At 43.7% G+C, this 119,275-nt stretch overlaps 1 protein-coding gene across 5 annotated transcripts; it reads left to right on the forward strand.

Moving 5' to 3' along the window:
* The first annotated feature begins 799 nt into the window (after window positions 1-799).
* Window positions 800-113,893, forward strand: KDM5B (lysine demethylase 5B). 5 transcript variants are annotated; one of them, XM_074977804.1, is made up of 28 exons: window positions 841-1,060; window positions 18,953-19,030; window positions 24,813-24,935; window positions 26,671-26,841; window positions 28,517-28,573; window positions 38,624-38,758; window positions 42,011-42,098; window positions 46,671-46,777; window positions 48,062-48,220; window positions 48,857-48,976; window positions 49,614-49,772; window positions 56,127-56,308; window positions 65,497-65,659; window positions 67,888-68,007; window positions 72,722-72,916; window positions 73,319-73,500; window positions 79,412-79,533; window positions 79,923-80,073; window positions 84,499-84,613; window positions 85,179-85,534; window positions 88,969-89,107; window positions 94,530-94,709; window positions 95,454-95,612; window positions 99,074-99,559; window positions 101,962-102,073; window positions 105,357-105,511; window positions 106,044-106,370; window positions 113,012-113,893. In XM_074977804.1, the coding sequence occupies exons 1-28, from the start codon at window positions 923-925 to the stop codon at window positions 113,141-113,143; spliced, it is 4,611 nt and encodes a 1,536-aa protein (XP_074833905.1). In that variant the 5' UTR covers window positions 841-922; the 3' UTR covers window positions 113,144-113,893. The 5 variants fall into 5 exon arrangements, with proteins under 5 accessions (XP_074833910.1, XP_074833909.1, XP_074833905.1 ...); XM_074977808.1 differs by lacking the exon at window positions 106,044-106,370 and having other exon boundaries at window positions 839-1,060; XM_074977806.1 differs by lacking the exon at window positions 48,062-48,220 and having other exon boundaries at window positions 842-1,060.
* Window positions 113,894-119,275: the final 5,382 nt, after the last annotated feature.

Here is a 119,275-nt window from a genome sequence, read left to right on the forward strand (position 1 = left end):
AGAGAGCTCTCCTAGTGACATGGAGCATCTTCAGCAGAGACGCAGCAGCTGTGCAGACAGTGTAGGCTAGCCCTTTCTTTTGTGTGCAGTGCTTCTACCATCAGAACTAGGCTCCCAATCTTTCTTGGGCTTGGGTGAATCTGTGCCTGTCATATTGAAAGTTTGTCGCTCTCACCACTAGAAGTTGGTCCAATAAATGGTATTTTCTCACCCACCTTGTCTCTCTAACAACAGGTGAAAAATAATCAGATGTCTGGGAGAACCTGAGCTCCAAACAGGAGGAAATGACACCCTGCATGAGGGCTGGGAGTAACTCCAGCTTGTAGTCTGAGTTCTTGAAAGAACGCAAGGGCGATAAAGTGGTCAGTGTGACAACGTCGGTGGCCTCAAGGATCAGAGGCCACCCAGCAGATGCTATAGTCAATTGGAGCATGGAGCCCTAGGGAACTGCCTTGCTGGCCTTGCCCTAAGGCAGGGCTGGCCAGCTGTAGCCAGCAGGGCCTCTTTCAAGGAGCTATTTAATACTGTATAATGCTATATACAACACTGGGAACGGAAGGGCCTTTAAACGTGATCACCCCAGTGACCTGTACTCCACTGGAGCCCCCAGAGCTGCCCCTACAAAGGGAGGAGATCTGTTTGCAGGTGTGCGCCCCCCACTATCTGTAAGAGGGGATCTCATGAGGGTCATGAGCCCCAGGCACTCTAGGGCATCGCACGGCGGGGTGGGAGGCACAATGGGGAGGCGGGGGCACACTCCCTCCCCCAGAAGGAGGCGGGGCGCCTCACGGCGCCCGGCCGGGCGGACTCTTTTCTCTCCCGCCTCGGCGGAGGTGCACGGCCGTTCTGGAGGCGCTCGACGACCGTCGTCAGTTGGAGGCTTGTTTGAGGCAGCGGCCTGAGGAGCTGCCGGCGCCCGGCCATGGCCGAGTTCCTGCCACCGCCCGAGTGCCCCGTGTTCGAGCCCAGCTGGGAGGAGTTCGCCGACCCCTTCGCCTTCATCCACAAGATCCGGCCCATCGCCGAGCAGACCGGCATCTGCAAGGTGCGGCCGCCGCCGGTGAGTGCCCAGGGCCCGGCGCGCCGCATGGCGCCGCTCGCTGAGCGGCCTTTGTGTGGGGAGGGGGGCCCGGAGCGGACGGCGGGGGCCGCGGCGCCCGAGCGGGGAGTCAGACGCGAGGCCGGAGCCCCGTGGGCTCGCCCGGACCGCGCGGAGCCGCCTCGGGGCCTCGCCGCGCCCCCACGCGTGTCGGAGGAGTGGGGAGCCGTGTGGCGCGCCCCGGGGGCGCTGCGGCCGGAGCCTTTGTTTTCACCCCTGCCGGGGGGCAGCCCCTCGCCGGCAGCCTGCTCCGGGCGCCGCCGGGCCTCGCCTGCCCGTTCCGACCTGCCCGGGCACCGGCGGGGGCAGCCCCCGGAGAGACCTCGGCGAGGCCGCTGTTGGGTGTTGCCCTCCATGTTGGCATTGTAGCGTGCTGGAGCTCGCGCTCGCTGCCCTTCCCTGCGCCCGGCGTGGCGCTGCGGTGCCCCGGCTGCAGGGGGCTTCGGCTTCTGGTCTCGTTCCCTGGGGTTTTAACCCGAGCCGCGCCGGACGGACTGCTCCGCGGGGAAGTTGTGACGAGAGTCTTGCCTTGGGGCCTCCTCGGCAGACGTGGCCACCATCTTAGAACGCAGCCCACAGTGGGGAAGGGAGTAAGTCTGGAGCACCACCGACGGGTAAACTGCCCCTCTGAGGTGCTGCGAAACGTCCCTGTCGCCAGCCCCTAATTTCCTTTTTGAATGCAATAGCGAGCGACTCCTCGAACTTCAGCGGATGCAGTTGGTATAAGAAGCCTGGAGTGTAGGTATGTCCAACAGTGAACTAGAGCTAGTTGGAGGGAGGAGGGTCTTTGTTCTGTAAAGGTTAGCTTTGAGGGGAAGCTTATCCGAAAGGGTAGGGTGGTACGGGTCGCTTGAAATAGCTAGTGTGACCCGACGAAGAGTGGTACCCTGTTTATTTAAATAATCGGAAGAGTTAAATGTCCCTGAAGAGGTGAGGCTAACATAATTTTTGTGGACTTAATTTCAGAAGTGATACTCTGAGTGCAGTGAAACTAAGTGTCCACAGTTATCTATGTTCCCTTCAACTTTTTGATCGTAGGTTAGACTTTATAGTTAAACTCATTGAACTGGGAAGAAAATGAAGTAATTTGCCACACACTTACACACTAAGACCAGAAATATTTATCATCTGCATGAGTAAAATAAGTTTCATTGTACAATAAACTCTATAGATACTGTTTGACTCACAACATACAATAATTATTAAAAAAGGGCAAACATATTACCTGGGTTATATGAGACTAAGTGCTGTCGTCTTATTGAGGTTATAAGACCATTTTTGTAACCCCTCCAATTTTGAACCTCTGGTATTTTTATGGGGATTAATCTGTCTGGATGGGATATGATCCACTATTGTTTTCAGCAGTTATGAGCAGAACTGTTTTTTTTTTAAATACTCTTTTCAAATATGCGCTTTTGAAACCTAATTTATATACTGTTTGCCTTCTAGTAGAGAACAAAATTGATAGTAAGCAGTTTCTTACAAGCTATGTTTTTTTAATAGGAAATTCAGGAACGGATGGGACCTCTACTGGCCAAAATAATTAAACAAATGCACCTTTGTCCCTTGCCAAGGAAAGATATGTTTTCAATTATCTAACCCCTCCTATCCCCAGGGAAAAGAATCAATCACCACAAAAGCAAAATTACAACTGATATTGGCTATATGAATGGTCAAAGATTTCACTGGCTTTTTAATGGGAACTCTTGGAGGGAGGTCAGCAAACATGTGGGCAAGGGTGATCCAGTCAGCGTCCTGTGTACTTGGATTTTTAGAAAGCTGTTAACAGGATTCTTCACCACATGCTTCTATGCAAAGAAGCAGTTGTGGGACAAGAAACAAAAGGTTAGGAGTACATGTACAGCTCTCAGAATGGAGAGAGGTGAAAAAGATATTGCATAGGAAGCTGTTCTGTGGTTATACTCAACATACTCATACATGATCGGGGGAAAAAGTGAACAGTGGGAGAGAGAATTTCTCAAGACAGTTCAGTGATAAGCAGACTGGGAGCCCTCTGTAACTCTTCACAATATTGGGTGACTGGACAACAAAACGGAAGGTGACAGTCAGTGATAAGTGCAAAGTAATGCATATTGGAAAATGTAATCCCAACTATACATACAGTTGAATAACGTGATCTCAGTCTGAGTTCTGCTCTGCTTTACATTCCAGATTCAGTAAACCCTTGATGTAACATACTAATGGGTGGAAGGGGTTTTGGTTCATGCCAAAAGTCTCTTAAATTTGAATCTGCAGGACTGGAGGCATCTTGCAACGCACACTAGGGACCTGGGAGGAACACAACAGGCTCTGGAGAGAGAGCTCAGCAGTGGGCTCTTTGTGCTGTTTACAGAGCAGAGCCTCTGGGTTCAACTGCTGCAAGCCACCTCATCACCCACCTGAGTCGGGGTGCTCCTGCAGAAATTGTTTCCCTGGAGCAGGCGTGCCTGTGCCCAGGGCTCTGGCTAGCAGGATGCCTGCCAGCTGTCTGGTCCAGGCATCCTCCCTGCTTGGAGGAATGTGTGGTGGCTCCTTTAGCCCCGGTGGCAGCTCCAGTGGCGGTGGCAGCTCTGTTGAGTTGCAGGCATTTATTTGGGGGAGTTGCTAGTGGACAGCATCTTTTATTTCTGTTATATCGGGGTCCATTAAACTGTGGGTTTACTATGTTCTTCATGGGAAGAAAAGCTGTTCTTGCTTTCCCAATCCTTATTCTCATATCCGCATCGGTGCCCCCCTCTTCATCTGTGCTGCTGCCCGGGTATGTGAAGACCTCAACTTCTTCCAGCGCCCTCCTGGCAAGTGTGACTGGCTCAGTGTTACCCATGTTGATTTTCAAGATCTTATTTTTTCCCTTTTGGATGTTCAAGCCAACCGTACCTGAGATGTTGACAAGGTCGGACATCTTGTATCCTATAGCCACTGACAGATGCAAGAGAAGTGCCAGGTTGTCCAGCTGTGTCCACAGTTGCCACTGAATCTCATTTATTTTCCCTGCTGTTGTCGCGTGACCCAAGTCTATCACCAGGAGAAAGAGGAATGGGGACGACAAGCAGCCTTCAGTGTCAGATCACTCCTTATGTATGGAGCAGAAACTTGAAGAAGAAGGAGGACTGTCGTCAAAAAAAAAAAAAAAATCCATGTGTTTATCAATAACTGCCTCCATACAATTCTCCAGATTCACTGGCCATATGCCATCAACAACCAAGACCTGTGGCAACTGACTCACCAACTTGTATGGAAGAAGAAATCAGGAAAAGATGGAGATGGATTAGGTACACCGTAGAAAACCAACCACCATTATTGGTTGGATTTATTTTGTGGAGGCTAGCCTTAAGTGTTGGAACCCACAAGGAAAAAGGAAAAGAGGGCACCCAAGAAATACTTGGCATAGTGATCTGAAGGCAGACACTAAAAAGATGGAATATACTTGGTCAGACCTGGAAAAGATTGCCCACAACAGGGGATGCTGGGGAATGGTTGTCAGTGGCCTATGCTTCAAGATGTGGGAGTGGAAAAAGCTTACTACTGTTATACATACAAAGTGAAATTAGTGTCTAAATTAGCAGTTACCCGTCAAGGAAGAGAAGTTAGATTGTTTGTGGACAGCTCTCTGGAAACATCTACTCCAGTGTGTAGCAGCAGTCAAAAAAACAAACAAACAAAACAACCCTGTTAGGAATGCCACTAGAAAAGGAAAGGATAAGAGAGTAAATATCATAATGCCTATATATAAATTCAGGGTGTGCCCATGTCTTCAATACTGCACACAGTTCTGTTTGCTCCATCTCAGAAAAGGTTTATATGAGAAATGGAAAAGGTACAGAGCAGGGCAACCAAAATGGTTAGGAATATGGAATGGGTTACATATGAGGGGAGGCCAATAAGGCTGGCACTTCTCAGCTGCAAAAGAGATGGCTAGAGGCCTATAAAATCATGAATTGTGAGGGGTGGGGAAGGGAGTAAAGTATTATTTACCCATTCACATAAGAATGAGGGGTTGCCTAATAAAATTAATGGGTCGCAGGTTGAAAGCCAGAAGAAAATATTTCTTCACACAACACAGTCAACTTGTGAAACTCATTGTCAGGGAATGTTGTGCAGGCCAAAAGTATAACTTGGTTAAACAACGCAAAGCAGCAGAAATGTAGCATTCAAAGACTAACAAAATGATATATTCGGTGATGAGCTTTTATGGGACAGACCCACTTCTTCAGATAAATTTTATTTCCAAAGGTAAGTTTCTGAGTATTAGCCAGAATGGTCAAGGATACAACTCTGTGCTCTCCCTAGCCCTCTGACTGCCAGTTCCTGGGACTGATCACTTAGTTGCCTTGTTCTGTTAATTCCTTTTTGAAGCATTTGGCATTGGCCTCTGTTGGAAGGCAGGATGGAGGGCTAGATGTACCATTGTTGTATATGTTATCTTTTTTAATGGACATAGTTAGAGCCCAGTTCAGAACAGTGGGAGGTGCTTGGACTGGAATACTTCCTGCCCAAATGCTAGCTATGCCCTTTTAAAAGTCTGAGCCCCATAAGTTGTTTGCCCTAGATACTTGAAACAGTCAGGCCATCAGTAGTACAGTGTGCCTATGGTATTTTAAGACTTGTCTGAATTCCTGTTAAGTCACTATTCAGTGCTATTTGTAGTTGTTTTCCTCAAAATGGAATCTGGATGAGTGTTTATTCCTAGTCCTTTCTGAGAAAGCTCTGAAGCGTTTGAAAAGCTGTTCGTTGCAAGAATCAGGATGACATTGCTGATCTTGGCAATAGTATCATGAGTGAGGAAGAAGTAGTAGGATGAGGGAGAGGGTTTTTTCCATTGAATACCAGGATATTTGTTAGCCTTTGTTGGTTCTCGGTGTAATGTGCAAACCTTTCCTTGGGGTGAAATACAAGCAGGTAAATAGTGTAGCAGCAGTTGAATCCAGAAATATCAAGGTGGATGAGCCTGTCTGAGTCTTACCTGCATTCTTTACAGGTTCTGCCTCCCAAGCAAGCAGACATCAGCGTCTAACATGTCATGATGAGCATGGAGTTCATAACACAGTCACTAGTCTTGCATGAATTATTGCCTGTTTTGCACTTCTGGATAATCATCAGTGGACGAAAGAATGGTTTTGGGGATGAGTCCAAGCAAAAGACTGGTGGAACTTAGCTGTATTTGTGATATGGGATGACTAGAATTGGCAGAATAACTTCAAAGAGTCAGAAAGGAGACTTTTCTTTATCACTCTGTTACACTAAGGGTGGGTCTACAGTACAGAGCAAAATTGAACTAATTAAGCACTCTAGCTATGTGAGTAGTGTAGCTGTAGTCGATGTAACTTAGTTCGGCTTACTGAGGCCTTGCTACTGCAAGTGGGTCAATGGGAGAAAATCTTCTCTTACTCGTTGCCACCTTGTGGAGTACCAGGGTCAATGGGAGTACGAGCAGCAGTTGATTTAGTGCCTCCTTTCTAGACTCGCTAAATCGACACACACACCCCGACCCTCCACCCTAGCAAATAGGTCTCTGAACCATTGATGTAATGTTAGACAAGCCCTAGAGCTCAGGATGAGACCTCCCCATGCTAATCCAGGGGGAAGCTCTCCACTTAGGATAGCTTTTGGTCTTCTGGGCACCAGTTTAGTATTGATAAATCCTTGACAGGTACTGTCACGGTGAAAGTCTGCAGGGCAATCCATGCTGTTTTGCAGAGGATGGGATCAAGATGGCCAAAATAATTGAGGGATTAAGTACTTGGAGCCATTTTATCTCAGGATCATATTTTATGCAGTATCTCCAACGCATTGTACCTGCCAACAGGAAGGGTTACTACCCCATAGCAGTGCTAGAATTCCCCAGAACACTGGGTTTTCTAAAGTGGTCAAAGTGACTGTCTTCCTTCTCCCCATTTCCACTAATATTGACATGAAATTTAGGACTGGATTCGACTATCTGGGTCATGAAATCCTAGCCTAGGCTTTCACAGGTAAGCTCATAAAATAAAAATAAATTAACATCTAATTCGGGGTGGGTCTACATTACCTATGTTTACTATTGTTGATCAGCCTTAACTACTTAGCAGTTAGGCTTGTCTGCTTCTTTTTATATAATATGGAAGAGCAAAGGTGAAGTTTTCTGTGATTAATGAGCATGCTGAGGAAGCTTACTGGCATCAAGCTATGCTCATTCAGCAGTTTGTAATTGGTATACTGCACGAATCTATATCACACAATATATTTTGTGAAATACAGGACATAAAACAGTAGATTTAATATGAATTAGTATTATATGTTGTGAAGTGGTGAAATTTCTTTTGTCTTTCACTTGAAGTATGTTTTATTTATCATTAGATGTACCCAGGATTGCTCGGGTCTTTAGCTGAAGTATTTTCTTATTAAATAAATGAAAAATGTACACTCTTTTTTTCAATGATAGAATTTTTGAAAAATTGTGAGAGGCTGGAGTGAGGACTCGGGAGATGAGTGGCTTAGGCCAGATGGTTGGTGGGGGCTCAGGGTGGTGGGGTCAACACAGGGAGAAGTGTAGAAGTTAAGGCAGAGGTCTCAGGACAAGGGGCTGGGAGGTGCTATTGAGGGGGAGTTGTGAGACCACCCATGGTGGTGTGGGTGCCACTGCTTTAGTAGCTGCTCTTTCCAGGTACAAGGGCGGTGTTTCTTGGTCAGCAGCTCATCCTGAGGGGGCCGGGTTGCGCTCCCTGGCCAGCGACTCCTTGAGGAAGGAAGGGATCCTGGGCTTAGTGCTTGTTGGGTGGGGACTGGTGCTCTGGGGACTGATACTGGTCTGTAGCCTGTCGAGGAGGAGGGGAGCAGCACTTTTGGGGCAGCTCCCAACCTGCTTCTGACCCCACAGGCCTGTAGCTGCTCCACCTGAGGCCTTTGCTTGGCGTAGTGGCATCATTTCTTGCAGCTTGAACCAAAGGATGGGATGGGCAGCACTCTGCAGACTGACCCCAGCCTCCAGCTTGCTCCCTCCTGGCCCTCTATTGGTCTGGGGCAGGTGGCGCTTTGGGGCTACTCCCAGTCTCTGGCAGCCCCCTCCATCCTGGATCCTGTTTGGTGTGTCACTTCAGGGGCTCGCTAGGCTCTGTGGGCTGCCTCCCATCTCTAGTGCCCCTGCAGCCTACAGGCTGCCTTGGGGGTGCCAGTCTCTGGGGGCTGCCCCTTCCTCCACCAGACCTCCTTTGTCCGCGGCCTGTAGGCTGTTGAGGCGGTGACGAGGCTCTGGGGGCTGCCTCTGGCCTCTGCCGGCCCCCATTCAGCCTTCAAGCTGTGTGGAGGAGGGCAGGATCTGGGAGCTGCCCCCAACCTCCAGCAGGCTCCCCTTCCCACTGCAGGATGCCTGGGGAGGGGACAGGCTCTAGGGCTACCTCCCCTCCAGCTGCCCCCCCTCCCCCGGGTCTTCAGGCTATTGGTGGGGGAGGATCCAGGGGCTTCCTCCCATGCAGGAATCCACCCGCAGTGTGCAGGCTGTTTGTGTGTGTGGGGCACATACTTAAATGGGATGCCCCCCTCCAGCTGCACCCTTTGGCATGCAGGCTGTCTGAGGGTGGGCTGGCTCAGGGGGCACCTCCCTCCAACAGCTTCCCTATGCCCTGCAGGCTGTTGGGGGTGGGATGGGGAAGGGGGAGACAGACTTCAGGGGGTTGTGTCCTCTGCAGCTGCCCCCCACTCCCATGGCCTTTATGGTGTTTGGGTGGGGGAGATTCTGGGAGCTGCCTGTGGCCTCCAGCCAACCTTCCTGTGGCCTCCAGGCTATCTGGGGGCTGCCTCCCATTACAGCAGCCCACCCGTTGGCCAGAGACTCTCCACAGCAGTAGTGGGGAGGGGAAGTTCTGTGTTTGGGACAAGGGAGCTACTTTCCTGGTCTTTGTGGCAGGCAAGATGACATAGCCCCAGCTCTGCTGGCTTCTCTTTTGGTGCTACGGTTGCCTCCAGTGTTCACTCTCAGTAGCACATCCCTCCTGCCCCGCTCCCTGTTTTCCTCCCCTCCTCCTCCATTCTGTGTTCTGGAAAACAGTCCTTTCCCAGCACTTCCCATTTTCCAGGCACAATCAAACCCTGACCTTGGCTTAAGTTAGGGTAAGAGGAAGCTGCAAACCAAATTTTGTGCTCATAGCTCTTTTGGTTTTTAGAGGATTTCTTGAACAAACATAGCACTAGGCGACACTGAAATATGTGTAGATAGATACTTTTAATTTACATGGTGAATACGTTTAAGGAGCATGTTCTAACGTTTGGCATTCATATGGTGGGGCTATCTGGACAATATGATGGATTTGTTGGTAATGTCATTTTATGGTGTATTACTTTTGACTATCTACAGTGGTGCAATGCTTTACAAAATGTGAGGTCTAAGAATACTCTGCTTGATACTGACTGCCAACCAGGCATTGAACTTTTGAGCCAGATGATCTAGCCAGCTTTCTATCCACCATACAGTCCATTTGTCCAATCCATATTTCTTTCATTTGCTGGCAAGGATACTGCAGGGGACCAACACAGGAATGCAGGGGCAAGATTAGAAAGGCAGAGGCACAAAATTAGCTCAAATTAGTGATGGGCGTAAAGGGAAACAAGAAGACTTTTTATATAAATACATTAAAAGCAAGAGGAAGTCCAAGGATAGGGTAGTCCCATTGCTCAGTGAGGAGGGAGAAACAGTACTGGGAAACTTGGAAATGTCAGAGATGCTTAATGAATTCTTTGTTTCGGTCTTCACTGAGAAGTCTGAAGAAGGAACGCCTACCATAGCGAATGCTAGTGGGCAAGGGGCAGGTTTAGAAGATAAAATAAAATAAAAACAAGTTAAAAATCACTTAGGAAATTTAGATATCTGCAAGTCACCAGGTCCTGACAAAATGCGTCCTAGAATACTAAAGGAGCTGATGGCAGAGAGATCTGAGCGATTAGCTGTCATCTTTGGAAAATCATGGGAGATGGAAGAGATTCCAGAAGACTGGGAAGAGGCAAATATAGTGCCCATCTGTAAAAAAGGAAATAAGAACAACCCAGGAAACTACAGACCAGTCAGTTTAACTTCTGTGGTAGGAAAGGTAATGGAACAAGTGATTAAGGAAATCAAGGTGGTAAGCTGATGGGGAATAGCCAGCGTGGATTTGCAAAGAACAAATCACGTCAAACCAATCTGATAGCTTTCTTTGATAGGATAATGAACCATGTGGATAAGGGAGAAGCAGTGGATGTGGTATACCTAGATTTTTAGTAAGGCATTTGATACAGTCTCGCATGATATTCTTATCAATAAACTAGGCAAATACAACTTAGGGCTACTTTAAGGTGGGTGCAAAACTGGCTGGATAACCATACTCGGAGAGTAGTTATTAATGGTTCTCAATCCTGCTGGGAAAGTATAACAAGTGGGGTTCCACAGGGGTCTGTATTGGGACTGGTTCTGTTCAATATCTTCATCAATGATTTAAATATTGGCATAGAAAGTAGGCTTATTATGTTTGCAGATGATGGCAAGCTAGGAGGGGTTGCAACTGCTTTGGAGGATAGGGTCAGAATTCAAAATGATCTGGACAAATTGGAGAAATGGTCTGAAGTAAACAAGATGAAGTTTAATAAAGACAAATGCAAAGTGTGCTCCACTTAGGAATGACCAATCAGTTTCACGCATACAGAATGGGAAGTGACTGTCAAGGAAGGAGTATGGCAGAAAGGGATCTAGGAGTTGTAGTGGACCACAAGTTAAATATGAGTCAACAGGGTGATGCTGTTGCAAAAAAAGCAAACATGATTCTGGGATGCATTAATAGGTGTATTGTGAACAAGACACGAGAAGTCATTCTTCCACTCTACTCTGCGCTGGTTAGGCCTCAGTTGGAGTATTGTGTCCAGTTCTGGGCACCGCTTTTCAAGAAAAATGTGGAGAAATTGGAAAAGGTCCAGAAAAGATCAACAAGAATGACCAAAGATCCAGAGAACATGACCTATGAAGAAGGACTGAAAGAAACTGGGCTTGTTTAGTTTGGAAAAGAGAAGATTAAGTGGGGGACATGATAGCGGTTTTCAGGTATCTAAAAGGGTGTTATAAGGAGGAGGGAGAAAACTTGTTCTTTTTGGCCTCTGAGGGTAGAACAAGAAGCAATGGGGCTTAAACTGCAGCAAGAGAGGTTTAGGTTGGACATTAGGAAAAAAGTTCCTAACTGTTAGGGTGGTCAAACACTGGAATAAATTGTCTAGGGAGCTTGTGGAATCTTCATCTCCGGAGTTATTGAAGAACAGGTTAGATAAATGTCTGTCAGGGATGGTCTAGACAGTACTTGGTCCTGTCATGAGGGCATGGGTCTGGACTCAATGACCTCTCAAGGTCCCTTCCAGTCCTAGCATTCTATGATATCAAAGGCTTTGCTAAAGTCAAGGTACACTATGTCCACCGCCTTCCCTGTATCCACAGAGCCAGTTACCTTGTCAGAGAAGGTAATCAGGTTGATAGGGCATGACTTGCCCTTGGTAAATCATGTTGACTATTGCTGATTACTTTCCTGTCCTCCAGGTTCTTCAAAATGGATTCCTTGAAGATCCCTACCATGAACTTTTCAGGGAGTGAGATGGCGCTGACAGGTCTGCAGTTCCACAGATTTGTCTTCTGCCCTTTTTTAGAGAAGGGCACTATATTTACCTTTTTCCAATCACCCTGTACCACCTCCAATGGCCATGAGTGTTTAAACATGATGGCCAATGGTTCTGTAATCGCATCAGCCAGCTCCCTTGGATGCATGTAACTGGACCTCATGAGTTTGTGTATATCCACTTTTTTCTAAATAGTTCTTAACCTGTTCTTTCTCTACTGAGGCCTGCCCACCTCCTCCACATACTGCACTGCCTAGCGCAGCACTCTAGGAGCTGACCTTATCTGTGAAGACCGAGACGAAAAAACATTGAGCACTTCAGATTTTTCGCATCATCTGTCAGTGGGTTATCTCCTTCGTTCAGTAAGGGTCCCACATCTCCCCGATCAGCCTTTTATTGCTAATGTGCCTGTAGGAACCTTCCTTGTTCTCTTTCACATTCCTTGCTAGCTGCAACTATAATTGCACTTACTTTGGCCTCCCTAATTACACCCTTGCATGAGCAATCAATATACAGTAAGGCCTTGACATTCACAATTGCCAACATTTGTGAATTCAATGATTTGTGAGTGGCCTTGCTTCCCTGGGGCTCCGGGCTGGGAGTGCCAGTGTCTGCTGCGGCTTTCCCAGGGCTGGGAGCACTGACAGGTGCTGCCGCTTCCTCAGGGCGCGGGCGCGCGCGCGCGCGCTCTCTCTCTCTCTCTCTCTCTCTCTCTCTCTCTCTCTCTCTCTCTCTCTCTCTCACACACACACACACACACACACACACACACACACACACACACACACACACACACACCCCCCCCCCCCCGTCGTGCATGTTGACACCCTACTGTATGTATATTATTCTCTCAGTTGTCTTTCCAAGTTTCCACTTCTTGGCTACGTCTGCGCGTGAAGCCTACATCGAAGTAGCCTGTTTTGATGTGGCGACATCGAAATAGGCTATTTCGATGAATAAAGTCTACACGTCCTCCAGGGCTGGCAATGTCGATGTTCAACATCGACGTTGCACAGCACCACATCGAAATAGGCGCTGCGAGGGAACATCTACACGCCAAAGTAGCACACATCGAAATAAGGGTGCCAGGCACAGCTGCAGACAGGGTCACAGGGTGGACTCAACAGCAAGCTGCTCCCTTAAAGGGCCCCTCCCAGACACAGTTGCACTAAACAGCACAAGATCCACAGAGCCGACAACTGGTTGCAGACCCTGTGCATGCAGCATGGATCCCCAGCTGCAGCAGCAGCAGCCAGAAGCCCTGGGCTAAGGGCTGCTGCACACGGTGACCATAGAGCCCCGCAGGGGCTGGAGAGAGAGCATCTCTCAACCCCTCAGCTGATGGCCGCCATGGCGGACCCCGCTATTTCGAAGTTGTGGGACGCGCAACGACTACATGGTCCCTACTTCGACGTTGAACGTCGAAGTAGGGCGCTGTTCCCATCCCCTCATGGGGTTAGCGACTTCGACGTCTCGCCGTCTAAAGTCGATGTTAACATCGAAATAGCGCCCAACACGTGTAGCCGTGATGGGCGCTATTTCGAAGTTAGTAGCGTGCACGTGTAGACACGGCTCTTGTAAGCTTCCTTCTTGCGTTCAAGTTCATCAAAGAATCCTCTGTTAAGCCAGGCTGGTTGCCTGCCATGTTTTGCCTTTTTGTACTGCACGTTGGGATGGTGTATTTTTGTGCCTGTAGTAAGGTTTCTTTGAAACAGAGCCAAATCTCCTGGATGCCTTACCCCCTCATGTTAGCATACCGGGGGAACCTGCCCGTCAATTCCCTGAGGGACTCTGAGTGTGCTTTTGTGAAGAATATAAAAATTCAAGGAGGATCATGTAATTAATAGCAATGAAAATTGATTACGGAAAATAATTTGACAGGACCCGACTTGATCTTTTTGTGATGAGCTTACAGGTTTGGTTGCTAAAGAGAGTTAGCATTCACAGAAGTGTACTTACAAACTTCTGTAAGGCATTTGAACTGGTACCACATGACATTTTGATTTATAAAACCAAAAACGTGGAACAATATAAAATTAAGCTGACACACTATAAAATTAACCTGGTAAAATGGTACAGTATATGGGAAATCAAGCAGGTGTTTTTCTGGTGGGGTTCTGTATGGATTGATTCTTTGTTCTGTGCTATTTAACATTATCAGTGACCTAGAAGAAAACATAAAATCATCAGTGATTAGAATTACAGAAGACACAAACACTGGGGAAATGTTAAATAATGAAGGTGACTGATCTCTGATTCAGAGTGACCTGGATTGCTTGGTAAATTGGGCACAAGCAAAAACCATTTTTTTTAAATTTGTCTAAATGTAAATTAATCCATGCAGGAACAAAGAAAGTAGGCCATATTTACAGGATGGGAATCTCTTCTAGGAAGCACTGATTCTGAAAAATATTTTGAGGTTGTTGTAGATAATCAACTGAGTAGGAGTTCCCAGTGTGATACTGGGACCAAAAAAAATAATGCAGTCCTGGCTGCATATCAGTGGAGTGTAGGATAGGAGGAGAGAATTTTATTTTACTTCTGCATTTGGCAACTGCTGCTGGAATACTGTGTTAGTTTCTGGTGCCCAGAATTGACGGAAGATGTGGATAAAATGGAGAGGATTCAAAGAAGAGCCACAAGAATGATTAAATGCTTAAAAAGCTTCCCTTGTAGTGCTAGACTCACGGAGCTCAATCTGTTTAACAGAGAAAGTGAAGAGGTGGGTTGATTAGTCTGCAACAGTGGGTTTTCATCCTCTTTACATTTGTGAGCCTGGGTGTGAGGTTAGAGAGAGTTTGAGTGAAGGAGAGATTGTGACTTGTGGCAAGGTATTGGGGTAGAGGGTATGGGTACATGGGAGAACTCTGGCTTGGGGGAAAGGTGTAGGAGGGGGTGAAAAGTCTAGGAGGGGGTGGGTGCCAGAGGCAGGCTGTGGCCTGGAGGTGCTTAGCTAAGCAGAGAGAGAGGTGTGTTCTTCTGGCAGTAATAGCAGGGCTGGATTAAGGAAGGGGCTTTAGGGGCTGAGGCTTCTTGCTCCTGCACTCCAGCATCATTCCCAGAGCCTGCTTCTGGACTCCAAACCCCTTAACCCTAGCCAAGAGCCTGCTCCTGCAGCACAAATGCCTCATCTCCTGCCCCACCACAAGTCTGCACCCCAGCCAGAGCCATCATTTACCCCGTCCCCTCAGCCCTGTATTTCTCTTTGTTAGGAAGCCATACAGCTCTGAAATTGGTGCATCAAGCATCAGGTCTGCTTGGTGGGTCATCTTCTCCCCCAGATCCAGATTCTATTGCAAACTACCTCTTGACCAAGAACTGCAAATGGCTCCTTAGATAAGAGGTCCTTAAGGAGGTCTTTTGAAAATGGGATGTCCATCAAGTGAACATTATCATGAATCAGAATAAGTGGATGGAGTTCTGCTCGAGAGGGGTGAGAGTTTGGTCTCCATTTTGGATTGTTTGAGGTGCCATTGGGTCCTGGATCTAAGAAGTATCTTTTGTCCAATACCCATGATATCCAAGACCCTGAGAAAGCTAAAACAAGATGTAGGTAGGGCAACATGATGGTGTCTGGCCCTAGCTAATGCTTTTGGTATTCAGTTAGTGAATTTACTCTGTCAGTGGCCTATTGCCCAGCCATCCCAGACCTGGTCTCAGTCTGACTCATCAACCAGCGATCCTGGACCTTGGATGTCTGTGCAGTGGATCAGTCTTAACATCTGTCAGCATCGGCTAGTCCTCAATATCTGCTGGGGGGAAGAAAACAATGATGAGACTTACAGCTGAGGAGTCAAATCTGTGCTCTACATACTTTCCACGTCTAACACACGTGGTTCTTTGGATTGATCAAAGCTGCTGGCTAGGATGTCGCATGCCTGCCTTCCTTCCTCTGTTGTTTCTCCATCTCTGAAGCAAGGTGATGTTCTTCAAAACAAGCTGAGGCTTGATGTGTGATGCAATGGCATTGCAGATTGTCAGCTAGCTCTTCCAGTTTGTGGAGTTAGTGCTTTCCGCCTTAAGGTGTTTTTTCAAGAGTATCCTTGTAGTGTTTCCTTTGTTTCTAGTAACTTCTGTTACCATGACTAATCTGAGACGAGGGGAAGGTGTGTGTCATTCTTCTGTGAACTTGATGATTCAGAATCTTTACCTTAGCACTGGTGTTGACAGCTGCTGAGAGAGCACTGGGTTGGTGTGATGATCCTGCCATCTGATACGGAGAATCTTAAGGCAGCATGGGAGATACCAAAATCCTCAAGCATTTGGAGTGGTATGTCACCCATGTGTCACACCCAGAAAGAAGAGATGGGAAGACTACTGCTTTGAAAATGTTAACACTGAGGGTAACAATCAGAATAGTTTTACTGAGGAAAATGATGGATTCATGTTCACTTGTAATCTTAACTTTGACAGGTAACTATCTTGATTTAATGTTCTAGTTAAACCACAACATGGAGTATATACCACGTAAAATTATAAGGAAGTAATGGTTTCTCCTTGACCTTAAACTATGAATCTTTGTGATATATTCCACATAGTATTAGTGGTTTTGTTATTAGTGTGAATGTACAGAGATACTGATAAATAGGCTTTTTCAGCTCACAGGAGCATCATGTGATTTTTAGATTTAATTTTGCTGATATTAAATATATTCGTACTTTAGTTTATTTTGTTGAGGCAGTAATATTGACATGGTCAGGCAAATACAGGTATACAGCCATTTCAAGATGCTGGTAGGCCCCTAGTGGGATTACAGAAGTACCTAATTTACATTGAAAGTCAATTAGAATTAAGCAAATTAAATGTCTAGACACATCTATAAATTGAAGTAGGTGCCTCTTTCTTTAGGTACCTGGATACCTTTGGATATTTGGCCCAGAGCCCCCAGTCTAGTTAAAGGTGGGTTTCCAGAGGGGCATCTAGTCTGGGGTGAGCATACTTTTTACATCAGGCCCTACTTTTCATCCCTTTAATTAACAGGTCCCCCCCAACCTGTCTAACGTAATCCAAACCAGTGAAAATTTATGTTCATATGAAAAAAAAAAACCAACAACCTTTCAGCATGTGTAAGAAAATATGTAGAATGTAAAAGCTTTATTACTCAGTCTATAAATATGAATGCACCTACATAAAAACAGTAACATATTTAAACATTTCAATAAAATGGATGAGCCTGAGGCCCAGCAGATGATTGTGCTGTGCGTCCACCGTCTGGAATTCCCGAGAGGGTGTACCCCACCACTTTGCACACCCCTGATTTAGTCTTCTCATATAAAATGCAATGATTGTTTTCAGGAGGTTTCATTGATGTCCATCATCTCCAATAATAGTTCCTGTACTTGTGTATTTTCTGTTGAAGGTAACACTTTTAATTATTTATGTGTACTTAAGGCATGATCTTGAGAGGTACGGAGTATCTTCGTTTTTTAAAAGCCTTGAGAGAGAAGCTGGTAAGAGTGGAGTCTTTGGTATTTGAAGGTGCTCAACATCTCACAGGATTGGTTCTAGTTCATGAAAATACATTTTGTAGCTGAAACTGAAACTTATTCTTTTCCTATAACAATTCTAAGTAATTTTTAAATAGAACATCCCTCCTGCATCTGTCAGCTGGGTCTGGATGACCCGGGGTCCAGGTGCCCGAGTGCAGTTTGTGATTAGCATCAGCCTGGCCGCAGTCTGGAGGGTGGACAAGAAGTAAGAGGGCCACCAGAGTAGGAGGAGGGGGCAGGGGTAGTGTGGGCAGGGGGGCTAGTGGGTGTGGAGTAGGCAGCAGGAAGGGGCAGCATTCTGGGGGGCCAGAGGCAGCAGGCTGGGTGCCGGAGGCAGGGGATCTCCCTTCATCCAACAAAGTTCCTCATTTGGAATAGGTTAGGTACTGGATGAGGAAGGTGCAAGCTGTGCTTCTCATCTTTCTAGTGGATGAGTTAAATCGGGTGCCAAACATGTTTGGCTCTTTGAGCAATAAAGGGTGCCTCCTGCTAGGGAGTCACATGCTGTTAGTGCGTACTGTTGCTCTGAGTGCATGCCCCAGACCCTGGAGGGAGAAATGTGTGGTGGCAATGGTGGCTCTGATGAGACCCAGGCATTGGGTTGGATTGGTTAGCTGGGGGTGCCTGGCTCTGGGGGAGCAGAAGGGGAATGGGTTATTATATATTTATTTTAATCAAAATTTTGAGGAGTACTTCAAAGTACCAGCGGGTTAGCTGTGGCTACACGCAAGCTGGCACTTCGAAGATTGCCGCTTTGAAGTTGCCATGGGGGAGAATTAGCTTAATGAAGTGCTGCATATGCACCGCAGCACTTCATTAATAATCTCCCGACACCCTACTTACCATGCTTTCTTTGAAGTAGGGAGCTAGTGTAAACACAGCCGAAGTCTTTTTTTAAACTATGATTTGAGGATATCAGTAACACAACCAGTGGTGAGGGGTCTATTATCAGGGTGGTTGGGTTATTCTAGCTGATTGCCTTCTCAGGAATACACTCCATACTGTGTATTGCAGCTGGTTTTGTGGCAAATGAAACTTCATATATTGAAAGCAAAAATTCCTAATAGACTAAAACAAGTGACACATGCAACATTTGAACAGGTTGTGTGTGTGAAGGTTGTAACTGTGTTCTTTCCACCCTGAGGATCTGTTACTGTATGAAGAAAACGACACACTAGATTGTCAAGGATACCTACTATTTCTGCTTGATGGACAAGCTGCCCTGCTGACTCAGTTCCTGTTTTGGAACATGACCTTGAAGTTACAGTGGGCATCTTAACTCTGGGACATGTCTTACCCATCTCACCCTCTGTTACTGAGCAGAGACCCAAAGGAAAGATGGACTGATTTGTTTCTGTTTTTGAAATTAAAGGCTAATTTTTGTGAGTCATTTCTGTAGTTTGGGTATCAGTAGAAGATCTATTTCATTGTGTCAGAAAAATCTATTTGAAGACGCGCACACACACACACTTTCTTAACGAAAGCAAAAAGAATCAAATCTGCATAATAACCTTCTAATTTCTAGAAGACTGCATTATAAAGTAAATTGATTTTTTTTAAACCTCTGGTGAGTGAGGGAGGTGATGGTGTAGTGTGAAATCAGTTGGAGAAATTACTAGATTTCTTCACATTTGAAAATGGCTGAGTACGACTATCTTGGGCACTTGACTGTTTTAACTTTTGGTGTATGTAGCTGGTAAACACAAAGAATGTATTGAATTTTCCTATTCTGTTGACTGAATCTTTTCTCTTTTTTTCCCAGGACTGGCAGCCTCCATTTGCATGTGATGTTGATAAACTTCATTTTACCCCACGGATCCAGAGGCTGAATGAATTAGAGGTAGTGTCAGAAATTAACATCATTAACATTAGGACATTTGAAGGAGTAAATATGTTCAAAGTAGTTTATTCTTTAGCATATCCAATGAAGCAAAAGATCACCTTTGCTTCAAACTGCATATAATAAAACAATTAACTAGGTCTGTCAATTAGTGTTAAAGCTATGTAAATAGGGTCACTGGATGGGAGAGCGTCACAGGCTGCTTGTTTGAGTGATTGACTGAACAAGATTGTGTATTTTTATAAGATAATGATGCCCATTTCTTGTTTTCAGTGTCATGTTTACTTTTTGTGAGATCTGCAGTGCAAAGTGTTCTTGAGACAAACATGTCCGGGCCATCTTCTGAGACTGTTATAACATGAAATATAGTAGAATGGTATAATGTGAGCAAAAAAAACAGAACAGGAGCATACAGTTCTTCCTCAAGGATTTGAGTCACAAATATATTGTTTATAAGCATTGTCAGCATGGAAGCTTGTCCTCTGGAAGGGTAGTTGAAGCGTCCAGGGTCATACGAATGGTTAGCAGTTCTGGCACATAAATACCTTGCAGCATCGGCTACAAATTTGCCATGCAAATGTCTCTCTTCACAGAAGCAGAAAGCATTGTCTCCTGTAAACCTAAACAGGAGATTACCACTACTTGTTCAGCTAAAGAGTGTACTTGGAGGTTCTAAAAATTTGCATTGTGTTTTGAGTGCAGATACAGAAAAGGAAAAAAAATTGTAAGTTATACTTTCATGATAGATGTTGCACTCTAGTACTTGTATGCAGTGATCTGAAAAATACTATTTTTTTTTCATTTTTAGTGCAAATATTTGTAGTTAAAATAATATAAAGTGAGGACTGTACACTGTTCTGTGCTGTAATTTAAATTATATATTTGAAAATGTAGGAAAAAAATCCAAAACATTTAATTTCTGTTGCAGTGGTTCCCAACCTCCTTACTAGCGTGGACCCCCAATCACCCTTCCAAACCATTCACGGACCTCCAGTTATGCTCCCAAACCTTCTGTAGATCCTCATCAAAGCCAATTCTAGCTGCTATGTATACTTCATTAAATGAAAAAGGAAACCACAATATATATTTTTTAGACAGTAATTAGTAACATTATTGGAATATATTTAATTTAAAAATAGATTGTAACTTTACATTTTAAAACTTATTTTCTGTGATTTATTTTTATTTTTTATTTTTCTCATGGACCCCCTGCAGTGCCCTTGCAGACCCCTGCAGGGGACTCCAGCTAGGGAGGTATTGTTCTGTTTAACAGCACAATTACAATTCTGATTAATCACAAATATTTTTGAGTTAATCATGTGAATTAAAGTTCATCAACAGGCCTAGTTATTTAATATTTATATTTCTGTGGTGCCTAGAGGCCTCACCCAGGTCTGGCTCTCATTGTGCTAAAGCAGTATACCTGTGTATAATATAGTCCCTGTTCAGAGGACTTATTTTAATAAAGATCAGACTAGTGAATATGAGTGAAGAAGGATTTTGATAACAAAACTAATGTCATTTACCATGAACTAGTTTTGTTCGCAGTTTTTAGCAGGTCGATAACATCATCTGTCTCTCAGTTTTAAGGTGGCAATATTTTTTATGCCTTATTGAACATGAGCTTTGAGTGGGAAGTGAGGGAGGGTAATTTGATGCCTGTAGAATTTTCCCCTGGGAGAAAGGACTTTGTAAGAAAATGCACAAAGGTGCTTGTGGGAGAAGCTGGCTTAGGGGGTTGGTATAGTTGGCAGAGAAAGGTGTAAGGAGTCAGCCCCCTGGAAGGATAACATTTCAGAAAAGGGAAGTGTTACCTATGGAGATCTTTGAAGGTTAGGACATTACGGTTGTGGTGGAGAAAGGGAGCTAAGGAAAGGGTTAGGTGCAGGAGACAGCTAGCGATGATGCTGTTTTTGAATTTTAGTTTAAGCTTAGGCTATGCTAGCACAGCAGTGCAGCTGTGCCCTAAGTCTTTTTCTGTCACTTTGTCTTGATGAATTATATGTACTAGCCTGTCATAAAAATATGACATTCTTGTTGGCCCAACAGCAAAATCCTCTATTATTTCACTGGGTTCACCACATTGAAGCTAGCAGCTTAGTTTAAAGTTTTAAAAGCTTTGTAATTTAAAAATGTTTGTTTTTGCATTTATTGTGCCTATTCTCTGTGCCAAAAGGCATTTTAAACTGACATGCATTTTAAATCTTTAAAATCTGACTTGTTCAGAAGGCACAGTCAACAAGAAGTGCAGTTTCATATGTTGGGTTCTGAGAGACTGAGAAAATGTCGTTGGAAAAGGTTACAGAACAAATTCATAAATTAAAAGCAATAAGTCAGCAGGACAAAATGTCATTCACCCAAGAGTTCTGAAGGCCCCTCTGCTGCCTCCCTGAAGCCTCTCTGCTCAGCTGTCCTGTGCTGTGCCACTATCTTCCTTGCTCCTGCTGTCTCTCGCTGGAGGGATGGTATTATTTCCAGTCCCAATCCCCACTCCTGCGTGGGTCTCTCCTGCCTCCCTGACAGCTTCTCTGGGCTTACCTGTCCTGTGCTGTCAGACCTCCTGCCCCCGAGGTGTCCACCATCCCCTGGGAGCACCAGAATCATTCCCGGTCTCCCAGCCACTTTACCTGCACCTCCCAGGTTGAACAAGCTGAGAGTCACATTTTGCAGAGGCATATGAGTGGGGGGTAATAGTTGTGAGCTTTTACTGGGGCAGTCCCTTATTTCAGCTTTGCAGAGTCCAGACTCTGTGCAGTTTGTCCCTTAATGTTGATCTTTTGTTTTTCTTTGAGTGATGTCCTCATGGGTGTTGCACAGTAAGTGTTGGGCTTGCCCAGCATGGCAGCAGGGAGACCTTTCCTGAGCAGTATTGAGTGGCGCTGTGCATGCGCTAACCCAGCAATGCTGTTTGTGCTGCTAGGGACAGCGTGCACAACCCTGCTCTCTCCTCAGTTCCTTCATTGCCACCCTCTGCTCTTTCCTCTCCCCTTAGACCTGTGGATAGGTAATAGGCTGTAGTTATTTATTGGTTATTAAACATAGCAGATCTGTGGGTGCTCCGCAGTAGGTGGATCTGCATCTTGAAGAACCATCGTTACTACATCAAGTGAGGAACTGGTCTTTTTGCTTTTTAAACAAAGGAGCTACCCAGGAGGGCTGGAGAACTGGTGGGGCTGAAGAGAGCTGCTGTGTGGTCCTCCCCCAGCCTCCAAACTGGAGTGCGTATGAACTGGGCTCATTAAACAGCAGCCCCTATCCTTGGCAAACCCCACAACAGAAGGTTGTGGGGCTCCCATCCTCCACTCCCCCATAGTCTTGTGCCTCCCTATTGGGAGGCTGCGCTGCCCCATCTCTGGTACCTCACTGTGGGGCAGCAGTCCCCATCACCGAGGAGCCCTCATGGACTGGTTAAAAGATAGGAAACAATGGTCAGCTTTCAGAAAGGAGAAAGTAGTGCTTCCAAGGGGTCTGTAGTTGGACTTACTTATAACTTATTTGGAAAGGGGGGTCAATGGTGGGATGACAAAATTTGTAGATATGATAAAACTATTCAAGATAGTCACGTACCAAGGCATACTGCGAAGAGCTACAGAAGGCTCTGTCAAAACTGGGCAAAAAATGGCAGATGAAATTTAATATTGATAAATGCAAAGTAATGCACACTATGAAGCATAATCCCAAATGATGGGATCTGAATTTTCTGGTACTACTCAAGAAAGATCTCAGGGTCACTGTGGATAGTTCTCAGAAAATTTTTGCTCAACGTGCAGCAGCATTCAAAAAAGCAGGCGACTTTGGGAATTATCAAGAATGAGGTAACACAGAAAATATCATATTGACTTTATCTAAATACATGAGACACCCACGTCTTGAATACTGCATGCATCTCAAAAAGGTATCTTGGCACTGGAAAAGTTTCATAAAAGGAGAAAAAAATTATTAGGACATTTGTAGGAGAAGAGACTAATAAGACTGGCTTCTGTATAAAGAGAGATTTATAATAAAACTGACTAAGGCTGTATCTACACTAGACATAGAAGTCAACCGCAGATACGCAGTTTTAGCTACTTCATTTGTATAGCTAAACTCAACATATCTACACTTGGCCAACCCACCTATCTTAACTGGCGGGTCGACAGGAGAGTTTCTCGCAAGGAGCACAGGGGTTGACTGACTCCTGAGTGTTCAGTTTCATGCATCGGCAAAATCAAACCCTGGAAGATCAACGTGAGTGGGTTGATCTTCCATGGTAGTGTTGATTAGCCCTGCGGGGGGGTAGGATTGAGGTCTATGAACTCAGGACTGGTCTAGTGAAAGTAGACAAGGAGGAGCTACATATTCCTTCTCATAGCACATGAACTAGTGACCATCACACAGTCAACCTGTGGAACTCTTTGCCAAGGGTTGCTGTGATGGCCAAGACTGTAACAGAGTTCAAAAAAGAACTAGATAAATTTATGGAGGATAGTCTGTGTTTACTAGAAGCTGGGAATGAGAGATGGAGAATGGATTGTTTGATTGCCCGTTCTGGTCTGTTAATTTCCTCTTGACCTGTGCCAAGTGCCCTATGGCAACTAATTCTAAATTTCAAAGAGAGAATTCCAAACAATAAGGATTTAAAAAGATTGGCAAATGTTTTTTAAGCTCAAAGGTACTGCTCTGATTCCAGCTAATACAGAGTGAATCACAGCTCAGTTCTTGAAGACACTTTGAGAATAAAAAATTTAAAAATGTATTTTTATACAGTTAGGATTGTGGTAGAGTTTGGACTATTATTTATCTGGCACTTAGCTGTCTGAGGCAGAGTTTAAAAAAAAATCACAAAGTTATTGGTTGCTAGTTTGGCAATAAAACAGGTACTGGCAAATGGTAGCGGAGATAACACCGGTAGCCCATGAGTCCGTTTTTCACCTGTTTAAATCTTCCATGTTCAGATTCAGTAATTTGTGAAGGTGAACTGAAAGACTAATCTCATATAAGGAAATTCATCCAGGCAGTAAATCTCATTAATTTGTATTTGGGTAAACCCACAAATAGGCAACAGAAGTAAATCTGCAGCAGTTTGAGGGTCTATGGTGGGAAAGGCCCAGTGGGGGCATGCCATGTTAACCCAGGCAGGAGACAGGGTTACAGAATTTACTACTGACAGGACTAGTTCTGCTTCTTATCTCCACAAAGGAGGAGTGTGAGGTTGCATTTCTCTATTTCCTGTGCACATCTGTGAATGGGGAAGTTTTGCCACTCTGTACATCCTCTGTACATGCCTCATTCATCTAGTTCTTTTGAGAGGGCATGTTTCCTGACAGAGGGCCATTGAGCTCCATTATCAATAATGGAGCCGGTCTAAACCATGGACAGGAGTGATATTGGCTCTTCAGATTGAATAGTGAGTTCTCTCTTTAAAATGATTGATTCCAGCCATTGCCTTAAAATGGTGCATACATCTTCAAATCACAGTTGTTGGTATTAACAGGGATGTCAAAGACCCAGCGAGATTTCTCTTCCAATTCAGATGTGATCTATGATAGAGTTCAGGTGCACTATGACAAGGATATAATTATAGATAGCTTCATTCCACGTGTAGTTAATCTAACATTCTTCCTAAATAAACAAAAATGAAAAGAAGCAAGTCACATCGAGCTTTTTGTTATCATTAGGTGCAAATACATTTAAAGAGGGATTCTGGAACATTGCAAAAGAGCTGAACTTGAAAATTTTCTAATGCTGAATACTTTGGAAGCTAAATTTGAACTGTATGTTGAAAGCAGCCTGTTTCTGTTAGGCTCAGACCCGTGTCAAGCTGAATTTTCTGGACCAGATTGCAAAGTTTTGGGAGCTCCAAGGATGTACACTGAAAATTCCACATGTGGAGAGGAAGATACTGGATTTATTTCAGCTTAATAGGGTAAGACTACTTTTAAAAACAGTTTTAGTGAAAAATATGCCATATTACTTCTGTTTCTGGACTGAAGTCAGATTATCTTTTGTAAACTCCTTCAGCAGAGATTTTGTGGTCAGAAGGATTTTTTAATGTATGATGAAGCTCCTGGAGACATAGTCTGTGAAATGGATTTAAGACAATATCAGTTTATATTAGACTGAAAAGTAGTGTTGGAGAGCAGATTCAGCTGTAGAGCCATAGAAGTGCAACCTGAGAGACTCCTCCATGTAGAACATGGATGGGCAATAATTTTTGGTTTGTGGGATGGGGAGGAGGTGTTACTCCAAGATTTTGATTGGTGATCATGGGCTGCACTTTTTATGGAGGGGGTGCAGTATCTGGGAAGGAAGTTGGGTGCAGAAGTGAGCTCTGGGTAGGGGACTGGAGTGCAGGCAGGCCCCCCAGCAGAGGGTGCAAGAGGAGCAGTTGTGGTGGTTCAGCCCTGTGCCCCTTTGAAATACCACAGAAGCTGACTGAGGGCAAACTCCCATCCGTCCAGTCCCGCTCTGCCACTTGTCACCCCCACACCTTTGTGGCAAGGCATTGAAGTGTAGGATCTGGGAGAGGGTATGAGTGCAGGGGAGGATTCTAGCCTGGGTAAAGGTCTGGGAGGGGATGAAGGATCTGGAAGAGAGTTGGGGACTGGGAAGGAGTGGGGTGCCAGTGGAAGTTTCTGGCCTGGAGATGCTTACATATGCAGCTCCCAGCCCTCAGCACTCTAAGGCAGGCTTCCTTGTCTTCCAGTAGTCCCAAATCGCCTGGTGCTCTGTTTTTCAGGGGAGGCTTCTCGCACTGTCCCGATCCACAGCAAAATCGTTCACCTCCTATTGGCGGGTTTCCAGCCAGTGAAAGCTGATAAACTGTGTTCCTCCCCCAGCAAATTCTCTGTTTCCACTAGCTGGTTTCTGGCCAGTAGGAGCTCGTATTTTGCTGGGGGCAGGGACAGCATGCAAAACTCTTACCCTCAGCTGTGGGCCTGATGAAAAGGTTTCTTGAGTTGGATATGGCCCATGGGCCTTCTTTTGCTCATCTGATGTAGACTGAACTATAAACCTGCACCTAATTTTCTCTTTTGGTGCATATTTTAAAGCAGGGGTCAGAAACTCCCTGCATGGGTGCCAGGAGTGGCATGAGAGGAAGGAGCTTTGCCCACCCCTTCTCCCGCATGCAGCCATGCCACCTGTGGATTAGTGCCAAACCCCCCCCCCCCCTCACCAAAAAAAACAAACTAATGCTGCCAACCACCAGCTGAATGGTAAATTTCTGCATCTTTATTTATTAATAAAGCTGTTGTAAGCAGGACTATTAGTGACTTTTAAAAGCATCACTGGCATTTGGACCATACATAGAGGTCAAAGGTCAAATTTTGGCACTCTGCCTTGGAAAGGTTGCTGACCCCATTCTAAAGCATTGTTTTGGGGAAGTTCTGTGCCCTGTTACACAAGATTTCAGGTGGTCTCAACAGTCCCAGCTGGCCTTGGAATCTGAACTTTTTGGGCATTTTTAAGTTTTCTGACTAGCTAAGTAAAGCACTTAAGCTATGCCATTCTCCTAATGTGAAAGTGGTGGTGTTTGTTGCATTAAGTAGCACCTGCACTAGGAAACACTTTTTTTTTTTTTTTTAAATTGGCAGTATATCTCCTTACACTAACAGTGCTTTTATTTTTATGTATGCAACCCTTGTCTTTTTCCTTCGTAGCTAGTTGCAGAAGAAGGTGGATTTGACCTAGTCTGTAAGGAGAGAAGGTGGACGAAAATAGCCATCAAAATGGGTTTTGCTCCAGGCAAGGCAGTGGGTTCTCATATCCGTGCCCATTATGAACGTATTCTTTATCCCTACAACTTATTCCAGTCTGGAGCCAGTCTACTGGTGAGTGTGTTTTTTTTAATATTTTCCCCTGACTAGATAAAACGTGGATAAAGTTACCAATAACTAGCAGATTCTTTCCTTTTTGCGAGCACTTTTAAAATCTTTCGATATTGCATTTTTATTTGTTTCATGGACTTCACCTTTTATTTAAGATACAAAAGTAATGAGATGAGTATGTTTGTACTCTACAGAGAAAACTTTATCACATGGACAGTTAAAGTACTATAACTTTCTGAAGGGCTCTTCAAGGACTCTTACCTGAGGACCTGGAACCTATGTGGATACTGCCTGTTTATATTTCCTCCTTTCTACGTTTTTTTTTTAAAAGCCTGATTTTTATAGTGTGTGTTTAGAATTTCTGGAATATCCTTTTTGTGACTACTGTGTGTTGCTAACTTTTTTAAAATTTTTACAAACCATTTATTGTCTATCCATCTGGTAGAAAATAAATGAATACCTCTAGGACTAAATGTGATTCAAAGATAATGGGTGGAATATATTAAATCTTGGTGACTTTATTGTGATTTGTTAATTCACTTTTGCATTTTTAAATACATAATATAGTGAAAGATCTTCTTTATGAAGAGAGCAAGAATAACATGGGAGTGCTGTTGTGATCATCCATGGAAATCATAATGTAGACTGATAGTGTAATTGCTAAGTTTTTCTAACTTAAAATTTTCATTTTTAGTTGTTGGCCATTAAAAGGTGGGACCCAGGATTGAACAAGGGTGGAAATTAATACGAGTACAAGACTTATTTCCAATCAGTGTTGCTTTATTTGTGAAATGAACATACATAGGACTTACTGATACCCATTTTTAAAGGTTTCTACTCCCACTTGTACATACTTTTTGAAGTAGGTGGGTTTAAGAATAAAAAACTTGTGACAATTGTCTGCATCTATAGTGAACAACAGGATAAGTGTTTGTTGGTTAGAACTGTTAAAATGAGAATGGAGAATTCATAGAATCATAGGCTTGGAAGAGACCTCAGGAGGTCATTGAGTCCAACCTCCTGCTGAAGGCAGGACCAATCCGAACTAAATCATCCCAACCCGGGCTTTGTCGTGAGCATGAGCAAATCAGAAGTGGCTGGAAAATAAGGCTCTTTACATATCTTGTGATAATCACATTGAAGACTGTAGGCTCTAAACGAAAACTGCAATTTTGACCACAAAATTGTAATTTTGTAAATGGTTTTGGACACATGTGCTGATGTTATTTATCTTAATAGAATTTAGGTTTTTCATCTGTTAGATTGTTTTTAATCTTAGTGAACATATTTCACCCTTCTTCTGAAGTAAATGTTGCGTGGTGGGAAAGGAGCACCATTCCAACAGGGTTTTAATTAGCATCTTTCCATTTTTGTTTACTCTGAAGATGAAAACAATTGGTTTTGCTTTGTCACATCTAATCCCGTTTTTTTGGATGGGTGGATGTGACGGCATAAAATTTAGTGCTCTAAAATAGAGCATTGGCTAAGTGGCCATAAATGTTGGGAAAACCTAGGCCTTTAGAAAAAGCGTCTCTCTCAGAGCTGATGTTAACCTCACAATTTCTCAGTTATGGACCATTTTAAGAAGGCATGGATTCTCAAGTGGCTGCTTGTGATCTCATTTAGCGAGGTCACGCTTCCTTTTAAATATAACTTTCCAAGCTCTCTCTTGCAATAGGCACCTGACATTTGTTCCAAACTGATGTGTTTAGTGGATCATGCAGTTCTGGAAAAGGTATGTTTAACTTCATTTATTAACCCCAACCCCCACCTCCCAAAAAAACAAACAAACAAACAAAAAAAAAAGGGGGGAAAAAGAAAGCTATTGCTGTTTTTTAATTTGTTACTGTGTTCTATGTGTGTTACTAATGTATGCTTTCTATGAATTGGATGAAAAACAGAGAATACATATAAATGTTTCTTTGGGTTCAGTTTTCACCCTGCTTAGATTTAACTTTTTCTTGACCCATGCCTTTTATTAACCAATGAGTTTATTTAATAATGAATTATTTCTCCATTGCATTGGTATTTGATACCTTTTGTTAGAGAGAATCTTTTTTGCATTCTGTCACATGTCCTTGGTAGACAGTGGTCTTCCAGATGCTATCTGCTCAGTTCTTTCCTGAGTGTTGGGGTCTCTGATTTTATTGTTGGAGAAAATACAGTTACTGGATTTGAAAGCTGTCAGTTTGACTCGTTTTCTCTTTCTTTGATATTTCAGTAAGTCTTGTAAAGATGCTCTGTTTACAGCACGCCAAGATCATCTGTAAGAGGCTGTTTTGTGCAGTCTGTGGAACTATTTTGAGAATTTTGGCAACTATTCTATTGCATTGATGTTGTGAATGCTAAGAAGAGAGGAGTATTTTCACTCACTTTAGAATGTCTTCAGTCTCATGCATAGTCTGAATTTATTAAAAATATATTTAAGGCATAATGTTAAATAGCCTTTTTTGTAAAATATCCTATTAGAAGAACTTTTGACAATGTACTATCTGTGTATATATTATAGCATTGAAACAGGAAATTTGGTACTTAACAAGTAGTTTTCCATTGAAACATTAACATCAATGGTTCAGTACATTTATAAATCTAGAAATGGAGACATGAAGGAAGACATTTGTGGATGATCAAGACAGGCAAAACCAACTTTATAGGCTGTAAGTTAATGGGTGCTTAAAGAAATTATTGGTTCATCATTATCTGTTTTAACACTGTGCTAGATTTCTTAGTTCTTTTATCCATAATAGTGTATAAGGAAATAGATAAATATCAGGTGCTTCACATGTAAGGGCTAGCAGATGTGACACATGCTTAATATTTTTCAGACTAGTTATGGAGTGAAAATTCCTTGCAACTTATTCTAAAGACGCTTGAGGAAACCTATGCATTTTCCTAAAACATTCTAGTTCAAGCAGCCCAAGTGTTATAAATATACCAAGTTTTGCTCTTGTTTCTATTCAAAATTCAGCTCAGGTTGTGTCTATGCTAGAATGTTTTCTCACGAGGACTTTTGCTGGTTTACAGTTACTGATATTGCTAGAACACATGCACTGTTGGCTCTTTTGGCTGGCATTAGATGTCCTCATCATAAGAGGTTATATTGACTGAAGTTGTGGTGCATTGGTGATAGGCATCCCACTGTGCCTGCACCTCTGTCCAGTATAGTGCTTTGTGGAACACCCATACTTCATTTAGGGAAGTATGGGAGTTGGTGCTCCATCCCATAAAGCTTTTTCTAGATGATCATTCTCATACCTTTTTAAAAATTCCCACCATTGCTTGTACTGTTTTTGTTCTCTCTGCTATTTTCCTGTTAGAAATAAGTATCCAGCACAGCTAAACAAAATGTTTGTCTAGTTTTAGAGATAGGTGGAGATTTTTCCCATTGTATAGTACCAAAAGGAAAAGAACACAGGAGACAATGATTCTGCATCTACCTCTTTTCAAGTACAGTGTGAGGGATTTATTTTGATTCAGGGAAAAAAGCCTTGTAAACCAGAGTACTGGTTGTCTGCATTACATGCTTATTCTTGAAAATCAGGTATCGTGATTGTCCAGTCACTGGCTTGGTCACAAGAGATATTTTTAATTTCCTGTGTAATTAATTTTTTATGGTGCAGCCATAATAGTTAATTTTTCTCATATTAGTGATTTGTGCTGCTGAAATTCTACCATGATGCCCGAACATTCTGACAACTCTTAACCTTTTATCACCCGTTACAAGTTGGCTGCTTTTCAAGATAAATTCCTTTGTTTGCATGAATCGTTGCCATTTTGAAAGACCAGAGTAGTAGTGGTGGGGGATGTTTTGGACACAACAGAAAAAAAAGTACACTTAGCAAATCATGCAGCAATACACTCCCTTATGGTTCCAGCTTCCTTTCTGAACATGTTTGGATCAGGTTTGGCTATGTTTTGAAGAGCCGTTGGTTTTCTCTGGGGTTTGAATCTCCTTCAGTGTCTCTTCCTCTGAGCAAGTCCTTGCTGGTCACTGCTGAGTTACCTTCCTAAGTCTCATGAGGGGTCCAAAGTCACATTCAGGTTTGTATCAGAGAGATAGCTGTGTTAGTCTGTATCTTCGAGAAGAACAAGAAGTCCTGTGGCACCTTACAGACTAACAGATATTTTGGAGCATAAGCTTTTGTGGGCAAAGACCCGCTTCATCTGATGTTATTGTTATTCAGGTTTGTGGTGGTAATTTCAAAGTGTGGCATGGAGTTCATTGCAGTGGCAAATTTCTGCCTGGTTTAGGATTTTCTGTTGCCCGTCCTCACTTTCTGGTACAGCTTCCATAGTTGGTTCTCCTTTTTTCCCATTTCTCCTCATCCCTGACATGGCGCAGGTCTTAGACATCCCCATCTTTACAGTTGCCCTGCATTTGGCCTTGCACAGTCTCTTCACACAGTTTGAGGAGATCCAGGATTTTTCCTGGTCCAAGAAGGTGCATGAAGCTTACTTGTGTTCTGCTGAACTGTGCTGATCTAATATGCTAAATGCACTTGCAGGGGTGGAATTTCTAAGACGCTGGGAATTCTTAGTCTGGGACTGTAGATTTCTGGCTGCCATGAGCCTCTTCTGCTGCAGAGATGAGAATTGTGAGCAGAATAGCCATTTTCATAGGCACGTGGCCATTGGAGGCCTGGTCTTGCTACCACGGGTGAAGCTGGGTAAGGCCTTGAGGCATTCAGGGAGATGGTTTTATTTTGTCAACAGAGTGCTTGGGTTATGGTATCAGGATTCAGATTTAGGTTCAATGCCTGCAAACTTGTGGTGACAAAAAGTAGTAGCTTTTGACAAGTTTTGTAGTATGTATCAGGACCCTGTTGAACTTAAGGATGCTGTCATACTTAAGTTCAAATTTCCTGGGGTTTGCATCAGAATTGTAATGTTTTCTGAACATTGATACGTATGTAGTTCTAACTTGGTGTTTACCAAAGAAAGCATTATTCTTTGGGATGGTGCCTAAGCATGAAATTCCCCTTCAGATTTTCAGTCCTTTGAGATGCCTGTAAATTTAAGGGCTCTACTCTACTGATTTTTTTGCTCCAACCTCCTGTAACTCAAGTGCCTGGATATTCCAAACAGATCCTTTCTGAAAGTGGGGAGTGAGTGAAGTGGTGCCTATTGTTCTAACCCAAACTGTGCACCTCCTGGGAGACTGGAAGAACTCGAATCTCTTTTCCTTTACCCTGTCGCAAGCTAGCCCATTGCTTGCTTGAGATCAACAGCTTGGTAAAACTAAATTCTAGCGAGATATATGAGAAGAAGAGTCTGCAGCCACAGCACTTGGCAGTAGGAGACACATACTTGCAACTGGTCAAGTCATTGTTCAATGTAGGGGTGAATTAAACTAGTCACTTTTGAAAATGGGACCTTGGCTCCTAACTAACTTGACCACTTTTGAAAACTACCTGAAAGCCACATCGTGGCTGTTCTTTGTCTTCATGTCTCCTAGCCTTTTGGCGATCAACATTTTATTAGATTGTCTCAAGACCTAATCCGTAAGAGGTCCCTTCTGGGACCTTCTCTGGGATTGTCCTTGTTAGGGCATGTCACCTGTTTCATCTAGGTGGGACTGTTACATTGTTTTACTCCCCAGATTTAATTTTTTTTTTTTTTTTGTTTGCTTGTACAGTTAAAGAAGCACATGTATTCTAAGTCATTTCCCCAGGACATCAGAAACTCAACGTAAAGGTTGATAAGCGTTTGACTTTTGCCTTCCCAGAATGAGAGATTCATCTATATTTAATGCTGCGGAACACAAGAAAATGCAGAGGCAAAGTAACATTGTTCACGCTATCTTCCCAAGCATCCATTTACCCTGCCCCTTTGGAGTTAGTACTGGTAATTATGCTGAGACAGTAGGGAAATTAAGAATGCTTCACTTCTTTCCAATACTGTATTGCATATTCACTGCCCACTACAGCCCCACATGTGCAATGGTCATGCATTCTTTCTGTGTCATCTGTGCTGCATTGTTGTCCTGGAGAGTTGTAACAGTTTGGTGGTACATATCACACTACATCAAAAGATTCAACCAGAACTAAACAAAGATGATTTCTTATAAGGAAGCTGTAGAGTAAGGAGAAATGTTTTAACATATTGGCAAGTTTTTTTAATTTGTTTTTCTGGGGTAGAGGAAGAGGTGGCAGATCTTGTTTGCTAAGCATAATCTAATCCCTTGAGAAGACAAAGCCTGGGATTTTTCTCCACTGCTACTCGTTGTTGTTGTTGCATTTTTTACACTATTCTCGTAATATTCAGGAAGAATCCAGTCCTCTGAAGTCTTCTAGGGACTCTTCAGGGTATTGCTCAGAGCCACGTTCATGTTCATGTAGGCTGTACGGTGGAGTATTATCACTGTATTTCTTGGTCTTCAGAGATCTAACTGTTAGTGATGTTGCCTTCTTCATGATTGTGTCATTGCTGTTAATAATGCCTTTAGGCAGAGAATTTCCCATTTAAGATTTTCTTCTTCTCTCAGGGTAAGCCAACTTCCACCTGCTGACTCAGCAGAGTGGCTTCTGTTAGACACTTACAAGGCAGATAGCCATACTTTTACTAGGCTCTGCTTTTCTTGTGAAGAGACCTTTTAGACCATTTTTTTTTTCCCTCTTACAGTACAATTTTGGCCCTGAACCCTGTCAAGTTTTGGTTTTTGTGGTAACACTGTAATGGAGTGACAATGTTCAAAAGTGGCCTCTTCCTCTAGTGTTGTATTGCCTGGCAATACTTTTGAGATCTCTCTCAAGTAACTTATTCTTTACTGATGATTCCAGCATAACTAACAGAGAAGGATAAATTACTTACCTTGCAGTTCAGCTTCTTAGAAGATATTTCCCGTGCTGATGCAGAATTCCCACCCCCACACCTTACATATTTTATGTATTCAGTTAGTTCAGACTTGTACAAATTCCCGCCAAGAAATGACCATCCAGAAATGAATATCTTTACCGTACACTTAAACGTGTTATTCTTTGAGTGCTTCCTGTGGGCGCTCCACATAGTTGTCAGCGTATCCCTGCACTGTAGATCGGAAGCATTGCAGAACAGTGCACCCCCTTGCCATTCCCCCCACATGTGCACAGGAGTCAGAAGATGATGTCACCACACTGAGAAGAGAACACATGGCACAGCTCTCCTCAGTTCCTTTCCTACCATTGTTGGCTGTGAACAAAGAGAGAGCAGCTCTTTTCCTGATTTGAAGAAATTCAGAATTTTGACTTAGTCTCCCTCTTCCCTCATAATTTTAAGTTATTTATTTTAAACCATCTTTACCTCATCAAAAGAAAAAAAAGGGGGCGGTGGCAGCTGTGGCACTGTGGCAGCGGCTTTTTTTCCTTCAACAACAGTTTTCTGTTAAAGAGCAACCGTTTTTTTCTTTTCAATGCCTGACTATGAAGAACTGTAATAGCTGCAGAGATGCTTTGCCCATGTCTGATGGGCATGCCTCGATTGCTTGAGTGACTCTCACAGCATTTCTAAGTGCCCCCATTGCCAGGGTGTGCTAGCAAGGGCATGTATGGAACACAATGCACCTTTTAAAGTGCTACTTTGGCAAAAGTCCTTTTCATTCAGGGACATGCCAGACGATGTGTGGGTGCAGCAGAAGCCCTCAGGTAGGGTAGCTACATCACCCTGGAGAGGCTCCCAGGTTGTAGCAGCTTAACCAGCTCGCTCTGAGTGTTGGGACCCTCACATTCTCAGGTGCCATAGAGAGTTGCAGATCCTCCTCAGCAAGGAGATCTGAAGGAGAGACCAGGTGACCCACACCAATGGGCACCTCTTAGGCATTTGCTCCTGAGAAACAATATATGCCTCCACCAGTGACACCTACCACTTCTGCTGCTGCTCTAGATCAACCTGCTCAACATAGGACGGCACAATGAAAAACACATCATATCCACAAATCCCCTTGGCTGTACTCAACACCATTTCTGTCTTCAGCGAACTCTATGGGGTCTGGGCATATTCTACCCCTTGCCCACTTTCATCTCCATCTGAAGACAGCAGCAGGCATAAAGGCAGACACTCACTAGCTTGTTTATTTCCGTCCTGGCATTCACATAGAGACCATCCCTATCAGCTTTAGGGGTACACCAGCCATGGCCATATCCCATGCACCAGTTTCCACCACAGTGGGGTCCCATGGGATGCTTGGGACATATATTGGCCATGCTCATCTCACATGCACAGCTGTAGGCATACTACCCCTCAGTGTGAGCACACGTCTGGGTGTCCTCCTACAATGTCGGCACATACCTCACTGGCTAAACCACTGTTTTTTGTTTCCCAGACGGCTTCTAATGTTTATGGAGGAGTTATCTCACTCAGACTCTGGGTCCTAGGTCTATAAGAGATGAGGTGGTTTTTCAGATTTCTCCCTCTCCTCCTATTGTTGCCCTACAGCACTTATAGGAACTTTTAAAAAGGGTTGCTGACTCCCACAACGTCACCCTGCAGGAGGTACAAGATAAACAGTAAAGACTGCTCGTGATTCTGCAACGATCTGCACTCTGCAGAGTAGCCCTGCCTATTATCAAGGCAATCCTGGAACCTTCCAAGTCCTCTGGAAAACCCCAGCTTCTATCTTGCCCACCAATTGCAGGGCACATAGGAAGTATTTTGTTCCATCTGAGGGCTTGGGTTTTCTTTTTTCACATCCACAACTCAGTTCCTTAGTTGTGGATTCGGTAAACCACAGATCCAAGAACCCTCAGTTCAGATCTACTCCCACTGATAAAGAGCATAAGTGATTGAATTTCTTTGGCCATAAGAGACACTCCTCGGCTACGTTACAGTACCAAATTGCAAGCTATGCTACCCTTTTAGCCAACTATCATCATACAAACTATTATAAGTTACAAGACCTGGTGCAAGACCTACCGTGCACCAAATGTCCTATCCTGTAGTGTGTCATTAAGGAGGGCCTCTCAGTTGCTAAAACTGCCCTTCAGGCATTATTGGACGTGGCTGACACAACAGCTAGGGCCATGGCCACTGTGATAGTTATGTGTAGGGTGGCATGGCTCTTATCTTCAGGCATTACATGTGAAATCCAGTCAAAGGTGGAAGATCTCCCCTTCTGATAGGAAGCAGTTGTTCTCCAGCACCACTGATGATATTTTACCTTTCATGAAAGACTCCAGGGCAACACTGCACACACTGGGAATGTATTCCCCACCTAACAAGAAGCAAATACACTCCCTTGCATAGCTATAGGGAGCATAACTATTCCTACTATAGACAACAGCATACGCAACATGATAATAAGCCTAAAAATAGGGCACAACAGGGCCAGTCATCTACATCGCACCCTACCTCCCAAAAGTATCAAATTTGATGGATTAGTGGAAGGTCTGAGTGACCACTCTTTAATTCTAGGACCCAGATTACATCCATCAAATGGGTCTTGAAGATTATCAAAGAAGGCTACACAGTTCCTTTCACAAACATCCCCCCTACTCATCCTCTTATCCCATCCCTCTGCAGGGACCCAGCTCGTGAGCACCTCTGGCAGACGGAAGTACAGAAGCTTCTTACCTTAGGGGCAAAAGAAACTGTTCCCTACAAGCACTGTGGCAGGGGGTTCTAGTCCAACTATTTCCTGACAACCAAGAAATCGGGGTGGAGGCCTATCTTAAGTCTCAGAGAACTGAACAAATTCATTGTTAATGCAAAGTTCAAGATGGTAACCTTATAAATTATCATACCAGCACTAGATGAGGGGGACTGTTTCTCAGACCTTGATCTCCAGGACACTTGTTTTCACATGACTATTCACCTGCGCCACAGGAGGTTCCGCTGATATGTGGTGGGTCAGGACCATTTCCAATACAAAGTCCTCCATTTCAGACTTTCTACAGCTCCAAAATGTTTGCCGTGGTCACAGCATACCTCAGAAGGCAGAAAGTTATAACTTTCCCTTATTTAGATGACTGCCTGATCAAGGGTCCCACTTGCCACCAGACTATCCTTATGATACAAGTTTTATGATTCAGACAGACTGATGAGCTCCTGATGAGTGTAGAACTCATGCAGGCTTTCCTGAGCAGCTGACAATATCCTGAAGTTGACACACACTGTGATAGCTTGTGCCCAGCATGGATGTTAGATGTTATTCAGAGTGGCTATCTCCCCTCTTTCTCCCCCATCATCATCCACGTGCATGGATCACACTGATGTCCACACCTGGTTGGAAAAATGCTGTCTCCTTCTTGTGTAAAGGAGTCATGGAACCAAGCACTGTACCTCTCGAAGGAACGGGGTTCTGTTCAGACTAATTCCAAGTTCAGGTTGAACTGGTGCTGGATGAGAGAATTTGCTGGAGCACGGGAGGTCAATATTGTCTATAACATAGCAGCATTACCAACACTTGCACTGCTCACTGGGCTCTTAGGAAACATTTAAGGGTAAATTGCAGCTAAATAACAGCACAGGACTCTGAGAGCCAGGACTGGTAGCTGGAAACAAACTATGGGACCACGGGAGATACCCATGATAAGTAGTCATCTGGCTAACAGAAAATAAGGTTGGATTATGGATGTTGCTGGATGAGAGTGTTCTAGATTAGAGAGGTTCAGCCTATACTCAAAAAGAAAGGACAGACTGATCTTGACTCTTCGGTGCCCCAACTGTTCTCTTTTCAAACCAAGATTCCACATGGTAATTCTTCTCCTTTCCCAGGGAAAAGGCATGTAGAGTTGTGTGTTGTATAGCTGACAAACTTTGAATCTCCTCATCATTCATCAGTTTCCCTGCCAAATATGTAAAAAGTTTCCATTAATCAACAGTGTGTGTTCAACAGTATAAAAGAATCCAGTGTCAGTGGAGCTCATGCATTGTTCATTCCGCTGTGTACATCTCCCAGTTAATTTTGTGATGGCTTCTCTTTTTTCAAATTCTGTGAATGGGTTACACTTGAACTAGAATGTTTTCAAAATGAAGTTCTATGTAGAAACTTTCTCAAAAAGAAACGTTTATCCGCATTTTAAGTGGAACACATGAAAAGTTGTAAGTTGCTGTCTCATTTCTCTGGAAGTCGTAAGTGAAACAAAGCAACTTTTAAGACCCTGCAATCAATTTCTCTTTGCTACACTAACCAGTAAAGAGTTTGTGAATTATATTGTCGTCTTCAAGAATAATTGTTAACCCATTACAAAGTGTGGAAATGCCATTAGGGATTTCATAAACATTAGAACCGTGCAGAGAAAAGTAATTGTTTTTTGTAGAATTTCAATACTTTGAAATTTGGCTTCATTCAAGTTTGGAATAAAAACTCAAAGTTCCAGTATTCTCTGCAAAAGGAAATACCTGGGCCTCACTGAGTCTAGGACAGTGGAAATTACCAATACTGAGGTGAAAGCCAAACTCAAACAGCAGAAGGGGATTAAATAGGAGGGCCTATATATTCTCCAGACATGAATATTAAAGATACAGGAAATTGCAAGCTTAATAGCAAGAATTCTGAATGAATTTGTGAACTTGGGGTTCCAGGCAAATATTAACAGATTAATCAGGTTTCCATTTAAAAAAAAAAAACAAAAAACTTCATAATCTAATGTTCTATTTCTACCGTTGTATTGAATTAAATATAACCAACTATGTTGTAATTTGCATGTTCAAGCTGATACTATAATTGTTCATTATTTTGTTTTTACAGCATAGTGAAAATAATGTACTCTTTTCACTCTAGCCCAAAAAGGCTCTACACAATTTTGTGATATGTAGTTCTGTTTTGTGGTGTAAAGCACATTAAGCAATCACAGTTGTACCTGTATTTTAGTGTTTGCAGAAGCCAGACCTCACCAGTGATACAAAGGACAAGGAATACAAACCCCACGATATTCCACAGAGACAGTCTGTTCAGCCATCTGAAACTTGTCCCCCTGCACGTCGAGCAAAACGCTTGAGAGCAGAGGTGAGAGAATATATAAATAATGGATAAACGTTGGGCATCTCTTGGTTTGAAAACCATAGTCCACTGTGGTTTGCCAGGCAGCATATGTAAACCATTACATTTGGGGATCTAATTTAGCTTTTTATTTGCAGTAATATAACAGCGCTTCTGTACATGGGAAGGGCTTCTGTACATGGGAAGTTATTGCTCCTTAACTCGGTGTATCAGTACACCTGTAACAGAATCGCTGTGTCTGATTGAGTTAGTTTAAAAGGTTTGACTGGTTTGATTCTTTCTTAAATTGATTAATCTTAATTTGATAATCAAACAAGGCAAACCAGACCAAACTCAGTGAGAATTAAATGATCATTAAACTAGTGCCTCTGTCCTTGGAATTTGGCTGTTCTATGCACTTAGTCGAGCAGGGGTTCTATGAGAAAAAAAATTAAGGGACTTTTAAAAATGGATATGCATAAGGGGTCCAAGTTATGATTTCATTATCTTTTGTTTCATTACTTCCTAACTTCTGAATGTTTGATTTTTTTTTTTTTTGTAAGCTCAATGTTTGAAAGTAAATTTTTATGTTAATAATAATAATAATAATAATAATAATAAATAATAATGATAATAAATAATAACAACAATAATAATATATAGGACTAAATCACAGTTGTTAAATAAAACATTTTAAAAGAAAAGATTAAGAGCTTAAAAAAAACTGTGGTGACAACTTTAGGCTCTTGCGTCCCACTGCAGAATTGGGAGATTTGGTGAAAAAAAGATCTGCCTAAAGACAATAGGAAGAGTTAATGATAGAGAACTTAATATGAGTTGACAGTCTAGGACATGAGTAATCAATTATTTTTATTAAGCTCCAAATCTATTGATCAAGATACTGTATTGTGATGATCCAGACTCCAGTGAAAATTATACAAAACAATAAAACTAATGATAAATAAATAAAAAAAAGGCACAGTCAATTCAAAAACATCTGTCTGTCTGAATTTGGCCCATGGACTGCCTGTGGACTACCCCTGTTTTAGGGTAAAAGCACCTGACAGACACAAAGTAAATGAAAGAGGAGAATATCAGCCCAAGAGATTCCTTTGGAGAAGAAGCAGCATATATTCTCGTTTATCTGATTATATTGTAGTCTTTCCTTCATGGACTTAAGGGGGTCTAAAAAGTTAATTTAGAAATTAAATTTCAAGATTACCTTGGGCTCACTCATCACTTTCTTAAAACCTTGCTTAAGTCCATAGATCTTTTAGACTCTCATCAAGTATTTCCATTTCTGCACCAGGAAAGTTTTTGCTGTTTGGTGCTTTGGCGTGTGTATTGCACTGATGATCATTAGCAAGTGCTTATGGCAGTAGAAGCACACCGAAGAAGCCAAGACAACCATGTTTTTTCATTTCTCAACAAATCTGATAATGGTTGAATCACTGCATAAAGTTTTGGTTTAAACTTGGGAGGAGACTGCATTGATGTGATCTTGCTGAAACCCAACGTTCAGTCCTTCTTCAAGTGCTTGTTCATATCGATTCCACTCAGGTGTGTGCATACCTGGTGCATGGACATCAAGAATTTTTTCCCCTAGCAGCTCCTGTCAGATCATTTGTGGAGCTTTTGTGGCACTCTCTGTATCATGCTGCCAAACTGACTCCCACCCCGCTTCGGTTCTTTTTTTACTGTCTGTGGAAGTTTCCTCTTGCTTAATAAGTGCTAGCTATAGTTCTCTGCTGTAGGTGTTAGCTCTTAGTTTTAAACTTCTTTTAGTGAATGAGAGGCTTTGTTTCCACCTTTATCCTTTTTTGGGTGCTGGAGTAATTCTCTGTCCCCCCAAGCTAGTCACGGTCCCAGCTCCGGTGATGGTGGCTCACCACAATGAGCGTAGGCCCCACTCAGGTGCCCATCCAACACATGTTGAAGGATGATCATTATGAGAGAGGAGATGATGTTCATGTCTGTTCCAATACCCATCCTCCTCCCGCTTTGTTGGAGTAGCCAGCAAGAGGTCAATAAATAACTCTTTACTGTGAACAAGCAATTTGAAATCTTTCCAGACTGAATGCAGCGTGTCCCCGAGTCTAATGCCGTTATCCACTTTTGCTGGCATTTATCAAAGTGGATTGTGATTTTTGTATCCAGGGCCACGTCTACACTAGCCAAAAACTTCAAAATGGCCATGCAAATGGCCATTTCGAAGTTTACTAATGAAGTGCTGAAATACCTATTCAGCGCTTCATTAGCATGCGGGCGGCCGCGGCACTTCAAAATTGGCGTGGCTCTTCCCAACAGGTGGTCTTGTTGAAAGGACCCCGCCTACTTCGAAGTCCCCTTATTCCTATGAGCAGATGGGAATAAGGGGACTTCGAAGTAGGCGGGGTCCTTTAGAAAAGGAGCCCTGTCTAGACGAGCTGCATCAATTTCGAAGTGTCGCAGCCGCCCACATGCTAGTGAGGTGCTGAATATGTTTTTCAGTGCCTCATTAGTAAACTACGAAATGTCCATTTGCATGGCCACTTCAAAGTTTTGGGCTAGTGTAGACATGGCCCAAAAGTGGATTTTGATTTACTAGTGTCACTAGTCCCTCAGTGTATTGGCTTGTTTTATTACCAGGTCCAAGGCCCCCTTCATGGCCTGCCACAATAATGTGCTCATTGCAGTGCTTTTACTTGCATCACAGTCCACCTTTATATGCATCATTGCTTATTTGATGTGCCATGAGGTTGGAGGCCTGTTTCAGTAGAGCAGTCCTGCAGTGTTTTAGATGTTAGACTTCTTGATCCCCACAAGAATGGGGATCTATGTGATTAAGGAGAGCTATTTGCTTTTAATCAAGTATCAGAGGGGTAGCTGTGTTCATTGCTTGTAGTGTGAATGTTTCAAATGTGTTATTGATCCAGATGAAATCTCCACAGCTGAATCCCCACTTATTCTTAGCCCATTGAAGTGGAAGGAAATGATTATGAGGGCTGGTCTGGTGGCTTTTCAATAGAGCATTACATAGTTTGAAGGAGAGACAACATGGTTGACAAGGGTCAGTTTTTCAGAATGTTCTGGTTTAGTTAAGTGTGTACATATTGTGTGTGTGTGTGTGTGTGTAGATCTGTACTGATGATTTATTTAAGCAACAGGTACGTAACTCAGAACCTCTAAACAGCTTAGTTTGTTATGAGCAATATCTGGGTTACAAATTTAACATTCAGAATCAGAGCTAAAATTTGAGTAAGAGGTTCAATTACTGAATATGGCAATTTATTTTTCAAGGGTACTACTATTAAGATGGAGACAGATGAAACCACAGAAGCCAAAACTCATAATTTGAGGCGCCGAATGGGATGTACACCAGCAAATGGTCAGTGGGGGTTAAAACAAAATGTAAATGTGGTGCTGCTGCCTTATATAAGTAATTTGTAAGCTCAGAATTGGAAACCAGTGTAGCAAATGGAGCTGCCTTAAATATTTTCAGGATGATTTTTTTTTTCAATTCAGCATTTTTTAAAAAATTGTAATTATTTTAGACTCTTTGAAATTGCGTTTTTATGAAAATTTAAAATTTTTTAAATGAGAAAATTTAACCTTGACTTGAATTTTCGAAAGCTTTTGACAAGGTTCATGAGCAAACTAAGTGTTCATGGGAGAAGAGAAAAGATTCCTCTTAGGAATCAGTAACTGGTTAAAAGACTAGAAAGAAAGGATAAGAATAAATAGTTTTTGGAATGGAGATTGATAAATATCAAGGAGCCTTGGGGATCTGTACTGGGGCTAGTGCTGCTCAACATATTAATAACTTATCTGGAAAACTATCTGCAAATTTTGCCACCTCACTAGATACTGGGTTCAGTTGATAATTGCCTTGTTTTGCTCAGTCCCTTTGAGTCTCTGGTGTCTGGTTTCACAGCAATGTTTCATTTTCGTTGTGGGTTTTTTGTTTTCTTTTGGTGTGGAGGGGGTAGGAAGAAGAGATGTGAGGGAAAGGACTGGGACCAATGTTCCCTCTAATTTTTTCCATCCATTTGTGGAACACATGAACTATATGTGCCCTGAGAAGTGTGGATGTGTGCTACCAATAGAAACAAAAATCTGTAGCTGTAATAATTACCAACATGTCCACTGCTTACTGGACTCTTAGACGTCATTTAAGGGTTAAATTACAGATAAATAACAGCATAGAGCACTTGAGAACCAGGACTAGTGGCTGTAAACAAACTTTATGGGACCCTCAGAAACTTGGCCACATCCATCATAAGTGGTCGTCCAGCTAGCTAAAAGCGTGCAGGATTAGAGATGTTGCCGGATAAGTGTCCTAGATTAGAAAAATTCAACCTGTACACTGTATTATTCACGAAAACCATGATCTAGCAAGCTATTACAGACAAGTGATGTCATACACAGTGCTGTCAACATAATGAACATAATTAGAGACGGCAACAAATCTGAGATAGAGGAAATTTTTATCTTTCCTTGAAGACCTGAATGCAGAGCTTAGTAACTGCACTCAAATGTCAGATGGCTGAGTTCTGGGAAGACTCTTCAGCACTTCTTTGCTCTTTCAAAAGAAATCCTTTCCTTTCCTCAAAATGAGCAACTTGGCAACACACATGACTATCAAAATCAACTACTAGATAAAGTTTTTCTTTGCTCCTCAGCATTCCTGGCAGGCACGGCAACTCACTTGAATGTGCTGAACTTACAGGGCAGGCAACAGAATGTTTCACAGAATCCTACTGCTGGAAGGGACCTTAGGAGGTAATCTAGTCTAGCCTCTGTCTAAAGAAAGATCAACCCTAACTGCGGAAGGGGACTTAGGGTTCACAGTGGACAACAAGCTAAATATGAGTTAACAGTGTGAAGCTGTTGCCAAAAAATCAAACATGATTCTGGGATGTATTAACAGGAATGTTGTGAGCAAGACATGAGAAGTCATTCTTTCACTCTACTCAGCGCTCATTAGGTCTCAATTGGAGTATTGTGTCCAGTTCTGGGCACTGCATTATAAGGAAGATGTGGAGAAATTGGAAAAGGTCCAGACAAGAGCAACAAGAATGATTAAAAGTCTAGAGAACGTGAGCTATGAGGGAAGACTGAAAGAACTGGGCTTGTTTAGTTTAGAAAAGAGATGATTTAGCGGGGACAGGATAGTTGTTTCAAGAGGGTTACAAAGAAAAGGGAGAAAAATTGTTTTCCTTGGCCTCTGAGGATAGGACAAGGAGAAATGGGCTTAAACTGCAGCAAGGGAGGTTTAGATTAGACATTAGGAAAAATTTCATAATCGCAAGGGTGGTTAAGCATTGGAATATTTCAGAGTAGGTTAGATAAACACCTATCGGGGATGATCTAGATGGTGTTTGGTGCTGCCAACAGAGCAGGGAACTGGACTCGATGACCTCTTAAGGTCCCGTCCAGTTCTAGTGTTCCATGATTCATCCCAGCCAGGACTTTGTCAAGCCGGGACTTAAAAACCTCTAGGGGCAGAGATTCCACCATCTCTCTAGGTAAAACATTCCAGTGCTTCACCCCCCTTCTGGTGAAAGTTTTTCCTGATATCCAAGCTAGTTTCTCAGCCAGTTGGCATATTGAAGCTTCCTCAAGAAACTGCAACTGTTCAGTGTGTATTTAAGGAGAATGATCTTGCACGTTTTGGTGTCTTGTTGTGAACTGATGATAGACGATGTCAAGGCAGACTTTTCAAGCTTTGCAGGAAAAGCTGAAACTGTACCTGGTGAGTTTGAAGCCCAGTCTCCACTTGTTTAACAATTCAGTAGAAGCTACAGTGGAGAGACGGTCAACAGATCTTCAGTGTGAATTGCAATCTGACCCACTCTTGCTAACCAAATAAATAAATAAATAGGTCAGGATAGTTTATGGAAGTTGTTCCACAAGGAGCATTTCCCCAAGCTTAAAAGACTTTGCACTTCAGCTATATTCAGTGTTTGGCTGTATTTATGTAATTGCCATCACCAACATTGATAGTGCCAAAGCTTCTGAGCTTCATAATGTAAGAATCTTTATGTGGCATTACCCCCATCTAGTCTTACACGGTCTTGCAAGAAGAAATACCATGTGTGGCCCACAATGTGGAAGATGTTGATCCCCAGATATAAAACTTCCTCCTTTCCATTCATAGTTGTCCAACTCCAGCTACCAACCATGGGTTACTTTTGTCAGGATGTTTTGAGAATCCTGTACCATTACTAATGCCATTCTTTGCTGCACCCCATAACCCCAATCTTAAGTGTCTGCTTACCTATTTCATCCACACTGAAAGGACAAGTGGGTACTAGAGATTATCCATTCTAGCTATATCACTGAATTTCTCTCTGTTCCCCATCACAAGCCCCATTCCTGGCCTCCCTTCAGGCACTGTTCTCGCCAGGAAATTGTCCATCAGGAGATTGCCTTTTGTTCAGCAAAAGGCTATTGAAGCAGGTGCTACATAAACATCAAGGGAAAGAATTCTACTTCCATATGTCGCAGCGCATAGGAAAAAAGAAAATGGAGGCTCACTTTCAGCTTATGATAGCTGAATATCATTCAGAAATCAGAATTCCTCATGGATCCATTGGCATCCATAATCCCTTTCCTTGACAAAAGCACATGGTTTGGGACTTTCAATATGACTGATCACTTTCATGCAGATATTCTAATGTTTGTTTTGGCTGGCATCCTGGACCTTCACAAAGGTTCTCTTAGTGGTTCAGATGGGATGATATAAAATGGATTTACCCATCTTTCCATATCTAGTTGAGTGGTGACTAACAGGCATATCTCTCTAAGAAGTTCGGTGAGAAATTGTATTCCTGATCCACAATCCGTCATCCTTGGGATCTATGTAATCACTGAACTTCTAGAGGGCTTCCACCCCAAAATCGTAGACTTTATAGGAGCAATTCTGGACTCCATCTCAGAAGAGCCTATGCTGCATATAAATAGATTTGAGGCCGAATAGGCCTGGTGAAATAAGTTTCCCAAAGATCTGGTTGGTTTCTTTGTCACTAACTATTTTTAAATAATCAGATGTTTCCCAAAAGAGCATGGGGAACAGCTATGGCCTTTGTTTTACAGGAGATCAGATTAGATAATCACAGCTGTCCTTTTTTGGGCTTGGAATGTATGTGCAGGGCCACATGAGCTCATTTACCTATGTAACACAATTCTCCAGGCTTGATCTCCATTGCATACAGGGCTGGCTCTTGTCTGTTTACCAGACAGAAACAACTTGAATGATAAGGTACTAGTCCCAACCAAGGTCACAGCTTCTTTCTTGTGGTATGGGTGAAAAACAAATATGTACTGAAGATGTTTCCCTTCCACCCATGCCCTGTGCAAGTGTAATCATTGATGTATCCCTTATAGGATAGGGATACCTGCATGGCCAGTGACATTGTGCAGGGTACATGGACTTGAGAGATCCTGAGTTTTGAGGCAAGGACACTCTGCCTAGCCTGCAGTGCATTCCTTCCACTTAGGTAGCACTGTCACGTTCAGGTAAAGTTCGACAATGGGATAGCCATCCTCTATTTTAAACAAACAAGGAATCACATCACAAATGGGGCTAGTTCTGGTTTGAGCAGGAGGTTGGGGTAGTTGACCTCCTGAGGTCTCTTCCTAATCTAATATGTTTCTCCACTGTGAGGAAGCTGTTGGGACAGGAAGATAGTTTTCCTCATCTGTAAATTCTGCAGCTGAGTTTGTCATCCCAGACCTGCATAATGATGCAATCTTGCCACTCAGTGCTAGTTTCCAGGCTGTACCGTGAATGCAGTGCATTAAAGAATAATCTAGGCACTATAAACCTGATTTAATTCAGGTGTTTTATTTTTAAGTCATTTGGGTCACTGAAGCTACTTAAAATATCCATATGTTTATGAAATATTTGTTGTTAAACTTATTTTGTAATAGCCTGTTTTTTTTCTTCCTGTATCAGAGAAGGAAATGCCTGGCACAGTGAAACGAGAGCCTGCTGAGAAAAGAGAACCAAGAGACTTCGAGAGAGAGAAATCAAAAGGGCGCTCTAAAAAAAGCACTAATGCAGTGAGTACTTCCTGCCCTTCTGGCAGTTAATTCTGATTGCAGATAGTCCTGGGTACATAATATAGCATAAGTACTGGGAATCAGTTTCACGCCATAGGCAGGATGTATCAAAGTAATTTTGTTTGTGTTTCACCTGAAATCATTTCAATCCTTCTGTACAGTTCTGCCTTAAAATAGCAACTATAATAAAACAGGCAAAAGAAATGTAGTTCTTCTCAGGATGTCCTACCTTTTTGATATGGGTTGATCAGCTGATCTTTCACTTGGTAGGTCTACCATTTAAAAGGAAAATGTAATACGAGTTTTGGCACACAGCTTTCCAGTGGGCGCATTATTACTTTGTTTGAACTCTAACTCTGATGCTCTACCTAGTTCAACATCAAAGATACTTGTAAAAAGCAAAGGAAAGGGAGACTTTTGTAAAAGACACCTTTCAGCCCTTCCAACTGACAACATCCTTCTCATACCCATAAATTTTTAGTAGGCTGTAGGGGGAGGAATTCACAGATACTGGGAGACAGGATTGCACCAGACTGAGAGGCACAGAATAAAGGGCACTGGGAGTCCTATTCTGTTCTCCATTGTGTTGCAGTAGTACTGCTGTCACCCCCTTTTCTACCTGTGATGCTTTTCTTCTACTACTAGGTGAGTTCCTGTTTCTGTTCACCAGCCTACATTGCTCTCCTTTCTCTCCCTACACCTCCCTTCCTCCTACAAATCGTCAGATCCTCTTGTGCATCTTCAGAATACCTGCTGCCTGTTCTGTGTGGTGGAGTTCTTGTGGCAACTCACTGTAGGCCTGCCCCATCCAAAGAACAAATGGCTGTGCTTAGAAATCTGGTGCTGCCTTGGTGAAGGGCTCAAGTCCAATCCACTAGCTGAGGAAGAAGGGGGATGCACCAATGACTAGAATTCCCCTGTTGCCTCATGACTGCTCCAGATAGTTGGCCTCATGATGATGAAATGTCTGTGAAAAGAGAAGTCTGAAAGTAAAGAGCAGGAGATCCCTTCAGTATTAAGAATAAAATTGAGTCTTTTTCTTTAGCAAGACAGATTGGTGAGGCTTCAGCATTTTTGGTGACAGTTCCTAAATTTCAAAGGGATTTTATTTAAATTCTGCTGCAAAGGAGAACAAAATAACTTCCTGCTGTCTTCCGTTCTTTTACAAAAATAAAATAATAATAAATACTGGTAAATGTGACAAATGACTTAGTTACCAAATTATCGCTTGCCATGAACTGCTTAAAGCACTTAAATTCCCACTTTGGTAATTTCTTGTTACAGGTGGATTTGTATGTATGTCTCTTATGTGGCAGTGGTAATGATGAAGACCGTCTCCTGTTGTGTGATGGCTGTGATGACAGTTACCATACTTTTTGTTTAATTCCACCCCTTCATGATGTTCCCAAAGGGGACTGGAGGTGTCCACAGTGTCTGGCTCAGGTAAACTGAGAAATCAGGCTGAAATGTTTCTGCTTTCTCCTGGTTTCTGATGATCAGAAGTTCAGAACTGCAGTTTATCATGATGAAAATATCCTGTAAAATGAATGATAGAGGATGAAGCCAAAACAAAGACTGGTTACATTTCACACTGTTAGACACTGCAACATAGATTTGATCCCAAATTTGATTTACTTTAGTATTATTAAAACCTCAGAGAGTATGGTTTGGATTTTAGCCTTTTACATAATGAAACGTTGCCACTGTGTCATTGGGATTTCCAGCATAGGTTAGGTTTGTGAAGTTCTTTGCTTTGCTATAGAGCACACAGAATTTGCTGTAATCTAGTTATGTTGAGTTCATAAGAAATTTATGCTGATTTACAAACAAATATTGTGGTCTGGTGGATCAAACACAGAACTGTTAGGCACTATGGATTTTATTTTGGACTCTTCCACTGGCCACTTTTATGATCCTGGGTTAGTCATTTCAATAAAATGCCCTAGTTACTTCTGTTAAATGAAGATAACATTGATCCATTTTTTGTAAAGTACTTTGAGGTCTATGTTTGAGAAGCACTTGAGTGCAAACGGTCTTATTTTTAACTCATTGCTAGAAGTAATCATATTTTAATTGCAGGAGTGTAATAAGCCACAGGAAGCATTTGGTTTTGAACAAGCATCAAGAGACTACACACTTCGCACATTTGGAGAAATGGCCGATGCATTCAAGTCAGACTATTTCAATATGCCAGTACATGTACGTTCATATGCTTACTGTGATATAGATTCTGGTTCTTTGTGCTTATTAAAGCATTAAACTTGGGATAGTGAAACATCCTGAGGTGTCTTTTTTTTTTTTTGAATGTGAACAAATCCAAATGTGAAAGCTCTTAGTTAATTCTGTTCTTTGTTAGTATTTTTAATGTCCCAAACATCTTCCAGTTTCTGCCACCTTCCAAAAATAGACACCTCTTTAAACTCCAGCTCCAATGGCACTCATTGAAGGCCAGAGGGAACATTTGATGCCTTTCTTATGAGCCTTATAATGCCAATGTTTTGCTGTGTTTTACTTTTATACAGTTGCATTAATAAGTAACTTTCACTGTGAGGTTAAGAAAGTAAGTATTAATGAAGGTGGTGAGGTGGAAGGGTAGAGAGTCAGAGTATGTGCATACATGTTGTAGTCAGCATTGGTCAGATAAATTTCTGGCTCTTGCTAAAGTCCCTGTGATGTGATGGGAAAATATTTTGAAGCTCTGAACTTCCACCTTCATTTTGCTTCTTCTGTATGTGTCACTTTTTTTAAAGCTTTCATTACTGTACATAAAAAAGCACCTTCAAGTTCAGCCTTTTGTGTTGGCTGATTTTATCTCTTTACCATATTTCATACCCAGATGGTTCCTACAGAGCTGGTCGAGAAGGAGTTTTGGCGACTTGTAAGCACCATTGAAGAGGATGTTACAGTGGAATATGGGGCTGATATTGCTTCCAAGGAATTTGGCAGTGGCTTTCCAGTTAGGGATAGGAAAATTAAACTTAGGCCGGAAGAAGAGGTATATCTCAATTTCTTCTCTAAGTGCATACGTACATTTTATGGTATTACAAAATACAAGTCTCGAGCTGAGTGATTTTTCTGGTTAAAGAGATCTATTGCGCAAAGAGAAATTGTGTAATGTATTTTGAATTTCCTTATTTCAAGCTTGGTTCCATCCACCTAAATTTGAAATAAGCATCTATTTTGAAGTTCCAGTACCCATTGTACAATGTGGGGTACCAGCATCAGAATACTTTGCTCAAAATAATGCACCTATTTCAAGTGTGACTTTTACATTTATATCTCAAAATAACACCTATGGTATAGTCATAGCCTTACTGACTAGGTAAGTTTGCTTCTTCTTCGAGTGGTCCCCGTGGGTGCTCCACAATAGGTGTCCAGCTTGCCCGGCGCCACAGATTGGAATTCTTCTAGCAGTTTCTATTGGATTGTGCATGCGCTGACGCGCGCCGCTCCCTTGCGCGCCCCAGGCCATGTGTGTGATCTGGTCCCCGCCAGTTCCTTCTCAACCTCCATCGGCTGCAGACGGAACCCACTCCGGCTAAAGCCAGAGACAGATAAGAGAGTTGTTTTTAAGTGTAGTTTGTTTGTTTTTTGTCACTATCTTAAAAAAAAAAAAAAAAAAAAAAAAAAAAAGAGAGAGAGAGAGGAGAGAGAATATTAGACAGCAGAAAGAAGAGGAACGAAGGAGAGGGGGGGACAAGAAGGCTAGTTAAGCCATCCACTGCCCCGCAGGCCGGTGAATGTTATTTTGTGCTAGAAAGCACTGATTAGTGGCTGAGTACCCTATTAACAGTAAAGACTCACTGCAATGGCCGCCTCGGGGTTTAAGAAGTGTGAGTCATGCCGCGAGGCTATGCTGGCCTCCGATGGGCATAGTGAATGCATTCGCTGCCTGGGAGAGTCACACATTACCCAGAAATGTTCCCACTGCGCTAAGCTTACAGCCAGGGCCAGGAAAGACCGAGAGATGAGGCTCAAAATGATCTTGTTTGATAAGGCTCTCCAGCCGGAACCGCCAGAGAAGCCTCACGCAGAAGGGCCCTCTGGGGTGCATAAAAGGAAGGCAGCCTCTTTGACCCCTCGGTGCAGAAGAGGAGGAAACTCTCCCCGGCTCGATCCTTGCCGGCGGGCCCAGCGGGCAGGGCGAGCAAAACGCAAAGCCCCCAGCCGTGAGCTCATGAAAGCGGCAGCGCAGCAGCGCACGTGGCAGAGGCTGAGCCTCCGATCACACAACAGGCAGCACGGAAGGCGCCGTGAGCGCCAGCGAGGCAAGCGCCAGAATCAGCGGCGCCGACGGCGCAGGGGCACCCATCATGGAACCTATCAGCGCCGGAGGAAGCTACCTGCGCAGCACCGCCACTGACTCTGCCAAGCGCGGCGCCGACAACGGGGCCAAGATCCCCGGCATGGGAAGGGGTGGCGCCCACCCAGCAGGGGAGGGGCAAGGCAAAACCAAAAACTCGGCACTGCAGCCCCATCTCTAGGCAGGGCCGCGCTGCCCTTATCTCTTAGCCCCCCCACCCCCCCCAAGATACACATGCCGCACCGACGGGCTGTAACTCCACCGGCTTATTTAGGGCCTCCCGCTCTGTTCCTCCAACCAATTTCGCCGTGGCTTGGGCCACCTTCACCATTTCTGTGCATGGATCCCCTTGAGTACTATCACAAACCAGCTTCACCACTATCTATGTCATCGCGGAGGTCCCGCTCTCCCAGACATTATGGGTACACTCCTCGATTGTGGTCCAGGTCTCCATCACTGGGCCCTTGCCCATGCTGCTATGGTCGTCCTCATCGTGCTGAACACACACACCGCAGGTCTAGATCCAAGGGCAGGTCCTCCCCTGCTACTCGTCAATACTCCTGTGTACACTCTCGCTCTGGGATGGGAACACAGTTGTCTCAGGGGAAATTAGGTCCAGAATCCCGAGACTTCCCTTCACAGTCTTCCAGGGAGCAAGTATATCACCGAACTCGGGAGCCAGAGGATTTGAGGGAGGTGTGCCCCAGTGGTTCCTCCTCATCCTTCCCAGATGAGGCCATGGCCCCCGGGGATGTCCATCCCCCCCCCCGATGACCTTAAACAATTCCAGGAGCTGTTCAAAAGAGTAGCTTTCATGCAGGACATTCAAATAACAGAGGTGCAGGAGAAGCATCATAAACTCCTGAAAAATTTGAGACCCCTGGCTTCATCTAAAATTGCTATCCCGCTGGACAAAGCCATTATGGAGTCAGCCACTAACATATGGCAGACCCCAGCCTCTATTCCGCCTACAAACAAGAGAGCGGATAAGAAGTACTTTGTCCCAGCCAAGGGCATGGAGTTCCTCTTTAGTCACCCGCAGCCCAATTCTCTGGTGGTCGAATAGTCCCAGCACAGGTCGAAGACGTCTCAGTACAAGTCGTGGGGGTGGGGGGTGGGGGGGGCGTCGGATAAAGATGCTAAGAAGCTAGAGCTGTTTGGCAGGAAGGTATATTATTGAGAGTGGCAAATTACGCGGCACATCTATCAAACCGCAACACAGCGGCACGTTCAACGGCTGCAGCAGTGGTAATGCGTAGGGAATCCTGGCTCCAGACGTCTGGTATCCCCAGGGACCTGCAGGTGAAGATCGTGGGTCTTCCCTTTGATAAGCAAAAGCTGTTTGTGGACTCAACCGACTCGGTCCTCCACTCCAGCAAAGATTCGAGGGTCACACTTAGGACCTTGGGTATTTATACTCCCCCATACAAGAAGAAGAAATTTTATCCTCAGCAAAGACACTACGCTTACCAACCACAGCGTGCTCAATATCAGCAAGGCTACGACCAAGGGTGCCATCAACAGCAGCGGCAATACAGGACTCCCAGGCGACGTTCTCAACAAAGCTGTACACCCTTGGGGCAGGCCCAGAGACAGCAAGTTTGACGGGTATGTCGGGGGCTGCACTATCAACACCATCGCTCAATGCCACTCTCATCTCATGTTCCATCATCACCTCAAACCGTTCCACTCACAATGGCAGAAGATCACCACAGACAAATGGGTGCTAGAAGTTATAGCCACGGGTTACACGATCCCTTTCCAGTCACTTCCACTGACGAAGCCTCCCGCCAGGCCTCATCTCAGGGACGCTGCCCACGAGGCGAGGCTCAAGCAGGAGGTAGATCACCTCATGTTCACAGGGGCGGTGGAAAGAGTGCCAGAACAATTCCAAGGGAAAGGGTTTTTATTCACACTACTTTCTAACAGAGAAGAAAACAGGAAGCTGGAGGCCGATCTTGGATCTATGGGGCCTCAACCGTTACTTGCGCAAGCAACGCTTTCGGATGATCACAGTTGCCTCCATACTTACGGCACTGGACGATGGAGACTGGTTTGCAGCCCTCGACTTACAAGATGCTTACTTTCATATAACAATCCACCCGGCACACAGGCGCTTCCTCCGCTTTACGGTCGGCAGGGAACATTTCCAGTACAGGGTTCTTCCGTTCGACCTATCCTCGGCACCCAGAGTCTTTACCAAAACCCTGGCACTGGTATCAGCCTACCTGCACAGACAGGGGGTGTTTATTTTCCCATATCTGGACGACTGTCTGCTGAAAGGGGCCTCAAAGGCAGAGGTCTTAGGCATGATATGCGTCACCGCGAACACGTTTACTTTGCTAGGCCTAGTTATCAACCTCGCAAAGTCAAAGACTGAACCTACACAAGATATAGAGTTCATAGGGGCATGCATAAACTCTATCACAGCAAGAGTATACCTGCCCGACGCCCGCTTCTGCGCCATCAACTCCCTGGTGCAAGTCACGATGTACAGCCCCATGGTGCCGATCCTAACGTGCCTGCAACTGTTGGGGCACATGGCGGCAGCGACGTTTGTGGTGCAGAATGCCAGGTTACACATGCGAAGCCTGCAGCATTGGCTGGCGAGTGTATACAAACCGGCATCCCACACTGTCCACAGGGTAGTGTCGCCCACGACGGAGGTGCGCAGATCCCTAGCGTGGTGGGAAAATCCCAAGAATCTGCTAGTGGGGGTGCCTTTTCACCAACCACAAATTTCTATCTTTCTTACTACAGACGCCTCCCACGTAGGATGGGGAGCGCACATTGGCAGCAAGGTGACGCAAGGGCTATGGTCCCCTGCGGAACAGACACTGCACATAAACATACTGGAGCTCAGAGCAGTGTTCAATGCGTGCAGACATTTTCGAGATTACCTGCATGGCAAAGTAGTCGGGATCAATACCGACAATACCTCCACTATGTTGTACATCAGTCGACAAGGAGGGGCACGATCCTGTGCGTTATGTGCGGAAGCAGTCCGATTGTGGAACTGGTGCATTGCCAACAACATAACGTTGAAAGCCTCGTACTTGCTGGGCGCTCACAACGTGAAGGCAGATCAGCTGAGCAGGCGCTTTCCACTCATGCACGAATGGCAGATCCGCTCCGACCTGCTACGGCACATAATTTCATACATGGGGGTTTCCCCAAGTTGATTTGTTTGGCACCCAGTACAAGAAGTGTCCCCAGTACTGCTCCAGAGCAGGAATAGGGCGGGGGTCCTTGGGGGTCGCATTCATGATTTCATGGAAGGGCCCTCTACTCTACGCGTTTCCCCCCCACAATGCTTATCCACAAGGTTCTGCAGAAAGCCAGAAGGGAGAGAGCTCACATGATACTTATAGTCCCAACTTGGGACTGGCAACAATGGTTTCCCTTGCTTCTGCACATGTCGGATCGTCCACCACTTCCCCTACCGGTGGCGCTGGACTTACTCACGCAGGCTCAGGGGTCCATAGTGCATAGGGGCTGCGCCCACAAGCATGGTTAATCCATGGCTCAGCGCCTTAGAGAGCACGTGTACGGAGGGAGTACAACAAGTCCTGGAGTGTAGCCGAAGGACCTCCACGAGGAGGACGTATGAACAGAAATGGACTTGATTTACAGCCTGGTGTTCCGCCAAGCAGTTAGCTCCCCTTGATGTTCCTATAACCGTAGTACTAGAATACCTATTGGACCTCAAACGAGATGGGCTTTCTCTATCCTCGCTAAAAGTCCACCTCGCTGCTATATCAGCTTTTCGGCATACAGAGGAAGGGCCCACTGTATTCGCCCACCCTATCATCACAAGGTTCTTGAAGGGGCTGGTAAACCTTTACCCCCTCGAAAACTGCTTCCGCTGTCGTGGAATTTGGACTTGGTGCTCAGCACGCTATCGGGACCACCCTTCGAACCATTTGCCACGGTACCCCTCCAACTCCTTACGATGAAAACAACCTTCCTCCTTGCGATTACGTCAGCCCGCAGGGTGAGCGAGCTCGCAGCAGTGATGGGAATGCCGCCCTGCACAGTATTCTCAAAGGAGGCGGTAACCTTACAGTTACACCCAGCCTTCGTTCCAAAAGTTTCCTCGGAGTTCCATCTTAACGAACCAATAGTTTTACCCTCATTTTACCCGAAGCCTCACAGCTCCAGCAAGGAGACGCACCTACATCTCCTAGACATGAGAAGGGCGTTGGCCTTTTACATAGACAGAACTAAGTCCTTCCGGAAAACGGACAGGCTCTTATTGTCTCTCGCTCCCAGGTCCAAGGGGGAAGGCCTCTCTTCACAGAGAATTTCAAAGCACATTGTGTCCTGTATAAAAATGTGCTACGAGCTTCGAAAGACCCCTTTGCTGACCCCGCCTAGGGCTCACTCCACCAGGGTGGTGGCGGCATCAACAGCCTTCTTCAAGGGCATCGCATTAAAAGACATCTGTAGAGCGGCGACCTGGTCATCCTATGACACCTTCACCAAGCATTATGCCCTACATTGGGTATTCGAGGAGGATACCTGTCTGTCGACAGCAGCCCTCTCGGGGGCAAGCTGCACATGAATCGATTACCCGTCTCCTTACTTGGGTTACTGCTGGGTAGTCACCTATTGTGGAGCACCCACGGGGACCACTTGAAGAAGAAAGAGAAGTTACTCACCTGTAGTAATGATGGTTCTTCGAGATGTGTCCCCGTGGGTGCTCCACCACCTGCCCATCCTCCCCGCTTCGGATCTCTCTCTGGTGTTTTTCAGGAGCATCTGAGGCGGTTGGTCAAGGAACTGGCGGGGACTGGATCGCGCACATGGCCGGGGGCGCGCAAGGGAGTGGCGCGCGTCGGTGCATGCGCAATCCAATAGAAACTGCTAGAAGAATTCCGATCTGCGTTGCCATGCGAGCCCGACACCTATTGTGGAGCACCCACGGGGACACATCTTGAAGAACCATCGTTACTACAGGTGAGTAACTTCTCTTTCCTTTTTTTAAATGTGATATGGATTATACCAGTGACCTTTTTTTTTTTTTCCCTCCCCGCCATTTTTTAGGAATATCTTGATAGCGGCTGGAATTTGAACAACATGCCTGTGATGGAACAGTCTGTACTTGCTCACATCACTGCAGATATATGTGGGATGAAATTGCCATGGCTGTATGTAGGAATGTGCTTTTCTTCATTTTGCTGGCATATTGAGGACCACTGGAGCTATTCCATTAACTATCTGCACTGGTGAGTTTTGGGGAGGAGTAGGAAGTAATTCAAAAGCCACCACTGATTTGTAGGGACTTAAGTCTGGTCCTAAGTGCATAGGAACTCTTTTATGGTAATCTAATCTCACCTTCCACATAATACCTGCTATACAATTTCACTCAGTGAAATCCTATATCAAACTTAACTTGTGGCTGAGCTAGAGCATGTCTTTTTTGATGTAATAACATCAAGATCACATCCTTTGCTAAATTTTTCCAAAGGTTGCTTATCCTCCATGTTAAAATGAGTATAAATTTCCCGGTTGTGTGCTAGCTGTAAGTTACAGCTGTTGCATTGTTGTATTCTTTTGTCTGATTGATAGCATTTTGTGCTCTCAGAAATCTTCCCTTATAAGTAGCTGTTGATTTTGATCAGGTCAGTTCTTTAATCAATGCTATGGTAAAGTATTTGATATATAAAGTATTAAAGCTTTTATTGTCACCATAATCCCATTCCCTTTTTCTTTAGTTGTACAGAGATTTTTATAGGGATACTTCCCTGTCCTCTTTTCTCCCCCCAACTTCCTCCCCTCCCCACCCCATCCTCATTTGACAGTTTCTTAGGTGGGGTCATCAATGGTGGTAGCAACAGAAATGAGTAGTTCAGTGGCACTTTATGGACTAGCATATTTTGGAACATAAGCTCAAATGGGCTAGAACTGTTGCTGCTGCTATCCATTCCCATTTCCTAGAAGATAAGACAAAGTCATGTAAAAGGGGAAAGAAGACCAGCAAAGTTAGAAAATGCAGCTTTTATCTTTGGTGTTGACTTTCTTTTGCATGCTTGCTGCTGGAGAATCACAGGCTCAGCACACAGTTTTATCAGCCATTCCAACAGTTACCAAACCTGTACCAGCATTGTGCAGTTTGGGGTATAGCTTTAACTGCCTCTTTGGTTACAGGCTCTTGTCACTGCTGCATAATATACCACTTGGTCTGACTAAGCCAGAATATTTTTAGACAGAAGTTAAAAAGAGAGGGGTATAAGAGAAAAAGTAAGGTTGAGACGGGAGAGAACATAAATGGTGTTTAGAGAGGACAAAGTCTCACATCCCAGGGAGTGTTCAGTATTCAGACAAAGCCAGTGGAGTTGGTAAATGTCACCTGGGTCCCTTGCTGTGACCAGAATAATGCATAGACGAAATGCTGGACTCCTGAGTCTGATTCACCAACTTCCTTCAGGCTTTGAAGACCTTGAAACTTCAGCCATGCCAAAGATTGATTCTTCTTGTCAATCTCAAGAGGAAACTTGGCACTTGTCACATATAGATGGGCATGTACATTTGCCTCTGAGAGCCTTGTAAGACTGGCTGTCTAGAAGTCACACTCAAATATAGACAAGATCATTCTTGGCATGTTTTAATAAGTGTATCTTTCAACCTACCGGTTCTTTGTTGCTGTTAGTTTGGGTGCTTCTAACAAAAAGTTAAATGTTTATTTCTAATAGTTAGAAACTCTCGGTCTCTGGACTTGGACCTCTGGACTCTAAAATCTTTAGAGAGGAAGTGTTTTTCTCATTCATATGTATTACCTGAACAAAAAGATTCTTTTCTTATTTTGAGGTCATATCATTGCCAGGGTTTCATACAGCATCATCCCATGTCCCTGCTTCTTATAGGAGAGAAGAACCTATATTCAGAATCTTTCTGAATGAGGAACCAGGACTGGCACAAGTGGTCCTTGAAAATGTCATTCTCTGTTGCTTCCACGAGTGGAGGGTGTTAAGTGTAGACCAGTCTACTGCCAGCAATCATCTAAAATGTCCTCTCTATTGTTCAAGGACAGGCAGCTAGAGGACATCTGATCTACATGTTCTCTTTTGAGTGGGACATACTTTTATGATTTCTCCATGTATAACTTAGTACAAGATATTGGGAGAGTGCATGAGTTTCCTCCTGACTGCCCTAGCATAACCAAAATGACACTGATTTGCTATCAACTGCTATCCAAAGAACCACCATAAATATCTGGCCTTGTGAGAGGACCAGGCAGATTGAGAAATATGTAATCAGATCCCATATTATTTTAGACTCTCATGTGTATTTCAAGACAGGGAGGGTCCTCCTTCAGTCTAGAAAGACTGCCACTGTGAAATGTTACAGTCTGAAATAAAGGGTCTATCTGTGCAACAGATGAGTTATCTTATTTCTCTTTATTTGTGCAGTTTTGAGCTGCTTACTAAAATTTTGAAAGTTCTGGACTGTCTGTAGCATTCATAAAAGTTCACCTACATATTCTTTTAGTGTATAACCCCCAAGCTCCTTGTGCTTACTTAAAGGTCTGACCACGCTCTTTCATGAGAGAGCTTGTCCTTCTCTAGGAATTTAATTTTACTGCTAAGAAAGCTGGTGAAGTTCCATTCTCCCCCTTTTGAGTGGTTGCAGGTTCACTCCTTGGATCGCCCAACAAAATGGACATTCTGATAGCTGTCATACCTGCAGGGATGGTCCGTGAGTTGCAGTTGCTGATGTCTCGAAGTCAGTATGCTTCAGTTCATGAGGAGAGAATAGTCCTCTTGTCAGGCGCTTAGCTGTCTCCAGGTGCGCTTACCCAGCACCCAGTGAGAACAGCTGGGCCTGGTAGCTTTCACTGAGTAACTGTGCTGATTGGACAGAAGAATTGTCAGATTCCAGCCCTTTGTAAAAGCAGCATGGTGGCTGCTCAGTGCATTTTGTGCCTGCATCGGTACTGGGCCTGCTTCCTGCACTGGTCCTTTCTCCAGCTTGCACCTGTCCCTGCTCTAGCCATAGTCCCAGAACTTCCTCCACTGGTTTGTTTCCTGATCATGACTGGTTCTGCTCTGTCTATTGACTGTGACCACTAGCTTCATGACTTTAGTTCTACCTTCCTGTTTTGCTGCTACCTCTACACGACTCCCATGCTGACCTATCAGTTTGCATCACTTACACCCCAGTGTATTACAGTTTTTGAGTAGCCTGATAAAAGATAAGATGGGACATCACCTCACAGCATACAAGTACCCAGCAGGAGCTGAACTCACTGTCTCAAATGTTGTCAGAATCCTGGTTGAGCTGTGTGCTGAGGTCACCATGCTACATGAATCAAAATGCAGTCCTTCATTCTCAGGTGTAAGTCCAGACTCCTGTTCCCCTAATCCTTGTATCCATATTCCATAAGTCCCTAGCTGTTAAGTTTGATGGGGGCCCAAACCAGTTTTTGTGGATTCTTTAATTGGTGACGTTTTCCAAGGAGAGCAAGACTATCTCTAGTTGATTCATAAATTTGTTTGGCATCTTAAAAGCTGAGCTTATGTGCAAATAATATGCTTGCAAAAGAGAGACAGGTGTGTGAATCGCAGAAGTCTGTAGATGCTTCGTTTTTGACCTCAGAGGGGTAGCTATGTTAGTGTGTCATAAATAACAAGCAGTCCTGTATCACCTTTGAGACTAACAAATTTAATAAGCCATGAGCTTTTGTGGGTAAGACCCACTTCCTCAAAGTGGCTTTGTTGGAGATTCTGAAGTGTTAGTGGTTTATAGGAGTAGGATTTTAAATTGGGGCTTTGGCACTTATTTTTTGTTTTTACTTAAAGGCTATGTCTCTCATTTGCATAGGTTTTTTGAGTATGCTCCATTTTGGTGTGTTTACTAGCTTGAATTGTTAGGAAGGATGATAAAATACATTTTACTTCAAGGGTGGTGTCAGTTTTCTTTTAATTTGATTTCACATTAAATAAACATCTTAAGCTTTGCTGCTTGTTAGTTATACCTTAGTTTTAATATTTTTTCTTTCAGAACTATGAACGAGTTAAAATATATGTTTGTCTGGGTTTTTTGTTTGCGCTCGTGATGCACATCCCCACACTACCTCAATATTGGTGTTGAACTTAAAAAAGTAACCGATCCAAGGGTTGATAATATTAGAGGGAACACTGCAGTTCAATCTCAGCAGCGACTGAATTGTAGGAACTGGAACATTACAGGCATGTTTCTTGAGCCATGTGTGAAAAGGGATATGAGCGGGAGACACTGCAGTGCAGAACAAAGATTAAAGGACTGAGATAAACCCATTATAAGGCTGGTGAAGTGCTTTAGCCAAGAGCTGCCATTCTTATAAGAAGCTGGATGTTATCCTCTGTAATGTCCCACCTCCACCACCAAGAGTTCTGTAGATATTTCAGAGTACACAGAGGCAATTCGTGGAGGACCTAACCCAGAGGATGAAATTGTAGGTGAGGAACGATCAGGGGCTCTCCCCGGTGTCGCAAAGTGTGTATGTCAGCCAGGAAATGCTGAAGGTTATAGCTATTCTGAGCAACCACTTTTCAGGGACCTGGAAGCAGGGAACGAGATGCATGCAAGGTGGCTTGTGGAATGCAGGGATGAGGGCATGGAAAAGTGGGAGTCTGGCTGTGTTTCTGTGAGCGGCACATATTCCTGTGTAGCTAATTGATATAGCCAAGCAGGATATTCATGCTTACCATGATTTGAATGTAATCTTGCTATGAAAACTTTTTGGAGACACACATTTGCTGCTAGAGATTCCATGGTAGTGTAGTTTTTTCCCATCTCCCATTGTAGGAGACTTGTCTGTACCATTCATCTATTGCTTTCGCAGTAACTAAAATAAAACATAGGTGGGCTGATAAGGAGCATAGTGAAAGCCAAACGTCTGGAAAAATTGTGCTTGGTTTTCTTGCTTACGCTGTGCAGGGAGATGACTGCCAGGATGTCACCTGCTTGTGGAGAAGTGTGGCAAGATTAGAACTATGTTCCTTTTAAGAGAACTTTCCAGCCCTGGCTGGCATTTCTTTTGTTTTTATGCACAGCTACCCTCACTCCTTGTTCACCATGATTACAGTGCTTGCTGAGATGCATTCCTTGCAACAGTCAATGGGACAGTGAGTGGAAATGTTGTTGGCAAAGGGTTTGTAAGTGAATTATTACAATGTAGGAGTCGCTGTTAACTCTCCTTTTTGTGCTTTGTGCTGAACAACAGAGGTCTTGACCGAGACTGCAGCAGATATGTAAGGCCCCTGGAAAATACCGGGAGAATTTGGTTCAAAGTGCTCAGTCAATCAATGAGTGAATGTCAGGAACAATGCTTGGAAAGGGAACTAAGGAACCCCAAGGACAACCAGGCCTTTGTGTGGCAGATAAAGTGAGCGCATCATCAGGGTGATGGAGGAATAGACTGTGGTCCTCAAAAGTTTAGTGAAGCAGCACAGTGAGCCAACATGGGTTCACTCCCAACAGCAGCAGATTCAAAATTGTGTCCCACAAACCACACTCTTCCCCCCCACCCCCACACCCTCACATTCCTTTTCCCTCGCTGGGAGTACTCCTTCTCCTATACACTCCACCCCCTCTTCCAACTTTGATTATAATACCTGGACCTACACACATTTTGAGAGTTGTAACCCTTACCAGCACCTCCCTTACCAGCTGTCACGGGTGCTTTATTATGTTACAGTGCACTGTTGTCTGATGAATAAAGGCACACTTTTTATAATGGTTCTAAGATTTTTATGTACTGTTTAACAATCTCACAGACTAATCACTCCAATCTCAGGTGCTGGCTTTAAAGGCATTTTCCTAGTCATGTATTGCATTGGAAGGGGGTGGGCGGGTAATGCAGCCTGGATGTATCTGTAAGACTTATTTCAGTGTCTGTTACTTGGAGTGCACTGTCAAAGCCTCCCTGAAGTTACAGCCCTTTGAGCTTCTCTGACAGCTCTAGTGTCTGGGTACTCAAACTCTGCAGCCAAACACTGTGCCTCAGTGCTCCATCCCTGAGTGAACAGTTCTTCCTTTCACACAAATTAAAATGCAATAAGCTGTAATAACTATGGGAATTTTGCCAAGGGCAGGAGTCTGCAACCTGCGGCTCCAGATCTGCACGGGCCTCTTTGAGGGCTTCTTTGTGGCTCCATATGCTGTAATTGCAAAGTGGGGAAAAAAAACCCTCTCCTGATCATTTCTGATGTTTCAGTGAACATCTAAAAGCCGAGCAATGAACTATTTGTATCTAAATAGCAAATGATAATATGCTCTCAAAACATTGGATAATTCCCCCTTTAATAGGCACAGTTCATGGTGAGATATGTGTGTGCTGCTCTTAAATTAGGGGTTACAAAAAGTATGGTTGAATGTTATTCATTAAGGACCTTCTCATATTCACATGCATTGTGGCTCTTGAATTGAGTTTTTTACTGAATTAAAAAAAAAAAAATTCCAGTGCTGGAGTTTCCACAACCTCCTTAGGCAATTTATACCCTAGGCCAGGGTTGGCAACCAAAAGAGCAAGAAGAGCCTTTTTTAAGACCAAATTAGATAAACATCTTTCAGGGATGATCTAGATGGTGCTTGGCCCTGCTGTGAGTGCAGGGGACTGGACTTGATGACCTCACAGTCTCGTGCTGTTCTAGTATTATATGATTGTCCTTAGTGAAGTCCAGACAGCTGTAAAGACACCTCCATGTCTTGAATTTTCCAGAAGCACCTGCTCAACCTGTAAAAACACTGCTTACTACCATTCAGGTGCCCTGCGTATGGTTTCAGAAGCCAGGGCTGCAAGGGGTAAGCCTGGTCTCCCAGGATCACTATTGGTAGTTCCACAGCCCCTACTGTAATCTTGTGGTCAGGAAAGAGAGGCCCTTCTTGCAGCTTTCTGCACAGGCCAGCTTACTTGAAAATGCATGCATTATGCACCTTTCCAAACCACGCAGTGTTGTCAGTGAAATGCACATGGTGATCCACAAGCACCTGTAGCACCATCAAGAAGTATCTCTGCCTGTTGATGTCCTCAGTGGCAAGGTGAGCTGGCACTAAAATTGGAATGTGTGCTGTCTGTTGTCCTCCTACAGTTGGGAAATCCCATGTCTGCAAAGCCATGCACATTTCCCAGAGTTATGGTCCTCTGTAGCAGAATGTGATTTATTGCCCTGCACCCTTGCAGTAGTACAGCAAAAGTGGTAGACTTCCCCACTCCAAATTGATTTGCAGCTGACTGGTAGAAGTTGGGAGTTGCCAGCTTCCATGTAGCAACTGGCAGATGCTTCGGAACCTAGAGGGCAGCACTTATTCTCATGTCCTTGTGCTGCTGGCAGGGGCCAGCTCAGCACACAGCTCCAAGGAAGTGTCTTCGTGCATCCTAAAGATCTGCCGTGTACAGGTGGTTTTTAAGATCCATTCTTTCTTGCGGTAGATACCAGTGTGCGCAACAGAGAAAGGCAGTTAGTTCCCTCCTTCCAGTCTTCTCTGCTTGGAGTCTATGGGGATTTCAGGTGGAAGAGGAACAGGAGGGCTGTGTCGTGCATGCAGTCCAACAGAGTGGCAGCAGCTCAAGAGGCTGAGTGCGCAGGTGCAGCCCAGAGTGTGTGTGTATGTGTATTGACACTGGGATGCCCTGAGACCTGAGTGGAGCACAGCTCAGAGAACCATTGCTACTGCACAAGGGGAGTAGCTTCTTCATTTGAAGTCTGAGTCTCTGTTCCTTTCAGGTGACTACACCTTCCATTGTGAATCCCAGCACTAATATAGTTATAGACCCAAAATGTATAACTTCACATACAAAAATGGTACAGATATACAAGTAGCATAAACAGATTAAGTGAATTACTAGCATTCGTTAGTCACTTTAATTAGCCTATGTGGCATAAGATTTGGTGCGAAATTAATACAGTGGTTACAGAAATGGTTTTCATATTTAATGTGAAAATCCAGTAACATCACAGGGGTTTTGGGTCAGCAGGGTCATATATATGGCTCCGCCGTGGTACCATTGCAGGGTGCTTCAAAGCCATCCCAAGCTTTCCAGCAGTTGTGCAGATAGAGCACACACACACACCTAAGTCCAACAGATACAAGCACTATATCTTAAAGAACAATAGCGAGTAACTGTTTTTGTTTTTTCCCTCAACAAAACCTGGTAGTGTAGACACCCTGGATACGTCTTACAAGATTGACATTTATACAGGTATCTTTCTTAACCAAACTTGTAATCTTAAATAAATCTGATTCTTTCATTTACCCCTGTTCCATAAAACCATTTCAACTGACATTAATTATATTCCTACTCTTTATTACTTCATCAATTTAATCTTACATGAGCAGCTTGTCAGTTTCTTTACTGTGATGTCAGTAGTTACCCAGGTTCTCCTCTGCATATTTTGAATAGTGGAATGAGCACTCATCCAATGTCCTAGAATTTTCTGATTCTCCAAGTTTTATTAAAAATTAACATCAGTGTGGCACAGATCTCCTCACCCACCTCTTAAGAATCTTGGGAGCAAGTCATTTGGGTCTGTTTTTTCTCTATTATGTGGCATCTGAAATCCTTTTTCGTTACTAATAGAATGGAAAGTAATTCATCATCTCATGAATACAGTATCCGACTTCTTTCTAAATTCAGAGACTGAATACTAATTGAACACTTGTACATATTCTGCATCATAACAATTTTACCATGATCATGATCTTTGGTCCTATATTATTGCTAGGATTCCTTTTGTTCCTAATAGGGTTAAAAATTCTTTCAGTACTGGATTTTTCCTAATGGTAATTTTATATCCATTGCTATTTATTTCCTCCTTTTCTGTTTGTTAATATATTGCTTACTTTTGTACTATTTATATGGCTTATTCCCCAGTCAGAGAGTCTCAGGCCTCAGATGGAATTCATCATGTTGGGAGTGAAAGCACACAGACCTGAACTCATTTGCTCATGAGTCAAGTGTCACTAAAAGTGGGATTCTACAAAACGTTTTATAGGCAATTTCAGGATGGTTAAATTACACATTCAGAAATGTAGCTAATTGAGTTAAATTTGAATGAAGAGCCTATATTTTTAATAAATATTAATAGTTAGGGCAGTGCATTGAGTTCTAGGGCTTACCTGTGTGAGGTGTGATTCCCCCCCCCCCCCCCCACCAAACTTGGTGTGCGGTAATTGATCTATACAGACTAAAGAGTCCCTGGTATGCTTTCAAACAGTGCAACCTTAAAGGTTTCCACGGATGAGTTAATGCACAGCATGTTAGTGAGTTATGGAAATCACAGACCTGGAACCATGTAGACAACCTTTAGTGTACTCCTGAATAGTGGTTATTTAGTGTCTTCCTTTGTACCTGTTGAAAAGCAAGCACCTGTAAATGTGAACTTACAATCTTGTTTATATTTAGCTCTTTTTTTTTACACTTTACTTGCAGGGGGGAACCGAAAACATGGTATGGAGCCCCAGGGTATGCAGCTGAGCAGCTGGAAGATGTAATGAAGAAGCTAGCTCCTGAGTTATTTGTGTCTCAGCCTGATCTTTTGCATCAGCTTGTCACCATTATGAACCCAAATACGTTGATGGCCCACGGAGTGCCCGTATGTCATTGGAGTCCTGTGCTCATTGTCATTTATCTCCTTTTATGTTGGCTTCTTCTGCAAAGTTGACTTTTTAAACCAGTTGTGTTAACAGTAGAGCTTAGGCATGTGTTGCATACTATAGAAATAATCTGTTGTACCAATTTAATCAATTTGAATTGGTATAATGTATTGATTTGAAAGGACGATCAATGTAGTTATTGCTTTTTAGACCTACTTGAGATGGTTATTTCACGTACTCTTCTCCAGAGAGACTTAGTGGATTTCCATTCCTGGGCCTGTGTTCCACTGCTGAGGCAACTGTGAGGGCTTGTCAGGTACCTTCAGTTGAGAGGTGGGCCTGGAGCCCCTGAGCAAAAAAGGTTCCCCACCCCTTCTTTAATTTGACACTGTAGTTCTTGCTTGCCCCCTACATATTCTAAGTTCATTTCCTTTTTCGTGCTGTCTGGATCACAGCTTGCCAGCAGATGGAGAGGAACCATTACTACTTTGTAGGTCTTCCCAGCTTTTATGAATAGTTTGGCAATGCCTCATCTACATCCTTCCTCTCTCATTCTGGGTCATTTATTTTCCAGTGAAAAAAGTGCATCACTCATTATCATTCTTCCCTCCATGACTTTGAATGGATGTACTTCCAGTGTACTTAATTCAACTTGAAAGGAGGTGACCTTGGAATCTGGTAGAAACTTAGAGGGAGTGAGGCAGTTTCAGCTAGCTAAAGTGTGATTTCTGAGACTCAGAAGTTTTAAGCTGTTGGTATTCTAGGTTGGACTCAAGGTGCTTCAGAAAACAACAAATTATAGGTAACTTCAACCTCTTCCTATCACCCGGCTCCACATTTTAAAACATTTCCATCTCAGTATGTACTTCAGCAGGTCACATAATTCAACAATTCCTCTGAAAGGCTTGTGACTTTCATCTGTCACATGCGAAGTGAGATATAAGCCTCTCATTTTAAATATTCTCTAAATTGCAGTGATAGCTGAAGTCAAGTACAGAGTCCATAGAAATGTGTGGAGTATGCAGTTTTATCTTGTTCTGATTGAAGACTGTCAGTGAGGTCACTTTAGTTCATAGCTGCAGATTTACTGTTTAAGTGCTAGACTATGGTTAGCTGTACTTAGGGCTGCCTTGGTTGGAGGGATTCTTTAAGAAAAATAAGGCCTCCTTTTATTCTCCTGTTGTGGCTACATTGAGCTCATTTACGTATGAGCCCAGGGTCTAGCAAGGATGCATACTCCCAGTTTCTACCTGTCTGGGGTGGGGGTGAGGGGGTTCATAGGCCGTTCACAGAGCTGGCTGACCACAATGGTTTGCTGTAATGAGTTAGCTATGATGAAATAAAACAGCAGCAATTTAGCACTTTAAAGACTAACAAAATGATTTATTCCATGATGAGCTTTTGTGGGATACTGGTCACTTCATCAGACTGATCTGAAGAAGCGGGTCTGTCCCACGAAACTCATCATGGAATAAATCATTTTGTTAGTCTTTAAAATGCTACATTACTGCTGTTTTGTTTTGATAGAATACAGAGTGACACATCTACCTCTCTGTAGCTATGATGAGTCAGTATAGAGTACTCTCTCCCTGCTGTGTGAATTCAGTCTTATGTCCTTTCCATTGTTCTTCCTGTAATAGTGCAGCTTTACACTGCCCCTTACTCAGAGATGAAATAAAACTTAATCTAGCCCTTGATGACTCTTAGATTTCCCACCATTGAAAGAAAAGTGTGTATTCAAAACAAAACAAAATACTCGCTGGCTACCAGGCTCTAGAATATTTGTTTTATTCTTTTAAAGCTTAAGTTTTTTTTAAAAAGAGCTCTTGCATTTTAGAGAAGTAACTGCCACCTTTACACACATATGCTGTCTGAACAGTAACTCCATCTGCCAGTAAGGCTTGACTAACACTGTGCTGGAAGTAGTTGCCATTTGTTTTGTAGCATTTTCTAACCTATTTGTTGGCACTAGGAGTTTACCTGCCCATCTCTTGCAGTGCAGGGTTAGTTCCTGTACTTTCTAAACTGTGCTCTGGAAATTACTTAAATCTGAATTGTAACTCTTTGGCTGAGATTTTTAAGTTAAATTAATACCCAGCTTTAAGTTAAATGAATGGCAATCATGCACCCACATCCCCTTGTTAGCTTTGAAAAATCTCAGCCTCTCCTCTGTGAAGTTTCCACCCATTTTTAGAAATCAATTTGGTTTGTCTCTTGTTTTTATTAGGTTTACCGAACCAACCAATGTGCTGGAGAATTTGTGATTACATTTCCAAGAGCATATCACAGTGGCTTTAACCAGGGTTTCAATTTTGCTGAAGCTGTGAATTTCTGCACAGTTGATTGGGTATGTTTTTAAGGACATGGCATCCATTTTCGGTAAAAGTGTATGCTTAGTAAACAATGTGGTGGTAATTTTATTGTGTATGCACATTTTTATTTGAATAAACTGAGTGGAAGGCATAAGGAAGAATTTCTCTAGTGCATGGTGAGCAAGGAAAATACAACCTGGATAATGGTGCTTTGCAATACTTCTTCATAGTTAATGAAAACATGTTCGATTTACATAGCCTTTAAGAAGAGTATATTAGCTTTAAAACAAGTTCAGGGTACTGACTGCCAGTGTTCCTTCTAATTTTTTGACAATGCAGAATTATTTTATGTGCACCAATATAGAGGTTATGTATCACCTCCAAATCAGTGTGCGTAACAAAAGTCATTCCACACATGGCCAGTATTTTCGTGGTGTGGGGCTGAGGGATTGGCATGCAGGAGAGGTTTTAGGGCTGGTGCAGAGGGTTGGGATGCACAAATGTGTAAGATCTGGAGGAAGGTACAGACTCTGTGCTGGGGCGGGGCATGAGGGGTGCCTTGTCTGAGAAGGGGCTTATGACTGGGGGAAATGTGTAGGGTGAGGGTCTGGCTGGGGTAGGTGCAGGGTATGGAGAGCAGTTGAAGATGAAGGGTTGGGGTTACAGGCTTTCTGAGGGGAGAGAACAAACTCTCAGCCCTCTTTTGTAGTAACTTGACACCAGGTGAGAGATGCCTCTCCACAGCCTGACAGCTTCAGCAGGTCCAGTTGGGGAGCGCAAGCCTGTCCCCCAGCTAGGGCGGGTCCAGGATAGTCTGGGTGGGGGTCAGGGAAGTGGTGCCTGTGTCTCCAGCCACAGCAGCTATGGTGTGGGGTGCCTTAACAGGAAATTCCATGTGGCAGTTGGTGGAGAGTGGCACCTTTCACCATCACCACAGCAGCTATACATGGTGGAGTTCATAGGCAGCTGGGTGACTAAGTATCTTAGGGAGAACTTAGTCAATTGAACACTTTCTCCTCACCCAACTCTCCTAAAGTAGTCAAACATCATTAGTAAAGTTGCATTGTGATTCTTAGATACGCTAAAGCCCTTTATACTATGGAAACAGCCCCTGAGAGTACCTGTTGGAAAGAGTGTGTCCAAACAGTACAGAATTGCAGAAGGCTGTATGCAACTCTTGTTTCCAGCCCTCGGGAAACAGGACAGGTTGGTCACCAAATATGATAGCAGTTTTCGGGTATTTAAAAGGGTGTCATAAGGCAGAGGGAGGGAACTTGTTCTTCCTTGCCTCTGAGGATAGAACAAGAGGCAATGGACTGAAACTGCAGCAGGGAGGTTCAGGTGGGACATTAGGAAAAAGTTGCTAACTGTCAGGGTGATCAAACACTGGAACGAATTGCCAAGGGAGGTGGTAGAATCTCCATCACTGGAGCTATTTAAGAAGAGGTTAGATAGATGGCTTTCAGGGTTGGTCGAGAAAGTGCTTGGTCCTGCCATGAGGGCAGGGGGCTGGACTCGGTGGCCTCTCAAGGTCCCTCCCAGTCCTACTCTTCTATGATTCTATGGCCAGAAAGCACTGAATTATGGGTATTCTTTGTTTTCCAGTGCAAATAACATCTCTGGGGAAGGAGCGCATGAGTCAGAGCAACTTCTCAGGGTTGCTTTAACTTTTACTAGGGCAGGGGTGGGCAAGATGCAGCCCCCAGGCCAGATGCAGGCCAGCAGCTTGCTCCAGGGCTGCAGGAGGGGGAGAGCTGTGTGCCATCTCTACTATTAGTAAACTCTGTTGGCCAGTAGGAGCTGAGAGATTTTGCTGTGAGCAAGGGCAGTGCAACACAATTTCTCAGCACCCATTGGCCAGTTTCCAGGCAATAGGACCTGAGAGATTGTTTGAGGGAGGCAGCATGCAAATCCCTTCCCTTCCCCGTCACAGAGTGTCACAGGGAACAACCAGTGGGCTGGGGATGCTGGAAGGCAGGGAAGCCTTCCTGAGAGTGCTGCTTGTCAGGAGCTGCTTTTAGGTAAGCACCTCCCAACCAGAGCCTGCCTCTGGCACCAGAGCCCAATTCCTTCCCAATACCCTGCACTTGCTTCTACAGCATCCCACCCTCCCCCCACCAGAATTCTCTCCTGCACCCCAATACCCTGGCCCAGGTCATGACCTCTTTCTTCACTCAAACCCCACACGCTGTCCTGCACCCAGTGGGGTCAACCCAGGGGCAAGTGTGGGGAGGCCCCTGCTTCATACCCCCCAGAAGATACAGAGCCTCAGGTGGGAGAAGCAGGGCTCAATGCAGGTAGCCCAGAGTGGGATTCTGGCTTTTCTCCCTCTCCCAGCCCTTAGAGCCACGTGGAGTGGCACTTCCATGGTGTTTCAAAGGGGCCCAGGGCTCCAGTCATTACCCGTCTTGCAGTAGCAGCGGCAATTGTTGGGAGCTCTGGACCTCTTTGAAATGCCAGGCCCCAGTGCAACTGCACCTCTTGTTCTCCCATCAGGAGGGCTGCCCCAGTCTCCTACCCTGAGTTCACTTGTGCCCCCAACCTCCATCCCATACCCCAGCCCTGGACCATTTACCAAAATCTTGGTGGGTCCCCCCTCAGAAATTATTGCCCACCCCTATAGTAGGGGGTGGAAAGAGTCACACACATCACAAGAATAGAGGGAACACAAAAGGTTGTTTTAAAAAATTTGAAGGCTGTGTTTTGACCTTCATCCCTATTCTTGACCTAATTACAGGAAAATTGTTATTCAGAATCAGACAGAGAGACTCCTCCAACTTCGCTTCAAATACCTTTGAAAAGATTCTTGTGACGTATCTGTTACTTACAGCAGTCTCAGACAATTTTGTGCCCACAGCTCCAAGTTTGAAATTTTATTTACTTAGATTGTAAGCTGCTTGAAGCAGGGACTGTGTTTGTTCTGTGATTGTACAGTACCAGCACAATAGGGTCCTGGTTCATGACTGTGGTAATAGGCCCTATCATAAGATAAATAATAGTGTTTATTCAGTGTGACTTCAGGTTACATCAGTGTGGAATGGAACTTCTTTGGATGGTTGCACCGCTTCACTGATTTTGAGTGGTAAAGTTGTACTTTAATGTATACTGTCAAATTCAAATGTAAACTCTTTAATCTTTAACAGTACACTTGAACCTTTGCACTCCATGTGTCCCTAATGTGGAAACACCTGTAGTGCAGACCCTGGCAGGCAGAGAAGGAAGTGAGTCTACACCCTGCCACTCCTCCAGTTGGGGGAACAGCCACACAGCCATGCACTCTGCCAGAGGCTCTTCCAACCACTCCTATAGTAGCAGGAGGTGGTGCTTAGGAGCAGTGGGGAATTTGGAGCCCCATGTGCCTCTGGGAGCCGGGTGCCAGGTAAACACCTAACTCCGATCTCCCAGACCCCACAGTGCCCTCTCTGGCCCAGCAAATTGTTGAATCTGGCATATGCTGTTTCTCAGGGTTGTTGGATTGCAGGTTCAAGGATATTTAACCCTTTTTATGATGATGCTTTTGGTTGGTACATACATATTGGAACTGTCCTTGGTTATTTAAAAAGGAGCAGAACCAGAGTAGATTGTGAAATATGGTTTGCTTTAGTGTTTCCAAAGTTTTAATCTTAACCACATATTATAGCTCCAAATGTGAATAGAGAATCACTTGTTCCCTCTCCCTAAGAAATGTCGTGCATGAAGGTGAGTTTTTCACATTGCTTTCACTTAATAAAAGGAAAACTGCATTTCTTGCATGCACACGTCAGCTGTTAGGTGCTATAAGAGTTCTATAATTGCACCTCAATAAAATCAGAATTGTTTCAAGAGGCCATTGACTGGAGTCTGCATCTGTGTTAATTTACTTGAAGCCTTAGTGGTCTAATTCTAAATAGTTAAATGGAATATCCCTGTTGAGAGAAATAGCAGATAATAGGTTACTGTACAAACCAAAGATTGTGGCTGTTAAAGCTATTTTCTGTCTCTTATTTCTTTCCTAAGCAAAATACAGTGAGCATCCCCAGTGGTCTCATAACTGTCCCCTTCAAGAAAATTTTCTGATGAGTGTGTTTGGGTTTTCCCAGTACAAATTTTGTCTTTCTATGAAACATTTTTCAACCACTTACTTGTGAGTCATTTGGAAATACTGCTGCTTTGAATAAAAATACTTAAAAATGTACTAGGGAGACTGGAATAATATATAGATGTTTTAGGCCTATATCTAGAAACCCCCACTCCTGGAATGGTGTGATGTGATGTTTAAAAGTAAAAGTGGTAGCCCTGATGGTTGCAAAGATAAACTAGAAAGATCTGACAGATCTGTAATCATGGCAGTTGTGTCCGCCTGAGTCTGCAGACAGCCTAAACCAGCAATGGAATAGATGAACTGCCCCATTTCTGTTCATAAAGTGATAACTGAAAGGCTCATAGCTCTTGGGAGCTTTGGAGGTGTGCTAGGGCTCTGGAATTTCTTCAGTGGGCCTTGAGTGCAACAGGCTTCAGAGTGCAATCACCGCGGACCTTATCCTGAGTAACAGGAACTTGTTCGTGTTCTTGATTTATTCTTCAACATGTGGTGTACTTCTGATTAAAATTAATGTACATTGTTCTTGGAATGTGGTGCTATTGGCTTTCATTTAGTTGGATGAGTAGTGATTAATTAACAGCACAGAGTCTGCTTCACGTTATTATGAGAAGATTTTATAATTCTTTTTTTAATTTGAAATTTTGTCACTCCCCTCTCCTTTCTCCCAGCTGCCCTTGGGTCGCCAGTGTGTGGAACATTATCGCCTGCTACACCGCTATTGTGTTTTTTCTCATGATGAGATGATATGTAAAATGGCTTCCAAAGCAGATGTCCTTGATGTTGTGGTAGCTTCTACTGTTCATAAAGATATGGCTATTATGCTTGAAGATGAAAAAGCTTTACGAGAAGCTGTGCATAAACTGGTAAGCTTTAGGCAGTGAAATTAAGCTGACTGGAATAACTAAGGTCATGAGCTGAAGTTCACCGATGGTTGTCCTGCATTAATGTTACCCTTCCCTTTGATTTCAGTGGATCTGTTTAAGGAAAGACTTATGTGACTTGAGCTGGGTATTAGAACCTGGTGCTTAGTAGGGTTTTTAAATGTCTCTTTGAAATAGTGGATTTTATGATTTCTTCTGTAACTGAGTTGATATAGTTGAGTCCTCATTAAGCAAAATATGATTATTTTCATATGTCCAATATCTTAATCCTAAACTTTTTCACAATAAAGCATGTCTTTTGGTCATTTTACCTTCTGATTTTTCTAGTCTAAACTAGTCTGCTCTGTTTATCTTGTGAAATGACTTTAACGTATTCTGTTGTAGGGAGTGACTGATTCCAAGAGGATCTCTTTTGAAATGTTGCCAGATGATGAGCGCCAGTGCATAAAGTGTAAAACCACTTGCTTCATGTCTGCTGTCTACTGCTCATGTAAACCTGGATTACTGGTATGCCTGTACCACGTAGAAGATCTCTGCTCCTGTCCGACCCACAAATATACATTAGGGTATGTTTTGACTAGAAAAAAGTATTATTGATTGTAGGTGTATGGGGACTATGATGTACTTTTCTTAAATTTAGGGATTTTTTTTGAGTAATCTAGGTCAGGCCACTTGTCTGCTTTGCTGCCATTTATTTTTCTTCCACACTTGTATTCAGCCTCCTTCTTTGAGTAGTGTCACTATGGGTGCTCCACTCTGGGTGTTGGTGCGTCCTTGCTCCGGTGGTTGGAGATTTTTTTATAGCCATCTTTTATAGCATCTCCTTGTGCTGTCTGGCGCACATGCAGTGCGGGCTCCTCAATTCCTCTACCGTCCTCGGCTATAGATGGAGCTTTGTCCTCTCTGCAAACCAACAGAATTAAATAGTCATCACTTAGTTGTGACCTAGTTTTCCTAGATTCCAAATTATTCTTTCCTGCAGCTTTTTTTTTTTTTTTTAACCATTTAAAAATAGGGCAGTTTTGTTGCTGAGTCTCCAACAAGTGAGACTTCTAGGGAAGATGTGCCACCTTCTGATGGCCCTGCTTCCTGCATTAAGTGCTTGGGTGAAGGTCATCAGACTCAGTCCTGCATGCGTTGTTACAGCCTTATGGCGAGGGTTTGAAAGGACTGAGCCAATAGACTTAAAAATACCAGTACGAGAAGTCTCTCCAGCTGTTGGCCCCAGAGCAAACACCCAGTAAAGACTTGCTGCAGAAGACCAAAGGCATGGACTTTCAATGTCCCTCTGCCTGAGGCAGCACCCCTCCTGCAGTGGCAGATCCATCCCTGGCGCTCTTCTGGCCTCTGGTTCAGTCTTCATGTGCCATGCCACTGGAAGAATTTTCTGCAGCCTTGCTGGCACCACGGAAAAGAGTGCTCTTGGAACCAAGCTGCAAACACTTAGCACCCCTGGTGCTGTTAGCACTGTTGGCTTCACTGGCTCCAACCGCACCAATACTAGGGCATGGACAGCCTTCTAAGGCTACAACCCTGCCCTCTGCACTGGGCTCGGAGCACAAGCAGCACTGTTCTAGGTCACTGCACCACTCACACCAGCCACAGGCTTCAGCATTGAGGAAAACTATCATAAAATCATAGGGCTGGAAGGGACCTCAGGAGGTCATCTAGTCCAGCGCCCTGCTTTAAGCAGGATCAACTCCAACTAAGTCATCCCAGCCAGGATCTTGTCAAGCTGGGACTTTAAACCTCTAGGGATGGAGAATCCACCACCTCTCTAGGCAACGCATTCCAGTGCTTCACCACTCTCGTGAAGTAGTTTTTCTAATATCCAACCTACACCTTTTCCTCTGTAACAGTTCGCAGTGGACGTTGTTGACATGTCAGCTCAGGTTACGGTGTCTGCTGAGTCATGCGATGCACATCCTTGCTCTAGTCCTCAGGGGTCCCCAAAGAATTACAACAAAAAGTTGATCGGCAACACACCTTCACCGAGAAGACTGACGAGTTCCTTCACTCTATGGATTCCCGTACCACATTGCACACACCAGGCATGCACACCCCTCCAGTCAAGCAGGCCTGCTATTCTCTTACCAACAGCCATGGGAATATTTCAACAGCAGCATCAGCACTTAAAGCCCCACCAGAGGCACGGACCCCAGTCGCAACGATCTGGTAGACAGCGTAAACAACAGTCCTCTGTGTCCCATCCTCAGCCACCCAAACAACGGTTTTGAAGGTGTGGTCAAGAGTCGTTCTGATCTGGCCAATGCACAGCTTACAAGCCAGCCTTTTCATCATTGCCTCTGCCCTTTTCTCCACTGCTGGAGGGCCACCACCACAGACAAGTGGGTCCCGGAACTGGCGGCCCAAGGGAATTCCATCCTTTTCACTTTTTCCACACCCCCTATCTACCCCTCTTTGAATGGTAGGTTCTGCAACTCTTCAACTTGGGGGCCATCTCGGAGCACTGGCATCAACTAGACGTGGTCATCACTAGGCGTAATAATCTCAGAAACGTCCTTCTGACACGCAGCTATCATAGTGCTGACTGTGATACAGATCACTCTCTAGTTTGCTCCAAGCTCAAGGTGAGACCCAAGAAACTGTACCGCTCTAAACCTGCTGGAAGGACCTGTATTGACGCCAGAAAGATGGCAAACTCTGAGAAAGCTGAAAAGTTGAGAGACCCCCTACAGGAAAATCTGCACAGCGGCCCTGGGGGCGCTGATGTGACATCCAAATGGCAACATCTGAGGGATACAGTTTACAACACGGCCTTGTCGGTGTTTGGAAGAAGAGCTAGAAACACGAACGACTGGTTCGAAGCTAACTCCGATGAGATGATTCCAATAATTGAAAAGAAGCGTGCTGCACTCCTGGAGTACAAACGCTCACCGAGCCAGAGTACCCAGCAAGCACTTAGAGCAGCCAGAAGAACAGTACAGCAGACAGCCAGGCGCTGTGCCAACAACCACTGGCTCCAGCTGTGCAGCAGCATCCAGACCTGTGCTGACTTTGGTCATCTGAGGAATGTACGAGGGTATGAAGAAGGCATTAGGACCCACCCAGAACAAGATGGCACCTCTGAAATCCAAATCTGGTGAAGTCATCGCTGACAAAGCCAAACAGATGGAGTGCTGGGTTGAGCACTACTCTCAGTTGTACTCACGCGAGAATGTTGTGGTTGACGCAGCCCTCGATGCCGTCGAGCTCCTACCAGTAATGGACGAACTGGATCAGGAACCAACTGTGGATGAACTGAAGAGAGCCATCAACAGCATTGCAGCAGGAAAGGCCCCTGGCCCGGATGGTATACCACCAGAGGTAATCAAGTGTGCTGCGGACACACTCCTGGAACCCCTACATGAGCTACTGTGCCTGTGCTGGAAAAAGGGTGAGGTTCCACATGACATGCGCAACGCTAACATTGTAACGTTGTATAAGAACAAAGGAGACAGAAGCGACTGCAACAATTAACGTGGAATCTCCCTCCTAAGCGTCACTGGTAAACTGTTCACTCGCGTCATCCTTGGCAGACTCCAGAAGATTGCTGAGAGGGTGTACCCCGAATCGCAGTGCGGATTCCGTGCAGAGAGGTCCACTGCTGACATGGTCTTCTCTCTAAGGCAGCTGCAGGAGAAGTGCAGGGAGCAGAGGAAGCCACTCTACATAGCCTTCATCGACGTGACCAAGGCCTTTGACTTGGTCAGCAGGGATGGTCTGTTCAAACTGCTCCACAAGATAGGCTGTCCTCCACAGTTACTCAAGATGATCCAGTCGTTCCACGAAGACATGAGAGGAACCATCCAATATGACGGCACATTATCGGATACTTTCAGAATCGGGAGCGGCATCAAACAAGGATGCGTGCTTGCTCCGACATTGTTCGGGATCTTCTTCTCACTCCTCCTGAAGCATGCCTTTGGATCTTCAACAGAGGGCATCTTGCTGCACACAAGATCTGATGGGAAACTGTTTAATCTTGTAAGGCTGAAAGCTAAGTCTAAGGTGCGAGAAGTCCTCATCAGAGACATGCTGTTCACAGACGATGCTGCTGTAGTGTCTCACACAGAAGACCAGCTTCAAAAACTGCTGGATCAGTTCTCCAAAGCGTGCAAGGACTTTGGGCTTACCATCAGCCTAAAGGAGACAAACGTACTCAGTCAGGATGTTGCTGAATCCCCATCAATCAGCATCGACAACTCTACGTTAGAGGTCATCCACGAGTTCGTTTTTACCTCGGGTCCACCATCACTGACACCCTGTCGTTGGACACTGAGCTAAATAGGAGGATCGGAAAAGCGGCCACAACTCTGTCCAGACTCAGCAAGAGAGTGTGGAATAACAACAAGCTGTACACTCACACCAAAATGCAAGTCTACAGAGCCTGCATCCTCAGCCCTCTCCTTTATGGCAGCGAGACTTGGACCCTGTATGCCCGCCAGGAAAAGAGGCTGAACGTCTTCCACTTGCGCTGCCTCAGGCACATCCTTGGAATATCATGGAACGACAGAGTGACCAACACTGCCGTCCATGAGCAAGCTGGAATCCCAACCATGCACACCCTCCTCAGACAGCGTCGGCTCTGCTGGCTTGGCCACGTCCACAGGATGAATGATGGAAGGATTCCAAAAGACATCCTGTATGGTGAGCTAGCCTCTGGCAAAAGACCTCTCGGACGCCCCCAGCTGCGTTACAAAGGATGTCTGCAAGAGAGACCTCAGAGAGGTAGACATCGAGCTGGACGGCTGGGAAGAACTAGCAGACAACCGCAGCAGATGGAGGCAGGGGTTACACAAGGGCCTTCAGAAGGGCGAGTTGAAGATCAGACAGCTAGCAGAGGAGAAGCGAGCGCACAGAAAGCACAATAAGGACTTGCCAGACACCCACTACATCTGCAAGAGATGCAGCAAGGGCTATCACTCTCGTGTGGGTCTTTATAGTCACAACAGACGCTGTAAATGAAGTCCTCAATTGAAACTTTAAAGGGCGCGATCCATAGTCTATGCAGACTGAAGGGTGCCTACTATGCCTTCTACCAATGCTTCAGGATGGTGACCCTTGCCATCATTGTCCCTTCCCTGGACAGAAATGACTGGCTGTCCGCTCTCTACCTACAAGGTGATTACTTTTACATCACCATCCACCCAGCACGAAGACACTTCCTTTGATTCATGTTGGGTCCCCGCCATTATGAGTACCAGGTCCTTCCGTTTGGCCTCTCTACCATGCCCAGGCTATTCTCCAAACTCTGGCGGTAGTGGCCACCCACTTGCCCTGACAAGGGGTCATTTTCTTTCCCTGCCTGGATGATTGCCTTCTGAAAGTCTTGTCATTTACCAAAGCTCAGTACATGGTGCAAGTCACCATGGACGTCTTGGTCAGTCTCGGCTTCCCCATAAGAAGTCCATGCTCCAACCCACATGGTTTCTGGAGTTCGTAGAAGTGTATGTAAACACTGTCACCGCCAAAGCTACGCTGCCTGTCCAGTAGTTTCAGGCCTTGTGTGACCTAATTCAGGTAGCGTGCCACTAGGGATAGCATGCACAGCCCCGCTCTCTCTTTAGTTCCTTCAACACCACTCTCAGCTGCAGGTGAAGTATGGCTCTCTCCTCTCCCTTCCCCTCAGACCTGGTTCTTATACATAATTCTACCTTTATAGTGTACTTATTTGAGTCATTTAAAAAAAAAAAAAAAAGAGACAGATGAAGAACACGGAAGAACAGTGAAGAACAGCAACGAAGTACTAAAGAAGGAATACAAACATATCTGTCATTCTGTTTCAAGAAATGCTTAAAATGCTAAGATCCTATGCCCTCCTCTGACGGGCACTCTGAATGTATGCGCTGACTGATAGAGGCATATATCCCTCAGAAATGCTCCAAGTGCAAGAGCTTAACAGCCAGAGCCAGGAAAGATTAGAAGCTAAAATTAAAAATGCTCCTGTTTCAATAAAGCTCTTCAGCAACTGCTGCAGGCAGTGTCCCCTCTATCAGGGACACTTCCCCTTCTCCATTGCGGACTCAGGCATACTCACAGCCTTCCCCTGTATGCTTCGTGTCCAGAGTGAGCATGTCTCTCACTAATAGATAATGCTCCAATAAAAGATATAACCTCTCACCTTGTCTCTTTGGTATCCTAGTACTGACATGGCTACAACTACACTGCATGTAACATCTACAAGATATTAGCGTGCTCACTCTTTCTTTATATCAAAATTTTCATTTTGATATTATGGTTCTAGTCTTTGGTGAGTAACCGAGTAATCATGTTGTTTTCCTGAGGCGTCCTTCTTTACCCTTTGCTCCTTGCTCCTGTTTTGTTTTTTCTCTGAGGTGTGTAAATTTGGATTGTTGGGTATTCAAGTACATCTTTGATAGATAAAGAAACAATGGCTCATATGATCACTAAACAATCTTATTGTGATGTTCATTCTTGCTTTACTAAAGGGTTTGAATTCTGTGCTCCTTCTAGGTATCGTTATAAACTAGAAGATCTCTATCCTATGATGAATGCACTGAAATTGCGTGCAGAATCCTACAATGAATGGGCTTCTAAAGTAAATGAAGCTTTGGAGGCAAAAATCAATAAAAGTAGTATGTATTTTCCTTATTGTATACTTGCTAGAGATACTAAAAGTTGTCAATTTCCAAAACATTTCTTGTTCCGCTAACATCTGAAGCTCAACAGCTTTGTCTGTGAAGCTTATTTATGTATCATAAAAGTTGGTAAGTATGTTTATATACCTTACCATGACTCCATCTCACAACTAACAGTGTTAGTCCCCATGGAGAAGCTTGTTAGAGGTGGGGTTATATTGGTTTGGCAGGCAGAGATTATGTCTGAGTGCCTTTTTAATTTTTGTACCAGCTTCAGGTTTATTAGATATTGTTACATATAATTATTGCACTGTAATACTCTATTACTTAAAATTGATTACAAAAAGGACTGTTTTTAGTTAAAGAAAATATTCTTTTTCTAAAAGCCCTCATCAGTTTTAAGGCTTTGATAGAAGAGTCGGAAATGAAAAAGTTTCCAGATAATGATCTACTGCGACACCTCCGCTTAGTTACTCAGGATGCAGACAAATGTGCTTCAGTTGCACAGCAACTTCTTAACGGCAAAAGGCAAACCAGGTAGGTGTTACACTTATGTCAAATCATTGAGGGGAAAATTTGGAAAAGGCACTTTCTTGGGTTGTGTTCATGTGTGTTTCAAATTGTGGCAACCATTTTGGTTTCCTGAAAAGATGTCCTTGTTTGGAGGGTCTGCTGCTACTTTGCATGTGATATGTCAAATGTCTTGATGGTTTAAGTTTATAAAGTCTACCTGTTCCAGTTTGAGGCAGCGTTAGGGAAGAGGATATGTAAAATAGCACATCCCTTTCTGTTCTGGGTAAACCATTAGACTTCAAAGTGTTTCTTACTTTCCTGAAAGGGAGTTGTTTCTTTTTCAGGAGTGTCCATATGCCTGCTTCACTGTAGGTTTGTCTGCATCCTTGCACTGCTCATTAGATATCTTAGTTATGTCTCTTCAGCCCACACATTTAAATGCTTCTCCTTGTGCTGCGCCTCAAGTCTAGCCTGTGCATGAGGACTGTCATTGGTTTCTTCTCAACTGACAGTGGGTATAGACAGAGACTTTAGTTGTCGTTGTCCATTAGTAGATGGTTAATTCTCTCATTGTTTGAAGTTTAGTTTCTTTGGAAACGTTTTCACTTTCTTCTGTTTGACCACTGCTGAAGAACAAATTAAAAAGGGGGATGGGGGGATGGTTTTCTTGTGTTGACTCCCTGATGGGTATACCCAGCTCTCCGGGCTTCCAGAAGTGTTGCGCTTACAGTGCGATAAGCCCAATGGTGGGCAAGTACTCTCAGCGTATCTGCTGCTTTGACAAGTGTTACCTCTGCCTGCAACTCCAAACAAGATTCTGCAAGGACTGTGCCTGAAAATAATTTTTATGGGCACACCTATCTGAACCCAGTCCTGAAGCAGCCTTTAGTGTTCACCTCAGTTAGTTCTCATGGTGACTGTGTGTATCTGGTGTTGTTGTTAAGTTTTCGGATACTGTGGACATGGGCACTAAATCTTCAATATAGAGTGAAGGGCATATATTCTAAGCTACTCTGTGAGTTGACATCGGCACCAGAGAAACTGGTACAGGTGAAGTCTGTATCTCAGCCAGCACCAGCACTGAGGCTGGGTTTCTGGATACTGGAGTTGTTCCTTTCAAGCTGCACCCTAGATATGTTGGAACCACTTGATTGCCTTCCTTTTGGTACTGAGATCACAGCACCAAGCCATGACAACCATTAGGTATTTCTCCCCAATATGCCGTGCCCTTCCACTATCAAGTGAGTGATTGGGTAGTGAGACAGAGGAGGTTTCACAGTATTCCTCCTAAGCTCCATAGAGGACTCACTATCTAATTGCCCTCTTAAGTCAGTGGTGTCCAATAGTAATTCAAGAATTGTTCTTTCATATATGCGACAGCTGTTCTCTCCCCCCCCCAACCTTCTAAATAAAAGCCCTCCCCCAGAGCCAGGCTCCCTCAGCTCCCCAAACCTCCCCGCTCTAAATAAATGCCCTCCCCCTCCCCCAGATCCCATTCCTTTTCTCCTCTAACTGATGTACTGAGACATCACTGGTGTGGTGCTTCGGCATCTGTTCTGCTCCCTCCTGTGTAGATAACCTTTGGCTATGTGCTCATACTCTCATTGGACTGCAGTGGAGGTTCTGCAGTTAACCCACACTGCAGACTTCTGAGAGCCCTCAGAAACCACAAATCAGACAAGATATGAAGGCACTGGAATCAGGTTTAATATTGTTGACACCTGGTCTCTAGCTCCACTGGGTGCCTAGATTAGGCGCCTAAGATTTACACTAGTGCATGCATGTGCTGTGACAGTGGACTCGGCACAATCCAATGGGCAGGAAAACCCCAACTGTCCCAAGGCCGGACACTGCAGCCCCTCAGAGTTACACTTCTATACACAGGTACAAACAAGTTTAGTGTCCATGCCATATTCCATGGGCAACCCCTAATCGTTATAACATGACCCCCCCCCCCCCCCAATGTAACCAGATACCACCTGGTAGATGGTGGTACAGTCAAAATGACACTATCCATCATGCTGTCATCCTGACCCTGTACTGAACCTGGGTTGGAATGTACCTATTAATCTGAGGGGAGTATACTGGTACCATGCAAAATGTCCTGTTACCTTTCTGGAATGTTTGTGTATCACTTAATGTCTGGTGCTTAGGACATGACTGTCAGCTTTGTCTTACCACACTCCCATGAACAGAGCCTGCCCGCTCAGGTGGGAAGAGCAAGCCTGGGGGTGGGGGGAGTCCCTCTCTCCCCACTTACGTCCCTAGGTCAACCTGCATTTCAAACCTTTCATCTGTGACCCCACCCCAGGGCCCACACCTTCAGCAGGAATCTTCACACCCTGTACCTCAAAACCCTCCTCACTCTCTGAACCCTCTCCCATATTTTGACCCTCTTGGCTCCATCGTGCCATATGAATTGTTTTATGAGCACCAATGCAGAGATGATATGCCACACATTGCCTCCATATTGGTGCACATAAAATTAATTCTGCAGATGCATGGCAAAAATTAGAAGGCATACTGCCCACTGCTAACAGGTTCCAGGAACGTACAACCAGATGGCATGATCAACATTTCAGTACAGTGAACCATGGGCACTTGCATGAGGGCCTATATCAGTGTGATGCATTTACAACCTATCTCATGGGCATGAGGCATTTTCTGGATTTCCTCCAAGCATGCTCCCTGGGCCACAGAATGAAGGGCGTCAAGAAACAGAGGGACCAGAAGTGAACACAGAGCAGGAGATAATGCTTAAGACCATATCTTCCACTTCACTGGATGATGTGATCCTGCTTCACAACCTTCTGTGACTGATGACTTCTGCTTGTTCGAGGAGGTAACAAAAACAGGGCAGACACCTTCCACATACCATTGGAAGAGGATAAAAATACCGACCACTAGCTTGTTGGCACCCTTAAGTTTTTCATTTATTTAAAAAAATGACCTTCCCAATCAACAAGGATACTGTGGGACCCAGTTAACATGCTATGGGAAATCCTGGCTTTGGCTCTAATGTGATAACAGGCAAAAAACATTGTCCCTATCAGCTACAGACTTGCTACAAAGTTGTGGTGCAATATGCTTTCAGTTCACAATCCATCCTGTGGGTATGGAGCAATCCAAATGCCTTCTGCATGCAGGCCACTGTTCTTGACTTCACACCACTTCCTGGTTGCAAAACTTTCAGCTTACACCTGCAGCTGCACATCCTGAGTATTCATTTTCCTCTTTGTAGGTCATAGCTGTAGCTTGATTTCTAGGGATTTGGTACCTGCTACTAGCATAGCTTCTGCTCCTTACAGAAGATAAGAGAAGGGGATCAGCACTACAAGATATAATAGGACATGCAGTGCTCAGCAATAGGGTGTGATTTCATCAGGACATTATCTGCCACCTGCAACAGGAAACATGAGAAGCGTGCTGCTTGCCTGGAGCTAGAATTCAGGATGTAACTGAGGTCTTGTCTATGTAGAAGGTTAAGTCGATGTAAGTTATAAAATTTAAGTTTCATAATTTACATGACTTAAGATGACAAAGTTTACACAGATGTAATGTGCTCTCTACATTGCATTAAGTCAGAGGGAGATTCTCTCCCATCAGCATTATTTTCTGACTCTTGAGGTGGAGTATTGAAGTCAATGGGACAGCAGTCTCCCAGGTACTGATCCTGGCTCCACCATATCCTCTGAGTTAATGCTGCTGATCACATCAGTGCCAATTTAGTCCACAGTGAAAAACAATCCCTGAGAGTCTGCCAAGGCTCATCAAGCCCATGTTTGTTACCCCTTCCTCCTTATCCATGTGGGCACCAATAATACTGCCAAGAATGATCTTGAGCAGATGATTGCTGATTGTCAGTTTCTGAGAAGGGTCTGTCAAATTGTGGAAGAATGTATGGCTACACAGGTGGAAGAAGGCTTACTGTACTAGTATAGACTCTATCTCAAATACTGGGAAGAGCATCTCTAGACATCATCTGACTAACCTGATTAGGAGAGGTTTAAACTAGGTCCTAGGTGGGAGAGGGTGGTGGAAAAAATCCAGCCAATGTGTTTCTAAGTTGGAGTAATGAAGGCAGGGGAAAGAGGCTAAAGTTTATAGGAGGGACTAGAAATAAGAGTGGCATTTAAAAGGCAAGAAAAAAGGGGATATGTAAGTAAGTATGGGGAATAAGCTGGATGAAATGAAAATTACGGTAGGTGAAGAAAATTATGACTTAATTGGCATTACAATTTGTGCATCTTTACACTATCAGTGCTGTTACACAATAGCTATTACAGTCAGTTTTGCAGTTGTCACTTAGATGCGTTTGAAGATTGTGCTTTTCATGTATAATCTCTGAGCTAAAGGTTCTGAAAAGCTATAAAGCGACTTAAAACTTTAAATGATGGAGCAAGTTTTAATGACATTTGACCATCTGGAAATGCCTATGTGTGATTGCAGATACCGTTCTGGTGGAGGAAAATCCCAAAATCAGCTGACTGTGAATGAGCTTCGGTTGTTTGTGAGGCAGCTGTATGCTTTACCCTGTGTCCTCAGTCAGACTCCATTGCTGAAGGTAACTTTGAGAGCTCTAGAGAGGAGGGGGAGAAACTAAAACTCCACAAATAATGAACACAGCAATAAATTTTTTTTAAGATTGCGTACAGTCAGCAGTTAGTTTAGTACAGGAATTCACAAGTGGGATGACTACTGTTCTGTTTAGTGTTGTATCGTGCCAACATTATGCTATGCTATGCCAACACTACAGTTCAGGTTGACGTAACTTGTTTTGCCTAGGAATGTGAATATACCACTCCTGACCTGACATAAATTACTCCAGCATAAACACTTGTATGCATAGCGCAGTATTGCCAATATAGCTTCTGCTGCTCATGGTGGTTCACTTTTCTTCTGCTGATGGGAGAGCTGTTTGTTGTTGTAGAGCTTCTGCACCACACACACTGAAAAGGCACAGATACATTAGTGCATTTGCCCTTTGTGAATTGTTTACCAGTAAATTCTACTAGCAGTGCTTTAACTAACAGAACAGGCAAGATTGCAGTGCTGTTGGATATAGAAGCATTATATTTTGACAGTACTTTTTTTCCAGTTGTTTTTATATTTGCTGTTGTATATTTCAGGATCTTCTTAATCGTGTGGAAGCTTTCCAACAACAAAGCCAAAAACTTCTCTCTGAAGAAATGCCCAGTGCTGCAGAACTACAGGAGCTATTGAATGTCAGCTTTGAGTTTGATGTTGATCTTCCACAGCTAGCAGAATTGCGGATCCGTCTGGAGCAGGCTCGCTGGCTTGAAGATGTACAGCTAGCCTGTTCGGATCAAAATTCCCTTACTCTGGACGACATGAGAAGACTCATCGACTCAGGTGTTGGACTGACTCCTCATTCAGCAGTTGAGAAAGCAATGGCTAAGCTTCAAGAACTTCTTACTGTGTCTGAACACTGGGACGACAAGGCCAGAAATCTCATAAAGGCCAGGTAGATGCTGAATCTTAGGTTTTGAGAATAGGTGTAATTAGTGTTGCGTCTTTCACTTGTTGACTCAGAAAACTGGCAGTTCACATGTGGTTCTGCAATTCTTGCTTTTGTTTTATTTTTCATTTTTTATAAGTGCCTGAATATTATTACATTTGTATTGGGTATTTGTAATATTGGATGATGTATAGACAGATAGTTCCATGTTGCTTACATGAACAGATGAAGGGGAGGGAAAAGATGGAAAGGCCCAGCAAAAACTGTTGCTAGTTTGTTAGATCAATACAGTTGTTTACTCCTCCAGTTGTGTTTCAAACCTAAGTGTGTGTTTGCATAATAAAGCTATGCTGCTATGAGTTAAGGTACAGTAAGATAAGAAATTTAAATCAGTGTGGTTCTGTTGGTATCAGCCCCTCATGTAGACATTTTTATACCATAACAAGAGGGGCTTTTATGATTTAGTGTATGTTTCTTGAAGAAAAGAGGTAAGGTAAACCAAATTAAAAAAAAAACAACAAAAAACAAAAAAAGAAAACCCCAGACTTTTATCCTGGAACAAGCATATCCAAGTAGGATGGCTTATACTATAATTATAATTATATCTGCATAAATGATTAAACTTTGCCTTGTAGACTAGTGTCTAAAACTGGATAGAGGAAAAGTTGATATGGAATAGCTCCTTTTTGTGAAAAAAGGTAGCACCATTTATATAAGGGAAGCAATAACGTGTTAAATAACATGTATTTGAAAGCCATATGCTAAGTGCAGATTCTGTGACACTAGAATTTGTCTCCCAGATCCATAGCTTTCTAATTATTTAAACACTTGAGTATTTCTTACTGTTCTTTTACTTGTCACATTTTTTATTATTTAAAACAAATGTGATGGTAAAGCAAAAACCACAGAATAAGTTTGTCTTCACCCCGCAAAAAAAAAAATCAGAGCTGTTGCTGAAATAGTGCCTGTAAGCAACAAAACTGAGTTAATAATTGCAGAATGTATACTATGTAAAAGCATTGTGACAATTTTTTTTCTGGAGCCCCTGCTGTTACCTGACAGAGTTGAGTAAAGGGTGAATCTGCTGTATATCTACAAATTTCCCACTTTTGAAGTTTTCTGACAGATGCTTAATTTTCATTCAAATGTTGATAGAATTTTAAATTTTATGATAAATCTCCCTTATGGAAATGTACAAACATGTAAAATAAAAGCTGACGTTGTCCTAATCTTGGATGACAAGAAAGACTGCATGTAGTACATTACTTTTTCCTTTTTACCACTTTAGACTCCTCTTTTCAAAATATGTAAGGCATTCCAGAATCAAATAGCAGATTTCTGAGTAAACAAGGGCGTTACGCCTTTGTTTGCTACAGGAGTTACCCCAAGATAAGTTAAGTAGTCTTAAACAACCATCCTTTTTTGTTTTGTTTTTGTTTGTGAAATCCGCAAGGTAGGTTCTGAATAGCTCAGTAACAGGAAGTGTATGAAAAAGATTTCACAGGTTCTGAAGAGGACACATTTGAAATGTTTATATTTTACACATTTTTAAAAAAAATATGGTGAATACCATCCTCTTAGCTTTCTTTTGAAGTTCTTCAGTGTATCTAGCAAAAGTATCTTAGATGCAGGAGGAAAAAAAGAGCTTTTAAAATGCACCTGTCAAGTTTGGCAGGTACATTGAACCAAAATCTCTGCTCAGATCTTTTTTTAAAAGGTGGGGGGGGGCAGTTCTGGGATAGGAATTAGTTTACAGTATTCTATGCAACTTTGAGTCTTTGACGTCTCTACATTTGTAGCTACAGTGGCCCATTATTGGCATTTGAGTCAGTGGCTAGTGTGTTTTGTCTACTTTCACCTGACCTGTATTTTCCAAATGGTGTCCTGTGGAATCCTGCAGTTCCATGAATGAAAAAGGGTTCTGTGAGAGAATTCTATTACAAATAGCTGACTCCTCTGCAGCTCCCTGCCCTGCTACTGCTGAAACAGTAGAACTAAATTTAATTGGTTTAATGGCCAGAAGGGTGGCAGGAGGGATCTGATTGTTAAACCAACTGAATTTAGCAACAGCAGGGCAGGGATCTGCAGCAAACCCCTCACTCGCCCCGCTACACGAGTGGCCACACCCCACCAGTGGAACACCTCCATGCCAGCCTTCCACTGGGCTCACGTGGCTGCCTGGTGTAGGTTTCCTAGCCTGCACCACAGATGGGCTAGTTCTGGGGGCTGGTTTGGGGCTGAGGCAGGTTAATTCTGTGGATTGGGGGGTGGATTTGGGTCTTAGAGGGGTTAAGCTTGGGGGCGTGGGGGTGGGTTTGCATGATGTGGGGTAAAGCTTGGTGCAGGTTTGTGGGCTCAGCTGGGTAAAGCCTAAAGCTGGTAGACAGGTCTGAGGGCTGATGGTTTAGAATCTGGGAATGGGGTTCCACAAAATTCTTTTGAGTTTAAAAGGGTTCTGTGACCAGTTAAAATTGGGAAACAGTGCACTAGACTGAGATCCCTATTGCTTATTTAAAGCATGAACAATTTTTTTTCCTTTAAATAAGAGGAATAAGTGCAATTCCTCTTTTTGCTTATATAGTATGTGATAATTTTTGAATGCTTGGATTTGGGGAGAAGAGGGAGTCCTTTTCTTAAATTGTGCCTTGTATTAGCCTGAAGTTAATTATAAAAAAAAATCAGGTTTTCTAAAAACTCAAATGTTAGAACTCCCAATGTTCCTCCAGTAATGACTAGAGAGCCCTGCGTGGATATAAAATTTTTATCTATCTCATCCATATCTGCAAAAATTAGGCACAGACATTTGAATCTACATGTGTATACCTGAAGATATAAAGCAGATAGCCACAAATTTGCGGGATTCTAGATTACAAAATTTGTATCCACATCCCTGTCTGCAAAAATGAGATGCGGATGTGGATACTCATAGATGTAAGGTGGATGTCAGTGGATTTGCAAGGCTCTTGCGATGATTTGACTTACTTGGTACCCAATAATTATGTATTTTGCTGTGCTTTTTTAAAAATCCCAGTCAGATGAGCAAGATCTGTATTGACCTGTAGTTTTTTTTTTTTTGGGGGGTGGGTGGGGGAGTTTATTAGTAACAATATAGGGTATGTCTGTACTTACAGTGGTGAAGACATTGCTGCATGCAGTAAGGGACATCCATGTGAGCCCGAAGAGCCTTGATCTACACCAGGGAACAAAGTTATTCTAACTACGCTGGTAGCGTGGCTAGAATTGTGTATCTGGGATTGACTTTGATCCCTAGTGCAGACCAGACCTTAGTTTCACTTTTAGAATTGTGTATGTAGGGTTTTTTCCAGCTTAATTGAGTATTTTGTTATGGTTTGAGATTTCTCCGCAACCTTTGAATAACATAGCTAAAATGAACTACTTTGTATCACATTTTGAGTAGGCTGTATGTATCATTTACATAGACCGCGACAGTCAGTAAGCACTCTTATGGCAGCAGTCAAGGAGATAGAAGAGATTCCTGCCTATCTCCCAAATGGCATTGCTCTGAAAGATGCCGTGCAGAAGGCCAAAGATTGGATACAGGAAGTGGAGGCCCTTCAGGTAGGTAAAATATTCCTTTTTGTTCTTTGCTTGGAGATAGTCAGAGATTTATGTCAGTGGTGTATAGTGGAAGTCAGGAATAGATCTTGGGCCATGAATTTTTGCTTGCTGCCAATCTAGCTGTGACTTTAACTAAAAATATCCTTGATTAAAATGGAGCCATCCTCTTTGATTTTTGACTTTTCAGGCTTGCAATCCAAGCCAATAGTGTAGGGAATCCAACTGAGATCCATGGGCTGTTGCACCTGTGGTGGGTCCCAGATGCTTTTCTAGGCTCTGACTGTGTAGCTAGGTGTGGTACGTTCTTGATCAGTTATCTCCAAAACCAGTGCTTTTTCAGTGCCAGTACTTGACAGTACTGAGTACCGGCACCTGGGCAGCCCCACCCATGAGATTGGCTGGGTACTGGCACCTCATTTATTTATAAGAAAACACAGACAATAGAATTTAATACAGTTAGTTCCTGTGATAGAGGGATTTATTTTCCTATTGTACTGCCTTGTAATGAGGTTAAACTGAAACCTTATCATTTAGACTAGTGGTTCTCAAGAGCCGGGTGCGTACCCCCCTTGGGGTATGCAGTGCTTTTCCATATGATACATTAACTCAGTGTTGCTCAACCTTTTTTATGAATTAAAAAGTGGATTTATTTTTATGTTCATCTAATGTCCATTTATGCTTTTTGCATAATCATAAGTACCATGGCAAGTTTATTGCCTATAGGCAATTTCTTCCAACTAACCAATTATAGTTAAGTTGTTTAAGCAAATGTGTTGCAACAGTGGAAAAACAATTTGTGTGTCTGAAAATTGTAGGTATTGGGAGTACTTACATTTTTTTTGAGGGAGTACTTTATGGGGAAAAATATTGAGAAACTGATTTAGATAGCTAGTTGTTTAAATATTTAAAGGAACAGTGGATTAGCCAGTTCATGTGGGGAAAGGTTGTTTATTCTCACTGTTAAAGATGTGCATAATATTTCCAGTCTGAATTTTTCTAACTTCAGATTTTAGCTGTTGGATCTTGCTGTGCTGTCATCTTCTAAACCAAAAGGCCTTCTAGTGTCAGAAACCTTTTTTCCCCTGTGTGAAACTCTTAATTTTTTCAACTCTCTTTGTAAAGTTTGTTGCCTTTAAGGGAAAGGATGGTTGATGAGTTAAGGCAGTGGTTTGCTGCTTAAGCCATGATTCCGTTATCTAATCTGTTACAGGTTTTCTTATGACATTGAACAAGTCATTGTGATTTTTTTTAAGAGCATAAGAGCTCTAGATGTCCAAATCTTCTTAACTTCCTGGGAGAGCTGAGCCCCTCTGTTCCTTAGATCACTTTAAATATTTTAGCTGTGGTCTGTCTGTGGGCCTTTGTTTTTTTTCTGTAAGATACAGATAACACTTCCCTGTTTCAAAAAGGTTTATGAATGAGTTATATTAATGATTGTGAGAAGCTCAGCTTATACAGTAATAAGGGGCTTGGTATGTACCTAACTGCTATATTTCATACTTAATATTGTGGCTACTACTACTACTACTTAATCCTTGTACTCCCATGTGATGCACAGGTTATCTACAAGTCTCCACTTCACTCTGTCTTGGGAGACAGAATTTCCAGCTGGCTCTGGAGTACCCTAGTTGTTGTCCTTCAGTCTCAGTAGACCTCCACATTGTCCAAGGTCTTCCTCTTTTGTGTTTTCCTTGCAGGTTTCACGTGAGAGCTAGATGGATTATGCTGAATGATGGTTTTCTGAGGGTGTGGCCTAGCCATCCTCACCTTCTTCTCTCGATTTCAGTGTCAATTGGTTCTTGTCCTGCTCTGTTCCAAAGCTCCCTGTTTTGTGAAGTCTTGTCATTTGATGTGAAGAATGTACCTCAGGCATCTATCTATGAATGTCTGTAGTGTGAATATTGTGGCAAAACTTCTGCTTAATGACAAATTTTGCATTGTTGTTATTATTTTATATTTAAAGTCACATCAGCCTATAAATTGGAAGGTGAGCTCGAGTTTGGGCAAAATTCAATATGCTGGTAAGCTTATAAAATAGTATGCCCAAATCTGTTTTCAAAGTTTGACCAGTGGCACCTTGTTGCATCTCTGAGTGCTGTGGGAGCTCTGCTTAGCCCACTCTATCCACCTCAGTGTCCTTTCTGCCTGGAGTGCAAAACTGACTGGCGAAGCACCTCAGTCAATGTTTCTTTACCCACAAATGGTTGATCCAGCCAGACACGATACTCAGTGTCCTCCAGAGATGGAGGTTTCTCCAGATACACCTCTGGGCAACTAGAGACAACTTAATGCCTTCAGGTATACTCCTTTAGGAAGTACAGTCCAGACTCCTGCATGGTGACAGGTATCAGAGAGGTAGCTGAGGTGCCACAGAACCTCTTCTTGTTTTTCAAGACTGTGATTGTCCAGCTTGTTTCCTTTGTTCATGCTGGTTCACAGGGTACTTCTCGAGATTGGCAGGGAGAGTGCAGACGACATTCTCAAAGGTCCAGCTTGGATAGGGTGACCATACGTCCCGTATTGGGCAGGATGGTCCCTTATTTGGGACACCTTTGTGTTACTTTTTAAAAGGGAAGAATTGTACCATATGTGGGCTGTCCCTGTCCCCCCCCCCCTCCCCATTTTCCTCCAGTAGCTGTGCAGGCCTAGCTGCTGGCAGAAGTCACTTCCCTGAGCCTTGGGGGAGTGTAGGAGGCTGCCGCTTCCCTGGGGCTCTGTGGCAGGGCTCGCAGCTGCCCCTTCCCCGGGCCTCTGGGAGACTATCGGCAGCTGCCGCTTCCCCAGGACTCCGGGGTGGGGCTGGTAGCTGGGGCTTCCCTGGGGGTGCGGGACACTTCCCCGGGGCTCACAGGGATCACCGGTGGCTGCCACTCCCCAGGGAGGAGCTGCTCCTCTCCCCATATTTCCCAGTCCCATATTTGGGACAGGGAGATATGGTCACCCTACGCTTGGGCATGTCAGCACTGGTGTCCCATGCTGTTGGAGCTGTCAGTTTGAATCTCTGGTCATCCTGCGACTCCTGTTGTATCTCATTACACAGGATCATGTGTGCCTCCTTCAGCTGCACCTCACTTTCTTCCATGTGATGCCTTGGAGGCCACATGGCTGAACCCTGCAGAGTGGGCCTGCTCACAGCGGGGCCAACATGTGCTTCTGAAGAGTTGCAAACCTTCCATCAGACTTAACTGTGTGGCCAAGTGGAAGCAATTCTTGTACTGCCTTGTACTGTCTCAAGATCACATCTGCTTCCATACCTGATGTGCTAGAATACCTCAGGTCTCTTAAGCACCAGGACCTGGTGACCTTGTTCCACAAGGTTCACCTGTCTGCCTGATAAGGAAGCTGGCCCCAGAAAGTTAGCTGCTCAGTGTTTGTGAGCCCTTTGGTCAGATAGTTCATCACGGACTGGACAGTCTGTATTCCCCAACCAAAAGTGCCCGGTTCCAGTGTGGGATTTCAGTTTGCCCCTTCTGGTCCTCATGGGACCACCCTTTGAGCCACTGGCCACATGCTTCAACCTTTCTCTCTCTCTACCCCCTGGAAAGTGGCGTTTCTGGTGGGCATCCTAGCATGTTTCAGATGTCCGTGCCCTTTGATGTCTGAACCTTGATACGCTGTAATTCATAAGGATGGGGTTTGGCTCAGACCCCACCTGGCTTTTTTCCCAAAGGTGGTGTCAGGCTTCCATACCAAGCAAGTTATTTTCTTACCGGTCTTCCACCCAAAACCTCATAAGCGTTACCAGAAGCAACAGTTGCACTCCTTCGACATCAGAAGGGCCCTTGCCTTCTTCATCAAACCCTTCAGGAAGTCTACACAGCTTGTTGCAGTTGCAGAATTAGCCAAGTTTCTCAGCTTCCTCTTAGGGCACACTCAACTTTGGCTCAAGCCTCTGCAGCTGCTTTTCTAGCCCATGTCCCTCTCTAGGAGATCTGCAGCACAACAACATGGTCATCTCTCTAGATCTTCACATTGCACTATGCCATGGTGCTCCAAATGAGACATGAGGCAGTGTTTGGGCCAGTGGTACGCCAGTCAGCAATTTGTTGACTCTGACCCCTCCTTCTGGGTAAGGCCTGTAAATCACCTACATGGAATTGATAGAGCAAGCACTCAAAGATTAAAAAATGGTTACTTACTTTCGTAACTACACAAAACAAAAAAGTAGTCATGTAGCACTTTAAAGACTAACAAAGTAATTTATTAGGTGATGAGTTTGTGTGGGGTAGACCCACTTCTTCATATCTGGAAATAGTGCTGAAAGTGAACTGTCACAAAAAATATATAACAGAGAAATGGAAAACAAAAAAAAATTAAATAAAAACTGACAAATCAGCTATGTAAGACATAAAGGGGGGATGAAGAGTGGGGAAGAGGGTGAAGAAAATTACTTACTGCAAGTCTGTTAATAATAGACACTTGCAGTAAGCAATTTTCTTCCCCACCCTTTGCCCCCCCTTCTGTCCTATGTAGCAGATCTGTAGCAGATCGTTTTTTTCATCTCTGATATATCCATCATGCCAGTTCAGTTTCAGCACTATTTCCAGATCTGAAGAAGTCGGTCTGTCTCACAAAAACTCGTCACCTAATAAATTATTTTGTTAGTCTTTAAACAGAGAGAGAGAATAATAAATTCTATAGGACTGCTGTTTTGTTTTGTTCAGATACAGATTAATGTGACTACCTTTATAACTGTTTTTCCTATCCAGCCTCCTATCAAGCACCTCTGTTGGAGTAGTTGGCAGAAAGGAGCTGAGGGGTACTGGGGTTGATAGGGTCATATATAGAGGTCATCCCGGGAGCTCCCACTGCCAACCTGACAGGTAGCTGCTAGGGTAAAAACCTTTGCACAATCAAGCATGTCATGCACGCACACCTGAATGGAACAGATATGAGCAACACATCTTGAACAACAAAAGTTGAAGTGGTTTGGGCTTTTTCTCCTCAGAACTCACATCTCCTTTGCCCTTCTGCCATGCTTCCAATTAATGAAGCCTCTTGATTTGTAGATGAACAAGGCTGCTTGGGAACATTCTGATGTGCCGTGGACTGGATTTGATTTATCTTCCTGGCATGCTACAAAATTCATTTGCTTTCCAGTAGAGAGGGGTACATGGTTTCGTGGATGTTAGAAGGTTTTAGTTGGGGGAGCCTTTTTGGCTTTGAGTTATTTTGTAATTCTTAATTAATGCTTTCTCTTTGAACCTATGTTTAATTATCAGTGCATTTACAAAATCCAGATAGCTACCTGGTGTCAAAAATTGAGTGGGTGGGTGGGAAATCAGAAATATGACTGTACACTTTTTTCAATAGGCAAATGAAGTGCCTAGTTTTACAGAAATCTCACTGCAGTTTATTCAGAGGTCTTTGTTCTGTTTTTGACTTGTACAAATCAAGCACCTTTTAATTTCTAATTCATTAGGCTGGAGGACGTGTGCCCGTGCTAGACACGCTTATGGAACTTGTGGCAAGAGGTCGGTCTATCCCGGTACATTTGGACTACCTGCCAAGACTAGAGTCTTTAGTGGCAGATGTTCAAGCTTGGAAGGAGTGTGCAGCCAAAACATTTCTGACAGAGAACTCCCCTTACACTCTCCTTGAGGTAAGAACTCTAAACTGTTCCCACACATGTATGCAAAGTTCATTTTGAAGTATTTTACCTCACTACTGTGGCTATTAGTCCCATTAAAAAGCTGATATTGGCACAAATATTTTATTACATTTTTGAAAAATGTGCTAGAAATATTGTGCATATTGCAAGTTTATTGCATGCTTTTGTTCAGCATGGAGGAGACTTGTTTTATATTTTCATTAGTTATTTATTTTAATTAAACTGGAAAAAAAGACTAACTGGGCAGACAAACTTCCCAGATCAAATTCTTAAGTGCAGTGTGAGCAAAGAGGTGCTTTCAATACTGCTTGTTATCTTGGATATGAATCTCAACTGTGGCAGCAACTTGAACCATTCCTAACCTGGGCTGAACATTTAACTAGACTCTACTTTACAACCCAGGGGTGTTGGAGTGGGTGTTTGTTAAGCCTTTGAATCATAGTGTGGCAAGGAGCTGCCTACTTAGGTCAAGAGGGAATAATGCATGCAACAGCAGTGTCTCTATTCCCTTCTACTCCATATTAAAAGTGAATTTAACTGTAGTCTCTTCCATTTCACTAGATGAGATTTAGTCCTGTTGCTCCTCTTTTTTTTCCCCCCAGAAAGTAGCCTTTGGTTAGTCAAAGTTTTAGGTACATCTGTTCGAAATGGTCTTATGAGTGCATGGCATTGTGTTATGCCAGGATAAATCAATTGAGAATTGCTGCAAACAATTGTGCTTTGGCTGCTTTGTAGGTGTTGTCTCCCAGATGCGATATTGGAACAATGGGTCTTAAGAGAAAACAGAAGAAATTAAAGGATCCAGCGCCAAATGGAAAGAAGAGAGGAACCAAGCTGGAGAGTCTTTGTGATCTGGAAAGAGCTCTCTGTGAGAGTAAGGAGACTGCTTCGGCGGTAGGTACTAAGCTTCAAAATGAGGGCTCCTCTTAAGGGGTTACACCCACACTTCTGTAGTTCTTGTTTGCCTGTTGACCAGCTTGTCCTCCAGCGTTCCACAAGAAAAATCTGAGTCATGTGGTGTTGCTGAGTCTTGACCCTCCCTTCAGTTCTGCTTCTGCTGATGCAAAGAATAGTCAGTTTTGCTATTTTGTACCAGTTTGTTTTAGATTTTTTTTTCTTTATCTGGGCAATAGCAATCTCATTTCAGTTATATCTCTGCTCTTCAGCCTGGCAATCACTAGGGTACTGAGGCTGTAGCTCTCTGGCGCAGCATCTCTCTGTTGGGCATTGCCTTCTTACTCTTTCTCTCATCCAGAACACAGGTATGCAGTGTTGCTCCGCATATTACTAGCAAAGCCCAAGAGATGCTAGATTTGTGACGTTGCCTTCTGAGGGCAATCTCTCTCCTCTGCCTACTACTAGCCAGGTGACCTTCCCTTTGCCAGGGCATAAAGGTCTGAGTCAGAGAATCATGCCTTATGATGCCTCTTCCCACTGTGGAAAAACCCATTTAACAGTAGCAAGTTTTCTCCAGAAAGGATTCCCACTTATGTTCCTATCAACAGAGATGGTCTCCAAATTCAAGGTTGCTTCTTTTATGAAGCTCTCTTTCAGCTTTAGAAGAGGAATTGTTTGTATGATGAGAAGCAGGGCCATAGCAACTCCGCTGTTCAAGTCTCAGAGCTAGAAAAGAATTTTTCTCCAACTTTCATAGCTGGGACTCTGTCAAAATACAAGGAGTGCTAATCTAAGTTGAGGCAAGACACTGTCTAGGCACAAAATGCCACTTGACTTACTTAACAGAGCCCAAGTTACTAGGTCTTTCAGAAAATCAGACAGCTGTTCTTTCAGACTTTTGTGGAACCTGTTGTGTTCATCACATAATCTGAATCTGCTCAATTGCCATCATAAGGCTAGTGGATTTTGGGGGAATTACATTGTAGCTCCAGGACCTGCCCTCTTTGAACAGGGAGACCTCAAGTCCTAAGAAAACTTAAATAAAAAAGTCCAACCTCCTTATGTATATAACACTTCCTTTTTCCTTTTCCCATAGTTTTGCTCTGGAGGAGGGCAAACTCTAAATCACCCTATGACCACTAGAGTTGAACATTCAGGAAAGATTCCTGTGCCTGAACATTGTCAGTCCTTCAGTTTTTAAACTGGCAGAATAGGAGAACATCTAAATATTGACTAAATATTTTCAGAGAAACCAAAACCTGATTGTATACAGGGTTCCCACTATTGTCCTTTGGGGACATCATAGGATTTAAATGTGAATCACCAGTTAGAACAAACAAACAAAAAAAAGGACATTTCATCCGTCATGGGTATTAATCCATGTCAGCCCCTTCTACAGCAGTAGCCCTACCATGAGGGGCACTTTGTTCCCAAAGATCTTGTAAAGCATAAGTAAGGGCACCCTGTTCAGAGATTTTAGAGCCACAGTAACGACCCTCTGGATTAAAATCATACCCTGTCATTAAAGTAGTAAATATATATATGGTGGCAACACAGTGGTTTTATGCACTTTTGGAAGAGGAGCATTTTCATGCTTATGATGCTCTTCTGTAGAGTGTAATCCACTTGGAATAGTATTGGGACGTGGCTTGAATTTTACTTTTCCCTATAAGAACAAGTGTAGGCAATTTCCTATGTTCATCAGATTTAATGAAATAGCAGGGTAATGTTCTTATAATATTCAAAGACTTAAGGGATGGAATAATCAGTTGCACAAATACAAAATAGGAAAGACTGGGTAGGAAGCAGTAGTGCAGAAAAGGACAAGGCAGTTATAGTAAATCATAAACTGAATGAGTCAACAGTTATTAGAGTAGCAAAAAAAAAAAAGTCAAACACCATTGTGGAATATATTTGGAGGAGTGCTGAAGGCAACACTGAAGTAGTTGTTTTTCCATTCTTCCCAGCATTGATAATCTCAACTGAAGTATTGTGTTCAGTTCTGGGTACCACACATCTGGAAAGATGTGGACAACTGGGAGAAATACAGAGGAGAGCAACAAAAATAAGTCTAAAATTCATGACAAGAAAAGGCTGGGTGTGGAGTGGGGGAGAGATTTAGAGTGAAGAACAGACTGATGGGGTTGTAACAAAGAGTGGGATGGCATATTGTTCTCCATATCCACTGAGGACAAGAAGTCATGGGCTGTTCATCCAAGCTGGCTGCCACTTTCTTATTCTCCAGTTCCTCCCTGTTTGCTAAAATCAAATCTAAAACAGTTTCCACCATAGTAGCTGCCTCCAACGAACGTAGCTTAAACCCCCCTCACACTAGGCCAGTCCGTATCCAAATACTCTTACCCTTCCTAGACAGGTGAACCCCGTCTCTTCTTAACAGTTCTTGAAACAGTATCCCATGGTCAAGGAAGTCAAAGCCTTCCTGCTGACATCTCTGCAGCCAGCATTCACCTCCAGGATGCACCAGTCTCTGGCTGGGTCCCTCCTCTGACCACAAAGAATGAAGAGAATACTGCCTGCCCTCCAGGCTCCCTCATTAGTACCTCCAGAGCCCTGAACTCACTCAGAGCTCTTCATCACATACCCCAGATTTCTCCAAGGTGGTAACAGAATTCCAGTCCTGTCATTGCTAGTGTTTTTCCCAGGAGTATCTAACCTGCACACGTAGGATGTTACAAAAGCATTACTCTGCTATGTGATTAGGTCTGAGGAGTACAGGAGATTGACTAAACTGTTTTATGGGAAAGAGCAAAATTCAGGATATCACATCACCAATACCACTGTAAGTGGGTTAAGCGCTACTGAAGAGTATTACAATTATGCCAGTACTCCTCTTCCAGAAGCGTGCACCAACTAAAGTGAATGCTGCTTCTGTGGTCTGCGTTGGCTTGGCACTCATCCGTGATCTGCACAGCTCCCTTTGACATCTCAGTTTAGACAGTCAACACACACTGCACCTTAGTTCTGACACACAGATCAGATGCTCATTTTTTGGTAAAAATATTAAAATCTGTTTAATTAGGCCTTCTCATCTCCCTGTTTGGAAGGAAGAGTGCTGCTTAAGCCATTGTCAGAAGAAGTAAATATTATTATCTGTAAGTGGAACTCGTTGAGATGGAAAGTCATGCTCTCCATACATTTACCTCTGTTCCCTGGAGTCCTAGCTATAACTCTGACCCAGGGGAAGTGGTAGAAAGAATTGAGGAGGACAGAGCACCAAGCCTGTGCTTACAGCCTCACCTTCCAAATGTTAAAAACAGGGATCATGAGAGTATTACAACTGTTAATGTTACTGGAAGGTATAATCTGCATCACTGGCACATATCAAAAGCTTGAATGTTCAAAGATCACTCAAAGGACTCCAGTGACTAATCTGCATTTACAGAGGAGTCTTTTTGCTGATCCTGTAATTAAATGCATTTGTTTTAACTCTCTTGCAGATGGCCACGCTTGGAGAAGCTCGTTTAAAGGAGATGGAAGCACTGCGTTCTCTGAGAGCAGCAAATGAGGGGAAGGTGCTGTCTAATGAAGATGATGTAGAGATGAAAGTCTGCCTTTGCCAGAGGGAACCAGCAGTGCCAATGATACAATGTGAACTCTGCAGAGGAGTCTTCCATACAAGTTGTGTTTCAGTGCCCAGCATTTTGCAGAGGCCTCGTGTTTGGCTCTGTCCTCACTGCTATAGATCAGAAAAGCCACCCTTAGAAAAAATCCTCCCTTTACTGGCTTCCTTGCAGCGTATCCGTGTCAGACTTCCTGAGGGTGATGCGTTACGATACATGATAGAGAGAACTGTGAACTGGCAGCACAGAGCACAACAAATATTATATTCAGGGAATCTAAAACATATACAGGACAAAGTTGGCTCAGGATTATTGTACAATAGGTGGCAAGCCACAGCACACCAGTTGCCAGAGACAAACAAGGTGAGATTGAATTTGCTTCTAGGAGAGACTGGGGTGATGAGCAGTTTGCTAAATTTCTTTGCCTTTTGTAGATTTTGTGGTTTGGAATGCTGCATTCCTCCCCCACTGGGACTGAGACTGGTGCATTTTTCTCAATGACAATTCTTTTGGATTAAGTCTCTGTTGAAGATATTCAGTATCCCAACACATATCCTGTTAAAGAACCACTTCTCTCTCTCTGCGTGCATGCGTGCGTGCACTCATGGTGGGAGGGGTCTAGCTGAAGGAGTGTAGGAGATGTATATGTTAGTTGCATCTGGCTTTTGAAAACACGCAGGTGGCAGAGTCTGTGTTGGGTTTAATTTTCCTGAAGAGGTGGGGGTATCAGTTTTCCGAAGTGCAGAATTGCTGTATGTGGGTGCTAACATTCACAATAACAAGCTTGATTTTTCTAAGGGGAAAAAACAAACCCCAAAATGCTTCTGAAGGAAAGTTTTAGTTCTTTGTGCATCAAAAACCAAAGCACAAACAAACCAAAAAGCCTCCTTTGCATGTAACTTTTAAGGTAAATACAACTGGAAATAAATCTCTCTATTGGCTGGATCTACTAACTCCTCTTAACCCAACCTTGTTAGATATTGGACTTGTCTCTTTGGTCGCTCTTGGCCTGCCTGATCACGCTTTAAAAAAAGCACATTCCAGCTGTTTTTCGTAGTTGTGTGACTAAGATTGTTATATTTGGTAAATTATATAAACTAAAATTTAAAAATGGGGTACCAAATAAGAACTGAGGTGCTTAATCTTAGGTGTGTCAGTTAATTGACATAATTGTTACAGTTGCTGAACACCCACAGCTCCCATTGAAGTTAACCAGATAACGTGTGTATTTAAATGTATAAAATGAACCACCCAAGTTTGAACCTTTTAGCTAATGCTTTTAGCGAAGAATCTGTAAGTTTTTGCTTAGTTTGAAAAATTTTCTTAAGAAATAGTCACAAACAATTGATTTAGGTCCAGTTTTTCAAAGGTGTTGAAGTACCAGAAGGTAAAGTTAGGCACAGTTCTTAAAAGTGCTCAAATAGGTTAGGTACCTAGTTCCCATTGATTTCCATTGAGAGAGGCACGTAATTGGGTTTGGCACTTTCAGAAACTGCACTCGGTGCATACCTGCCTCTTTAGGCACTTGAGCATCTTTGAAAATCTGACATTTACTCTATTATTAGACTCAAAGGCCATTAATTTCCACCCTTTTATCGCTGTATGGAGCACACTAAAAGACATCTTCCAGAAAGGCATCCATCCTAGATTTAAAGACATCAAGATATAAATAGAACCTAGGTCCACTGAATCCCAGGTCACTTCCCTAGCCACTGGACCATACTATGTCCACCTATAAATGAATATTTACTTACACTATGGCATCAAAATTATTTGGAGAAGGTTGAATTCTAGAAATAATTGAAATTGGTGGTCTATATACTTTTCTCAGTTTATAGCCAAAATCCCACTGAGGTTGGTGGAAGGTTTTCACAAGGACCAGGAGGTAAGAGGGCCTTTGTTTAGTAGCTGAGTTACATTCTTAATCTGTGCACTTGGTACATGGTAATTTAACATCATAACTTGTCCTTGCCATTAATCCCATGAGAAGTACACGTGGAACCTCTCTAATCTGGCTCTGTGGTCTGGCATGATTTTTAGTTAGCTGGATGTCCGTTTATCATGGTTGTGGCCAAGTTTCCTGTGGCCCCATAAAGTTTGTCTGCAGCCACCAGTCCTGGCACTCAGTATTCTGTGCTGTTGTTTAGCTCTAATTTATCCCTCAATGCCTTCTAGGAGCCCAGTAAGAAGTGCAAGATCTCATAATGCTGCTAGACAATATTAACCTGCCATGGTCCATCAGATTCTCTGGCTTGGCACCAGTCAGGGCCCAAGGGCTCTAAAGAGGTTCAACCTGTATAGACTGTCAGTGCAAGAATTCCCTTCTGATTTCTAAGAAGAGAAATTCAACTGCAATAGGGAGTGAGATTTTACAGACATCAAAGTCAAAAAAGTCCTTTTATTACCAGATAACCATAATTTAGCTCCACTCTATATCAACATGTTGTTCCATTAGAGATTCTATAGACTGTTAGAAAAAGCTAGATCAACACAGAGAGGGCATTCTATAAGGTATCTGCAGAATCCATAATTTACAGCAATTTATATAAAAGAAGACTTTAGCCACAGCATTGTTTTTAATAATTTTCCATGTTTAAGATGAAGATGGATGCAAGGAATTTGGTAAAATTAATGACTTTTGTAATACTAACAAATGAAAATACTTTGAGTAGAAATAAATGTTTGTTTTGTTGCAATGTCTGACAAATTTAACTCAAAATTCATCATACAAAAGGAGTTTTTACTAAATATTTCTCTTCCCTTAGGTATATCAGACAATTGGTGCAATGTCTTTTTCTCTGCCTCATGACTGGGATAACAGAATCATGTATTTACATTCTTCATTTTCTTCAGGACAGAACTGCATTCCCTTTCATGGTGTGTATGCTTCACATAAATTTTTCAGTGTCTGACTGAGAAATCTAAACCATGGATATCAGGACCCTGCCTTGTTCGCCAGTCTGTGCTTTTAAGTCATGGAGAGGGCTTTGTTCATAAAGCCAGTTTGGGCTCTTCCTAGCAGGGCTGAACTACAACCCAGGAAGTCAGATCAGTGAGCTTTATCTTTCTAAGGCAGGCCTTATTGTCTAGGAGCAAGTGTACTTCTCTGGGAAAGTTAATGGTAGAAAGGTAAGGGATGTGTCATTTTATTGGTAAATTTCTACAGAGTCATAATTTCACTGATGTCACCTTCTGCAGTATGATGGGGTAGCAGAGATTAATACAAAGCTTCCTGAAATTGTACCACACATGACAAACATAGAACAATTGAAGTAGGTAGTTACTGAAAAAATGTTTAAAAATCAATTTTTTACATAGGCTTGTCAGATGTGAAGCCCTCACAGTTAAATCATGGTTCTCCACTGCTGGTATAGTGTTGCTAGTTAATACCTAGAACATATCTGACTAATACTTTTAGGTGATGTATACACTACAGTCCTCCTTCAAAAGGGGAATGCAAATGAAGCACTGATCTTACATGTCTTTTGCTTTATCTGCATAATCACATTTTTAAAAAAGTGTTTTGAAAGAAAAACAACAGTGTAGATGGGGTTCTTCTGAAATACAACCTGCTTTATGAAAGCACCTTTCTTCCTGAAAAACATTTGGAAGAAGGGTGCTTTCAAACCAGGGTTTTATTTCGAAAGAACCCTGTCAACACTGCTGTTTTTCTTTCAAAAGACTCTTTTGAAAGAGTGATTATGCAAATAAAGCATGAGATATATAAATAGGTGTTTCATTTGCCTTCCCCTTTCCAAAGGGGACTGTAGTGTAGATGTAGCCTTAATATATCCAATTGCTATACAAAAGAATGCTTCAGGTTGGTTTGTCATCATGGGCAGAAAAGAAATCATGTCCTGGTATCAATTATCAACTTCATTATTCCAAAAGAGGTGGAGTGAGGCCCTGGTTTGAGACATCAACATCCACTAAAAACTGCTGGAATCCATCTGCAGATGTTAAGCACATAACATACATTACGTAATTAATTGCACTCCCAAAGTAATTTATAATAAAATCCTTGTTTTTACTTTGGTCTTGGTACGTCCCTTACTGTGTTCCTACTGCTCAGACGATTAAAAGCTGTTTCAGTGTCAGGCTTCTATGCCATTTTATTATTTGACACTACTGGTGGGTTTCCTGGAAATACCAAATTATACTGGGCTGTATTTGATTTGGCCTTCAAAGATACTCTCCTTGCTCTGAAGGTGCTTGGAATGGCTGAAGCAGCCCACTGGTGAACGGTCATTAAAGCATTTGAGCTATTTATGTGCCTGGTTTTCCATCTGAAGACCAGCTTTATGACACCTGCAGAGCAGTGTTGGTGGATGTTTTCCAAAAAGCAGACAACAATTGCAACTAACTTGAATTGCAGTTTTACCTGATAGATTGAGGGAAAATAGTCAAGCATTGAAATGGCTCTGGGATGATTTTGTGCATCCCCAACTACCCTTCTCACCATAGCATGGATGGATTTTGGAGGATGAACTAATCGTATCCGTTACATGTGAATTATGAGGTGCTTCTGAATCAATTCTTCAGCTAATCAAATGCTTGTGCAAAGACCAGATGATAACCACGCTGTAGTTAAGCCACTGCTTTGTGTGGAGATATACAAGAGCAGCATGGATGAGCATCAGTATGATAACGTGTTAAGCAGTGGTTCCCTAGACCGATAATAGTGATGATGACTTTGAGTAAATATTTTTACTCCTAAATTACCAGGCTGACTTCCCTAGGTATACCAAAAAAATCATTTTCTCATTTGTTATGTAAATGATGCCCTCAAAGGCATCTGGCATTGGCCACTGTCAGAAGACAGGATACTGGGTTAGACAGACCTTTGGTCTGACTCCGTTTGGCTGTCCTTTTGTTCTTAAAGCTTTAAAGTATAATTTAAAAAAGTTGATTTTCTAAACATTTCCTAAAAAAGAGTTCGTCAGAAGTGGGTCTTTGCCCATGGAAGCTTATGCTTCAAAAATTCTGTTAGTCTGTAAGGTGCCACAGGACTTATTGTTTTGTTGATACTAAAAGGGCTACCCCTCTGATACATTTTCAGAAATAGGTATCTGCATAATTGTTCTAGGTTTCTCGTATTTAGTACCAGAGGTCCATGAAAGAAAGGCTTTTTGAATGATACAGAACTCAACTCATTCCCAATAACACTGTATTATCAAAAATTCTACCAATCCAGGAGCTGGGGTGGGTGAAGGGGCAGTATAATGTCCCTTGTCATTTCACACCATTGAAATTTAGATTCTGTAGATTTTTACGAACCAGATTATGTGTCCATTATTTTACTAATCTGTTTCCTGGCACAGATGTAGATCAGCCAGCATGGGGTCTGGTACAAATGTATCTTTCTGCCTATCTTAAAGGCCTTTCACTCCAGACATCTGCTGCCTCAGTTGCCAAGGTCTCACATTACATTTAGTCTTTACGGGCTGTTAACTGTAGCGATAATTGTAGTTTATTTATGTACTCCAGTTTAGAACAGTCTCTTGAGAATGTTTTGGTGTAAACTGAAACAAAGAAACTTTCTAAAACCCCAGAGTCAGTAATAGCTCCTGAACATGTTTCATTTACACAAATTCCTTATACAAAAATGTTGTGTTTACATAAGAACATTGTTATGCTTTAAAAGCTCAATGCAAAGGACTGGTACATGAAAAACAGTTTCAGGTTTCAGCCTTTAGTTTCAATTGGAGATTTACAAATGTACTTCCTTGTTCCATCCTTGGCTTTCTTGAGGATTCTCTGCATGTTTTTTTGCTTGCTTGTTTGTTTTTGTTTAAATCTGATTTATCTTTTACTTTTGTGATTCTGAAAGCCTTTCTCCTTTGATTCAAGGGACTGTTATTTAACTCACTCCCTCATGGTGCTTCAAATTGGTAAGAAGCAGCCAATAGAGATGCCTTGCTTTCAGCTTATCAGCCAATAAGAAATGTACAGATCTTTACTTTAGTCACATTGTTTTAATTAGAGATGAAGAGTGAAGTATTTGACCAGATTAGAGATGATTTGCACAATGACGGTTGAGCATTAAAAAATCTTCCTCACATTTTTTTGCTTAATTTATGTACTATTGGGAAAGAATTCTTTAAATCTCTTTATATATCACAAGCCTTGATGCTGGAAAATTAATTTTTGTCTGTTGTAGTTATTAGTGCAGAGCTGGATGAGCTGATGATGGAAGCCCATTTGCTACAGGTTTCACTGCCTGAAATAAAAGAGCTCTACCAAATCTTATTCACAAAGCAGAGTCCTGTTCTACAAACAGAACAGAGGTCAGCAATAGGACCAACAAGTGAAAAGGCAGGTATCAGACAATATTGCCAGTCCCTTTGTTTGGGGTCCTTCCAAGCACAGAAGTTCTGGGTGGGATCCGTAAACTCTATAAGCATGCATGTCTCTTCAAGAGAAGTTAGGAACTTTGTACAACTCTTTTCAGGGTTCTTTGCCTAAGAATATTATTTGTGATGCATGTCTGCATCCTGAAACTGAATTTGCTGGTCATTTTTGTATGACTTAATTATGGCCATTCTGATTCTAATATTAACCAGATACTAATGTTTCCAGTGGAGAAAAGAAGGCTTTTTCCTTTGAAACGTCTAAAGCTGTTTTGGTGGGGATTAAAAAAGAAAGGAGGCAGTCCCTCTTCCAACTCTTTCTTTGACCCAGTATTCAGATCTTAAGAATTGCTGCAGGTTGAGTGTATTTAGTGTGCCATAGAGGATGCTCCTCCTTTCAGTTTATGAAGGGATGGGTGATATGTTGGAGTGAAAGACAGATCACTTAATAGTGCATTAGTGTCCTTAGGATTTTGCCTCAATATCCTTCCCACTAGAACGAATCCTGCCGGGGGAAGAGAGATGGAGTCAGTTATGTGGAAAGAAAATTAAAGAGGCGTTTTGAAAGAGAGGGCTTCTGTGGTGAGAAGAGAGCAAGAGTAAAAAAACTCAGAACACCCAAAAAGAAGAAGTTGAAATTAAATCCCTCCAAGGAACTCAGCAATAGCAAACTGGAGAGAGAAAGAGAGCGGCTCTTCGAGGTGCAGCGCTTCAGTGAAAGCCACTTGCTTCCCTTGGATATGTCGTTCTCAGAGCAGGAGGACTCAGAGGATGAAGATGCAATATGCCCTGCTGTGAACTGCCTCCAGCCTGAAGGAGATGAGGTCAGTGAATGGGAGGAAACCTGCTGCGAGGCACTGAATACAGGGATCAGGTGGTTTTACATCCGCTCCCTAATCCTTTTGTTAGTCCAGTATTCTCTATAAAGACAGCAAGAGCTGTTTTAGAAACTGGGCAAGTGGAAAGCCTGATGAAGTCATGCAGCAAGCACTTTTTAAGTACCTGACACTGCTGGAACTACTTAGAGTAGAATCACATTTTCATAGCAACTTGTCCCAGTGTCTCCAACAGCTCACTTTTCAAGCAGACAAAAGTAGATCAAAAAGGGCCATTGAACAACTGGCGCATCTCCCTCCCTTTTTCCGCTGGTCAGTTCTCCTTTAACTGAGCTGGCACATTCTACCCTGAGGAATCTAATTCAACTTTGTTGTTTCCTTTTCCTGTTAAGCGTGGAAGGAAATTCTTACAAACCTGGATTTCCTACAGTTCTTTTGCCTCTTTTTGACAGAAAAGTTACTACTGTTTCTCCTTAAAAGCTGCTTGAAAGGCTGATTAAAAAGAAAATCTTAGGTTGTATCATGTGTTGCTCACATGGTTTGCAACAGTTTAGCTAAATCAGTGTGTTAATTGATTTATCAAACTCAACACGTCCCTTTGTCCCTTAAATCACTTTAAGAATGCTTGATGCCAATTTAACACAGTTTGGCTTGCCATCAAGTAAAATAAATTTATATTAGTCACTTTATAGGTGCAGCTGACCTGCCCATTGTCAGGTTGGCCCCGTATCTCACTTGCCTTACTGGCTGGATGGTTCAGGCTGAGATGAAAAAATTCTCTTCTGGAGTAGACTGAGTCCAAAAACAACAAACCAGACCAATTCCTTGCATACTGCTCCCTCAGAGCCTTGGAGCACTTTAATTTTGTGAGGGATTGTCCCTTCTTTATGCAGGGGTCCCAAATGAGCCTTTAAGGCATCTTCCTTCGCACTGCCCCCTTACAAAGATCAGCACACCTTCATCTCCTTCTTGGAAGAGAGAAGTTTGGCAAGTCCTGCCACATACATGCTTTCCCCCAGACCAAGGAAGACAGGTCTTCTATGTTCAGCATGCTTTGTTAGCATTGTATGGTTATTGGGTTACAAGTCCCACAATTCCTTTGTTTTTAGGTGAAAGAATGTCTCATGAGTAAGCTGAATTCTATAAAAGATAAAAGCTCTGCGGTGCTGCTAGTAAACCAATTTGTGTGCCCACACTAAGGTTACTCTAACAATCTTTTTCTGACCCAATTTTGCTAAATTGGTGTGATTTCTGTGAAAGGCTAAGGCTTTAATGATTCTGTAAGAATACCTGGAGCTCAGTCATTACTTCTTCCTGCATCTGTAATGGAGATAACATGGAAATGAAAGTTTTGTCAGAAATGTTGATAATGTGCGGTCACATGGCAGAGCTAAAAACTTGCTGTCCTACAGCCTTCTGGATCTCAAATTATGCTGTTGTTATTAGATGGACACAATTCAAAATGTATACTGCTTTCTGTATATTTGTTCTCAGTTCTTGGTAAAGACATACTTTCAGAAACTGATGTTAACAGTGATTTAGATACAGAACACGCGTTCTTCTGGTAACTTGGTCCAGATTTTTAAAGGTGCCTAAAGAAGCAGCACCTGCTGCCTAACTCCATGCATGGTAACATCCCTGTTCACGGCTTTTCTGGAGGAGCACACAGCTTTCTTAGACGCTCTTGGGAATGTCGCCAGTACACTTCCTCAGAGAGTGTGGGAACCAAGACAGTCCCTCGTCCCAACTCCAGGAGAGTTAAGCAGTCACTGTCTTCTCTTCCTTTCAGACTAGTGCACAGAACCTGGCAGGAGAGTGGAGGAGTTGCCAGGAGTGTCTGTATTGAGCCAGAGAGATGAAGCAAAGGAATGGGGAGGGGTGTAAGCAGGCTGAGTCTCTGTCAGTCCCCCTGTGATACAGGTATAGGAAGACTTCATGGATTGGGCATGAAAGGAGCAAGGGGGATTCCTTATGACCCCTGCATAGCCAAACATAATGAGGCGAAGAGGGAGGGTGGAGGCTTCACACAGGCACCCCTTACTGAGTTAGGAATGAGTGGAAGGAGGGAGCTGTGCATAGAGCTTGAGAGAGAAGTGGGCACATGATGCTATTCCTTACTGTCTATGCAGGAGGCTGGGAGAGCAGCAAGAATCCAAGAGAAAAGTTTAGGGCAAAGGAGATTGTTCCCCTCACAGTGAGTACAAAGACACACTCCCCTAGAGAGTACAAAGGAAAGCACCATGTTGCTGTGGGCAAATTATGTGCCCAGTCCAAGGATTGTACATGCCCAGCGGGGGATGAGTTGTGTATTCATGCCCCCTTGGTGCCTCAGTTAGCTCCCCTGCTGTTTGTGAGGGCTGAGCACAGTGACAGGCGGAAAAAAAACATCAAGCTTGCAGGGTTTTAAACTGTGTGTGTAGGAGGGAGTGGTGTATGGGGTGTCCAGGGAGGGAGCAGTACCTTTGGTGTGGGGGACTTGTCGTCATGTCTCTTCAAGGGCAGTTTGTGCACCTTTGGTCCTCACCTGGCACTCAGCTCTCACCTATGGCTCCAAGAAGCTGTAGCATGTGCAGTGGCCACACCCCAATAAACTGCTTCAACAGGTGGGCTAAACTAGGTGAGGGTAGCTGACAGGTCTGAAACCGTCGATGAGATAGGGACTTGCCTATCCCAGCATGCAAAGGTGGCTCTGGTGGACTGGACGGATGAGATCAACAGCGAGAGCCAATGACCAGGAAGGTGGTTCTGCAATGCTCTGTTGATGCTATGGCCATTCACTGCAGCTTAGGAAGTCTCCAGCCGTGACAACTTTTCATATCACTGGAACCAGGCTTCTGAGGCTGAGAGTGTAGAACTGCCCCTGTGCAATGGCTTTTCCACTTTAAACGTTCTCCTGCACAGGTTCTTTGCACATTCTCATCTGTCAAATCAAGCTACTTTATCCTTCTACCTCTTCTGTTTACTTCAAAGTCCTGCAGCGATGGGGGAGGGGTGAAGTGGCAGGTGGAGATGATCGCTGGGAGTCATAGTTCCAAACGCACACATAACTGGCCAGAGGACTTTGGTCGCTCTACTCTGACCAAACAACTGGCAACATTCCAGGCGACTGAGCAGACCTTTTTACGAACAGTACTGCTCACCCTCAAATGAGGGAAGGGACTAGAAAAGGTGTCCCAAAAATTGCTTGTCCCACCCAAACTGGCCAGCGTGCTGCAGATGCAGTTTTACCCTCACAGTGGTCAAAAAACAGTGAAAAAGATATTTGGAGCATGGAACGTTCACACCCTTTTGGACAGGGAGAACACTCTGAGACCTGAGAGAAGAATAGCCCCCATACCAAGAGAACTAGCATGCTATAGTACTGACGTAGCTGCCCTGAGTGAGACCAGACTTGCAGAGGAAGGCTCCAACTGTGAACCGAAAGGAAGTTACACCTTCTTCTGGAAAGGCAAGTCAGAAAATGAAGACAGAATCCATGGAGTGGGACTTGCAATCACGACATCATTTTTGCACCAGCTTCCTGACCTACCAACTTGCATTAGTGAGTGTTTGATCAAACTCTGCTTCCCCCCTCACCCCTCTCGCTACATTAGTCGTCAGCGCTTACGCCCCCACTCTGATCAGCAGTGATGAAGCAAAAGAGTTTCTATGAAGACTTTGACCGTCTTGCAAAAGCAACTCCTCCTAGTGACAAGCTTCTCCTGTTGGGTGGCTTCAATGCCAGAGTCATCAAGGACTGTAGGAACTGGAAAGGGCATCACTGCATTGGTAACATGAATGCATGTGGTCATCTTCTACTGTGCTTGTGTGCAGAAAATGACCTGACGATTATCATCGCTCTCTTCAGGCAGGCCGATAAATACAAGCCCACATGGATGCACCTGAGATCAAAATAGTGACACTTGATTGAGTGTCATCAGTCGCAGGTGGGACATTTGTGATGTTAAGAGCACCAGTGCCATGCGGGAAGCTGAGTGATGGACTGATCATAGACTCATCAGATCTGTCCTTATGCTGCACATCACACCATTGCATCGCAGGAAGCTCAAGGTTGTCAGACCCTCTTTCAACATCAGGAAGCTGCAAAATACTGGTCATTGTGAGCAATTCATAGCCTGCCTTGAGGAAGTGTGACACCCATGGACCTCTGGCTGGAGACCCAACACAAAAGTGGGACCAGTTTAAAGCCCTGATGACTGAGTCGGCCAAGTTGACACTAGGACTGAAAAAGAAAGTTCACCAAAACTGGTTTGATGAAAATGATGAGACCATCATGAAGATCTTAGAGGAAAAACAGAACACATTTCTGTTATGGCAAGACAATCACTCCTCAATGACTGTTTCAAACACCTTCAGAGTCAGGCACAGACTGCACTTCGCAAAATGCAAGATGAGTGTTGGGAGAGACAAGCTGATGAAGTCCAATACTACACTGATACCAAGAACTCCAAGATGTTCTTCAGTGCTATCAAATCTGTATATGGACCTTCAAAGCCAAATACTACACCTCTCCTGTCTGCAGATGGCATGACCCTCCTGAAGGAGAAGAGCAGCATCAACAATAGGTGGAGAGAGCACTTCAGCAACCTTCTTAACAGGCCCTCCATTGTAGACCCTGTGGCCCTAGACCACATCCCTCAGAAACCCACAATACAGTCTTAACCTGCCCCCTACAATATATGAGGTCAGAAAGGCAATCGGCCAGACCAGCTCTGGCAAAGCCCCTGAGATGGACAGTATCCCTGCTGAAATTTTCAAGGTAGCAGGACCAGTGTCACTTGAAGCCTTTCACAGCATTTTGACCAGCATCTGGGAAGAAGACCTGCCCAAAGACTTTAGGGATGCCACAGTTGTCTTACTCTTCAAGAACAAGGGCAGCAAAGCTGCCTGGAAATTACCGAGGCATCTCCCTGCTTTCTGCTGCTGGGAAGATCTTGGCTCGAGTCATCCTCAACCTTCTGATCACCAGCCTCTCAGAGGAGAACCTACCAGAGGCACAGTGTGTTTTCCGTCGAGGCTGCAGCACCATTGACGTGATCTTTGCTGTTCATCAGGTCCAGGAAAAGGGCATAGAGCAGGACTTGGATCTATACACTGTCTTAATAGACCTGACCAAGGTGTTTGGCACTGTGAGCAGAGCAGCCCTGTAGATTATCTTGTCAAAATTCGGCTGCCCAAGAAGATTCGTTAACTTCACAGGCCTGTTCCACGATGACATGACTGGTTTTGTTCTTTTGAATGGTGAGTCCTCAGATCCATTTGAGATATCCAGTGGCATGAAGCAAGGGTGCATACTGGCCCCAGTGTTGTTCAACCTCTTTTTCATGTGTCCTCAGCCACACAGTTAAGGACCTGCACCATGGAGCCTACATAAAATACAAGCTTGATGGGTCACTTTTCAACCTTCATTGTTTGAATGCTAAAACCAAGAGACTTGAGAGGCTCATCCTTGAAGCTCTTTTTGCTGATTGTGCACTTATGGCACACAAGGAATCTGATCTCCAGCTTATCAGGTTTGCTGAAGCCACTCGCCTCTTTGGTTTGACCATCAGCCTAGGAAAGATTTGAGGTACCATTTCAGCCTGCTCCATGATGGAGGAACAGAGTTCAAAACAATAGACGAGTTCAAGTACCTTTGCAGTATGATAGCCAACGATGGCTTCCTTGTAAAGAATCATTGCCAGGATCTTCCAGGCCAACCAGGCACTAGGACGTTTGAGAGCACAAGTGTCGAATCAGCAGAATATCTGACAGTCCACTAAACTGAAAGTGTTCAAGGCTGTAGTCCTGACTAGTCTCCTGTATGGATGTGAAACCTGGGCCTTGTACAGAAAACGTAAAACTGCCGGAGCACTTCCACACATGCAGCCTGAGGTCAGTACTGCAGATTTGATGGGAGGAGTGAGTCATGAACCTGGAAGTCCTTGATAGAGCAGGAACCACAAGCATTGAAGCCATGATTCTCAAAGCTCAGCTTTGCTGGACAGGGCATGTCATACAAATGGAGGAGTCAAGAATCCCTAAGCAACTCCTCTATGGTGAACTCTCCCAGGGCAAAAGGAATCCAGGTAGGCCTTGCAAGAGGTATAAAGACTGCATGAAGGTTGACATTGCTCATACTGGATTAAAGCCAGAGCAGCGTGCAGAAGACCGAACAGACTGGTGTGGTCTCATATGACACGCGTATGACTTAAGAGCAGCAGTGCATACGCCTGATAGATGTTCATGAGAAGAGAAAAGCAACAGGAGCAGCAGCCACACTGACAGAGCCGGGACAATTCCCTGGCTCCTACTGTGAACACCTATGCCGTTCATGGCTTGGACTCCTCAGCCACATGCGAGTCCACAACTGATGAGCCTGTGCAAGCTCAAGATGTCATCGTCGGACACGACGGACTACCAAGAAGTGTAGTAGGGTAGGAAAATGCTCCTTTTTATCAAACAGTTTCAGTTACACTTGTGAAACTGACCCCACAGTGCAAGCTGACTCTGCCCCTACCAGTTGCAAAGCCAAGGGTAAGGTGCACGTAGGTTGAATGCTAAGAGGTCAAAAATAACTTGCTGCAAAGGTGTGTATTTTTCTATGCTGCCTTTCTTGGAACACTAATCTCTCTGTTCTTTGTAATTAGGTGGATTGGGTCCAGTGTGATGGTAGCTGCAACCAGTGGTTCCATCAGGTGTGTGTGGGCGTTTCTTCAGAAATGGCAGAGAAGGAAGACTACATCTGTATCAGTTGCGCTGGGAAAAATTCTCCGTATTGAAAGGAAAACTTGCCAGAAGTCAGTCGGGACTCCATTAAAGAACGTTAGAAGAGTTTCTCCATAAACTCACAGGATGGTTTAAGAGCCAGGCTCCAAATGGTGCTACTTCTGTTCTCTTGGGATCATTTTTTAGAACTCAACCAATTTTTGACACTTTTTGTATTTTTTCCTTGAGCTGTTTGTGGTTGTTGAGGTTTGAAATGCTGACTGTTTAGTAGGGGTTTCCTCCAGTTTGGAAGACATTTGAAACATGCACCTTTTATTGTACAGCATTAAATTACCTCTCTCTGGGATATACCAGCATACATAATTCAACTTGGTTTAGGTGCAAAAAAGAAAAACAAAACAAAAAACTGCACCATGAATTCCAATTAAATCCTCTTTTGAGGATATCCCTGTTTACTCTGCTAATTTTTTTTTGGGAACTTTAGGTTTTTCACTTTGTATTTTTTTTCTTTTGTAGACTAGGTTTATTTATCTGAGCAATAACTTCTATGTCTGGTTGCAGTGACTGGAATTACAATTCTGAACAACGTGTTGGTGCTTTTAGCATTGGTTGATGTACAGAAAGCAAATGTTTAGGTCCTAGTATCACTGATGGACTAGTCATGTAGAAGACAGAAAAAGCTCTGTAAAGTAATTTCCACTGCTGTATTTTGGCTTTCTCCTTTTTTTGGGTAGCTTGTATCAAATGTTGCAGTTTCTATTGTGGAATAAACCCCTGGTTATGTTATAAAATTAAATGGTGGTGTTTGAGACAGCTTGTATCCATTTCACTGACACATCACTATCTCATCTATGGAGACTATTTTAGTCATGATATTAATGAGCTCTTGTCCATCATGGCTTACCAGTGTGAATAAGCTGATCCTGTACCTTCTTTGAGTGCTTGCTCCTGTCCATTCTGCATTTGGGGGGTGGGGGGTGTGCTCATCCCATGCATTGGTGTTGGAAGGTTTTCCTTTAGCAGTACTCTAGAGATGTGTCTCTAGCAACCCCTCAAGTGCCATCTCCCAGATGCAGTATAAGGAGCACTGCACACTCCCCCCTCCAACTACTTCTTGCCAGCAGTGATGGTGGTGGAACACATTGTGCTGCAAGTAATGCTGCTGCTGTTCCTTCAACAGTTTTCTGTTTTCAGATAGTATTACTTCTAAATGGGGAAACTATCAAATAAAACAATCCATGTCAGTCCTGAACTCTGCCCTGGGTTGGGGCATGCCTTATTCCTCACTCCTTAAAACTACTGAGAGTTACAAAGGACTTAAGCAACTCTCATAGGAGCTGTTTACATTGTCTGGATGAGGGCCACATTAATGAAAAGTGCAAAATTTGCAAATATTTTGAAGTATGGACTCAAAAGGAGCAGGACATTTGTCTGCATGGTATCCTTATGGAGATGGCTCTTGCCCTGGCACTGGAGTGGTGGTCTTGACTCCCTACTGAGCACCATAAGATCAGTGTGCAGCATGCCAGTGGTACCTCTGATGAGCTGGCTCTCCTTGCTACCCACAGTCCCAGCTCAAAATGCCAGGACAAACAGTAGGACCAATCTCCATCCTCCCTCAAATAGAGGAATAAATATGGATATGAGAGAGGTTCCATTTTGGGCAGCTCCCTATTCCTCTTTGGGCCCCAGCTCAGACGGAATGGAGTAGTCTAATCCCCGTGGCATTGGCCTCCCTACAGGATGGGGAAGACCTTAGTCTTCAGGTGTAATCTACACCAGAGACCCAGCAGGTGGTTCATGATTTCATGTCAGCCTCTGTGCTGTCAAGTCAAACCCAGGCAGCACCCGACTCATGGAGTAAGTTTCCACTTGGACCATCATGGTCCTTACCTTACCAGCACCAGACTAAATTGAGAGAGGTGTTGAAACAATTCTCCCTTGCAAGCAGTCACAATATATGCCGTGACAGGCAAGTCCTGCTGACCCCTTTGTAGCTCTCTGGCTGGGTTCCCAGACACAGGGTGTCTAGGCACAGTTCCCTGGCACAAGACCACCAAACTTCAGAGATGCACTCCTTCCAGTGCAACCATGGGCACCCTGTTTTCCTTAGTACCACATTCAGGACCATTCCAGGGACGGATACCCATATTTGCATAGCGTGTGTTCCCATACAGACACCTCTCAGCAGTGGACCTCTCCTGTCTCTGTTACATACATACACATCTCATAGAGCTGGAGGGGACTTCAGGAGATCATTGTGTCCAGTCCTCTTGGCAAGACCAAGCACCATCCCTGAGAATTTTTTTTTTCATCTGTTTGCCCCAGACCCCTAAACAGCCTCCAAGGTCGCCTCCTGGTCCTGCTCAGCTTTACAGAACTGCTTGTGAAGTGTACAACATAGAGTGCTGGCCCCCGGCTGTCGCAAGTCACAGCAGGTCCTGTGGGAGCTGACTTGCATGACAGTCAAGGTCTCTTGACACGGCTCCAGGCAAGAAGCAAGGTACTTTGGAGAGGACTACTGTTTGGTTGTAAACACTGGACAGGGGGAGGTTGTTCCCCCAGCCTAGTATTGACCTGGGCATTGGTGGGGCTACTACCTTCAGCAGAGGTATCAAAACCAGAGTATTAGCCTCAGCCACAATGGCTGGCATTATGGTACCAGTGTCAACCCTGAGAATTCATTCAGCCTTCTCCAATGGCCCACTTAGTAACTGAAGCCTCAGAGAAACCAACTGCCACTCTCTCCCAACCACCTAGGATTGCCTTGATGGTAGTGACTCCAGAGACCCCTCAGTGCAAAGCAGAGTATGTCTAGGGATCTTTGGATCCAGTAGTGGCAGCACTCAAGTATAAGCTGAAACATGGAAATTTACATATCTCATAGAGCTGGAAGGGACCTCAAGAGGTTATTGCATCTAGTCCCCTGCATTTGCAGCAGGACCTGTCACCATACCTGACAGAATTTTTTTTTAAATCTAACCTGCCCCAGAAACTTGAGACCCCCTCAAGGATTGAGTTCACAACCCTGAGTTTACAGGGCCAATGCTCTAACCACTACAATATCCCTCCCACTCCCACAATATCTGGGACATCTTACTTCATCCTCTCCCTACAAGGCTATCATGGATTAACCTCACCCCATTTCCTCAGAGGTTGCAATGGCTCACCAGGAGCTACTAAGGTGGGTTGTCTACAACCTGAACTTGAATCACAGAATACTAGAACTGGAAGGGATGTTAAGAGGTCATCAAGTCCAGTCTCATGCCCTCCAGGCAGGATCAAGAACCATCTCCAATGATGGGAGATTCCACAACTACCCTAGGCAATTTATTCCAGTACTTAACCACCCTAATATTTCCTAATGTCCAACCTAAATTTTTCTTGCGGAAATTTAAGCCCATTGCTCTTTTCCTGTCATCAGAGACTGAGGAGAATATTTTTTCTCCCTCCTTCTTGTAACACCCTTTTAGATACTTAAAGCTGCTATGATTTCCCCCCACAGCCTTCTCTTTTCCAAATAATACAAACCCAATTCTTTTAATCTCTTGTGATAGTTCATATTTTCTAGACCTTTCATCATTGCAGCTGCTCTTCTCTGGACCCCCTCCAATTTCTCCTTATCTTTCCTAAAATGTGGTGCCCAGAACTGGACATACTACTCCAACTGAGGCCTCATCATGGAAGAGTAGAGCAGAAGCATTGCTTCCCATACCTTGCTCACAACACTCCTGTGTTACTGCATTCCAGAATCATTTTTGCTTTTTTTGCAACAGTGTTACATAGACTCAATCTGGCTCTGATACACTCTGACCCCTGGATCCCTTTCTGCATCTGCAGTACTCTGTCCTAGGATGTCACTTCCCATTTGGTATGTGTGAAACTGATTGTTCCTCCCAAAGCAGTGTAGTTTGCATTTGTCCTTACTGAACTTCGTCCATTTTTCCTCCAAAGCCCTTGCAACTCTTTCCAGCTTGGCATCATCTGCTATCTTGAGCCGTGTCTACACGTGCACGCTACTTCGAAGTAGCGGCACTAACTTTGAAATAGCGCCCGTCACGGCTACACGTGTTGGGCGCTATTTCGATGTTAACATCGACGTTAGGCGGCAAGACATCGAAGTCGCTAACCCCATGAGGGGATAGGAATAGCGCCCTACTTCGACGTTCAACGTCGAAGTAGGGAACGTAGTCATTGCGCGTCCCGCAATATCGAAATTGCGGGGTCCTCCATGGCGGCCATCAGCTGAGGGGTTGAGAGACGCTCTCTCTCCAGCCCCTGCGGGGATCTATGGTCACCGTGTGCAGCAGCCCTTAGCCCAGGGCTTCTGGCTGCTGCTGCTGCAGCTGGGGGTCCGTGCTGCATGCACAGGGTCTGCAACCAGTTGTCGGCTCTGTGGATCTTGTGCTGTTTAGTGCAAGTGTGTCTGGGAGGGGCCCTTTAAGGGAGCAGCTTGCTGTTGAGTCCGCCCTGTGATCCTGTCTGCAGCTGTGCCTGGCACCCTTATTTCGATGTGCTACTTTGGCGTGTAGATGTTCCCTCGCTGCACCTATTTTGATGTGGTGCTGCGCAACATCGATGTTGAACATCGACGTTGCCAGCCCTGGAGGACGTGTAGACGTTATTCATCGGAATAGCCTATTTCGATGTCTACACATTGGAATAGGCTACTTCGATGTAGGCTTCACGTGTAGACGTAGCTTTGATGAGTGTACTCTCTATGCCATTATCTAAATCACTGAGGAAGATCAACAGAACTGGCCCCAAAACTGACCCCTGTGGAACTCCACTTGTTGTTCTCTTCCAGCATTGACTGTGAACCATTAATAACTACTCTCTGTGAATGGCCCTTCAGACTCACTCTTCAACATCTTTTCCCTTGGGGTACCAACTACAGAGGGGTGGCCAGAATTACTAACACCCTTTGATAATATTTTCTCTCTAAAAGGGGTGACAGGAAGTATTTTGTACCCTCCAGGGAGCAAGAGTACTTACATATTGACAGACTCTAGAGCTACTGCACACTGTGGGCCTTTTTACACCAGAGCCTGCAAGGATCTGGTTCATGCTGCAGCAGTCCACAGGTTTGGGAGTCAATCCTGATCATAACATTTCTGGAAGAAGGGCCAAGTATGCAAGCACTGGGAAAGCCATCACCTGTCCCTCTCACATCATTTGAGAGGGAGGCGGAATCAGGTAATCAGTAGCTGTTTTGAGGATGCACTTGAAGGTGACCTTCCATTCTGTCATGCATCAGGCACCCCTGCTTTTTTCCAACTGTCTCCCTCTCTCCCTTCCTGGGGGTGCATAACATGAGACCAGTGGTCCCCAGCATGGTAGCTGCGGTGTATACCTTCCAGTTTATTTCTGTCCCTCCATCCTACGCTCCCTCTGTCCCATCTTGTGAGCATCCACTTGCTTAGAAGGAGCAGGGCCTTCTCCAGGTGGGAGTCATGGAGGTCCCCTTTCTCAGCGAGGCAAAGGGGTTTTAATTCCACTATTTTTTTGATCCCAAAGGCTTGGGTCCATGAAGTATGTCTATACCCCATGGCCATCTGCAAAATCTCAGCTGGTAACTGGAAGTTCTGTGTATCTCCCTAGCCTCCATCATTTCTCCCCTCAATCTGGAAAACTAGTACAGCACCCTCTATTTGAAAAACACCCGCTATCAATTTGCAATGCTGCTGTTTGTTTTTAACATTTGGTAATCCATGGCCAAGTTTGCAAACTCACTGCCAGAAGAGCCTAGGACGGAGTTCCTAGCTATTCCTGGTTCACTACAACCAGTTGGGTTATTGGGCATTTTGAGGGTGTGCTCAAGGGTGACCTTCCAGCTTGTGTACTGGATCCAGCACCCTTTCTTTTTTTCAACTGCTTCTTTCCTTTCTTCCCTGCTTAAGCCTCTATAACATTGGACCTGTGGGTGCTCACCACACTAACAGGGGTGTATACCTTTTAAAGTATTCCCTCCTGTCACCTCCCAGTCCCTCTTCAGGGATCCTTATGTCCATCTGCACTCTCAGAAGGCAATGGGCCTTCTGTGAGGGAGTAGTGGAAGAAGTCCTATAATTGATGGAGATGGTTTTATTCCCATTAGTTTTTGATCCGAAAGCTCGGGGGGGAGGTGTCCCTACACCCTATCCTTGACCTCCGAACCTCAAGAAGTATCAACAAGAACTTGAAAT

Source organism: Carettochelys insculpta, chromosome 26, assembly GCF_033958435.1.
Source record: "Carettochelys insculpta isolate YL-2023 chromosome 26, ASM3395843v1, whole genome shotgun sequence".
Lineage (NCBI taxonomy): Eukaryota > Metazoa > Chordata > Testudines > Carettochelyidae > Carettochelys > Carettochelys insculpta.

Bases quoted from the DNA above. Each gene is read 5' to 3' on its own strand.
- KDM5B (XM_074977804.1), top strand. From the start codon at position 923: ATGGCCGAGTTCCTGCCACCGCCCGAGTGCCCCGTGTTCGAGCCCAGC. The intron at 48,221-48,856 runs GTAAACTGAGAA...TTTTAATTGCAG, and splicing joins GTCCACAGTGTCTGGCTCAG to GAGTGTAATAAGCCACAGGA. The intron at 84,614-85,178 runs GTAACTTTGAGA...TGTATATTTCAG, and splicing joins GTCAGACTCCATTGCTGAAG to GATCTTCTTAATCGTGTGGA.